Raw genomic sequence first — 144,179 nt, 5'->3', positions numbered from 1 at the left:
GGATTGCCCATCTCCTCAGCTCTTCTAATTATCACAATGAGAGATCTTGCCAGCAATTTGTGAGAGAGATCTTGCAACAACACTCTTAACAAGGAATTTTATAATTCAAACCTGCTATGCTTAAGTTGGGTCTCCTGAAAAACTCATCAAGATCATCCAAAACATTCTAAGCGCAGTTCAAAGTAACAAAGCAAATTAATGCACCCACATTGCATAACACACACTTTAACTATTAACACCTCTATATAAGGTAAAAGCTGATTCCATAAAAATATACAGAGTAACACATCCCTCTTGACACACCTTTGCTAACAGTGAACAGGGTGTTTCACTTTAGAAATAGCAATCTCTTCACTGACACTAATTAAAAGTGAGTGTAGTAGAGTTTAGGAAAACACTACCCCTTTTATTAACACAAACTAGATTTTTTCATTTATAATTTGAAAACCACTGCCTTCTTTACTTACAACTGTATAGAGAGAGAACATGTCATATTTGTACACAACTTGCACTCCCTGCTGACATCTCTCTACATTCTAATGTGTACTACTGACAAACCTACATCTCTATAAACAGCCTTTCACTCAGTAAACATGGTGTGCAAAAAGTTTATAAACAATAGGGTACCTACTGACACTTCTCAGCAAAGTACATAAACTATAATTTGAATTACCTAAATGTGAAGTTGTTTCTTAAATGCAGCTGAAGACACCAGTCTCTTTCAGTTCTAAATTAAATCATCACTGTTGGGCGCAAGTCAAAGAGACTTCCTTTTCCTCCAAACCACCAAGCACAATGTCAGCTATTTCTGGGTGTGCAGCCAATCACATCACAGCGTTTTCTTCAATAATGTAATGAGAATGTTAACTATTGGTTGATCTTTTTATAACAGGCCCTTTTTTCTATTGCATCCTATACAAGACTCTCACAAGATCGTAAAACACCTTGTGGCAGGCTCAGCAATTTTCCATGTGGGTCTCGCGATGCGCTGGCAGGAGCGCACAAGACTCATGCAGCAAGCTTCACTCCCTGAAACTTGCATGCTACTCTAGCGAGGTTCTCACAGGATCACAACAGAAATGGAGGGAAACTGTAGTTTGTGGGAGGGACTAGGCTCTCCACTGAGAAACCTCTCCTAGATAATGGGTGTGCATACTAGGGTGTGAGGAGGGACTTCACTCTCCTTTCAAACCACTCTCGAATGACAAATATGCATTATAGGGCAGGTGGAGGGACTGGTCTCTCCGCTGAGAACCCTTTCTGGATAACAGGTATACAGTAGTGTACATGCAGGAACTGGCTTCTGCAATGAGACCTCTCTGTCAGGTGATGGATGTGCATAGTAGTGTGTGTGATGGGACTGGCCTGTCCGCTAAGACCTCTGTCTGGAGTGACGGGAGTGCATAGTAGGATGAGGGGAGAGGCTAGCCTGTCCCCTGAGACTTCACTCTGAGCTCACAGGTGTTTGTAGTAGGTAGTAAGGATGCAGGGAGAGTGTAGACTCTCTGCTGACAGCTTTCCCAAGGGCTTTGGGTATACATAGCAGGTACAGGGAAGGACTAACCTCTCCACTAACATCCCTCCAAGGTGTCATAATCATCCATAGTAGTGTGTGGGGAGGGACTAGCCTCTCTGCGTACACCCCTTTCTTCAATAAGGAGTGTGCATAGTAAGGTGTGAGGAGGACCTGCCCTTTCCATTCAGACATCTCTGTCGGATGACAGGTATGCAGAGTAAGGTGTGTGGAGGGACTGGCCTCTCACTAAGACCTCTTCCCAAGATTACAGGTATGCATAGTAGGGTGTAGAGAGGAAGTCACTTTTTACATGAACCTCTCTCTTGGATGACAGGTGTGCATAGTAGGGTGTGGGAAGGAACTGGTCTCTCCAATGAAACCTCTCTGTGATAACAGGAGTGCATAATAGGGTGTGTGGAGGGACTGGCTTCTCTGCTGCCAGCTTTCCCCAGGGTGTTGGCTGTACGTAGTAGGGTATGCAGAGGGACTAGCCTCTCCGTTGAGACCTCTCTTTCGGACGATGGATGTGCATAGTAGGATGTATGGAGGGGCTTGCATCTCCGCTGAGCACTCCCTCTGGAATGATAGGTGTGCATCGTAGGGCTTAAAGAGGTACTGACCTCTTCACTATAACCTTTCTCTAGGATGACAGTTGTGTGTAGTGAGCGTGTGGAGGGACTGGTCTTTCCTTTGAAAGCTCTCTCACATGACGGGTGTGCATACTAGGCTAGGGTGTGTGGAGTGACAGCCCACTATGCTGAGACCTTTCTCTTGGATGATGTGTGCACGTAGTATGGTAAGTAGTGAGACTACCCTCTCTGCTGAGACCTCTCTGTGGGCTGACAGGTGTGCGTAGGGGAGTATGGGGAGATACTGGCTTCTGCATGGAGACATAGCTCCAATATTACAGTTGTGCATAGTAGGCTGTGGTTAGGGACTGGTCCTCTCCCCTGACACCTATCTCTTGGATGACGGGTGTGCATAGTAGGGTGTAAATAAAGACTGGCCTCTATGCTGAAACCTCTCTTTTAGCCAGCAGAAGTGCATAATAGGGTTTGGGAATGACAGGTATCTCTGCTGAGACCTCTTTCTGGAATGATGGATCTGTATAGCAGGGTGTGTGGAGAGACTTGCCTCTCCGGTGAGACTACTCTCTTGTATGGTGGGTGTGTGTAGTAGGGGAAGTGGAGAGGCTAGTCTGTCCACTGAGACCTCTCTCTAGGCTGGCAGGTGTGAATAGTAGTGTATGGGGAGGTACTCGCTTCTCTGATGAGACATCTCTCTAGGATGATGGGTGGTGGGCATAGTTGGATGTGTGGACTGACTGGCGTCTCCGCTGAGACCTCTCTCTGGAATGACAGGTGTGCACAGTAGGGTGTAAAGAGGTACTGACCTCTTAGCAAAGGCCTTTATAGAGGATGCCAGCTGTGCTTAGGAGGGTGTGTGGAGGGAATAGCCTCCCTTTGAAGCCTCTCTCTCAGATGATGGGTATGCATAGTAGAGTGTGTGGAGGGACTGCCCTCTCTGCTGAGACCTTTCTTTTAGATGATGATTGTGCGTAGCATGGTAAGTGGAGAGATGACTCTCTCCACCGAGACCTGTCTCTGGGCTGACAGATGTGCATGGTAGGGTTTGTGGAAATACTTGTTTCTCCCCTGAGAAATCTCCCCACTGTTACAGGTGTGCATAATAGGTGTGCATGATAGGCCTTTTACATGAGACCTCTCTCTTGGATGAAGGGTGTGCATAGTGGGGTATGGGAAGGAACTGGCCTCTTCGATGATACCCCTTCCCTTAGATGAACAGTGTGCATAGTATGGTGTGGAGAGAACTGGCCTCTATGCTGAAATCTCTCTCTTGGATGACAGATGTGCATAGTAGTATGTGTGGATGGACTGGCCTCTCCTTTGAGACCTCTCTCTCAAATGCCGAGTGTACATAGTAGGATGTGGGGATGGACTAGCCTCTCCTTCCAGTCCCTTCTCCTGGAAAACAAGTGTGCATAGTAGAGTATATGGATGGACTGGCCTCTCCTTCCAGTCCTTCCTCCTGGATAAGTAGTGTGCGTAGCAGAGTATATGCAAGGACCAGCCTATGCGATGAGACCGTTCTCTGATATAATGGGTGTCCGTAGAATGGTGTGTGGAAGGACTTGCTTCTCCGCTTACATCCCTCTATTTCATGACGGCTCTCCCAAATAACACTCCTTCCTACAGTGGTATACCAGAGTGTATTCAAAGAACACCTACTCCTTTCTATTTTTAGTGATACTGAGAGAGTCTCTTGAGATCTCAATATTTTTTTAAAAAGGAATTAACTTTCTATTCTTCACAGTACTTTTGTTACATACCTCCCTTCAATGATAAGGGGCACAATATCCATTTCTCCTTGTAGAGTGTATTGACAGCTTATCTACTCCTTTTTACTCTTCACGATCCCGCAAGAGTCCTGCAAGAGGAGATGGATAGAGCCATTGAGCTCAGAGTCCATCTGGGATTTAGTTTTTAGACATACCAGAGGCTCCCAGCAATAAAGGTGGTAGCCTGGGCACCTCTAGGTATTTTTAGTTTCATCTGGATCATTTATTGCCCAGTAGTACCTCATCTAAGACCTTCCTCTGCTTCAGGAGGTTGAGCCTGCCCTAATGATATTTCCCAACTAAGATGGGGAGAGGTTGCCTATGATGAAGCATCACACATTATGGCGGTCATTCCAAGTACCGCCGCCAGCCAGGCGGGAACCGTCATTTGCCCGCTACGCGGCCAAAAGACCGCTGCCGGCATTACAACCTTCCCGCTGGGCTGGAGGGCGCTAACCATGTTAGCGCCCGCCGGCCCAGCGGGAAGGAGGCCTGCAACACAGAAGCCGGCTCCGAATGGAGCTAGGCAGACAGTGAAAAGCCGGCCGGGGCCCTGTTCGGGGGCCCCTGCACTGCCCATGCCAGTGGCATGGGCAGTGCAGGGGCCCCCAATGGGCCCCAAGACACCCGTTACCGCCAGCTTCTTCCTGGCGGCGACAACCGCCAGAAACAGGCTGGCGGTAAGGGGGTCAGAATACCCATGGCAGCACTGCTTGCAGCGCTGCCATGGCGGATTCGCCCAGCCGGGGCAAAAACGGCGGGAAACCGCCGGCTCCGGTTTTCTGACCGCGGCTTTACCGCCGCAGTCAGAATGGGCTATGAAGCACCGCCAGTCTGTTGGCGGTGCTTCCGTCATCCGCGACCCTGGCGGTCATAGACCGCCAGGGTCAGAATGACCCCCTATGTCTGTGAGGCTTCCTCTGCCACAAAGATTGTTTTCTGGTGGCTTCTATGCTTAACAGAACTTAGAGGCTTTCTAGCTTCCCTTTACGTGCCAGTGCGTCACTTTTTCCCATTCAAAACGTGATGCACCAGCGGTGCAAGGGGCTTGTAAATAAGCCCCTTAGTCTCTAATGAGAGAAGCCAATCAAAATTATTAATGTTTAATATCCCACAGTAGCCACCTCACCTGTTGTGTTTTGCTACACAATGAATGTTTGCCAGTGGTTTTAGTGTTCATATTTACAGAAGAGAGGTCTACGTGTGAATAATTTCCTTTCATTCATAGTGCTGAATTCATGTGAGGATATTTAGCTTCCCTAACCAAACAAGAAAATTAAATGAATGTTTAACATAGCACGTTGCCTTTCTTTCAGTGCTGGTAAAAAATCATAGACTTTCATCATGACATTGCTGCTTTCAGAACATTAATCAGCACACATGAGAAGCACACCCTTGCAGGCCCTTCCTTAATGCAAGTATCTACCAGTGAATCCTCACCGGTGGGTGAAAATATACATCGTAAATTCAGTAACCTGCAGGCAAAAACAACAATCTCCCACACTGCACTTTATTTTCTTTCTTTACATATGTCTTGTTAAACCAACACTATTGGGTCAATGTTTTACAATGCGTTTTTAATTTTGTTACAATGAGCTATGCACTTGAAATTTGCTTTATAATAATACTCACGGTTACATAAACACATTTTAAATATTCACACAGTATTCGAAAAAAACACATATTTCTCAAAACATTGACAGTCCTTTCTGCAGACTAAGGCAAACATTGACTACTAAATGGATGATGCTCACATCTTTCTAAAGAGTACTAAAATCAATTAATAAGGAGAGGGTGGAATAATAGAGCACCCGCAGCCTTAACATAAAGGAGGGATATCACTGGCTTCTGAACCACCTTACGTGCTGATGGGAGGGTATGCTACATGCCCTTTGAGTGTAAAGAAGAATTACGGTAAGCAAGGTAGGTTACCCGTTAGGTTGATCTGCATGGTATGTAAGAGGGTCTGTTTTGAAGCTCAATCAAAGATCAGGAAGATACAAATACCAGGGAAGGCAGCCTCGGAACTTGTGCATGACTTTAGATCATAATGATCCTGAATCAGTTTTCATGGTATACAGAGCTCTAGAGATGGAGATAGCAGTGGCATAACGAAACTGGAGGGGACCCCTCTGTAATAAACAAGGAGAGGGCCCCCTGGAGCTCGCCCCCGACCACACCGCAGGGGCCTTAATAATGCTCCTGGGAGATTGTTATGTGATGTTTTTTAATTTTGGAGGTATTGACAAGGGTCTCAAATATTATTGTGTTGACGGATGATGCTGTTATGCTAATCTACAAAGCTTGACCCATTATACATTTCAGGTAATAGCTAAAGAAATGTAAGCTAGCGTGATTGATGAACCAAAGGATCATTAAGGGACTAAGCTTGCCTGAATTTTTAGCCCCTATGGTTTTGGACACCAAAGCAAAAGGCGGCCTTCATGTTTGCTTAAACTTGAGGGATTTTTATCAGAGTACACAAATATCTCAGTCATGCTGACCGCTTTGGGAAATGCCAGAATATTTCACATAGCTGCCTATTGTAAGTCTGTCCAGATTGAGCTTCACCATGAATCCAGACCACTAAGATGGTTTTAATTATTATGGAGTGTTACTTTTTCTGTAAGCTGTCCCATTGTGTTTGCTTTTGGGAATGAGTGTCTTTCAGAGGCTCGTGTCGAAACTATTCAGAGAGACGATGGGAGTGTTAGCCACTCTAAATGACATATTGATTCATTTAAGATACACCATTGAGTACAGCATGCTTCTTTGTGAAGAGACAGGCACTCCTGACGAATGTGGTTGACAATAAAAAGAGAAACATTTAGGGGGTCATTCCAACTTTGACGGGCGGCGGAGGCCGCCCGACAAAGTTCCCCCAACAGAATACCGCTACGCGGTCAGAAGACCGCCGCGGTTATTCTGTGTTTCCCGCTGGGCTGGCGGGCGACCGCCAGAAGGCCGCCCGCCAGCCCAGCGGGAAACCCCTTCCCACGAGGAAGCCGGCTCCGAATGGAGCCGGCGGAGTGGGAAGGATGCGACGGGTGCAGTAGCACCCATCGCGAATTTCAGTGTCTGCTAAGCAGACACTGAAATTCAAAGTGGGGCCCTCTTACGGGGGCCCCTGCAGTGCCCATGCCATTGGCATGGGCACTGCAGGGGCCCCCTGGGGCCCCACAACACCCCTCACCGCCATCCTGTTCCTCAGGATGGCGGTGAGGGGGTCGGAATCCCCATGGCGGCGCAGCTGAGGATTCAGCAGGGCAGCGGAAAACCGGCGGGACACCGCCGGTTTTCCTGTTCTGACCGCGGCCATACCGCCGCGGTCAGAATGCCCTGCGGAGCACCGCCAGCCTGTTGCCGGTGCTCCCGCCGACCCAGAATCACCCCCTTAGACTTGATTGTACAGTGCTGTCTAAAGATGACCTGTAACCTATGATTAGATTGGAGGTGGACAAGAAAGCCAAAAATCAGGTAAGATCTTTCCTTAGTGTTATAGGATAATATTCAAAATTTGACCTCTGTGGACTTGTTCTCTGAGAAGACTAAAAAAGGGGGATTTTTGGATGCACGGATGGGTGCTTGGAAGTCATTCCAAATGATGATGGAAGTCAACAGTGCACACTTTTTGGGAAGATTCCGTGTAAGTCAGAACATACTGCTATTCACTGACTCAAGTACTAGTGAGTTGAGAGCCAAATTTCGCACTTAAGATTCAGGAACAAAGGAAAGGTTTTACTGTGATCGATGGGTAAATGTTTAGATACAGTGGGTGAACATGAAGCTCTAGTATGCTGTACAGCTGTCCAGGATTTCAAATTCTACTTTTTCGAGCTTGCTCGTCAAAATAATTGAGACCATAAATGCATGAAGCACTAAGAATAGCTCTAGGCTGCCTGGATGAGAAAAATCCAGATTTAAGTGTTACTTATTTATCAGTTCAAGATGGCGGGGCATTTAAGCAGCAGGAGCTGGTCATGGAATTGCACAACAGAGAAATTATTGTGGACAAGTGGAAGAAAACCTCGAAGAAAAATGTTGTTGTATCACTTACGAAAGACGACCACAAAAAATAAGGCTAGCTCATAAGCAATGAGTTTGCCAAATGTCTCAACATGGCAAGGGTATGTTGTAGTTTCACCATCCATTTTGAAGGACGGTATCATAGGTTTAGCACATGGAGGTCTCCTAGAGAGGAAGTGTCAGACTTATTGGTAGACAGGAATGGATGACAATGTTGAAGAAATGGCCCAGCGTTATGCAATGTGTGCTTGTTGATAGCTAGTAGAGCTAACTAAGCTGTGGGACATGTTGATGCTATATACAATGTGTCCTTTTTGCAGTGGTAGGGGCCAAAGATCAATACATTCTAATAATGGCGGATTCTCAGAGCAAACAGATTTTTAGTAGGTGGTATGGTGGAAGTGACTAGGACTACTGTGACTTGGTTTTTGATGAAGGCTTTCTTTATGTGATAGCAGTGAACAATTTTGATTTATTTTGCCACTTCATAAAGCGAAACTGACCCCTGAAGTGCAAAGATGAACAATATCCCTTTCAGAAACAGATTCATTTAACTGGGTCATTAAAGTTATAAAGGATGGCTTGTCAGTCAGTCATGTCAGCAAAGACCTGGCCTCCCCTCTACTGGAGGAGAATTTCTCACCTTACTTAAAGATTCCTCCCTGAAAGAGATGTCTGTACCTTCGCCGCATCCAGTGTTGCAGCGGATGCGCTATAGGAACAAATACTTTCCGAATAGGTGCCTTTTTAGGGTTGAGAGCAAAGTGCTCTGTCCCTGGTGTAATCTCTCTATGGGCTCGTAACCAAGCCCATGTCACTCCCATCAGCTTAGTTGGTTCGTTGGCTAGCCCTTTAAAATTCACCTGCTCCCATTAATGAAAGGCATGCATACATCATGCTTTTTCCAGTGTTAAGCCCTCTTCGAGCACACCAACCAACTACTGAAAACATACAAGGCTGATGTTTTGCATATGGCTTCTGGACTACTTTTTCTCTTTATTTCGCAGCGCGTTCTTGCTGGGCAGTTCTTTCTGTTTCTCAAAGGAGGCACAAAAATCATGGCTCCAGAAAGGGTCTGGCAGTTAGCTTCAGAGCACTGCAGACACCCAGCCTCACTTCACGGTGTGCAGCGAACATTCGTACATAATGATAAATAAAGTCTGTTCAAATTTAAGGCATTTCACTTTGATGGTATGACCTGCTCTGCATCCTCTGCAGTAACTCTTCAAGTCCGTCAGAGCACCTCCTTTACACCCAGCAGTAGATCTGAGGCCCCTCTGAGACTACAGGGTGTTTGAACTTTTATAAATTATTAAATGAAGTAGAATTACCAGCCCCTGGCTAGGATTTGTCAAAGGACCCTCTCGCTAGACAACTTCTGCCTTCAGTCCCATAGCAAAGTCGAAAAGGCCATTTACATCTAGTAAGAGCAAGGTAGGTGTGAGCATTTCTGTGCCTGCATATATTTACATAGTGAAGATGTGTGTGTAAAAAGATAAAGAATGGGTGCTCCTGTGTGTGTGAGAGATATGTGAGGTAAGTGTATTGCATTGTAATTGCATTTGTATAGCGCTTTATACCCCTGTGCAGGGCACGGAACGCATTACCGGACAGTTAGCACTCCTCACTGCGAGAGAGTGCTTGATCAGAAGGGTGCTGTACTTGCTGTGAACCTGTGTGGGAAGCGTTTTGCTGTCATGCCTGACTGCCCTGAGTGCTGCTCCAACCTGCCTTGAGTCGCAGCACTAGCAGTGTAATGGAGGAGAGAGGTACATGACAGATGCTCTTTGGTATTGAGTGGTGTAGTGTAGGTGGAGTAATAGTGCGTTTTGACAGTACGGCCATTTTCTAAGGCAGGTGCTTTCTGACAAGTAATAGTCAATTCAGTAAGAGTTGAAATACAGCGGACTGTAGAAACGGCCAGTGGTAGCGACTACTGGGATGTTTGGATGGCACTTGTTCTGTTCTGACCTAGCTTGCTGTTCAGTTTTGGTGTCAGGGTACCCAAATGTTATGGCACATTAGTTGTGAAATTGCCACGCTTTTAATTACTTCTCGATTCTAAATAGTCTTCTATATTTCATATCTTGAGTGGCAAGGAATTCCAAAGCTTGGGTATGTCTGTGCATCTGCATGTACGTATGAAAAGTGTGTGACCAGTGTGCGTGGTTTGTTCGCCTGTGTATATGTATGTAGTAACTAGTACAGGTGTCTGTGTACATGCTTGTGTCAGCACGTCTGTTTGAGAGATCAATCAGTGAAGGTTCCAGTGTGTGTGCGTATTAACATGTGTGCAGGTTCCGAGCCCATAAGACATGAATGTGGCTGTGAGTGGGGTCTTTAAGGTAAACGCCACAAGATGGAAAACTGCTTAAAATATAGAAATCAGATAGAAATTTTCCAAATAAATCTATAGGGGCAGAACACTTCCAGGAAGAAGGGAGATTCAATAGGAATGTCAGTCCTAGTTGTATGAAAGGGACAATGGATAAAGGACTTGGGGGGTTATTCCAACTTTGGAGGAGGTGTTAATCCGTCCCAAAAGTGACGGAAAAGTGACGGATTTACCACCAGCCGTATTACGAGTCCATTATATCCTATGGAACTCGTAATACGGCTGGTGGTATATCCGTCACTTTACCATCACTTTTGGGACGGATTAACACTCCTCCAAAGTTGGAATAACCCCCTTGCTGTCTTCTCAAATTCTCTTATACGTTTGGTCGATGGCCGTTCATGCACAGTGTCTTTCCCCCTGTTCTATTGATGCCAGATTCATGTTCTTTTTGAGCGTGATGATCAACCTGATGGCTAGCCTATGCATTTTAGGTCGAGCGTGCAAGCGCTCTGGCCTGTTATAATCTACCCGTGGGCTTTTAACCACACCCACCACACGCCCATCACTATCACTCGTTCATGAGTTTGCCTTTCAAAAATCCTTTGTTATCACTGGTAAATGCTTTACATTTTTCCTTTCTCGGGGCAGTTTTGTTACCACCTTGTCCATCGACCCTGTTACAAGGATAATTGCACATTTGCCAATACGTTTGACTGTGAACAAACTTCTTTTTCCTTTTGTGTCTCACCTTCGCGCTCATCCACACCGCAGCTGTGGTGCTTTGAAATGGCTCGCTTATATCAATTGTTTTACTTTTCATTTTCAATTTATGTGGCAAGAAAGGTCCGGCTAGGAATTTACAACGCTAATAGTTCTAACTCAAGCAAACGCGAGACCCATTTCACTGCAAATGCTTGTTTTGCATTATATTTTGTTTTACTGAAACACATTCCGTTAGTGGTAGCTCGTTTCAGTAACACAAAACATCAATCTGTATGCACAAAGAATCAGGGCCACATGGAATGATCACTGTATATGGGAAAAGACTTTGCCATCCTCAGCTTGATCCAAAATTGAACCAAATGCAAAGTATAACGAATCAATATGACTTTACGAAATACTAGATTGTTGTTACTATGTAAAGAAGTGTAACAAAACTTAGCACAAAGTACTACACTGCATTGACCTTTATGAATATTTCGTAATTTTGATTTGTAATTTTGATACTTTAATGTCTTACCTGCTCACATATGCTCAATAAATATAATTTAAAAAAAAAATCACAAAACATCAAAGGCCGTGACGCGCATGGAGCCTATCCATGGGGACCACTGTTAGATTTTCCTGCCCCGATCAGCCCTATCATTCAGAGCAGACCTTGGCACAGAATATCAATGAAAGTCACCCCACACTAATTAGGACAAGGGAATGGAACTGCAACTGTTACTTGACATTCCAGTGGTGAACAGACCACTGAGTCAAGGGATTCCGATGACAAAGCGAGCTGAGGCTGTGCTATCGGAAAATAAGACGTTTCATTGGCTCACAAATGAGCCGAAGTAACCTTACGTTTGATGGGCAAAGAAGTCAACCAATTTACATTCTAAATAAGGCCCTTAGACGTGACAAATGATATTGCAACCCAAACGCAGACATGAAAATAGAAAAATGCTTTTTTTTAAATTAAATGAACCACACAAAAAAAGAAGGTATTGCAGAATTTAAATCAAGCAAAATACTAATGTAATATGGCCTTATGGCAAAATATTCCAGACGGACAGGCAAAACCTTGTAAGCAGTAACTTGCAAAAACGTGGACTTTTCCAGGAGAATGCTTGAGCAGAAGGAATATCTAATTTGAGTTTTGGTACTTCTAGTAAGAATACTTCCCAATGCTTGGCACACATAGACCATCTGGAAATCTTCAGTGGATTGGCCGGTTATTTGAGTTCACTCAAGCCTAGCATCTTGAAAGCAGGGCTGGACTGGGAACCCAAAGAAACGCTGGCAAAGTTTGTCAGACTAGCCCCAATACAGTGCATAGTAAGTGCAGTGAGCAAACCTGACCACTGCAAGGACGGTTTGGGGGATTCTCCCCCAAAGAAAATGTGGGCAAAAAGGGTGCACTCTGCAACACATTTTTGATTACATGTTCAATTGTATTAGCTTTTAAAGCATAGTAAATGATGGCCTTACAGTGCACCAGGATTCAACAATCATCAGTGAGGCCCTTCATTGATTCCCTCACTATCACCATCCATTCAGGGGCAGTTCCTCCTTAAGAATGGAGGAACGTTGTCCCGCCTGCTGTGAGTGCAGTAGACAAATGCAAATAAATAAAATTACATAATAATGCCATTTTAGTTTGCCACCAGCTTGCGCTGTGTACAGCACAAGCTTGAAGGCATGGGGTGGGGATGAATCCTGCAACTGCAGGATGACTGCTGCCCTTTTCAGTGCGCATGTTGATTTGGCCGACTGTCTAGCTATGGCTAGCCTGACATGTGCACTGTAGATCCAGCAATCCCAAGGCTGTCAAACAGCCAAGGGATTTGTGGCGCAGGCCCCCAGCATCAAAATGAGTGCTGTGTTAGGCTGCTCCCACCAATCCTAGAGCTGCTATCATGCTGAGAACAGCATGAGAGCAGGATTGGTTGGATTTGTGTTACCACTGAGCAGGAAGGAAGTCCTTCCATTCCTGCTCGTGGATGCCAGGGGAGAAGTGCTGCAAATAGGGTGAGTTTGGTGCCATCCCGGCCCACCCTATATTTGTCCTGCAGGCCGCCACTGCATCCATTCCCTCACTATCACCATCCAACAGTGCCCCTCATCTCTCCATAGCCTCTCTCTCACATGTATTTAATTTGCTTTGTAGCACCTCTCATACCACTGTAGAGTGTCAGAGTACTTGACATCACACACAGATACAGAGACAATGGATGATACATGTGTAAATTAGTGTATAGGAAATGTTACATAAGACAAAGGGGACTACAAAATGTAGGATTTATATATCCACACTGGTAGGAGTTTTTTTAAGCCTAGAGAGGTCTGGAGAAGCAGAAACTCAGGATTCAGAATGCAACACAATGGTTAGGTTTGGATTTACTGATACAAATTAATTTCTACCCAAACAAACCCTTTTTAACATTAGAATATTGAAAGACTCAGAAAAACATAACTTTTTAACCTGTACCATGGAGTCTGCATGTTGCTTTTTGATGACACTTCATAATGATCTGTGCTAGAAAATGATTGTATGTTATGAACCGTACAGTAACAAAAGGGACTCTGTGATAAAAGCAGTTAGCCTACTGACCTATGCACATAAAATACTGTTCAGTGATATGCATGATACATGTCCTTTGCAGCAGGCATAGTAAACTTCTATGCTACCTTAGATGAGTCAAAACTGCTACTAGACAAAACTCTGATCTCTCTCCAGCAGGTACATTATCAGAGTTACATTTATTGTTGCCTGAAAACTACTGGATACACAAGGAACGCTGCAGCCTGCCTTCAAAACTGCTGCACTGCTACAAAAACAGTCCTCAGTATCAAAACTAGCCCCCACCCTTCCAGCCTCCCTGGGAACCGCTCGATGCAAAAGTATGGGCCGGCCGGCCTTGCTTGAACGTACAGCAGTAGAGTTTAAACCCAATACAGGCATGCAAGGGTCGCCAGTGTACTCTAAGAGAATGGCATGATTTTACATCCAGGCTACTTAAATGAAAGGGGCTGCTAAGTGAACAATACCTTTAAGATCACAGGTGGAAAAAACAGAAAGGGAAGACAGAAAAACATCTCAACCATTCAGAATAGAGATCACCAAGTACAGGCCTATATTCGAAAGTTAGAGGAAGGGATGAAAGTTGTATTTCTAGTGAGAAAATGTATTTGAAAAAAGAGAATGCTGAAGCCAGTTTACTATTGGGAGAATAGAAATTAAGAATAGAATGCTTAGAAAAGCTCAATGATTTCACTGTAGCAGAGATGCCTTAGAGATGCCAAAGACATCCAGAAACAGTCAAGTGTCAATGTTAGGTGAACAAATTAAAGGCACAAAGAAAGATGACGTCCATCACCTGAGTTGGAGCCATCTTTGAGCCACACTACAGTTAGATGAATGTTTAAGAGGTTCTGCAAAGGCGCTGAAAAGAAAGATAGCATTGACGTTAAAGTGCTACAAACTGGTCAGAGAACTGACTAGCAATTAGCTGAACATCAAATAATCATGATCAACATTGGCTTTTTTTTAATAAAGGTGAAATTTTTGGTGGGTGCTGGAAAAACCCTGGGAAAGAGACATCGCTGCTGCCAGACAAAATAAGGACAATCACTTCTAGTGTAGTCTTTAACAAATCTATTGAAAGCAGTCATCTAGGTAGATGTCATCTAATTTACAGTGGACTGACACAATGAGAATACCACTGCAGAGTTTAAATGCATACTGCTTTAATAGTCATCAGACAAACTAGTTGGTTGGTTGAATTTATGGGGATTTCCATCTATTTGGGACTCTCCAAAGGAGTTACTTAGCATTTTCCAGGTATACTCTTCTATTTCGCGTGGCACTGTGATTACTGGGAGTAGTTTCCCTCTCTTCGAGTAACCTAGAAAGGGATTCATCAGACCCTTCATGCATCCAGTCCTTGATAGGTATCATAGAGATAAGCTGGAAATAAATACAGAAAATAAGTTAATTGATTATGTACGTTCTGTTTAGGTGGGCTTTCAGTTTCTTTCGAAAGGCTAGGACATTTGCATTAAGTCTAATCTCATCAGGAATGGAGATTCATCACCTGGGATCTAGACAAGATTAAGTTGCTTTAGATCTTTTAACTCTGGAGTCAGTGGAAATGTCTTTAGATGTGAGTCTTATGGTCATATTTGTTTGCTACCATACCTATATGTGCAGCCCATCGTGGTATGAATTTTAGCCCTTCCAGCATAGATTTGGGAAGCCCGACATGGTATTTCATCATTAGGATGGGTAACAACAAAGGCCTGTAGGGCTGACTTAAAGTCCAAGTGATGAAAGTATGGTTCCAGCTTTCTCTCAGGTGTGGTTGACAGGAGGAAGATCTTGTCAATATGGCCATTTACTAGATTTAGATGCTGACCAATTTCAAATGATAGAAGAAGCAAAATCCTAGGAAGCGCTGGAGCTTCTTTAGGTTGTCAGGACGAGGCCAGGCTGTAAGACCCCCAAACGTTGCATGATCCCTCTCGATTCTATATCCAGGGATGGGAAACGACCGTCACAGAGGCCCGACTGACTTGACTGAGTTCTTGCTTGCTTAGTCGGTTCAGGACATCAGAAACTCCTGCTAGACACTGAACAGAGGCAGAAGAGGGGACTAATACCATTGGAAATAGAAAGATTTTGTTATGTACGAAAGTGACAGAATAAGGCAAATACCTCACACAAGACGAAATCAGAGGCATAACATCAATTATGCAGTAAGTGCAGCAGCACGAGGGCCGAGTAGCATGAGGGCCTCACTGAACCCCAAATATGACAGCATTATAGTATTCGATCATAAATCAGGGGGCCTTGTTTTCCTTTATTTTATTAGGGCACGTGGCATCATTGCTACGCCGTTGTCATTGATGCTATTAAATTATTGAATAGAGGGTTGAAAAGTTGTTGGTGCTTATATAGATAATCTGATAAAATGAAGTCACGTAAGAAAGTCATGAAATCCAGCGGTGTGCTCTTTAAGGGTCTGTCTTGGAGAATCACTTGGCCGCCCGGCAGTGACCCCGGGAACCTCGGACACATTCCAGGCCTCCTAATGAGCTGTTTCCTGATTCTTGTAAAACCTCAAAAATGCTGCCCATTGTGCTTCTCTCCAGGGGTCAATGACCGCCAGAAGCCGACTCAGGGTTATTTCAGGTCATTGACTTTTCCTTCAGAACGCCCCTTTCTCCATATCATTTTGGGCAAAATAGACTTGGTACCTTTAAAGGCGGGCCCCACTTTGCTGCTTTTGTGTATTAAAGACTTAAACAAGTCATCGCCACTGGTTTGATGTGGCTTTTGAACAAGAGGTGTCAAAAATAGGATAGGTATTGACACTGCATTACCTGAGCAGAAATATGCATTGACGCTGCATTACACAGGCAGAAATAAGCATTGACGCTGCGGTGCACAAGCAGAAGTATGCAATGACACTACATTACATGGGCAGAAATATGCAATGACAGTACATTACATGGGCAGAAATATGCAATGACACTTCATTACAGAGGCAGAAATATGCAATGACACTTCATTACAGAGGCAGAAATAGGCATTGACTCTGCATTGCACGGGCAGACATAGGCATTGACGCTGCGGTACACAGGCAGAAGTATGCAATGACACTACATTACATGGGTAGAAGTATGCAATGACAGTGCATTACATGGGCATAAATATGCATTGACACTTCATAACAGAGGCAGAAATAGGCATTGACGCTGCATTACACGGCCACAAGCGGATCATGTTTCAGGTAGTATTTGACACCCATTCTGCGATAGTTTAACACTTGTGGTAATATTCTGTTTAGAGCATGGCTTTCGCTTCTAGCACCACTCTAAATGTAAAATGTTACGCCATGTTTCACTTGGACCAATACTTTTGATGAAATATATGAATTTTCTGCAGCCAGGCCTCTTGCTGGTGTGGCTTATGAGTTGGTACTGTATTCTTAGAAATGTGATTTATTTTATTCTAGTTTGACATTTAGGCCCTGATAAAGAGGGCAGTAACTTTTACCACTTGAGCTGTAGGGTGAGCAGGGTGGGATGAAAGCTGTATCCCACGATGCATACATACATGAAGTACTGAGGCCCCGCCGTCCACACCATAAACCATGAAGAGAAACTCTTGACAAATTAGTGACATTTAACAACAGAGCATAGTTTAGCGTTACTTCCAAAAGTATCGTGAGTTGCATGCTACAAGTGTTGTTTGCAAATGCAGACACTTAACATCACTTACGTATACTGGCAATGCACGTAATGTTGGCATACCGTTTCACACCTGCACGATACTTACAGCCCGCCACCAAGAAATATTGTATAAGTGATACTCAAGCAAGCATATGACCGCCACCTGAATACAAAGTTGTATTTTTACAGAACCAGTAACCAGGGAATTGCTTTCTTCAGGTCTCTGCTTGAGCCACGCTTGACTGACACTGGTCACATGGGCAACCCCGGGTTAGGACTAGATCTCTGGATCACCAGCAGGTAGGCCCCACTCCTACCAGCCTCTGTGTCCAGCTAAAACCCTCATGAATAGGGTTACAAATCATCGAATGGAGGTGTTCTAGGTCATAAAATTATTCTCATTTGGCACAACTACTGCCAATGGTAGATTCTTTCCAAGCATGAGTAAGGGTGGGTGGGTATTTTTGCAGCCCATGTAGACACACTGCTCCCAGAAGAGAAGAATTCAAAGAGGGTTACCTAAAGTATGGCACAGGTTTTTAAACCCTTTCCCCTGCCCTCTGTGTGCAACCGCCTCAGAAGGAAATGATACCTGGTAGACCCGGTAGAGTCAGAAAGGATTGTTAACCTGAGAAGGGGGACACAGTGCCCTCTCTTTCTCTTTCTCCACTATGAGGCCATAGGACAACCAAGAGTCCCCTCTGCCATATGCAGTGGACACCTGCCATTCGGACAGTTAAATGATCCTCTGGGTGGAATGAGGAGAGGCGAGTGGCCCTTTGGTGCGATCCTTTAGGATTAAACTGGACATGGAGCTGCTGTTACAACAGGAAAACCCCAGGTTTCAGAACAAACTAAGTCCAGCCTTTACTATTAGAGTTAAGATCTAGGAAATCTTGAGCTGGGGTTGATCAATGTCAATACCAAGGAACCTTAGTGTTCTTAAAAGCTGTCTCCAGTACTAGGAAAGCTTACATACTGTGCACAGCTCTTCAGGCCTATGATTAAGGCACTATTAGGAGACCAACAAGAAAGCACATCACTAGGTGTCTTGTCAGGAAAGAGAGATGAAGAAAACAGGTAGGTCTGGTTCTGAGATGAGTGGGTAATAGTGCTTGCCTTAATGCGATTGGTGTGTGCCTTCAAGTGAAGGGTTTCAGAATGTACAATTTGTACGTTTCTAAAGATATAATGATAGTTTCTCTTTCATGAGAGTGAGGAACTTGCAGGCATACTGCACAGGTCCCCTTCTAGAGAATAGACGTGGTCATCAGCGATCCAATAGCTCAGTGGTTTGACATTTAGTCAGGGTCTAGTCATTGTTGGACAGAGTCCCCAGGAGCACACATATCACATCCCATCAACAGGTCAAAGCTGACAGAATAGAATGGGTTATATGAATGTGGCCCCACAGATATCTCTGTATTGCATGGCTCTGTTTTTGAATTTATATAGCTTTTCATACTCCCAACAAGTTGCTGAAGAGCATCGACATCCTCGTGCTGCCTCCATCAACATAGCTTAAACAAAAGTCCTAAGAGTCTTTTTTGATTTCAGCTCTCATATGCTTTCCAAGTTAATGGAATGATCAAGGTAGACCAACCTACAGCATTTCTTACTCTGGGAAACCTTTCGATCTGAACGTAAAGTGTTGCTGACAGAACAGCTACCAAAACGGGGGCCTCATTTACTAGCTTTTGGTGCAGGGTTGCGTCGCAAGCCTTCTTGCTGCACTGCCCTGCGTCATCAAGATACGGTGCATTCCTGTACTTGGCCCCTGTGCTGGCGCACAAATTGCTGCCATGCACCAAGGCAGGCACACTTGCACCATGGTGTAAGAATGCCTTGGTTGTGGGGATGATTGTTTTTGTACAGGAAGGGACACCTTCCTGCACAAAAGCAATCACGAAAGCAGTTTTTCTCCTTTTATGTGTGCTGCAAAATGCAGCAAACTTAGAAAGAAGAACAAAAGGGGAGAAATAATGTTACTTCTCCCCGTTGCATCAACCTTACACCACCTCTAGGGAGGCATAGGCGTTTGACTCATTCCCAGGTTTACAAAATTTGTAAATCTGGGATTGCTTCACAATCCATTGGTGTTGCATGGAAATACCCACTGCAACACCCATGGAACGCCTCCCAGATGCACAGCAAGGCAATGCAGCGACTTGTGCTGGATTGCCATGCTCGGTTTTGTTTCTGATTTACTCTCTTTGCTTGTTTAAGCAGAGCTCCACTTTTGCCATGTGAATAGTAAATAACCTGTGTAATTTACTGTTGTACTTCGAATGCACATTACTCTGGCAAAGATAAATAGGAAGGCTTTTTAAAACAATTTTAACATGACTTAACATCTTATAACTTCCAAACATTTGAACAACGCTTTAAATAAAAATGTTTGTAAAATATGCTAACTAAATCATTTAGGTCAAATAATATTTTAAGTCTAATTGTTAATACAGCCGTGATGGCAACCTAGTAGATTTTGTTTCTAACAGAAGGGCTGCTGTCTATAAGGAAAGCCACCACGCTACCATTCCAAGATGGATACTTATTTCAAAGTGAGACCAGCCAATCAATGGGAGACATTGACAAATTGCAGATAAGAGGATCAGTGTGTCATGCTTGCACTAATAGCACTGGAGCATGATGTGCTGCTCCTCAACTAGAGTGATCACTTCCTCATCTCCTTTAATATCAAACTGTCCATGTTGTCCTACAAGACCACATACAGATAATGGAACCAGATCAACATCACTGGCTATGACTCCCAATTGCAAGAGCCCCAGCAAATGGCAATTCTATCTCTATATTTCTGATTTATTTGACAAGTGATATCCTTCAAGATCTCCTCACTGTAACCAGCATCCAAAGGTCCCACAGCTCAATTAAAAAATTGCAAAGCTGATGAAACCAGTACCTAGAACACCAATGGGTGAATTCAAATAACTGCAATGACAAAGTATGGCTCCAATAGCATACCGATAGCTACACGTTGTTGATCACAAAACAATTGTTTCTACTGTTGCCTGGGGACTTAGAACACAAATACAAATCCAGGAATCCACACAAAAGCCTGTGTGAATTCCTCAACCCAATGCGAACTACCACAAAGATGCTCTGCTCTAAAGCCTTCTGTGAAAGCATTCTAGAACATCTCATGAGCATAGAAACTAACCCTTATCAGTACCTCATAAGCAAGACATCCAAATTCCCTCCTCCAAAGAACATAAATTAAAAGGACAATGTCAAAGGCATCCTTTGAAGAACCCAAGACCTCTGAACTTAAAACAATATTGATCAAGACCGGAAACTTGTCTGGCTTCCCATTAGACCCTTGCACACCTCAAGTAAGTCTTCAAGGATATCCTACCAATCACAAGCACCACCCTCAACAGTAACCATCATCAGAAAGTTTCAAACCTAAAGCAGTCACCTAAACAATTTAAAGAGCTTGTGCATGAAGTTGATCACCGAGAGAAAAAAACTGTATTCAACCAAGCTGGCCACTGACTGATCCACAATGGTCCATTCTTATGGAAACTGATGAAAGGAGGACAATTTGTGCAGCTTTCCAAATTAATGGAAGAAACCAACCAACTCTCTGGTGACCAAACTAAATTCCAACCTGGCAGAGCTATCAAGTTTGCCTTGATTTCAAAATGGGATGTCCTGATGACTATGACTAGCATCCACAAAAATTGAGTTGCTGTCTTATAACTTCTGCTGCTCTCTCTACATCCTACACACAGTTGACCTCCCCTCTCTTCCAATAATGCTAGAGAAACCTGCCATTAGCAAACCATCCTCAGCTGGATCTTCCCCTGTCTCTCTGAAAGATCATACATCATCTCACTTCAGCCTTTTGCATTGTAATTTCCATACTAGTTCTGGGGCTGGGGTACTTCAAGTCTCCATCACATCTCTAGGTGCTTTTCAATGTATACTTCAGCCCGTTACCAAACTTTATTACGTTCTTCAAATTAACTTGCTACAACTACACTGACGAGACACACAGATTATCCTGGAAAATCCTTAAGCCCTAGAGACTTCTTGTTTGGATCATTGCCTCTGAATCTCCCAAAACTCAACTAATCCAAAATTATAATCATTATGAGAAGAGGATGGAAGACCTACCAACCTACAGCCAACTGGCCCCAGGAACATGGCACTCTTTTTGCAAAATCTCCTGAAGCAGAAACCCAGTGATCACGAATTCTAGCCTATCAACCATTCCTCAAATTACCTATATGCCCTTTAACATATTTTCTCCCATCTTCCTTCCCACAGACGCTTCAGTCTACCACTGCTCTAGGTCTGTGATGAGTGGACTAAACAAATCAATTCTAACTAGGTACACCACTCTATCTTCTATAAAGATTCCAAAGACTCCAAAATGCAATAGCAAGACTGTACGGCTCTGTGACCCCATCACCCCATCCTTCCTACCACTTCTTTCACTATTTAGGGCCAGACACTCCACCTTCTGAGCTGTCTGAATTGCTCCGATGGCCATCTCCGAGCCCAGACTTTCAAAGATGTTCATAAATTCTTCCAGATACTCTTCTAATAGTGATCTTTGCTCTATTGGCATCACTACTGATCATCCTTCTTTTCAACAATTCACACATTGGTGGCTCATCTTTTTCCATTCACTCAGCAAGTCTCTAGAATTTCCTCCCTTAAAAAAAAAAAAAAAAATACCTGGAATCCAGGAAGGCAGTAAAAATCTGCCTTTCTCTCCAAATAAACTATTGTTAGTATTCCCCTAAGAAGTAGAACCATTTTCCACACATGTATTTTAATCATGAGCATATGGAAAGCTATCACTTTCTGCTGTTTTCTCCACACCATGTATAACCACAGCTATAGAATCATTGTAATGAAATTACAGCAAAGCTCTGGTCATCATGCATGTTTGTTACTGCCAGATTTTACATGGCAGTGACAAACAGTAAAAAAAAAAAGAACATCAAACCGTCTGCTCTAAATAGGGCAAGAGGACTCATGTTCATACTCTGAAAGTGCCAAAGGACCATCAGAGTAAGTTTCCCGACGGTGGAGCCAAAGGGAACTCTGCTCTTGCACAACTGATGGTATGCCCAACTCAAAATTGAGCTGAGCTGAGATGTGGTGGAAAGGTACTCCCTCTGTAATAGAGTGCACAGTTAGCCACAATCTAATTTAGGCCCTATGGGGGTCATTCCGACCCTGGCGTCCAAGCTGGCGGTGCTTCCTGGGCCATTCTGACCGCGGCGGTAAAGCAGCGGTCAGAAAAGGGCAACCGGCGGTTTCCCGCCGGTTTACCCCTGGCCCAAGGAATCCTCCATGGCGGCGCTGCTTGCAGCACCGCCATGGGGATTCCGACCCCCTTCCCGCCATCCTGGTCCTGGCGGTAAAAACCGGCAGGAACAGGATGGAGGGAACGGGTGTCGTGGGGCCCCTTGGGGCCCCTGCACTGCCCACGCCACTGGCATGGGAAGTGCAGGGGCCCCCTCACAGGGCCCCATAATGATTTTCAGTGTCTGCAAAGCAGACACTGAAAATCGCGACGGGTGGCACTGCACCCGTCGCACCCCAGCAACTCCGCTGGCTCCATTCGGAGCCGGCTTCATCGTTGCTGGGTCTTTCCGCTGGGCCGGCGGGCAGCCTTTTGGTGGTCGCCCGCCGGCCCAGCGGGAAAGCCAGAATGACCGCCTATGTCTCTTACACCTCTTTGCTCAACCCTACTTCCAGGCACGACTACATGCACACGTTCTTCTGCCCAAGCATAACCTTTGGGGTAGTGCGCTACCCATCCACTAAAGGTAGTCCAAAAGTTCTGTTATTGTTCAGAAGTAATATTACCTTCCAAGAGTCAGATGTAGTAATATATTTTTATGTGTCTTTAATGTTGTAGTGGCATCTCAATAATATTAGATCCATCAAGAAGACTCCAACCTGTTTGGTGTGAACGATAAAATCTGTGTTTGTTCTTCAATCTGTGGTCTGAGGTAAAGCTCCGTCAGCAAAAGCATGTAATAAGTAATAAAGTGAAAGTAAACTTGACTCAACTCTTTCAAAATCACTAAAAATATATACATAGGGGGTTATTCTAACTTTGGAGGAGGTGTTAATCCGTCCCAAAAGTGACGGAAAAGTGACGGATTTACCACCAGCCGTATTACGAGTCCATTATATCCTATGGAACTCGTAATACGGCTGGTGGTATATCCGTCACTTTACCATCACTTTTGGGACGGATTAACACTCCTCCAAAGTTAGAATAACCCCCATAGTGAGGTAATGGTAACCCAAAACTTAGTGGGAAGTAACACTAGTCAAAACATAACTTTCAAAGGTATAGCACCCCTGAAACATTAGACAACAAGGGGCTGGGCAAATTATTTCATTTCCTATTAAGGTAGGCAGCATAACTTTGAAAAATACAAGATCCCTTAAATTATTTATCTGCCAGAAGCTTGTAAAATCAATCTGTTCACTATTCGAATAGGCATCATCGCTTTTTAATGTCCTGCAATGCCTCCGATTGGCCGTTCATTACAAGCTATTCACCTATATACACGCCACCAGTAATACCTCCTATTAAAGCAGAAAAAGCGTAATGCTCTTATTTCATTATTAAACTTAAATGACTAAAACTTAGATAGTGCAAGCAGCTACCCACACAGATTTTCCCAGTGCTTGGAGACGGATAGAGTGCGTGAATTCATTTATTCATAGGGATATCACATCTACATTTAATCAATCATATTACTTCTCAGTGCTCTTACAACATCGTCTTATTACATAAATGGGGTTTTCAATGCTAATGAATTTATGGATGGTAATACCACAAAACATGGTGATCATTTCGACATTTTTCAATGGTGTTTTTAGTACAATGATTAACTGAAATGTTTATGGGCATATGGCATTTCTATGCTATTTTGTACTATGGCAGATATTTGTAATACATGTAATTGTCTTTGTGATTGTACACATCTGTAATAATATGTATGCTAATGGTAGTGGTTCCCAAAATGCTTTGACCCGCGACTCCCTTGACCTATTGGCTGTTTCTCGTGGCTTCCCATTATGTTACTTTTTTTGGTGGGTGGAGGGATTCAACCTGGATCTCTGGAGTACTTCCATTTTTCTCCCTGAAAAAAATTGGGATGAAGCCCATGAAGTAATATAATGATCGATGTAATAAAATAAATATATAACAGTTGTTTAATAAAAAAAACCTTTACTTGGCTAAGTTAGAAACAATACTCTTCAGCACTGGGGTCTGCATCTGGAACTATTTTAAACTATTTTTTGTTTTAAAAAAATGCTTCTAGAGGGGCTCACTCCTGGGAACCAAGTGGAGGGGGAGATGGGCGGGGGATAAAAAAAAAATCTCCTTGGCACCTTTCACGAGATCATGTTAATGTGCCAATGCATGCCAGCAAGAGCAGAAGGAACGTAGAGTATCATTGGTGTTGCTAGGTGACTGGAATGTAGGATGGATTCAGATTATGTTCACTTTTTGTCAGGTCAGTATTAGTGCCTTTCAGTGAATGTATTGTATTATATGTTCTTTGCAGCCCTGTAAAAATCCCTTGCAGGGACAAAACATTTTGGCTGGGCAGACATGATACTTTTCTTGTCGAGCAGATTGAAGAATAAACACAGATTTTATTGTTCATAACCAACCGTGTTCGAGTCCTCTTGTTGGATCTAATATTATTGTGATCCAATAACAACACAACAGACCCTTCAAAATATAATACTACTTCTGAATCTGGAAAGGAAATATTACTACTTCACATTTTGGAGTGCTTCCCCTGTGTATCTTTATGTTTTTGGATTGTGGGGGGGCTAACAGTTGAATCCCTGGGTTTGGGCACCTGCGTTGATTTAACATAATTGGTGGACTTGTGCGGTGAGGTGTTTCCATTACTTCCATCCTCTAGTAGTCATCTACCAAACGTGCTTTTGGTCACTTATCCGGAGCACATCTAAGAGGACTGATGCACTTGTTACGGAAGGAAGAAAATGTGAACCATGCCTTCTGGCCACCTGTCCTGTTTCTGTAAACCAGTTCAATAACCATTTTGATGCTAAGGAGCCCCAATGCCAAAGCTAGAAACACCTAAAGATGTTGTTCTTTTGGGGCTACCATACACATGAGTCTCAGTCATAAGTGTAATGAATTCATGATGTGTACATAGTAAGTGAACCAGTAATTGTTGATTTTGGTGATACGCTATGCTGTTTTGGGGGGATATGTGTTGATGGATTATGTCTTTACCATACATTATAGGTAGAATGAACATCTGGTGTGGGGCCATGAGCCCTTGATACGGCTAAAGCAAGGAAAAGATTGTATGTCTGACCTGATGAGGTGACTGCCTTCCTTGTATAGAGTCATGTTGTGTGGGTGGGACCAAAAGCTTTCACAAAGGGTCATGTGCACAGGAGATGGTCATGTGTAGTGCTCCAAGATCCAAAGGCCCTCAAATGTCACTGGAAACTTGTTTGGTCTGTCTTTTGTTTAAGTCGCTGGGTTCAGATTGATGGTACACACTGATAAAGCTCATGATGTCAGAGCAAACACTGCGAGGGATCATTGGACTTCGTAAAGTCCGAATTACTACGGTGTAGGGACACATTTAGGCCCTCATTCTGACCTTGGCGGGCGGCGGAGGCCGCCCGCCAAAGTCCCGCCGTCAGGTTACCGTTCCGCGGTCGAAAGACCGCGGCGGTAATTCTGACTTTCCCGCTGGGCTGGCGGGCGGTCTCCTTCAGACCGCCAGCCAGCCCAGCGGGAAAGAGGCTTCCACGATGAAGCCGGCTCGGAATCGAGCCGGCGGAGTGGAAGCTGTGCGACGGGTGCAGTTGCACCCGTCGCGTATTTCACTGTCTGCGCAGCAGACAGTGAAATACATGTAGGGGCCCTCTTACGGGGGCCCCTGCAATGCCCATGCCAGTGGCCCGCGACCCCCCCTACCGCCATCCGGATCTCGGCGGTCCGACCGCCGGGATCTGGATGGCGGTAGGGGGGGTCAGAATCCCCGCGGCGGTGCAGCAAGCTGCGCCGCCGCGGAGGATTCAATGGGGCCGCGGTACACTGGCGGGACCCCGCCAGTGGTGCCGGTCCGACCGCGGCTTTACCGCCGCGGTCGGAATCCCCATTGGAGCACCGCCGGCTTGTCGGCGGTGCTCCCGCGGTCCTCCGCCCTGGCGGTCAAAGACCGCCAGGGTCAGAATGAGGGCCTTAATCTTTTTTTCTGGCAGCGGAGGAAGTCAAATCACCATTTAGGAAATGGTTTTTTTTTTTTAAATAGCCAAGGAAGTGGGTCATGTCCTGTCTCTTCGTTCTATTGTTGCCCTGAAGGACCCAGGCAGAAGACCCATCAGTGTAACTACGGCTTGGAGGCGTTAGGAACGTGTTCACCAGTAAATTCGTTTATTCACTAGTGAGTTAGTTTTGCCTTGCACTATGGTTCTGCTTATCATCATCGCTCTTCTCTGCCTCCTAACCATTTCATCGGCATGCGATTTTGAACCCTCGTCGTATGAAAACACCAGGATTGCCTGCAGATTGACAAGGACGGCGGCTTTAGTGTGTAAGTTGATCAACTTATTTGGTTTAACTCTGTAGTGCCGGCAGAAATGCTAAAGTAATTTTTAGACGTATTTTGCATCATTCATCTTTGCACTGTCGGTGTTTTAACCAATTATTTATTGCGTTGAACAAGGGGAATAACTCTTAATACCTTGCAAAAAATGAAAGTAAAAATATTCACTAGTGATAGCAGTTTCACTGTTGCCTTTGTTCTTATGTAGAGAGCACTCCGTTTTCCCATAGTCCTAAGAGGTGTAGTAAGGGCGCCTTAAGGTCGAATATGATAGGTCGCAAGGCGCTGGTGCTATTTTTCACCATTTTTAATTCAACATACTTATCCGACCTTCTGATTTAGGCTGCAGGCTATCGTTGTGTAGGCAGTGCCACAAACTGGTTTTCATGAGGCCAGGGCATGCCTTCTCAATTCCTGCACTCCTGCAGTCAAAAATATAAATACAAACTTTTTTTGCCCAGTTGCAGGTTTGCTACAATGTTTTGGCACACCAGTGCAAAATGTATTTTTATGGACGTCAGACCTTGGAAATACTGGTGTAAATCTTCACCGACAACAGTGTAGCCTACAGGATCCGTCCCCTAATGCCTTGTGTTCGTAGGGCGCCTAGCAAGCATGAAATTAGCAGGTCATATCATACTGTCGCCGAACTGACCACAGTAAACCTCAAAGTCGATGCTTTTTCTCGAAGAGTTTTCTGCTGTATATTTAAAAGACAGGATGCTAATTTGAAGCGTGTTACATCGCCTTTTTATAGTCAGTTGATTTTAAACTTATTTTGGAAAAAACATGAATGAGCGGTTCTTCTTTCCAACCCTCAAATACTGAAAAAGCAATCACCTCACTGGTGCCATTGCACCAAACAGAAAGGTATTGTGATCCATGTCTGGATTTACTTCACATTCAATACCTTCGGAATCACCGGGCTAGCAGGTTCAGTAAATGAGCCAGTATTTTTCAAATGAGTCATTTCGGCCTTTATTTAAGGTAAAACCAATAGATCTGGCTTATAAGTGAAAACGTATGGATACTTCCATCCATGCAATATACATCATTCAATGTAATCAGTCACTCATCATCCTTGCACTTATGCATCTCGTCATTCAACCATTGAATCAATGTTGCATTCGTCCACTCACCCACCCACAATGTCACACATAAACTCATCAGTCAATGAAGAGACCCTTTCAGTTATTATCCTGACCTACTGGCTTTACTGCCAGTTTGGTGGGTGGGTGAGAATGCTGAGTATAAGATGTTACTGCTAATCTGTGAGGTGTTTTGGAGTACTTCAGTTTTGTGTGACTGCTAGTCTGTGAGAGGTGTGAGAATTCTTCTGGTAGTGTGTACTGCTACTCTGATGGTTGTGGAAGTGCGGATGGCCCTGCAAGACTGTTAATAATTGGAGGGTTTAGAAAAGCGTCCAGCAGTGTGTAACATGGAACTCTGCCAGGCAAGGAGAGAACATCCCATAGTGTGTGACTGCTAGTCTGTGAGAGGTGTGAGAAGTCTTCTGGTAATGTGTACTGCTACTCTGATGGCTGCGGAAGTGCGTATGGCCCTGCAAGACTGTTAGTAATTGGAGGGTTTAGAAAAGCGTCCAGCAGTGTGTAACATGGAACTCTGCCAGGCAAGGAGAGAACATCCCATAGTGTGTGACTGCTAGTCTGTGTGAGGCGTGAGAGTGCTGTAAGTACTTAGGGGCTCATTTACAAGAAATGAAGCATCGCTGCATTGTGACAGCGATGCGTCAACAATATTTATGGTGTGCTAAAATCTGTTATGACTCCTTGATAGCGCCGTATTTACAAGATGGGGCACCATGGCGCATGGACTCAAGGTGCATCTGTGGGAACTTTGTTGTACCAAATCACCCCTAAAAGTGGTGTATCACTGAAGTTGGCCTCACAACTGATGCAAGTTCAACGATGCATCAAAATTTAGAGTGCAGCGTCTGTTTTAATTGACCCAAGTAGCCTAATGTTTTAGGAACAATGTAAAAGACTGTAAAATGGTGGCATATCACCGTCTACACTTTTACATTGATCATCTTGGATGTAAGAGGTAATGTATGCAGCATGTGTAGGTGTCACATTTCATTGGGCATAGTCTATTTATGTGTATGTGGAGACCTGAGTATGTGTGATGTAGTGAGTGACAGCGTAATGTAAGAGAATACAAGTATATGATGGGATGGGAAGGGGCAATACATTTTTTACCTCCCTTATGTCAGGGGTGACCTTGACCGGCACACGCAGCGCTATGAAAGACATTGATGTTACAAAAGTGCAAAACTGCCTCTGGTCCAAGGCTCTGAAAAGGAAGTCAGAACAATGAAACTGTAGATGGTGCAACACTAGTACAACGGGAAAAACAACATGATAAAAATATAAATGTTGATTGGAGTGAATGTCAGATCCTGGTCTATGAAGTGAGACTTTGGATAAGAAAATTCTAATGGTTGTCACAACAGATATGGCAGTCCATAAATCTCGAAAATTTCTTACTAGTGAAATAACTCATGTTTAGTTTACCTAGAGTTGGCTGTACTATATGTTACTCTCTAAACAGTATAATGTGTGTGGACAACCGAAAATTATATACATGTTTATAGAAATCTATTTTACAGAACTTCTACTTCAAACATCAGCAATGTCACAATGTCTTCAAATAAGGCACATTCACAAAAATTGCTATTATCACTCTGAAGCCACAGACAAATGACACTGTGAAACCAATGATGGGAAAATATGGTTGTACTGAGATATCAAAACAACTACGTAATGCTAGGTGGAATTTCTTTATAATGTTGTTCAGCATTTTGTAGGTCTCATCTTGAGACAGCTTTGGCTATCTGTTGGCAAACAGATATATTGTTTCCAACACAGACTTCGAGTAGCTTTCTTGTCTATCTTAGTTCCTTCTGCTACTGGAATGAGGGGCAATTTCTGATTTTGCTTAAATCTCACCATGGGAGTTATTCTTTCTTTCTTTCTTTCTTTCTTTCTTTCTTTCTTTCTTTCTTTCTTTCTTTCTTTCTTTCTTGAGAGCCTGGGAGCAGCACATTGCTACCTGCAAAACCTGCATTGCTGATGTGCCTCCTGTGCTCTCCAACAGACACAGCTGTGCTTTTTTCCTTTTTAAAAACTGCTACTGGGCCACTCCCCTGCCTCAATTTGCACTGCATCATGTGCATTAATTAATGGTTTTAAAATGGCCATCCACCATCTTGGAGCAGTAAATTACAAAAAATATACAAACATGGCACACTTGGCAGCCGTGTTTTGATGATTCAAATATGGACACCACGCTTGTGTGCGTATGCTGGGTCTCCATCTCGTAATGACTTTTCTTACAGCAAAATACATTTTAGTCAAAGGCCACCGTCAGGCATAAGCATGCATACACAGCAGCAATCCTTGAGTATTTGTTTTCTTTTAAGAAAAAATCTCACAAAATAGACACCGTACCTGGGAGTGCATATGCAGTGGCAATCAAAGAGGAAAAACACGTTGCAAAGGAAATAGGTTTTACTTGTGAGACCTACAGACTTCACCAATGCATGTCCTATTCATGGAGCTTTTCGTTGTGATGCCTGGGTAGTCCCTGAAATGCTTTGCAATTGTGCAGGGGAGATTGCACGAGTGCCATCTTCAGAAGCAGACATCAGAACACATTGCCAATCATGACATTAAGCAGTAGATTTTGTCACCTTGTAACTAGACCTCGTGCTGAGTACTGACAAAAGTAACCGTGTATTGGCAATGTAACAAAGGTGAACCCATTGACCATTGCTACCTTTGCTTCTTTGCCCAGGTTGGGTACCTCTGGAACTAGTACCGTTAGTTGATTGGTAATAGAGAAATCAGGAGTCCCATGTACAACACCCATTTTAGGATATTCTCATCCATCATCTATCATTCCTCATCCATCATACCTAAATCATTATCCATCATCACTTATCATCAATTCACATCCATTATCCATCATTGACCATTAATCACTGATCATTCTTCAACCTTCATCCATCACCCTTTATTCCACAACCCTCATCATCATTCTTCATCATCCTTCCTCACCTGTCATCCCTCATGCATTGTTTCTCATCCATCATCACTCGTCCATCATTCACACTTCACCCCTCACTTCTCATCCCTCGATCTCCATCTCTCACTTCTCATGCCTCGGGTTCCATTCTTCATTCCTTATTCCTCACTCTTTCCTCCTTTAGTGATAAGGAAACGTGCTGGTGTTAGTAGCTGTGCCCAGACCAAACAAGCAGTCAACGCTGGCAATGATGTACCTACAAACCACACACAGCCTGTCTATTGCACAGTTTTATACTGTCCCTTTTTTAAGGTCGAGCTCACAAGTGCTCTTGCCTGTTGTAATCTCTCTGTGGGCTTTTAACTACGCCCACTACTGTTATTCATTCTTTGTTTTGCTTGTCTTAAATGCTTCATTTTTATTGGTGCATTTTGTGAAATGTCCCTCCTGTGCATGCTGAGTTCCATCCCGGGGGGTTTCACTAAGTGAACATTTTTGTTGGCCACCACACTACGTCACGTTGCCTCCTGTTACAGTGTGTGATGGCCCCTCCTCCAGTTTCTGTTTGCCTTTCATCCCAGCTGCAATCCTTTCTAGACATTCACACATGGAGCCAATAACTCTTGCTCTCACACTCATGGCGCCCATGGCTCTTTGAAATGACTTGCTTAACTGTTTTACTTTTCATTTTCAATTTGTTTGGCAAGAAAAGTCCAGTTACGAATTTACAACGATACTTGCTCTAACTCGAGCAACTGCGAGACCCATTGCATTGAAAATGCTTGTCGATTTTTTTCCAAAGTAGTCAATATTCCTTGTTTCTAAGCATAATCAATGAATCAGTAAAATTTAAGCCTGGTAAAATGTTAATTGTTCCTGCAAAAAATTGCGAAATTCACTATTTTCTCAGACTTTCACATTACAAGATTACACATAACTTGTTTTACTGGACTTCATGTAAAAAAAGACTCTCAAGTTACCATTAAGAGACTGGTTTGCCCAGAAAATGGTTTCCTGCGAGACAGACAGTTTCTGCTCAAACCAATCTCCTGCATGTATCTTGAGAGACTTTTTTAGGTGCGCGCTTACTTGAAAAAAGGCACATAAGATACTTACAAACCACATTTCTCTCTGAAAGCATGATTTCACAAAATGTCATGACATTTTCAACACCCTTATAAAACACTCTTGTACTGTTACCCCTCGGAGGATGCAGCAAACCATGAGGACTCCATAGAGAAGAAGTGCAGATGGTAGCAAACCTGTGTAGCAACAATGAAGCGGATGATGAGTGAGGAATCCATAGAGCAAAGAGATGTAATATAACATGCCCCCTCTCATTGAGATAAATGTCATCACAATCCAAGAGGGTTTGGTTAACGGATGTGTCAGAACCTTAAATGAAGCAAGCAGGCTAAGGCGGAAACGGAGAGTGTGGGTAATGTGCAATTGTGCTTATTTGTGGGAGTGTGACTTGATGAAGAATAGACACTCAAAATGGAAAAGCTACACAGCCAACATGTTTAATGTATTATCTAGACTTGAACTAGAGGTAAATGTACTTGTATAGAGGGCCTAGAAATTCTACTGCTATATGGAAGTGAAGTAATACTTTAATTTCTGCCTCCCATTTACACTCTTGCCCTCTTCAATACAGCAGGATTTTGACTTTGACGGAAAATGGTGTTCCTTATTTGTTTGTCTTCTCATAAAAAATTAGAATAGTGTATAAATGTACAGCATTTTGGCTAGAGTTTCTGTTCTTATAACATGTTGCCTTATGCTTGGCCATGGAGTGTTTTGCTCCACGGTGATGCAGCAGGGTCCAGGATGACTGGAGTGGGTTTTTGCACTCTTGGGACAACACATCTCACCAAGTAGGGGACCTGCACCCTGTCAGCCATTAGTGCAGGTTATGGAGCAGAAGTAGGTTTCATTCTTTCACCCAGGACAGGCCCGAGGCAATGGCACAGCTAAGTTGTAGAATTCTGAGGCTGTCCCACCCTTATTACCAAATACACACTATTTGACTTCTGCCATGCTGTGGGCACAGTGAGTTCAGCTAAGACACCAGGGAAGATGGGAAGAAAAGAAGTTGGAGAAAGGATGAGGGGAGATCAGAGCCTCTTTATTTTTTTCTGTCAGAACAACATTTTCTTCTGTTTTTATAATGTAGGCCGTAATGGGACTTGCAAAGGTATCAATTCTTTCTTATTGGGAGGGTGCCACCAACTGTTCTCCTGCCCTAAAGGCGTTGTGTTGTAATCAAATATTTCATCCTGGTATGAAGGAGTCGGGTAGCCAGTTCACATGTTAAAAGAGTGTAGGTTTATTGAAGAAGTTACAAGTTACATATTAAAGTACCCCACCAGGAGCAGCATCCTCTCTGCTCAGCCCACTCTAACTGTCAACCAACCTCCAGTCACACATCAACAATACATGACATCACACATTGTCTGAGCAGAACGGAGAGCAATGGAGGTGTACACAGAATGTATCACATTCATAGCAGATTATAACATCTCCTTCCCTTAGAAATAATAAAATGCAAACTGAGAATGCAAATTAGAAAATAATAAAATACAATCAGAAGACGCAAAAACTCTAGCTTCGAAAATTCCTACAAATTATTGAACAGTCATTGCATCTGACCCCATCCCTACAAAACCAGAAACATACCATATACAGGTCCCACAGAACCCTTAAAACGCCACCTATTACTCAACCAGACACAAACAATCAAATGAACCACAACATGGATATCTTTAAACCCTCATTCAGCTCAGAACATGGTATCTTGTGCATAACACAATGGGTGTTTTTCAAACCTTGCTCATCCCAAAACATCAGGATATCACATGAAAGTTTGCAACGGGTCTCTTTCAACCCTCACTCATCCCAAAACAACAGGATTCCATATAAATTTAGCAACAGGTCTATTTCAACCCACACCCATCCCAAAACAACAGGATATCACATGAATTTAGCATTGGGTCTCTTGCAACCCTCACTTACCCCAAAATAACAGGATACCACATGAATTTAGCAACAGGGACCTTTCAACCCACACTCATCCCAAAACAACAGGGCATCTTGTGAATTTAGCAACATAACTAGCAATACACATTCACCCTCTACTGCATACTATTGCAGGCTTAAGGACATGCACCCTATGCTGCATTCTCTTGCAGGACCAGGGACTCAAAAAACACTCACCCTCCACTACATACCCTTGTGGGACCAGGGCTCATCCCCTACAGCATAGACTTGCTGAACCAAGGACCTAAAATACTCACTCTTTACTGCATAATTTTGCAGGACCAGACACTTAATTAACACAATATATTGCATGGAACACATATATAAAAGCACTTCCCTGACAATTTCACTCAAACTGGAGCAAATGAAAACATTTTCTGGCAGCAAATCCAGCATGGCATTCAAAATAAACCTCTAGTAGCAAATTCAAAGTCCTCCACCATGGTGGGCGACATCTCACCAGAACATACAACATAGAAACTGACTTTAGATCCAATTGAAAGGGCCCATTACCCCCAAATACCATGTATCAGCTGTTGCACACATCAAGTGCCCAAAACACTGGATGTATGTCCTAAATTCAATTTCTTTTTGTTGGGAGACCATATGCTACTTTGCGCCTCCAAAAACGGCTCCAGGATGCGCCACTCTCATGCATGTGCACATTCCTAGTTGAACTGTCCCCCTCTTTTCCTTTGGTTCAACTTCCACTGTGTCCTTCTCCACTGCCTCCTTGCTGGATGAGTCCAACTTTACTGTACACTGCCAAGTGTATTAGTGTGGTAGTCCTATCTCAATTTCAGCATCAGTTAGCAGGATACATCCTAACCCTTCAAAGTGACTTCCTGCCACACCAGCTTCAGTTTTCAGCACCGCTCTCCTCACACTGTACAGAGGTTCCAAGGACACCTTCCCTGTTGAAGTCAGGTCCGCCGCCAGAACCTGGTATAAGCCTTCCTGCAATGCCCAACTCCAGTTCAGTCATTCGCGGCTCTCCGCACACCACATGGTTGTAAAAGTTCACGGGGCAAGCTTTCTGGTTGAGCTTACGCTTTTGACATGCGTCACGAAAGACACCCTTCTCCAATGACGTGCTGCCCTGCTCTGACGACACACACTCAGCACTTGGCTACACATTTAATGCACTAACATGACTCCTTGGCAAAGCGCTCATCTATTGCTCACTGCTTGGAAACACCAACTCCTTTTGACAAGTTTCCCTTGGCAACGCACTCCATGATCTTGGCAATGTTCCACTAGACAATAGCATCTCCAGTCTAACGCGCTGGGTTCAATTTAGGCCACAACGCACGGCTTGTGCCTAATACAATTACAGCATGGGTTAAGGTTAAATGTGCCAATTTAAGTGCTAATTGCTGTAGAAGCAGGTGCAAATAACCTGTAAATTCACTCACTACCTGTTGTATGTTTACAATCTTGCTGAAAGTCAAACTCAAATGCGGTTCCAAAATTATGAAGAAGCTAAGCGCTGTGTTGACACTACAGCTTTTGGTGCAGCTCAAATCACTCACTGCCATTTCACTCACCACCGATATTTCTTCCAGTAATGTCAAGCCACCTCTACTTAATATTGGCACTAGTTACCTGATCCTCTGTGTTCATCCATGTACAGATCAGTAGACCACTCACTCAGTCCACAGTTTGTCTCACGGAAAAGACACTGGTGAAGTTCAGGGTGTCAACTTTTTCTCTTCTTGTTTTTCTTTTCTCTTCTTGCACTGATATATTCCTTCACTTTTTTGTTTCAACAGTTTCCTTACGGGTAGGTTCACTTCCAGGTTGTTGACAGTGTTGTAATCAAAGATTTCTTCTTGGAATGTAGGAGCTAGGTAGCCAGTTCACACCAGTTAAAAGGTTGTAGGTTTATTGAAGAAGTTACAAGTTACATAATAAAGTATCCCACCAGAAGCGGCATACTCTCTGCTCAGCCCACTCTATCTGCCAACCAACCTCCAGACACACACCAACATTCCATGACATCACACACTGGCTGAGCAGAGCTGAGAACAATGGAGGTGTGCACATAATGCATCACAAATATAGCAGATTATAACACGTTCCTTACTCTATAGTGTTGCCACCCTGCCTGTTGTTACCAGCCTGACCTGTGTTTTCAAGTATGGACCAGTGTAAATACTGGGAAAAGCAGAGAAATTTTGTATTTTTCCATGCAGAGACATACTCCTAAAATAGCAAACATACAAAGAAATCAGTTAAAACGTATTTGAAAGTGCTCTAAATCGTTTTAGAATGAATCAATGGCCTAAATAGTTTTAGAATGATTATTAGAGTGAATACATGAATGAGTGTGTTGTTATTCTGACCATTTTACTTTTTTTTTCCCGCAGCAGGTATTGCTGTTCCAGTGTGGCAAAACATAAGCAAACGGGCAGTATGTTTTTTTAAGAAAGGTGGCAACCCGACTCACTTACCGAAAATTGGTCATCTTTTTTTCCTTAAATAGGATCCACGCCCAAAAATGTTTAACTTATCAGTCCATGAAGACTCATTTGTTTGAGGTGGATGAACTTGCCTTTTCCAGTTTCAGTTTAAGGCCTTTCAGGCAGCAGCACTGTGGTGCTGCTGCTACTTTCTCCAAAGTTATCCTGCTGCTCCCTGCAATTTTTCCTATGTTTAACCAGCTCTTTGTGTTAAGTTCTCTTATAGGAAATGTGAAATGTTTTTGCCATGGTCCTTGATTCACCAAAATGATAGGGCTTGTGAAAGTGACATCAGGCTCTCTTTAAATCCCAAAGACAGCATAGGCTTGCCTCTTGTTACACCCATTGCTTCCCATAAACCTGTATTTGCTCATGAGGCACAGGGGAAGAATGAGGATTGATAGCTAGACAAAGTAAATGGGGCTTTCCTGAATCCTAGCCACAGCGTGAGACTGCAGGGACATGTCCCTCACTCCTCCTGTATAGTTTTACTTCCTGAATTTTCAGGATAGGTGCTTTGCTTCTTCTATGATCTTATAGAAAACAGTGTAAAGCATGCCTCTCTGAACACAGTTCCCTTCCTGCACATAAACAATCATCCCTGCAATGCAATAAGTTGGCGCTAGGCAGTACTTTGTGCGCCAGCGCAGAGAAAAATACAGGGATGCATCGTATTTCTGCAAATATGACGCATCCCTGCACTTTCAAAATGACGCCGCACGGCAGAGCAAGCTGGCTGGCAGCGCCATGCTGCATCATTACCTTGGAAATGAGGACCTTTGTTTTTAGGATACTTGTTGTGTTATATGTTGAAAATGGGAGGACCTATCCTAAATAAGTCTTTTCTCACTCTTTCCCAAAAGCATTAGAGCAACTCTTTTCTCGCTTTGAATGTTGTTTGATACTACACCTATCCCAACGTGTTTGACTTCTCATTCACTATATTGCTTTTCTCGCTTAAGCCACGATTAACTGCTTCGTTTAGTTTGGTAACTCGAGAAATCTTCATTATTCTTTCCCCAATGTTTAATGAATGCCTTTGATGTAAAGCACAATGCAAATGAAATCAAAACATCAGAATGAATGAAGACTCTGAATAGCTGACACAGTCTTAATGGGTCACTTTTTGAGTGTTTGATAGTAAACCCGGTGGTTCAGGATAATTCCCACACTAACCAAAAAGGATTGCAGTCAAGGGAGCAGATTTATCCTGCAAAGCAGCGGAAGGTCTTGAAATGGTATATACTTTGCCTCAAGGGGGTGGTTCGAGCACCCACTTTTTAATACAAAGTCCAAGCAACTGAAATTGACAGATTTCGCTTTACACCAAAGTAATAACACTACTTTGAATCAGGTGCAAAGTTTTATGAAATACATTTATTTCATCAATAGCATACATTCAACATGTGCAATGTGGCATAGGACATTTTACTGGAAGATACACTTTCAGTACAGTCCCTATGATAGATATCACATGCACACCTCTGCACCATATTGGTACTTCGGCAGAAGAGAGTAGCGCCACACCATAGTTACTAACTATAGCTCTGCGCTGCTCTCTCCCTCCTTGCAAGGCAGCGCAGCAACTCTGATTTTTGTGCTGCTTTGCACTATATTTTAGTAATTCTGTCTCAAGACGTTATTCAGCTTGGCGCTGTATAGTAACACATGAATGCTTATGAATGAATGCATGCATTGAAAAGCACAAGGACATCTCATAGACGCCCAAAATGAATTTAACGTAATTTAAAATCCATTTAAATTACGTGTTTTCCCTGTGCTTCATTTCTATACAGTGAATGAGCAGACAGCCGAAGTGATCCAGGCCGCCTTCAGGCACGCGACGTACCCTGACATCAACGGAGAACGGTCCATGTCGGTTTTCGGCACAGTCATTTATGGGTTAAACAAGTAAGCGCCAATCTTCTTCGACTTGTTTTGGCTGACAAAGCATCAATGCTGCATTTTTGGGGATGCTTAGAGACAGCAATGCATCAGCATGCTTTGGTTGCAGGCACGCACCACATTTGATCATGTATAACACCAGGTGGTGTCCATAGGTGCCAAAGGTAGGCAGGGAGCGAGAATTCTATTGTACACATTTTCCCACAAATTATACATTAATATGATTTTATGAATTTTGGTGTGCAAGAGAGAAATTAAGTTCCAGTCTGCTGTGTAAGGAAATGTTCAATTTTATTGAAACCACTGTCACTGGCTTCATTCGTGCCCCTTCTCCAATAAGACATTATTATTTGTGTTTTACATAAATAGTAATGTTTGTGTTATGTAGATTCTGTACATTATCTTATGTTATGTTGGTACAGGCCACAGTTCCTCAAAAGTACCACAGCATTTTAGCTATTATAGACTGTGGAATGAAGAAGCACTATGATGATCTAGGGTCACTGTGGGGGTGCATTTCAATATACAGGCTGAAATAACCAGGATTTGAAAGCTTTTCTAAATGAAAGATAGTCTTCGTCACTCTAAAGGGAAAAGGATATAATGTTTGGCCGCCAGCAAAGAAAAGGACCACTGGAGATCAGGGGATCTTCAACCAAATGAAATAACCAGAGCAGAGATTCCTGTTAGGTATGTTGAGTGATGTCAGGGTGTAGGAATTCGAGACCACTATGCCAGCGTGCCATATACAGGGGCTTAAAGATGCCACCAAATGAAGAGAAAAAACAGCTCTCTTGACCCAATCAGCTTCGCTAACATTTGACATCTACAGGGATTCCAGAATCTTCCTTTGTTTGATGATGAGACCTATGGTGACCTCGTTCACCAGATGACCCTTTGCAACAGAGACTGGGACTCAACTGGCAGCAAACCCAGGACAGTTGTAACATGATGAAACCACTTTATTTTCAATGGGCAGCAGGACCATGGATCAAAGAAAGCATGCAGCTGTTAGGGAATAAAATAGACAAGCTGGAATCATGTGGACACTGGAGGTACCTTCCCATCATTATCAATGAAGTGGAGGGAGCACAACCACTTGCCCCACAACGCTGCTAGTTTCCGATCTGTCCAGTAAGGCGGTCTGAACAACAGCATCAAAAGGCACTAATAAAAGTATGAGTACTAGGGCCTAAGTCCCTCATCATCATCACTGACAACAAAACAGATTCAGGGTCTCTGTCCGCGTATGCCTTTCAACAGTGAGTAGCAACTGCCTATTTTAGATCTCGAGGTACTTACCCTGCTTCAAAGAAGGATTGGCAATAACATGTTTTGCACTGTGCATGTACACGTAATTTACACTCGTAAAGTTTGTATGTGATTTCCTCTGGTTCATTTCTATCCGTATGTTCCAGTGGTTCATTTCTATGTGTTTTCTCCAATGGTGAATTCCTATTTGTCATTCATTGCCACAGATGTATTTGTATATTTATTTTACTCTGACATACTTCTACCTTTGAAATCTACTCTAACAGATTTCTGCCCCAAAAACAAACGATGGACTGGAATGTGGCCTTGAATAATTAGCAGCAGCTGAGACTAATTCAACCATTCCACTTATTTGTTACCTTTTTGTTTTTCTCCTTTGGTTTCCAGTTGAGCATTCCTATTTCTAATTCCTTAGGGTTATTTGTGTATGCGGTTTCCACCTGTGCATGCATGTATATATTTAATACTTGTGCATTTCTATATATTATATTATATTATGTATATTTGTAGAGAGCATGTTGACACCAAGTCGCCCGGACTCTGAATCTGTGATCACAATTCGAGGGTAAAAGTACATAAAGAAGTGGAATCATGCACAATCTGAAAGATATTTGAAAGTAAAATGATCCTAGGTCCTTCTCAGTACTAGGGGAAAAGTAAAACATTTCTGCCTGCTAGAAATGAAAGGGTCTGGATCTCTAGAGGGCACAGACGATCACCAATACATAGCAAAAAAATCACCATAGCAGAAATTTCTATTTGGTCTGTATCAATTGAGTTCAAAATGTATCTAGGAACTCGGCATCATGATCTCAATGTGCCCTAAGCGCAACTCACAATCAATTAAACAGAACATGCTACTCCACCAATAACTAAAGAAGCCGATGTACAACATGATCAAATCACTTGATGTGTGATGGTAAACAAAGCCAAGCCAGGCCTTCTGGATTTCCTGGATTCTTGAATGAATGGAGCCTTCGAAGTACACTCTTTGGATTAGTCAAGTTTAGAACACACAAAGGTTTTGATCACCATAACACTGTGGGCGAACACTAAGAAGAAAAGGAGTTTCTAAAAATGCAAAATTGGATTACTCTAGTTACTGTACTAACCTGGTGGTGGTAAAGTCAAGTCTAAATAAACACAAACTCATAGGTCGCAAATATGGTCATTTGTGGTACAACATGGCCTGGGGGCAGGGGGGCAGAAATCTAAGCACCAGAAGCTGGGCTGATTGTACATCAGTACCACTTACCTGGAATTGTTAACTTTTAACGCATTGGGGTTCATCCACTGTCCTTGGGAAAATACTCATTTTGTAAAATAAATGACCACTTATGTTGTTTCCCCTTTCATGTGCGTCACAACAGGGACATCATCAGCGTATGTATCACATGGGAATGCAAAGGCTTACACTGCAGGGTTGGAGGGCATGTGACAGTATTAAAGAATAAAAGTAACTATCTGGCGTCCTTCAGGACACTGCAGATAAGCACCCTCTACGATTCTTCAAATGGAGGAGCCACCAACACCCTACTGTGGTCCTCAATAAACGTTCAAAGACCAACCGCCATAAATCTGGCAGCTTCCAAGCTGTAAGAAAGATTGTATCAGAACAGTCTCTAAAGTCACTAAACACAGAAGTCTCCGGGATCTTGATTCCCCATTGTCAACAACCCTTCACAAATAGGACAATACTGACACCACCACCAATTTCATGCCCTTACCAGAATAATAACTAGCTGGGAATATATCAAGATGTGTGCCTCCTTCAATGTGTCCTTGTAGCTGCATCAAAACGGCACAATCCAAGATGCTAGAAGTGAGAGGGAGCTGAGAGACAGCAGGTCTACCATTGGCAGGATCAGAACGGTCTAGTAAACATTTATTCAAAAAGGAATAAGTACAAACTGTTTTCGACCTCTAGGTAGTAATCCTGACTATGGAGGACTAAGTAAAGATATTATTTGTATTGCACAGGTGGATTTTTGTTTATGATTGCCACTAGTGCTTTTCTGTATGCGTTTCCACTACTGCATTTTTACAAAATATATACAATATAATATTTCTCCAAGTGGCATATAGTGTGATGTATTGCATATTGTTATATGGTTCCTCCAGTTAAAAATGTTACTTTACACGAGAATCTCTACAGTTAGGAGCACAACTTGGCACACAATACATTGCTAAATACCAGCAACAATAATAAAGATTGTATGTAATAAGTTCAGGTGAAAGTTGGGAAACCAACTTGAATGCAAACAAGACACATCAGACAAATAGACAAACCCCCTCGTTTTTCTGAATGGCGACAAAAATCCCTTTACGCACCTTATTTGCTTCAGTTATACTAAGCATAGAGTTCACTGGAAGCGCCTCCAATTGAATGGTTCCTTTCTAGGTCAATTTCATGCCTATCATATCACTTTTCATTGATCATCAGTTTATACATATCCACTATCCAGTCCTCTGCAGTGGGTTTGTCCAGGCTCCAAGAAGTGTCATTTTAGCCCCAATTTGAAAACGTATCCTGTGACCGAGAAAAGATAATGGAAAAGATTGACAATGAAGAACTGCAAAGATGCAACAGGAAAGATCAAAAACATGATCAGAAAAGCAATCTCATAAGAGAATTCCTCAAGTAACTGGATTGGAATTGCATGTTGAATGTTGTGTTCACCACAATATTTTCTGTTTATCATATTATTTGACTTACGTGTAATTAGTCTTAAGTTTCTGTGAAGCAATAGTCAACACTGCCTCACTCTCTATTGGCAATACACACATGGGTTTCTTAAAGCCATTTTGAATAAAGGACTTCTTTGTATATGTAAATATTCCTGAAGTGTAAGTCTGTATAGACTTAGGCCCTCATTATAACTTTGTCGGTCTTTCCCGAAGTCTGCCGTGATGACGACTGCCAAGCGACAGCCACGGAGGCAGCAATCCGCCCGCCGTATTATGACCCACAGAGACAAAACTGCCACAAAGAATCCAGAAGTACAACACCACCTGAGCCAACGAAGGTGGGAGATAGTCAGCACACCACCCACACTGCCACGCCTACAAGAAACCGGCCTCCTAATTACGACCCTCAAATCACCACAGCGGTCCCTCAATGGCGGCAACCCATTGGCGGTGAGGACCACTGCGGTCAATTTGAACACTCCAGAACAACAGAAGCGAACATTGGCCAAATTGAAAAACCCACACCTGATACATATATACACACAGTACACACCCACCAACAGCACTATAAAACACCCCCCAACACAACCGACAATTCTTTTCAAAAGCCAAAAATCTGCAACACGCTGTCAGCCCACATATCGCCAGAACTGCACACACAAACCTCAGCCACCTATACACCCTACACGCATCACACACCACACATCATACCACTACACCAACCACACACAATACCATTGCACTCAATCAGTATGTCACAGCATCCCACATACTCACACACCCTTCACCCCATCAAACAATACATCCTCTGTACAGTACACACACTACACCCACTACATAATCAGCATGTCCCCACTGAGGATTTGCAGGTCATGGTAATGAAATAGTTAGGGTAGAGCCACCTCTGTTTGGTGCACAGGTCCAGCAGATCTCCATTGCCAGGAAGATGTGGCTATGGCTGATAATCGTGGATGAGGTGAACTTAGTTGGAACATATCAACGCACAGGGGATGACATAAGGAAGAGGTGGAATGACCTACGGGGAAGATGCGTGCAATGGCATCCAGGCACCACATTGCCGTAATGAAGACTGGCGGTGGACCACTAGCACCTCCCCCAACATGGGAGGAGAAGGTGTTGGCTCTCCTGCATCCTGAGGGCCTAACTGGAATTACTGGAGTGCTGGACACGGGTAAGTCACTATTATTTCCCTACCACCTCGTACATCTGCATGGCATCTCTCTCCATCACCCTATCTCCATTCAACCCACTCCCTCCTAAACCTAGAACCACCCCCATAACCACCCTCAACAATTGTCCGCTGCATGCCCGACCCACTTAAATCACACCTCTTCAAGGTCATCAGTCACACACCCGAGTAATGTATGGTCAGCATGAAGCACTACCAATTCCACCATACACAAACCAACGGTGTAAAAACCCTCCCCATCCCATAGGGAAACCCATAGATGCTGAATATGTATCTGAGAATGAAATTAACAAATATCATACATGTTCACAGGTACTCCGGCCAATGTCAGCTGCCAGCATGTGCCACTTCAACCCAGTTCTCCACCAGAAGAAGGCCCTAGTGATGACAACAACTCTGGATCTGGAAGATCTCCCTGGCCCATCTACAATCACTGGTCAGTCAGACACCACAAGCAAAACACCCAGTCCACCCCAGAGCACCTCACATCGGACTCCACTACCAGAGCAGCCACCTAATGTCCCCAAACCTCTTTGCCCAAGACACGTCAATCAACAATGTGCCCACCTGTACATGGACCCGAGTCAACACCTCACAGGCAAGACGTAGAAGGGCCTGGTGTCAGTGGGCAAACAGTTCAGGGGACACATGCACAGGGGGCCCGGGCCAGAGGGAGAATATTTGTGTGCCAAGGGGTGGGCCAACCCAGGGAACCGACTGCCCAGGAAGCACTGTCACATGTCCTGGGAGCATACCAGAAATCCCAGGACAGGATGGGCCAGGTACTTACCATCTTGCAGGAGAACCAGAGGCTGCAGGGGCAACACCACCAGGAGGTCATGCAGCAGTTGCAGGCCTACAACGCCACCATGGCCTCCATTGCAGGGGTGCTCAGTGATATGGCTACCATCATGTGTGAATACACAACACACTAGTGGAGCCCTTCTACTAGCCAGTGTACTGGCCAGCCCTCCACATCTGCTGCTGCTAGTAGACAGGAGGAACTGCCACAGGACTCACAAACCACCAGCACCCCTCCCTCTGCAGCTGAAGAACCACCCCGCAAACGTTCCCTGCAAGCCAGACATCCACCAGAGGCTCTAGCCAAGACCATAAACACTACCAGGGTGTGAGCCTCACCAACCTGTTTCCCTTGTGTGCCAATGAGACACCTTGTACACTTTGGACTGCCACTGCTCCTTTGTCCCTTGGCTCCATGGATACTGGACCTGTGCTATAAATTAACTGGGCCACTACACTGCAGATTTCGTCCACCATCACCCCAATCTATTGCACTATCCCTTTGTATTTGTAATCACAATAAACACACTTAAACACAACTGAAGTGTTTGTGCTTTTATATAATCAATATGCAATGTCTTGACCCTTGTAAGCCTGTGCAAATGTAAAGTAAAGTGTGAATCCATCCAATACACAGACAGCTTGGGGTACACATTACCAGTGTAAGTGCTTGCCACAAGTCACCGTCCAGCAAACAGTGTGAAAGCAGCCCGTAGACATTCCGTGATTTCAATGTAGTGACCACACCAATATCTGTAAAAAGGAAAAACATTTGTCACATACAAATGAGCAGTAAAGGAAGGGAAAGCAACATGAGCCTCCGAAACAAAATGGTCAACAAATGCAAAGTACTGTATGGAATGAGGACACAATTTGACATGGGCATGTATCTGAAACTGCTAAACAGCTGCCACAGTGCAACTGCTGAATCAACTTTTTCCTAATCATCATACCACTGGCACGACTTACTACAGATGGTACAGTGTCAGGGAACAGATTACACACATTTGAGCTTGGTACATCATAGCTGCCACACAGCTCTTCATTGACATGGTGGAATGGACAGAACTACAGTCTTACCTGACTGTCATTGGAAGTACTGGTGTATCAGATGTGTCCTGTTGTCTACATCCTCTTCCTTCTCCCCATCTACATCACTGTCTTCGGTTTCCTCTGCTGCCACAGGTTCATTGTCTCCCCTTCCCCCTACAGGAATGGCACATGCTGTCTGAGGGCCAAATTGTGAAGCATGAAGCAGGCCACTACTAACTGGCAGACTTCTCCAGGGGAGAAGGGATCCACCTGAAATATGGAGGCACCTGAACCTGGCTTTCAGTAGCCCAAAAGTTATTTTGATGACTCTTCTGGTCCATCCATGTGCCTCATTGTATTGAATATTTGCCCCTGTCCTCGGATTCCTCACTGGTGTCAACAACCAGGATAAGTTTGGGTAGGCGGAGTCACCTGGAAATAGTGAGAAACTCACATTACATGTGTACAATAGCACAGGGGACAACTCCAGGTAATATACTGTGACATACATTGAGTGAAACATCATGCTCACCAACAAGCCAGACTCTCTCTGTAGTTGTGCCATCATCTTTGGGACACTGCTGTTCTTCATAACGTAGGCATCATGTACAGATCATGGAAACTTGGCAGTAACGTAGGAAATATATTGATCAGCAAGGCACACCATCTGCGCATTTATACAACTGTAACTCTTTCTATTTCGGAACACCTGCTCATTTATCCTGGGACGGACAAAAGCAATATGGGTCTCGTCAATGGCCCCAATTACATGTGGAATGTGTCCTATTGAATAGAAAGCAGCCTTAACAGTGGGCAAATCATCACTTTGGGAGAATGTAATATAGCTGCTCATGCGTTTCATCAAAGCTGTCAAAACTCTACTCATCACATTAGAAAAGGGTGGCTGTGGCATACCTGCAGCCAAGCCCACTGTCACTTGAAATGATCCACTGGCCAGGAAGTGGAGCACTGACAGCACCTGTACTGTAAAAGGAATAGCAGTAGGACTACAAAGAGCAAGAGTTATATCTAGCTCCAATTATTGACACAGTTCAGTGATTATGGCCCTGTCCAGATGATAGGTGAGTAGCATATGGCATTCTTCCATTGTAGCCAAGTCAACTAGGGGTCTGTACACGGGTGCATGCCTCCACCGCCACCATGGTTGATATCTATACACACAAAACATCACAAGTGTGTGAAAGCAGGAAGGATAGTAGGAACATACAACATCACAGTAAATTGAGCGGTCTCATACATTTCTGCCAACCTATGATTGGGATCTGCTCTGGTGAACTCTATATGCAAATAGACGTCTGAAACCATGCATTCTCAATAAACTGTCATACTGCTACACAGATGTTGTCGCTGTTGTGAGACGTGATAACTACCATCACATTTTACATGTTTTGTCAACTACTCTTCTGCAAGCAGTGCACTGGTATGAGCTTTCTTTGAAGAGCCAGATTTTCCCAGCAAATGTACAATGTTGACATGTAGGAATTGCCTTGGTGTCTACCATCAGTACCTATGACGTACATTTTTTTGACTAACATGATTACAATCCTCAGGAAATGGCAGCCGCCTGACCTGCATGGAAAGTACAGGTGGAAGTGACCTCACTCCGTAGACGTTTGACGTCATGGTGGAGGGCGGTCTGAAACGCCGTGCAACCCCTCATTGGTTAACATTGAAGTCTATGGAGCACAGGGGCCAATGATGACCACCACCGGCAATGACGGTGATTACCTGTGCGGGCGTGACTGCCATTTTCAGGAGCCCACGTCACTTGACTCCTGACTTCACCCTATCAAGAACTCCACTGCGTGAGCTGCTGTGTCCTGTGTCTGGAACCCACAATGGTCCGTGCTACAGGGGATAGGGCCTCAGCCTTCACATCCAAAGAACTGGAGAAGCTTGTGGATGGGGTCCTACCGCTGTATGGAAAATTGTATGGGCCTCCAGATCAACAGGTGAGCACCTTTTAGGTAATTTGGATGTGTAATGGCTGAATGTTAATGGATGTGTGTGCATGCAGTGTGTCCTCTAGGGAGTGTTGTTTGCTGCAAGCATTATGAACACAGAGGTACGAGTGATGTGTAAAATGATTGTGGGATCAATGTAGCACGTAGTCCATTGCTGTAACTGTATGTAGTGTGTAGTTAATGGTGTCCTTATGTCTGTGTTTCCTATGCAGGTCAGCACCCATCAGAAGAAAGGGTTATGGCGTGCCATCGCCAAGGACGTGCGGACCATGGGGGTCCATAGCCGGCAGAGCACCTACTGCAGAAAGAGGTGGGATGACCTGAGATGCTGGGCCCGGAAGACCGCAGAGGCCCAGCTGGGGAAGTCCTCCCAACAAAGGAGGGGTGCCAGTCGGTCCCTGACCCCCCTAATGGCCCGCATACTGGCAATGGCCAACCCAGAGATGGATGGGCGCTTGAGGGCAGCACAGCAGCCACAAGGGAGTGAGTACTCACTGTGTACATTTGTTTCCTAATGTCTACCATGGTCTTTGCATGGCAAGGTAATAGTCAGTGTATGCCTCAGTATGCCCTTGTAGGTATTTTACTATAGGTCTGCATTGCTATAGTGAGTGTCATGTACAATTAGTTTCAGTCTGGGATTTCTGCTTCGGTAAGGGCCTACATCCTGACTCACCACTGTTGGAGTGATGCTCTGTTGTCCACTGCCTATGTGTTGTGACCTGGCAATTGCAAGTTATGCAGACACTATAATGGAGTAAATGTAGCTGTGCCTTTGTCAACAGGCAGACATGGATTAGTGAGTCACAGAAGGTGTGCAGATGGTAATTTCTTCTGAATTCTTTACAGCTGTTCATCCCAGGCAATGGTGTGGTATTGTGGCTGTCACTGCATGGTGTTATTTATCAGGGAGCTATTGTGATGTGTATGTCATATGTGCTGTTATTGCTGTCATTGACCCTGTGCTCCCTTTCTTTCTCCACCACCCTCCCTCCTTTTCTTTTCCTGTCCTCATCTGGCGAAGGCACCTCAGCCCCTGCTCAGGTCAGCCCTGCTGCCCTCACTGAGGAGGATATTGACCTCCTGAGACCAATTTCTGTAGTGCAGTCAACCATAGTAAATGCCGTCCAAGGGCTGGCATCCCAGATCAGCAGCGCACTGCCTACCTGGAGGGCATTCACATTGGCTTGGCCGCCCTACAGAGATCGTTTCAGGCTCTGGCATCCTCTTTGATGGCAGCTAGTGTTACTAGTTCTTCCGTCCCCCCTCCAACTACCTGTACCCAGTCCCAAATCCCTCACCCCCATCCCAAGCACACATTCAGACGAGCATGCATGCAAGACAACAGACATGACTTGCAAAGACAAGCACAAGCACCACAGATCACACCACAAGCATACACACAGCCAACACACAGAAGCACACACAACTGCCACTGCCTCCACTGTCTCCCACTCCACCTCCTCCATCACCGTCACATCAGCACTCACACCTGCAAGCACTGCACCCTCATTCCGAAATCCTGCCAACTGTTCAGCTTTGCCCACAGTCATCACAACAGCAGACATGCAGACTAGCACCCCATTCACCACATGTGCATTCACCACCTCTACCATCACAACCACATGCAGCACACCTACCTCACTTGCAGACACCACCCCAACATACATGCACATGACCTGTTTGTCCTCCCCCTCCCTCCCTTCCCACCCTCCTCCCAAAACACATAAACGCTCCCACTCAGACACTCAACACTCATCCACCTCACACATGCACACTTTGCATGCACCTTCAACTCCTGCCACCAAACCTACATGTCCTAAGACCACTCCCAAACCTCCTCCCACAGTCCGCCCCACTGTACCTAAGAAACTTTTCCTTGCCCGCCATGACCTCTTCCTTCCTCCTGACCCACCCCGTGTTGTCCTGAAACTAAATGTCCCGCTCCCTCAGTCCAGTCCCTCCAGCTCCCAGTCCTCCCATGCCCCCCCTAATGTTTCCAATGTCCCACTCCCGCTAAGAAGACTTCCACTCCGAGACACAAAGCAGCCAGACCCACCCCCTGCTCCAGACCGACTCCCCTGGCCCCCAAACATAGGAGAAGCAAGAGCACATCCCCTCCTACACTCAAGTCCAAGCACCCCCTTCCAAGTCAAAACCCCCGACACCCTGCCCCCTTAGGTGCCTGCCTCCAACATTGATGTCCCTGCCCAGTGGATTCACTTTTGTTGTCAGGAGTCAGATTGGGCCTCTCACATTGCCCTGTGTAGTGGCATGGACACTTTTAGACTGGCTAATGGACCTTTGTTTACCTGGTGTGTAATGTTGTGGACAATATGGCCGGCTGTATACAGTGGTTGCCCCACAGCCTGACTTTCTTTTCTTATGGTTTATATGGATGTTGTATTTTTCAGCGCATTGTTCTCCATGTGTGGTAGGTGTGTATGGTGTGTGCTGTGCATATGGGTGTGTCACTCTCCCCTTCCTCCCTTGTGTGCTAGGCGGCTGTACTCACTGTTGTCGTCTTTGTCTATGTTACTACTCCTGGACTCCCATTGCGTGGTAAAGCATCGGCAGGACTTCCAGTTAGGGTTCCATGGCAGCTGCGGACTCCTCTGTGTCCATGGAGGTGAGTGTTTCCTTTTATATTGGTCGGTTCCGCCAGGCTTTTCGTAGCCTTGGTCCCACCCCAGAAACCCTGGCGGTCTGCTATGTCGTAATATGGTGGGCGGTGAATGGTGCTCCTCTGGACTGAAGATGGCAACCGCACTGGCCGGTGGCCGGACTGTGCTGGCAGTTCAAGAGGTCCATTGGCTGTATATGGGAGGGATCACCGCCGTGGTCAAAATATGGCAGTCTTCACCGCCAGCCTGGCGGTGGTACTACTGCCATCACTGGCGTAACGGTCAGCTGACCGCCAAAATCATAATGAGGTCCTTAATGTTGATGCTGTTTACTGAGATATGCAGTCAAATCCTGTTTTATAGATTCATCTGTTCTAATTCTAGCTTGTCCAATACTAATCATTTTACATATTGTATTGGTAATCTTTGTCCTTTATTGCAAACCTGTGTTGCAAATTTGTGAATTCATTTCAAACACAATACCCACATATTTGTTTTATGATAAGTATTTTCTTAGTCATCACTATTTTCCAGAAAAATGTTTTCCAGTTTAGACAAATTAGTGGATAATCCCCTAAGGTTATGCCAGCCAGGACTTTATTTAATTTACCAAGTTTCTTTTAAAATTCTGCCCTGTCCATATTCATCGCAGAGACCTTAAAACCATTATCATTTAACTCATTTGTGGTATTTTATTCTAACTATTCCATTGACACACGCATTCAATGTGTATTTTCCATTACTACATTTATGTTTGATTCTCAGTGGTACTTGTCTCTAGATCTTTTCACTTGAATAGGAGTTCTCACTGATAGATTATTACATGCTTTTCCGTTAGTGCATTTAGATTTGTCCTTTTCGTTGATCCATTTTATATGTTTTTGCCACTGGTGTATTTTCCTGTGTTTTCCAATGGAATATTTTAAATTTGTTTTTCAGGTCACCAATTCTACACTGTGTTTTTCTATAGATGTTTTCCATGATTCAGTTCCTTTTCCTGTATTGCATAATACTATGCTTTGTTATGTTAGTGATATTTGTATGGTATGAGGATTTCTTCTGTTGCATTTGTGTATGTTTCAATTGGTGCAGTTCCATATGTGTTTTACATTGTTGTTTTTATATGTGCGTTTTACGATATCTGCTGGTGCTGTTCTATAATTTGTTTCCCACCGAAGCATATCTATATGTGTTTTCCACTGGTGGAATTCTACATGTGCTTTCAACTTGTTTTGTGGTACCCTTTACTTCGTAAGACTTAATTCCTGTATGCATTTTAGATTAGCACATATATTTTCCCTTTCCACTAGATCATTGCAAGTTTTGTTTTGCATCAGTGCATCACTTAGCTCCAGTGAACCAATAAAAATGAAGGTTAGTGATGTATCCAAATAAACTGCTCTTTGCGTTTAGCTGCAAGCACTTTTCACTGGGGTGCTCCCTGTTTCCATTTGCTCTGGGGTATTAATATGTTTAGTAAAATAAAATGAAAATAAGCACAGTAAGCAGGCTGCTATTCTATGGACTACGGAGTCACATTCAGTAACCCTTTGGTTGTACCTATGTGCCTCTCATCTCTTTATGGAAGGCCTCACACGCAATATATCCCTTAATTATATCTGTTTACTTCTTGCAGATATTTGCATACATTACTTTAAAGCATGTATCCAATTGAAGCACACATTGTACTTACTAGCATACTAGCTGTCCAATTACTCCTCATTGGTTAACTGACTGAAGGACTGAGGAGACAGACGGGGTCATTATGACCCAGGCGGTACTAAGACCGCCAGGACCACAGTGGTGTTCGGTAGTGCCATGGTAGAACCACCAGCACTGCCAGATTATGGCCCTCATTCTGACCTTGGCGGGCGGCGGAGGCCGCCCGCCAAAGTCCCGCCGTCAGGTTACCGTTCCGCGGTCGAAAGACCGCGGCGGTAATTCTGACTTTCCCGCTGGGCTGGCGGGCGGTCTCGTTCAGACCGCCAGCCAGCCCAGCGGGAAAGAGGCTTCCACGATGAAGCCGGCTCGGAATCGAGCCGGCGGAGTGGAAGCTGTGCGACGGGTGCAGTTGCACCCGTCGCGTATTTCACTGTCTGCGCAGCAGACAGTGAAATACATGTAGGGGCCCTCTTACGGGGGCCCCTGCAATGCCCATGCCAGTGGCATGGGCACTGCAGGGGCCCCCAGGGGCCCCGCGACCCCCCCTACCGCCATCCGGATCTCGGCGGTCCGACCGCCGGGATCTGGATGGCGGTAGGGGGGGTCAGAATCCCCGCGGCGGTGCAGCAAGCTGCGCCGCCGCGGAGGATTCAATGGGGCCGCGGTACACTGGCGGGACCCCGCCAGTGGTGCCGGTCCGACCGCGGCTTTACCGCCGCGGTCGGAATCCCCATTGAAGCACCGCCGGCTTGTCGGCGGTGCTCCCGCGGTCCTCCGCCCTGGCGGTCAAAGACCGCCAGGGTCAGAATGAGGGCCTATGAGTTTTCGTCAGACTGGTGATGCTGGCAGTCCTAATCTGCCAGAGCAGCGTTGCAAACAGCGCTGCCCAGGGGATTACGAGTCCCTTCTCCGCCAGCGATTACATTGTGGTAGCACAGGCATGTAAAGGCTGGTAGAGACGGGGTGCAGGGAGCCCCAGGGGGGCCACTGCACTGCCCATGCATTTGGCATGGGCAGTGCAGGGGTGCCGCTGGCCAGCCCTGTTGCGATGTTCAGTGTCTGCTTTGCAGACAGTGAACATCGCGATAGGTACTGGTGCACCCTAAGCACTACAGCATTGCCACTGGTTCTATTATGAGCCGGAGACAATACTGGAGGCCGTTTCCCACTGGGCCAGTGGGCAGAAACACTGTTTCTCCCCACAGACCCAGCGGGAAACTCTTAATGGGGCCTACGGGAAGGCAGATGCACTGGCGGCAACCTACCCATCGGGACTTCGGCAGACAGGCTTTTCCATCCACCAAAGTTATAATGATCCCCAAACTGTTATGTGAAGCAGAGAGCTTCATGGGCAATCGGCACTATTCGGAATGCATGTCTTCAGAACCAAAGTTCCCGCCACCCCTGCTGGTGGACTAGGGGGGTCGTTAAAATTGCCTTTCTAATATGAAGGAAAAGAGGGTCACAGCAAACTACTCATTTGTTTTGACAATCCACCAGTGGTGTGTGACCTTGGGCTATGTCCAAATGATTACTTGCCCTTTACCTGACAGCAGAATTGTATACTCTGGCACACAGCTGTTGACTGGTGAGAGTTACGGGATGTCACCCTTCCTGCCATGGTTGCTCCCGTCCTACTGCCCGCATGCTTGCATTCCCTTCCATCCCACACGTTCTACTTCCTCTCCCCACCTAATGTGCACTGCGCTCCTGGTCAATCCATAATGGCTGGGGTCACTCTCCTGGTCCCGCGGCTCCCTTCACCTACTTGAGATCGGCGCCTGCCAGACTCCCCTTTTCCAAGAGACACCTAAAGAAGAGGGGTGGGCTCCCTGTACAGCATAGTTGGAAAGTTTTCATGTTTACAGTTTTTATGGTTTCGACATATGGCCTCAACGGCCACCCCCCGGTACTTTATTGACATCACTACCAGCAAATACTAGATTTAGCTAAAGGCCTCGCTATCTCTGACACATGTACAACTGGCAGAATCGCGAACAGGCAGTTGCAAAACAGGATACGAGGAATTTGCCATACGGCTCCTAGAACGAATGTTTTGATTTTTAAATTGTGTGGAAATGTGGAGATGGCTTAGTAATGTTCCTTTTTATGGGCGAGCGCAAAGCGCTCCGTCCATAAAGTAATCTCTATTTGGGCTTCAAACCACGCCCAGGTCACGTCAGTCTCTTTCATTGGTTCCTGGGCTTGCTCTTTAAAATCTGCTTGCTTTCATTTGTGAAAGGCATGCATATGTCATACCTTTTCCAGAGTTTAGCCCGCCTACACAGGACTGGTAAACTACTAGAAACTTACGAGGCTCGATGTTTTGATCCTGGTTTCTGGACTACTTTATCTGTTAATTTTCCCCGCAGCGCGATCACTCTGGGGTTTACAATTTCAGCGCGATTGTGCTGTGTTTTTTTTTTGTAATTTGTGTGGCAAGAAAAGTTAGGTTAGGACTTTACAATGCAAATAGCTCCAACACGAGTAAATGCGAGCCCCGTTGCATAGAAAAAAATTGTTATACCTCCGTTCAAAGTGACATGTCCTTGTAATTGTGCTTAAATATAGAAATGGGAATAAATATATGTTTAAAGAAATGATTACTTGCCATTTTTACTAACATCGCCCAAATCAGTGGAAGCCTGCCTTGTGCCAAGTGCTGCGGGCTGCAGAGGTTAGTTTTCGTATAAAGCAATTTTTGTCTTCAGCCAAAATGTTTCACTCACTTCTGTGCACATTCTTGAGCCCAGAGTTCTGGTCGGATCTTTTCCTTCTCTTCTCTCCTACAGCATTCAGATCAATGACTTGACAATTGAAGATAGTAAAGTGGACTTGAAGGAAGATGATGCCATCGAAGTCATGGTACAAAATGTCAGTGCGTCATTCAAGGGTACCCTGGATTACGGCTACGGCACCTATTTGTAAGCATATCAAAGCTATAAATAATACATTCATAACTCAATACTTTTAATGTATATTAAGAACAGAAACATTATGGCAAGTTATAACAGCAGGGCAGCTGGATCATAATTTTAAATCGATAAGGTAAATATATTTAGGGCCTGGGTTAGGCCTTGGTGGACGAAAACCACTGCCACAGTGGCCGAGGAAAGTCTGGGGCATTTAACCATGACAACAATGGAGGGAGTGCTTTCTGTCCCCCCCCCCCCACCAATAGCATAGAGGCTTCAGGGGAAATATCTTGCAACTGCATTTTCTTTAGCCTTTGAGATATGATAGAATTGTGGCCAAACCGAATGTGGGTACTGGAAATGCACTCATAAAGTGGGGGTGCAGAAGAATTGTCCCTGACATACTGGGAGTTTTATGGTGTAATATGGGAGTAAATCTGCTCCTACCGGCCAATGAGTGGGAGTTACAGTGTGGGAAATCCTCAGAGAATTTGTAATTGAGTCATTCACTTCTGCCTAATAAATCCTAAACTGGATCACTCATCCTGAAGTACCTTTCTAATTTCTTAAGGAACTTTACTGAATAATTGGCAATTGGATGCCTCTAAATTATTGTTACTAAAGTGGGAACCTACCATATATCAGTAAGTTTATTTTATGAATGGGGAAATCAGGGTCCATTTCCTCTGGTTTAAGTTCCCACGTTTGTCGAACGAACTGGCATTTTGTACGGGAAGTACTCTAATTGGAACCTTCCTTTGTTTCACCAAGCAAGTTTTAATTTATGAAGTTGGACTGCAACAGCCAAAATAAAGAAAAGACTAATATGACATTGGTAAAAAGTTCTGGTTTTCTTTACATATCAGACATTCACTCAGTATAAAATTAAGGACTGATTTAGTCTGGCAGGCAGGGTACCTTGACTGTTACCCTGTCCACCAAGCCCTAGCCTGCCTAAAAGGGGCTGCTGACCATTAGTTTTCTATTGACCGAGCCCCATTGGCTTGGCCAATGGAAAACTTCATCCTGACGGCCCAACTAAATAGGGGCCTTCGGAGGAAAGACATTACACAGTCCCCCCACTTTTTGTATGGATGGGGTAAAATCAGTTTTTTCCTGTTCATCACCAAAGGAAAAATCTAGGGGTGTGGAACAGGTAAAAAAATAATAAACACCGCACCCTGAGAGAAAACTCCTAGAGTGCTGGGGGTCATTATTTTTTTGATTTTCTGAAACAACCCCTGTTTTGGGCGTTTTTTTCTGTAAAACAAGAAAGTGGTAAATATTTAGTGAACTACTGCCAAAACTGACGGTGTCTGTCCACCAAACGTTTTGTACATTGAAAGGAACCACGGTGACAGCAGTCCTTTTGGGTGGCGGTCACACTGTAATTTGATGGACGGTAGTCCGTCAGGATGACAGAGGTAATGTCCTCCCCCACCCTGACAGAGTACTGTCCTTCAAATCCTAAATCAGACCCTAAATTCCCATAATCTTAACATTGCGAGGTCATGTGTTTGTATATTTGAGTGTTCTGTGATTTAATACTTTGCAATGTTTGCTTACAGTGGGAAAATTGGACATTCCATTGATTTTGAAATTGAGTCAGCAATTGATCTCCAGATAAACACAAAACTGAGTAAGTCTGTGTAATGAAATTCACACTTTTTAGGAAAAGCATAAAATTACCACTTAAACTCGAAACTGTATTGTTACTTAGCTATTTGACAATAAATTGAATAATATGGCTCAATTTTCAAAAAAGACTTGCAATGGGGCATACCTTTGAATTTATTTATTCACAAAAGTTTCCAGATTATTCCTGTAAACCTGCTCCAGCTGCAGAGTTCCGGACATAGCCCTCTAAATATCTGTGGACTCCTCATGTGCCTATGTAGAGGCATTTTCATATGCACAATTATAAATAGTGCATACCTGTGCATGGGAAAGAGCCAAAGCAGTTGTACAATTGCACATTATTTATTTTTCTCAATGTGAAAAATGGCTTTCCATCTGCAGAAAACCCTATAAGCCACACCCCTACCTATTTCGGAGGTGCTCCTACTCCTGTACATCCCTAGAAAAGCATTTACTCCTTTGTTTTTCATAAGCTTTCAACAGCAACGAAGTGGTTGCACAGCCTCCGGTTTAACTACTGGCCAACTGGAAGCTGGCCATGAACCATTTCATCTGGGTTAATGGGGTTGGCCAAAAAGACATCATATATGCAAAGGACTTCATTCTCCCCCTCAGGGGATTCTGGTTGACTCAAAGACTTTACAATGCTTGTAGGTGGCCAGCATAAATGAACTGCTAGTGAACTTTAACAAACATTTCAGGAAAATGCCCCATACATTTTCACTGGGCAACATGTTTTCACGCAGGTACATGTGAGAGGTATTTGGTCCTCCTCTGACCACATGCCTGTCTATCCCATGAAGTGTATGCCTTATCTGCAAACACCACGTGACCCATGTCTGTTTAAGAAACAAAAAGTTGCAGTGTCTGCTGTCTTGTGTCACAAGGGACATGCAGGCCTCTATTGGTATTTGTGTTGCTAGTACAGCTCTGTGCTCATTGAAGGGACATCCTTGCAAAACTATACACCTGTTTGCCTTCTCAGCAGTGCTCTGGGGGCTTAGTCGTACCCACTGTTGGGATGGTGTTGGAAAATTGATTATTGGTAAGAGCAGGTAAGTACCTACACTTAGCAATAGGCCACTAACCTCCACTTAGGTCCAGTCAGGTCTCAGTAAATTAAACCTAGCTCAACCCTTGGTAGCTTGGCAACGAGCGACAAGGCTTCACTTAGGAGACAAAGCGTAAAGCATTCAAATATCACAAAACAGTAATCAAATAAAACACAGGAAACAGTTTAAAAATCCAAAATCAATTTATAAAAATAGATTATATTTTTATCTTTAAAATTACACCAAAACGAAAAACATCGGATAAGGGGAACCAGAGATTTGAATTTTTATAGAATTAATGCTTTCTAGCGCATAGAAGCAGCTAGCGCTCAAAGGATTAAAAAAGGTCACACTGGACAGGAACAAAGTCCAGAGTTCAGGCCACCCACGAGGTAACACTGTCACACTGACTTTCAGAAGTGTTTGATTCAGGAAAGTGGTCCACAGCACCAGCCAAGGGTTCAGAGGCTCTGGTGTGCCTCTTGGGGTCTGGGACTACAACTCCCACAATTCACCTCTTCAACTTATGGAGTTGCTCCAAATGTCTCCAAACTTCTGGATTTTCTTCCAGAGGTCCTTTTTGTGTTCTTGAAGTGTCCACAACTTGATCCAAGGTTCCAGAAGCTCTGATTTGCTCCTTGGGAGTTGGGACTAAAATTCCCAGAATGCACCTGGTCAGAATCATCAAATGGCCCCCGGACGCTGCTCAGCTGGGCTCTGCTTGCAGGACTTGATGCAGGGGACTCTGGGCAGCTAATTGGACCTGTAGCAAACAGGGAGTCCCTTCTTGAAGCAGTAGAAGACAGGTAAAGTCCTTTTAGTGGTGAAGCCCAAGTGTGCAGCTGGTTCAGTCCTCCAGAGTGCAGTGTCCAGGTGCAGGGCAGTCCTTCTTCTCCTGTTGTTCTTCCTTGTTGGAATCTGAAAGGGATCTGAGGTGTGGGTGCAGGTCTACCAGTTTTATCCCTGCTCCTGGGTGAAAAACAGGGGGGTCCTGGTTCTCCAATCAGGGGCAAGGTCCTTCCCCCTGTGATGACCACTTCCTGGGAAGTGTGGCAAAAATTAATCCCAGAGTGCAACATTCCTCAAAAATCCATCATGCCTGAAAGTGATTTTTGGAGGTTACATATGGCTGAGCCCACCCACTGGTGTGGCTAAAAATCTTAAACACGCCCCTCTCCTGCCCTCTCCTGATCTAATCAAGGGTGCGCCTAATTGTCTGGGTTTGCAGGATGTGGGGGTGTTGCTGGGTTGCTTCAAATGTCCTTCTCTGCCTTTGAAGACCAGTTTGGCAGCCCTCTCCCTTCCTGCCTCACCATCTGCTGAGGGGAGATCTCCTCCCACAGGCACATCTCTTTGTGTGAAGCCAGGCCACTTCACACCTCATCAAGGCAGCCTGGCCAGGCTGCCAGAGGCTGGCCAATCGGAGCACAGCAGCAAAAACACTGCAGGGCTGAAGTTGGCAACTTTTCAGGTAAAGTTTAAAACTCTTTACCTGAACAAGTTATATTAAATCCAACAACTGAAAGTTGTGGGATTTATTATAACAATTAATTTGATACCAAACTCTTGGTATCTGTTACTCAAGGGGACTTTTAAAATTAAAATAAAGTCTCACCATTCTAGCCTATGGATGCCATTCACTACAATGAGGGAAAAACGAATTTGGCATTTTTACCTCACCAGGGCTTATAAAACTATTTTAAAAGGTCCCTGCTTATAGTTACATGGCTCCCAGCCCTAGGGGTACATAGGGCACGCCTTAGGGTGACTTATATGTACAAATAAGGTAGTTTAAGACTTTGGAACTACTTTTAATCCCAAAGTCGAATTTGCATATAACTTTAATTTAAAAACAGCCAGCAAGACAGGCCTGCCTTTAAAAATAACACTGGACACCTCAGCAGGGCACCTATGGGTGCACTACCTATGCTGGGATCCCTAAACCTACATGCCCTACCATATACTAGGGACTTATAGGTAGGTGGACTTAGCCAATTATAATCAGCCTAATTTGCATTATGGGTTTACACAGAGCACAGGCCCTGGGACTGGTTAGCAGTACCCAGGGCACCATCAGAGTCAGGAAAACACCAGCAAAAAGTGGAAAATGGGGGCAAAAGGTTAGGGGGCCTCTGCAATCAGCCATGTTCTCTCACAGACAGTTTATACAAAACAAGCCCACAAGACTTAAGCTCTCAGCTGTGCCTCAGATTAAAGATCACCGAAATGCCAGGGGTAGCAGAAGTGATATCATGGACCTGAGAACATCACAGGGTTGACTACCTTTCCCACTTGTAGCCCCTCAACATCCCCCTAAGTGCTGCTGTGGGGGGGTAGGGGAAGCAGAACGTGTAAAAACTACAGAAAATATACAGCGCTATGGTAGCCTTCTGTACTTTGTCTTACTTTACGACCTGCATGGCCAAGGGAGTCTGGGGGAACAAGCTCAGTGCCGGTGGGACCAAAGTGCAAGGCAAGGGCAGTAGTTAACCTGTCTTGCCCTAATTAACGCCCGTAAACTCCACATAATTGTGCACAGGTTCTGTTCTACATGTAAACTGTTGTTCATATGAAGATGAAGGAGTCTTAAAGCAAAACTATACTTTGAATCCACCACCCCAGGTTTTGGGACAGAAGGCTGGGTGGGTGGAAATCTTGTTGCACAGCTGAAGCTCTAAGACTTCTGAAAGACCCTTTCTCGTAGTTGTTGACTCCTTGGGGGTCTAGCCATTTTAGAGATTTGTTGATCAGGTTCCTACCTGTGCAAATACACAAAGCAACTTCATTGTGCTATTGTTTTCTTTATGTTATTTCATGTCATACCCGGTATAATGCTCAATGCATTTTGGGATGAAGCCCCTTCTTCAGGAGCAATACCATTATTATTATTATTATTTCGAACTTGGTATAGTGCACAACTTAGTCTCGTAGGGAGTATCTCGGCGCTTGTGATGCCAGGCACAGACAGGCAAATCAAAACAGCTAGGTTTCCAACCTCTTTTTAAAGACCTGGAAGCCAGAGCATTTGTGAAGAGGGAGTTTATTCCAATGGGAGGGGGCTAGGTAAGAAAAAGATCTGTCACCACATCTGGCAGTACAGATACGCATATGATGGAGAAAAGCCTTATTAGATGATCTAAGCTTCCTATAAGGCTGATAGTGTCTATGCCTGGAATGTAAGAGGGCTGGCTGGGCTGTGCGGAAAGCCTTGTGTGTCGGGCAACAGAGTTCGAAAACAGTACGCTTCCTAATGGGCAGCCAGGGTAATTTTGCCAAGATGGGCGCAAATAGAGCCCGTGGAGGTTGATTACAGATAAGGCGGAGGCAGTGTTCTGTTTCACTTGCAGTTGAGCCAAGAAAGAGTCGTTGGCTGCTACCATTAAGGCATTCCAATAATACCGCCTGCTGACTATGAGTACTTGAATCATGCTTTTCCTGGATGTGGTAGGCAGCCAGGGGAAGACTTTCTTAAGGAGCTTCAAGGTCGAAAAACAGCACAGATGAAGTTTACTTGACCTTTCATAGATAACGTGTGGTCGATTTGTACTCTGAGGTTCTTCACAACTTATTTGGATAAAGGGGCAGGCCCAAGTTCTGGAGGCCACTATTCTGTCACCCAGAACTCTTGGGCCCTCCCGAAGAGTACAATTTCGTACTTCGTGCTGTTAAGTTGCAGGCAGTTCAATGCCATCGAATTGGCAATTTCTTTTAAGCACTGTGCAAACTAAAGGTTTACTTTGGCAGGATCAGTGCAGAAAGTAAAAAGAAGCAGCATGTCATAGGCATATGACACAATCTCCACACCACATGATTATATGATCTGAGCCAGGGGTGCTACATAGATGTTGACATGTGTTTGGCCCAGACATGAGTCCTGAGGGACACCCTTGTTGATGTACATCGTTCTTGATCCAAAAGTACCCAGGCACACATTCTGGGTGCGATTGTCTAGGAAGTCCCTCAGCCAGCATAGCGCTCTTCCGTGGATGCCGGCGGCGTGCAATCTGTGGCTGAGAAGGTCATGGGAGCCTGTATCAAATGTTGCAGATAGATCCAGCAACACCAGCATTACTTGGGAACTGGCATCAAGAGAAGTACGGATGTTGTCAGTTACTGCCAACAGCGCCCTCTCTACTATAATGTGATCAACAGCCCGAATTAGAGGGGTCCAAGATCTTATGGGTCTATAGGAAGGCTATAAGTTGGTTGTTGATAAAGCTTTCACGTGTTTTTTTGCCAGCAAGAGAAGCAACAAACTAGGTCTGTAATTTGTAGGAACCTCCCGATTTAAGGGTTATTTTTTAAGAGAGGGGATACCAACGCTTGTTTCCACTCAAGTGGGGATTTGCAGAGTGGACAGAGATGTTGAACAGCATCGAGATAAAAGGGGCTGACTGATGAGCTAAACTAGGCGTGAATTTGGGGACACAAGTATCGCAGGGGGAGCCTGGGAACCATTAAACAACACAAGATCATGATAGATCTAATCTGTATACAGAAAAAAAAAATCTTCTAATCTTGGTAATATTTGTCAGTCCAAATTATTTACTTGTCCCTCTTGTGCCAAATTATACACTGCCCATAGTCAATATGTCACAGGAGGGACATGTGAACCCTCTTCCCAATCCTTGTGTGTTGTATTCCCAACATTTTGTATGTCAGAGAATTTCCAATGATAAGTGTCTGCAGCCTGCATAGGAGGTCAATATTGCTTTCCACCAAATGATGGAATTCGATTTGCAATATCTGTGTTGTGCTCAGGCTAGCAACTATGAAAGTAACTAATTGGCCCAAGAAATGTTAGTTTAGTGAGTGGCTTCTGTTAATGAGACATATATGAGACCACCAGAGGTGAGAAATGAAAGTGATTAAGGCCAGTGCATGATTCGCTTGACAAAGTTTAACATTACATTCAGGTGGTGAAATATAGCATTTAATTGCATTAGCATGCTGCGCTGTAGGTCTGAGTGCTATGAAAACAGAACTAGGTAGAACTAAGAGCCCTGCAGTAATTATATTTCTGTTCTTTTTGTACCTTAATAGCATGTGAAAATACACGAATAGCTGCTGACACCTCAGACTGCTATCTGACCTTCCATAAACTAGAACTGCATCTCTATGGAGACAGACAGTAAGTGTTTTTTTGTGAAGCGATAATGGCATTTCCAAATACATTACACGTTGTAGTTGCTGATATAGTGTAGATTTATGATTCCTTTCTTTTGTAATTTGCTTACAGGCCTGGATGGATAAAACAGCTGTTTACCAAATTTATCTCATTCACACTAAAACTTGTACTTAGAAGCCAGGTAAGAGATTTAAACTATAATACTATTAATTCCATATGGTCCTCATACATCCATTGTACACCTGTAAGATGTTTCTGAAGGTATATGTTCACTCTACATCTGTTAGAACAACACATTACTGAATTTCCACCGTATATGTTTAAGAAACTAATAGATTAAATTCCCACGCTACACTCTCAAGAATACTATGGTACTATATTTTATTTTTATGTCCACAAGAAAAACGAGTTACCCTTCCATCACTGTACATTTATTAGAAAACCTTGACCCATACTCTGCACAGCTCCTTGACTGTTCACTTTAGTAAACCTATTGGAGTAGTGATTTCTGACATCACCAGTGCATCTACACATAAATCATGAAGTTCTAGTGCTGCTAGGACTAATTTAATAGAACAGCGTTGTGATGTATTGCCACGGTACATACCCTAGAGCACACAAGAACACTATGGCACAATAATTCCCTTTTAGATGTAACTGACAATATGTTACTAGAAAATAATTTGTTGTGCTGGTAATTCTACTATAAAAAGGATACCTTGGTTTAACAGTGCATCTACAAAACATTATGATGTGTTAGTTCTAATGAATATCTAGCAAAAACATTGTGATGTTGATATCCTTCGATGGTGCATGTGCTAGAAAACTGTAATACTTTATTTCCTCAGCTCAAGTACGAGAACATTGTAGCACACTACTTCATTTGTAAATATAGAAGAAACCTAATGTTATACAGTACAGCTACAGAAGCATGATACCTTAAAATATTTGTGTATCTCTCAGAAATATGGGACATCCTTCTTTTTCTATAAATATACCAGAATTAAATTATATTGTAATTAGACTGAATGTCCACTTTACTTTTTATAAGTTAGACTGAGATATAAGATTTACAATTCATAGCACCTATCTGGTTACTGGCCTAAGAGGAAACACTTTAATTAAAAAAAAAAAATCATACCATCTCCTCCCTATATTTTTCGGAAATTAGGAAACTCGAGATAAATAGATTACCTGAATCATTAATGTAGTCTCGGCAAACAACAAGAGGCCACATGTTCCAGTACTTTTGCATAATAAATAATAGAGAGCTTCACATACACAAAGCACAGACAGAATCCGTTTATCAATCCTGCACTGTATGTTTTTTACAGCTCATTAAAGAGTTACTCTTGGTTTCTAACAAGACCTGCCACAAGGTAATCCCTTACAGATGATTTATTACATATGAGGTTGTTGACTGAGTCTGTTGACATACCTAGAAAATAAGATATGAAAGGAAAACATTGCAGCACACAAAAACCAAAAACACTGAACATTTACACTAAACATTAGAAGGTAAAATTCAATTAAAAAAAACATGAAACATAAAAACTCTAAAAAATTTGAAAATATCTCACAACAAAGAATAACACATTTAAAACGGTTTGAATGAAATTCTCCAACAAAAATTGATAAAGATATCAAATGTAAACTTCAGTTATTTGTTCCTTTTGAAAAACTTTCTTTACTAGTCTAGGCGTGGGAAATCATACCTATCTCCACTTCCATGACCTTAAACAAACAAAAGTATAGCCAAAATATAAAATAAATACAAAACAAAAAGCATGCAAAGTGCTAAAATTGGCGTCTGTTAACTAAACCTCACGTACACTTATCGCTTTACAGTTTTACTTAACCCTTGACCTTAAACGTTGTAGCAAATGAATCCTATTTTATAACAGGACATACCACGCACCATACATCTTCATAACCTTGCTCCTACTTTGGAGAATATGCAGATTTGCACCACTTCCCTTCACACCCAATTGTATATTAAAATCGCAAGACTTTGCTTTTTCACCTAAAATGTCTCAGTATCAACCACCGCCCTCCATTCTAGCCATAACCAAAACACACGCGTCTTAAATCTTAAAGTTTCTTCCTCTATGCTGAACCAACAGGAAAAACAAGGAAGTGGTCCAAAAAATCCCTAGTGCCAGGCTCTAGATGGATGCTATCCGTAACAAAGCTTTTTCAGACAGATTCTTTCCAATTGTATGTTTGTGAAAAAAGGGAATGCTTTAAAATGTTTTTCGACTTTGTCTTCTGGTGTTTTTGTTCAGATCTTGTGTCAGATGTCTCCTTTCATATCCTATCAGAAGTTGTATAGACCTCTGCCCTTGTTTTGACAAAATATTTAGGTACTCATGCAGGCAATTCTGAAACATTGTCACGTTTCTTTCCATTTCCTTATACAGGAGGTATTGCCTTAAGGGGATCGATCCTCTTAGTGGCACTCCAGATTTCACAAAACTTTGTATAAACATTGCAATGACCAATTCCATGCACTGGAACTGAAGAGTCATCATTTATCCTAACAGAGCAGATGTATCACTGATACGACGTCTGCGTTGAAGCCTGCTGCTGAAACGCAGATGCCACATAGATGCTTTACTTTGATGGGGGTTTAGGAGGGTTCCCAATTACTGCCCAAGAAACACCTGATGCACAATATGGCATTTAGAAATTCTCCTGCCATGGATGCGGTAATTTCAAGGGGAAGTATTACACAATGACAGTATATTATTATTCATCTACATCAAGGAGAATTCATCTGGAAATGAGTCTTTCCATTCTATATCGCAAGGCCATTTATATAAACCTATTGCACCAGGTTTTATCTGGGGAAAAAGTGTCATCGAAAGCCTCGTGGGTGCAGTACTGTTGCAGTCGGAATTACTGTAGGTCTCACAATATCAGTTTGGTTGAAAGCTCCCACTTCTTTCCAATTCAAGGGGTAATGTGTGCGGTGTCATCTGTCAGGCAATCTAAGTCAAAACAAGTCCGAGGCGGTTCCCCATGGTGATGGAACTAGGGGTGCAGGAGGTCCTGCAGCACCCCATAGAACCTTGGAAGCCTTCACATGCAACCCCCCTTGATATGATTACTTGGCTCATCTTTGTGAGAAACTAATGCTAATTGTTTTAATGAGATTATTTTTATTATTTTCCTTTCTCTGGCTACAAAGTGTAGGAGTTTTCTATATTATTGTCCAGAGACAGTCTCACTATTGGCAAGAGTGTGTGAAAGGAAAAAGCTAGCAGCGAAAGGGTATCTAGTACGCATCTAAATAAAAACAATTGCTTGTGGTACAAACTAAACTGTACAAGTATTTCAGAACATCCCAGGAGCATACTAAGTACATTTAAATAGTCATGTGATCCGAACAAATGTTTAAATAAAACAAGGCACGTCATATTATGTTGATTTTATATGACCCAAGCAAGATTCCAACTGCTCTAATTTATTCCTTCTTCATTAAAATTATGTCCTATTGTTATTTCAAAATGACTATTCAAATCGTTGTATCTTTAATGAAACAGATACGTAACATGCAAGGTCATTTGACTTCTATCATACACATTAGTTCTTACATAAAATGCCACACATTATGTAGGGAACCCTGACTTCCACACACATTGCTTTTTTCATGCACCGAGTTTAGTGGTAAAATTGCTTTTATGATGAGTTTTACGAGACCAGTGGTAAGGTTATACTGCGCAACAAACAACACAAACCGTCTCTATTTCAACCTGTACAAGCTGGTGGTAAAATGTGGAGGTAAACACGTAGAAACCCATTACAACACTGTGCCTGGGAGATGGCACAGAGACTAGTGGACTATTTGGAAAAAGGGACGAATTTGTAGAAAGTTTTACTTTGAAAAGCTATGAAAGATATTCAGCCAGGACCATTGAACATGAGCAAAGCAGTCACGTTTTACAGCATCCCTCAGAATCCTTACTTGAAATACCTAAAGCAGGAAAATGTACTTAATCTAAGATCGAGAGTCGAAACTTTAATGGTAGTTATTTCTATAAAAACAATAATAATGGGAAAGCAACCTTTTAAGTGCTGAGCCTCGTGGCCAAAACACAAAATTAATTGTATTGAGACCCCCTACCACATCGGCGACAGAGCGCTGTACCACAAAAACAAATTAGCATGCATAACTGAATTAATACATACACATAAGTATGATTTTTTTTTTTTTTAAATACAGCGTCGATAAATAATAATAATAATGCGAGCTAGGAAAACTGAATAAATAAATAACTTTACTGCACACATATTAGCAGGATATAAAATGGGCATATGTCATATTGAAATGAATGCCTACCTCAGAACATATTGTGAGGAAAAAAGATATTCCAATGCGCCATAACTTGAGCACCGGCACTCAGATCATTTCTTTTTTAGTTTCTTTTATTGTTTTTATATCTTGCGTACAGCAAAAAGGTGCTACAGAAGAGAAGGACCTTTTGCATGACCAGCAGCTAATGACTTAACAGCAGATCAATCAAAATGTGGCCAGTGAGTTACATGTTGAGGCAACCAGAATGTGTTGGTATACAATGAATCTTAACCAGAGGCCACAACAGATGCAATTAACATAGTAGATTCAGGAGACACCATCAAGGATATGGGCAATCCTTTGTAGCAGGAGAAGAGGCAACATCTTCAGTAAAGCTTGAAAGTGGAAGACACCTTTTTTATGCTGCTGTTGACAGAGGAATGAAGCAGAGGTCTGCATCAAGCATGGCTTCTGAAATGCAAACTTTAGGGGAGGAATTAGGGGGCTGCCAGTTGTGAGATTTCCATGTTGAGATGTACACAGTGCATCGTTGGGTATTTTTAGCATGCATGTGGTAGCCCACTTTTTATCTGTGAGGATATTCTAGGGTAATATCCAGTAGACAAACAAATGAGATACTGACAGTGTCCCGCTGTGTAGAACTATGCAGATTATATTAGTGGGAAAGATGTCAGTTTGATCTGGAGAGCTGTGTTTCATAAAAACGAATTGAACATTTAGAGAGCTGTTCTTAAGATATTGCGTTATATGGCGATTTGGCTACTGTAGGCTTTTGGGACAACTAAGTGAATCATCTGGGATGTGTCTGGCCGTCATTAATGGAGACCACTAGCCTTCCAATTGTCCAGCATTCATTTATTCCTTTTGCCTCCGGAACACCCTCCAGCATTGCAGAGAACTGATCATGATAATGTGAAAAGTTACCTGCATGAGGAGGCATGGAGTGGGAAGGCTGCTTGTAGGGGTGCTGAAGGACCAAATGCACTGGGACAATACATCAGTGGATGTTCCCCATGATAATAGCAATGGGAACATCTGACTCATCGTCCCCGTCTCTGGGAGGAGGGGGTACCTGCTGTGGTGATTTTGAGGACTTCTTATTCATAACGATTTTCTTTCATTAGGCCGGCAAACATTAGTGGCTGTGGAGATACAAAGTCAAGGAAGCCCCGTAGGCAGACGTGGGAGATTTCAGTGGTCTGCCAGTGTTACAGAGAGGAGTGAATGTTTGCTGCTGTGATTGTGGTGTCTCGTTGGACCCAGAAAATATTGTTGACCTGACCATCATTTGGCTCTTAGTTACAGGGGCTGTGCAAGACTGGTAAAGCCTGGGTGAGGGATCAGTGGCTAGTTGGAGTTTGGAGACGTTTTGAGGTGTTGCCCTGTCCAGAACTTTGAAGTGTGAGGCTCAAAGCTGGGTCAGCCAAATATAAACGGGCACATGCTATGGTGCTTAGAGGTATTACTTGATAATTGCTTTGGGGGCATTGTATCATGATGCAGCTTCTTATAATGGCTCCCCATCTTAGCTTCCCATTGTAGTCAGGACCCCTGATTGGAGCCACAGATTAGTGGTGCTTTTCTCTGGCCAGGTAATGCTCTGCATGTAGTAGTATAGGTAGTTTGAGACATTTCTTATATTATAATTGGGTTGGCATTGCCCACTATCTGTTGGATTGCCCTTGCCTGCTACTCTCTGACAGGTGGGAGATTGACTGAATATGCACCATTGCTCATGCTTGGCCATAGTGTCAAAAATAACTCCAGGATTAGTGTTAACAATTACAGCATCACTCTCAAACCTCAATATCTATTTTTTCACACTATTTTTAAAGATCCTGTGATGTTGACCCTGCCTTCTTCACTTGCAACACTAGGCCTGGATGATCTTGATCGTCTTAATGACATTCTTAAAGCAGTCAATGACATGCTGTACACTGGAGACTAAAACTGACTCAGTTGCAATTGGAATTAACATACCTATGTATGAGTGCCTCAAGTGCTGATCAAGGCTTGGAGATTATGAATGGTGTATCCTTTTCCAAAATGCGGATGGATAACATCTTGGACGACATGAAGTGGATGCTTGAGATTCAATAATATCAGGGTGAAGAGCCTACCAGAGCGAGGGGAGGAGTAGAGTGCGGACTCTTCCTGGAGGAATAGCTTGGCATGCTGTTCATCCGAAAAGCACTCTCCAAATTCTTGTTTGTGGAGCAAGCACTTAGACCCAGAGTCAGCTTGCCTTCCTGGAGCCCATCCCATGCCCTTTATTAGGTCAATACCTGCCACCTGAACTATACCTGAATAATTATTAGGGGACTATGGCCCCTATTATACCTATTATACCTGAATAATAGGGGCCATAGTCATATTCTTCTAATGGCAAGACAACACAGCCTCCTGTACTATGACAATACCACCATCAAAATCTATCCCGCATTTACCCTGGCAGTGCAACAACAAAGATGGTCATTGGACCATGAGAAGAACATTTCCAATTTGGGATTTCAGTGATTGATGTTACCTGCAAGGATGAAAATGATTGCAGGTAAGCAGACAAATTTCTTGACAGACCCTAAAGCTACATCGGATTGGACCTCTGAATGGAGAGCTGCAAGCAGTGACCATGATATGGTCAGGCCAGAGACAAGGCCTTCTCACTCTTGGACATAGAAGAACAAGGGAAGACCACAGGAGCTGACAGGGCCATACATAGTGAGCAGATGCAGTTAAAAGTTAATGCTGTGGGATCAAGAGACCTTCCTTGGTCCATAGCTCAGAGGCTTTGACACTTGGAGCCCTATCTTCTGTGGTTCTCAAACAGATGTGAAAGCTTAACATTTATAGCTGTAGGGGTGGGCATGCTTGTGTTGAACTCCACTTTCTCCTTGACTGGGGACTTTTTTGATGATTAATCGCTCACCATTTCTTTTTCACTTCCTGTCTGTACCTTTAGTTAGGGTTACCTGTGGGACTGATTGGTTGGAGCTCCTTGCAAAAGGGATGGCTTGCCTAATCTCACACTTGTTGTTCTTGGGGCAGGAGGACAATTCCCATTCACTTGTGGGGATAGTTCTGTTATGGTTTTATATTTGAATGTTTTGGTTGTGTTTTTACTTACTTACCTCTCTGTCCTGTGTCTTCCATATCCTTGAAGCAATCACAGTGCTCCTCTGGGCTGGCCTCTCCCTTGATTGGGTGGATGTCTTCGAAGGTTCCTTCTCCACTGGGGCTGTCACGTTGGCTCTCATTGTACCAATGAGGCTGCTGGATTTGGGTGGCAGCATCACCTGAATTGTGGGGAACTGAGTCCAATCCCACACCATGTGACAACTGTCGGCCTAATCCATTTCCGGCCAGCTAGCAGCGCCTCATGTCTGCCCAAGAGTAGAGATGATTTGTGGCAATGGGGTGCATGACATTGTGACTTCTCAGGGAAATCGTGGTGGATCAGATCTCATTCTTTCCTCTCAGTTACATTAGTCTCATACATGCAGAGACAAACAGAGTCAGGAAGTGGTTCAATAAGATTTATTGAATCAGCTGCGTCTTAGATAGAGTAACATGTAATGCAATAATTAGAATGATGAAACATACTAGAAGCAAAATGGTGACAATAAAAGTGAAACACAGGAAAAGTCCCACCATACTGTCACTATGCATGATATGTGTAATTCCTACCAAAACTATGTTAGAGCACAGCAGGATAAGCCCTAATCCACCCTTCAAGATTCCCCCCTGGGAAACCATCATCCCCCATACCTGAGTATGACAGTAGTGAAGAAGACTGTTATCTATAGAGACACCATCCTCATGTGGGCCAGGGAACCAGTGGTCTCAGCGAGCAGCTGCAACGAAGTCAGAGAGCATGCGGTCATGGTCATCTGGCTGGAACCTCCCTCTAACGTGCACGGTACAGGGAAATGTTTTCATAACAAAACAATTGATGTTCTGAGAAAGTATCCCCATATAAAGATATGTGTGTTTCTGTGAATGTTAGAGACGCAGTGTACCATTTGCACCGACAATCCTTTCTCGCTGCAGCCTTGAATAAAGCACAGAGTGAAAGAATGTCATGCTAAGAAATGTAATGCTTTCCTAGGTGAAAGGACAACAAGATAAAGAAAATAAAACACCACCACGAATGTGGACGATTCTAAAAGAATAAAATGAAATAACATAAAACATTACTAGGCTAAAGGGCACCTGAAGCAAGCCTAGTTGCTAAAATAACGTGCCCACAGGCATCACTAAAATGGGTCTACAACAGGGCAAATATATTTTCTGGACTGCTGTCATCTGGCGTGATGCTGAGTGTCATGAGTGCCCAAGAGGAATGGTATTGAACGATGTGGGAACTATCCCCTAGACATAATATCTCCCAGTGCCATGTTGATGGGCCCTCATTCGGAGTTTGCTGTATTTTGGAGTGGGGATACCAAGGAAAGTAGGGTGTGGTATTTCAGAATCTAAAGTTCTGGCCATTATCCATGCACCACAATCCGGCAAAAATATACTTTGGTCCTGGAATAGGTAGTAGGCACAAACAGAAGTGAGAATACCAGGTCCTTTTTATGTGTGGTGGTCTTTAGTTCTGTCTTTCTCCGGCATCTGAAACTGGCAACAAAAGCACATCTGACTGTCAATGCTGGTTTGAGAGCTAGTAGCAATGTGATCAATGGTGTGACACACAGCTAAATGATAAAGAATACACCTTATGCTTGCCTACACATAAGTACCAAATGAGGGTGATCATGTTATTGTTGGGAACATACTCCTGCCACTTGGGTCTACTGAATACCTGGGGAAGACCATGCATGATCATATTCCAATCCTACTGATATTGCAGAGGTGGACCTCTGGCCTGCATCCTTAAAATCTTCTTTGGGCAACAGGGCTTCATGATTCTGGCAGGGATTTTGGTGTGGGCCCAGATCTTGATAGAAGATGTAATCTGTGACCTGGAGTTTAGAATTATGACGGACCCTGCTTTGGATGCCAAGGTCCTGGCAAATAAGGGTCAAATAAGTGGACCAACTGAAAAGGATGCAATGCCTGGATTCCTACTGATAGACAGCCACACAACACCAGACAATGGTAATGCTGGGGCTTATTTTCATAGCTTCTGCATGCTGTGACTGCCAGCAATTAGTTGGTTGCTCAAAGAGCCAAAGACAGCTTGAAAAGGTAATTATCTGTTAATGCAATATTATGAACATACTTCTCTTTGACTCACCTGGAGCATACTCATGACTTACTGGGTAATGGTCATATCCTGAACTAAGAAATGCACAGAGAGATGGAAGCTTAAAACTCTAAGAGAACAGAAACAAAATTGCTGCACAGGGTCACACTCACATGGGCTTCAGGCTGAGTTCTTTGATGACTATGGGAGCCTGCTTTCCCCTAGGTTTGTGCAGTTGTATTCACATGCTCACTCAGACAGGAAGCTATCACCATTCCTGAAGGAGACTATTGTGGTAAAGGCCCTAAGCCAGACAATGAACATCTAGCTTATTTCTCCAACCTCTCGCTGTTGATGGCAAATGTTGATTACAAGATACACAGAAAATTATTGAGAATCAGTATATTAAGGGGGTCATTCTGAGCTTGACGGGCGGCGGGAGCCGCCCGCCAAGCGGGAACCGCCAGAATACCGCTGCGCGGTCAAAAGACCGCCACGGTTATTCTGAGTTTCCCGCTGGGCTGGCGGGCGACCGCCAGAAGGCCGCCCGCCAGCCCAGCGGGAAACCCCCTTCCATGAGGATGCCGGCTCCGAATGGAGCCGGCGGAGTGGAAGGGGTGCGACGGGTGCAGTTACACCCGTCGCGATTTTCAGTGTCTGCTTGGCAGACACTGAAAATCTTGGTGGGGCCCTGTTAGGGGGCCCCTGCAGTGCTCATGCCAGTGGCATGGGCACTGCAGGGGCCCCCAGGGGCCCCGCGACACCCGTTACCGCCAGCCAGGTTCTGGCGGTCAAGACCGCCAGAGCCAGGCTGGCGGTAAGGGGGTCGGTATCCCCATGGCGGCGCTGCCTGCAGCGCCGCCATGGAGGATTCCCCAGGGCAGCGGGAAACCGGCGGGACACCGCCGGTTTTCCGTTTCTGTCCGCAGCTGTACCGCCGCGGTCAGAATGCCCATGGGAGCACCGCCAGCCTGTTGGCGGTGCTCCCGCGGTCGGGTCAGAATGACCCCCTAATACTCTTATACCCCCCAAAAACACCCATTCAGGGTGGTTTCATTCTGTGTTGTGCTATAGCCTCTAATTTGTGACTCCCTCTCTGTGGTCACCCCTCTTGACAGAGAGAAGGCTTTTGATACACTGGATTGAGAATAAATGTACATTGTCCTGGAAATAGTTATGTTTAGCATAGAGAGGTTGGGTAGGATTTTTTTTTTCTCCTGTATGCGACCTGGAGGAGTGTGTTTGCACTTCAAGGGTGATCTCAGACCATTACCACAGTCACCCTAAAAGCATGCCCATTACCACTCTTCTTTGCCGTGGCATTGGAGCAATTGACCTCCTTGATGAGACAACCAGTCATGACCAAGGGCTGATTCTTGTGGGGAAATAACAAACAATCTGTCTAAATGCTGGTGATGTGCGGCTCTACATCAAAGACTTTGGCTGTCTTTCATCAGTAATGGGCTCCGTCAAATGCTTTGTTGTGCTGTCTGGCCCAGGGTATATTGGAGGGCATTTTGCTTTTTACTGCTGTGCTTAGCATGCGAGTAGGAGCTGAACAATGTGATTTGCTTCACTTTGGTGTTGGAACGACACAGGGTATGTCACAATTTTGTGTACAGAAATGTTGTTGGGCAAAAATACATTTTCCTTAATATTATTTATAAATATATTGTCTCATTCACCGTAGACTTTTTGTTAGTAACTCCAATATAATGATATTTTTGTAGATGCTATGTTATGCTGATTTGTAGAGCGCACCATCACCTGGGAGGGTTTCCTGGCACTGAGCAGGTGTGAGTTTAGGCACACCTAGGGCCTATTTGGTCTACTCAAAAAGCCAGGTCTCAGCTTCTTGCGAAATTCAAGAAGTTAGATGCGGCTCCCCGTGATATTCAAGGCAACATATTTATGGCCAGTAATATTCTTAGTATGATTTTGCTATAATACATAACACCACACACATTTAAAAAACTGGTAGTGAGGGTCTACCACATTGATGAAGACCTTATCCAAGGCAATCTCATCAGGGTCTTGAATACAAACCATAATTCAGTGGAGCTCTGTAGGAGGCTCCTGATGAGTACCCTAGTCTGGTCCTTCCCTGCCTGCATATTACTTCTGGAATCTGCCTGTGTTACTTAAACCATTTTTATTCAGGGTTCTCCTCACTGACCTGGTTTGTAAGGGGAGAAGGACAAAAATTGTCACTTACCAAACTCTGGATTATGCTTGGTTGATGTTTGCTTGGACGGCACCAGATCTAGAGCTGCACTGCTTGGCTAGGCAGCTCCACTCTTCACCTCTGTGGCTTTGTGATTGCCTGCCTAGCAAGAAAAGGAAAACAATATCAATCATCCTGCAGCACTGCCAACCATGTTTTTTAAGACATTGGTTGTGACTACACCCATCCTATGCTGGTAGAAGTAACCCGGTACCTCTAAAGAAGAAGCTTTTTTGAAGGTGGAAACCACACTGACCTATGCCCCTTTTGTAACACTGTTGGACTTGTCCCACTTTACAAAATCCTTAGTGCAAAGAGTAGACCCAAGTGTGTTTTACATGAGTGGGTGACATCTACAGCCCTGGTTCATTACTTATATTTGTGGATATCCGATTGGCATACAGAGTCTTCGCAGGTCAATTCCTGATGTAGAGCCATTTGATACAGGTGGTCCCACCTACGTGGGACTTACAAACTTCTCACATACTCAGTAGTGCAGATCCTGCTGGACCTGGGGAGTGGCAGTAATACTATAAGAATTCTGTGTCATGAGGTGTCATAAGTGAAGGACCGTAAGCTACAGAGCCTTAGGATCAGGTGACCTGAGGACGTAGGCTGTAGAATTATCAGACCACTTGTAATGAGGGCTAGTGACAGCTCTGACAGAGTCAGCAAACATGTCATGCTGAAGGACATTAGTCAGTTCCATTTGTTTATAGATTTGGTAGCACTTTCTGCTAGAGAAATGATAGCTAGTGGGTAGAAGTTTCCTTTAAGTGTGGTTGGCTTGGCTGGAGATGGTAATTCATGGGCCTCTCTCATTTACACTTCACTGTGAGCCACATACCGGACTCTGGGCTCCATACTCCCAGAGCATTCTGGAGATTCTGATGGTGGACCTCTATAGACCGCTAGTGGACCATGCCATCCTTGGACAGTAGAACACCTTCTTGTAGGGAGATTGTCAGACTTTGCTGATTATTACACACTGACTCCATGCTGCAATGACATCCTTCAGATTTATTTGCTGCAACTCTTTAGGATGGGTAGGAGGACATGGGAAATTCGAACAATGTCATTGGAGATGCTCTAAGTTCATAAGAATGGATTTCTTCTGACTTCTACAAGTTTTTACCAATGTGCAGATGATGCCTAAAGACTGGACGTTTTGTTAAATGTAACCTGTTTGTGTGAAAATGATAACAACTGTTTTTAAATAACTGTGTAAGATGTCACTGAGAGATTCAGGAGGATAAGTGTGCAGGTCTAGAGCGGTCCAATGAGGCATGAAAGTTTTCTCTGACATTCATGGTGTGGTCTGCTATGTGGCGAGATGAAACCTTGCCTGGAATCAGTTAGAAAATTGTTATTCTAAGATGTGGGGTGGGGCCTGTGCTTCTACTACTATTTTGAGTATCTGCACTAAGCCTGCAAGGTCAGAGATAGATCTATGTCTGACCATGGACTTCAGGTCAGCAGTTGGCTTTTCAGCTCTGTTACTAATAATGCTGCGCACACGACTTTACATTATTTCTCCAGGATTGAGAGAAGATAGTTAATGAGTTCTGAATTGTTAGAAAATGCAGGTGAGATACTATTTATCTTTTGACTATCAATCACATCACAGTGTTGACCTCTTCTCCTGCTCTTATCCTAAGTACCATCTCTTATTCGTTGCTGAGAGGCTAAAGGAAGATTGGGTGTCAGGCTACTTACTGTTTCTACGTCTGCCTTCATGACACCTGGGACCAGTGGTAGTGGGGGCAGTGCAAGGGGTACCAAAGGTCAAACCAGGGGTAGCACCTGCTATTCATAGCTAGCCCTAAGTGATGTCCATGGACGAGTCACTCAATCATGTCCACACTTGATATTTGGGTGAAAAACATCATGTAACAATAGACCAAATTCCTCAGTTTGCTGTCATACTTAAGTGGTTTCATGGTCAAAGTACTGTCATTTTGGAATTTAATCTCAAGACATCTGACTACAATCGTTGCCCATCTATGGGACAGGGTGATAATGGATTGAGGACAGTGCACCATTTTAGTGAACTCAAGTGTGTATACCACACAACTCTGGTACACTACTGACACAAACAACGTTTTCTCCTATTTCAGGTTTGCAAGGAAATTAACACTGTTTCAAATTTACTAGCCAACTTCATTCAAACTAGAGCAGGTAAAGTATGCTATCTGGACAAAAAATATGTAATATTTTAATATTTATCACTGAAATTGTACCTTATGTTTTTGTACATGTTTTAGCAACAGTGAATGGGTCCTCATTGGATATACTTTTCCACTCCGCCAATGAAGCGTCCGAAACCTATGGTGCACGCAGTCATTTCAATGCACATGATCACATAATATATGCTGATCAACAAAGAAGCAAGGCCACTCTAGGAAAGTTCAGTTTTACATGTTAACATTTACAATATGATGCACAAATGTAAACAAGCATTGGCAAGGCCTGCAGGTCTCAGTTTTAAATGGTTGGGCAGTTGGCTTCCCTAATGCTAGTTTGCACTGTGACGCTAACTCATGCATTAGGACGCATACACACATGTCTGGCAATCTTAGAATTGTTTTTTTTTTTTTATATCTATATTTATCATTTTTCCAGTTAAATGCAAATCATAGCAACACAATTACTGTTCCATCAAGTTCCCCACAAGAGTTCCTCTATTAAGCCATCCTGTATTTCTGTACAGATTGGACAGAACATCAGGTAATGGCTCTACAACAACAGCCTCGGAAGTGTACTTTTACATCATTCTACACTGTACATTATACAAGTCTCATTGTTTTGCGGATTTACCCCTTTTATACCGTTCTCTATTTGAAATAGGTTTCTTCTGGAAGGGAACAGATTTCAAGATGGCCACAATGCGCCAAGATGCATGCAGATGCCTGCATCACAATTCATGTATGGGCATTCGTTGAAAGGCATGTATTATGTTATATGTGCATACATGAGTCAGAACATACGGTGGTTGCTCAGCTAGCAGAGGTAAATTTAAAAAATACTATAAGGAGTAAACAAAAGTGCATTTTAAGAAAGGGATGTCTTGCAGGAAAATGCTAATTGACAGGCCCTCCAAAAAATGACTAAATATGATATTTTCCTTTTTCAAAAAGCGGGGTGTGACACACAGGGATGGGGAAGCAACAGAAGTAGAGCGGGGGATGGGTGAAAGTAAACTTGCTGTGCTGTTGTTAAGCGGCAACAGCACAGCAAGTAAGGGAACAATGGAGGATCTGGGTGACAGGAGGTGGCATTATTGCAAAAAGGATGCAAAAAAAGGTGAGAGGGTGGTGAAGTGACAGGCAAAGCAACACCCAAGTTTGGAAGAGAAATGGTATGAAAGAGGGAATGCAGCGCATGAGGAAAGAGTAAGAAAACACATGCACTTCCATGTAGCGCTGAGAGTAAAATAAAAAAAAAGAGTTTGCTTAACTTAGCAAGACAAGGATACAACTCTTCCAATTAGAACAATTTGAGACCAAAATGCACTTGGGTGGGAAAACACAACAATAGGCAAGAAAGCAATCAACCCAGGAGCAAAGAAGTGAGGCCGACAACAATGTTATTCAAGGGTAGGTCGCTCCCCCTGCCGCTGCAGCTCCTCCAAGTTCCCGAGTTCCTGTGTTCCTGAGACCCACCTAACTGTAAGTACCCCCCTCCTCCCAGCCCCTCGCCCTGCCCCGCGCCACTCACCTTCTCTCCTGCTCCTGCTTCTTTTCCTCCTCTCTGTCTCTTCCTCCTCGCTCCCCCTCTGCAATCTTCTTCTGTGTTCTTCTGTTCTTCTCTTCTGTTCTTCTGTTCTTCCCTTCTGTTCTTCTGTGTTCTTCCGGTCTTCTGTGTTCTTCTTCTCTGTTCTTCTCGGTGCTTCTGTGTTCTTCTTCTCGGTTCTTCTGTGTTCTTCTCTGTTCTTCTCTGTTCTTCTCTGTTCTTCTGCTCTTCCGATCTTCTGTGCTTCTGTCTTCTGTTCTTCTGTTCTTCTGTTCTTCTGTCTTCTGCTCTTCCTGTCTTCTGTTCTTCTGTCTTCTGTTCTTCTGTCTTCTGTTCTCCTGTCTTCGGCTCTTCTACCTCCTCCGTCTTCTTCCCCCGAGCCTGCCCTCCTGCTCCTTCCTCATCCCCCTCCCTCACTCGCCTCCCCCTCTCTCACCCCTAGCTAACCCGTTCGCTATCTACCTCCCTCACTCCTCCTATCTTCCTATCTCTCTAGCTCCCTATCTCACTATCTAACTCCCCCACTCTCCACCTCCTCCTACCTACCTATCTGTCTATCTATCTATTTCCCTATCTATCGACTTCTCTATCTATTTTCTCTATCTATTTCTCTATCTCTCCCCCCCTCCCGCCACCCCCTCTACTACCTATCTCCCTATCCTCTCACTCTACCTCTCTCCCTCACCCACCTCTACAACCCCCCCTCCCCTATCTTCACAACCCTACTCCTATCTCTCTCCCTAATCTCCAAACCTCCTAACACTCACCCTCCTCCACCCTAAACCCCCTCCCCCAGCTCCTCTCACTCTACCTGTCCCCCCCCTCCCTCGCGCTTTCCCGCCGCGACCTCCTGCACGCCCCCGCCCCCCAGCTCCCATTCGCCCCCAGCTGACCCCTCCCCCCCCCCCCTCCTACCTCTTATGGCGGCCGCTGCGCGACTGCGGGCACGCCGCTGGCGCGCCGGAGGCGCGCCAGAGGCAAGCCCGTCTGCGCCCGTCCGCGCCTGGCCCGCGCCCAGCGCCACGACCCCTGGTCCCCAGCTCCCCCAAGCCCCGCTGATCCGCTACGACCCCACCACCCTCCACGCCCTCAACCCAGGGCGCTCCAAAACCTGCTTCCTAGCTCACCCCAAACGCACCCATGGACCCTTCGCCTGCAACTCCTGCAAACGCATCTTCCACCACGCAACTACCACGACCACAAGCCCACGCGCCATCAACCACCTCAAGTGCATCCTGGTCAACGCTCGTTCCGTCCACAAGCACGCAGTTGAACTTTGGGACCTCCTGGACTCCACAGCCCCGGACGTCGCCTTCATCACGGAGACATGGATGAACGCCTCCTCTGCTCCAGACATCGCTACCCGCCATCCCCGAAGGCTACAAGATCTCCAGAAAAGACCGCACCAACCAAGTAGGAGGAGGTGTCGCCATCATCTTCAAAGACTCCATCAGCGTCACCACCTCCACCGAAGACCCCCCCCTCGCCGCTGAACACCTGCATTTTCAGATTCGCACCGACCCAAGGACCACCCTCAGAGGATCCCTCGTCTACCGTCCTCCCGGACCTCGCGCCTCTTTCAGCGACGCCATCGCCGACTTCATCTCCCCGCACGCCCTCGCCTCACCGGACTACATCCTCCTAGGCGACCTCAACTTCCATCTGGAACAAAACAACGACCCCAACACCACCACCCTGCTCGACAACCTCGCCAACCTCGGCCTCAAACAACTGGTGAACACCGCCACCCACATCGCCGGACACACGCTCGACCCTATCTTCTCCGCCAGCAAACACGTCTTCTTCAGCCACACCTCTGCCCTACACTGGACCGACCACAGCTGCGTCCACTTCACATTCCGACGCGAGACCTCCCACCTCCGCACTCAACCCATCCCTCGTCGACAGTGGAACAAGATCCCTGAAGAGCAACTCTTCTCCGCTCTCGCCGCCAACCAACCCACCCTCACCACCGACCCCAACGACGCAGCTCTCAACCTCACAAACTGGATCTCCAAGTGCGCTGACAACCTTGCTCCCCTCAAACGCACGCATCGACAGACCAACACCAAAAAACCTCTCTGGTTCTCTGACACCCTCAAAGAATCAAAGAAAACTTGTCGTGCCCTTGAGAAGGCCTGGCGCAAGGACCACACCGCTGACAACATGACCGCCCTCAAGAACGCTACACGCGAACACCACCACCTGATCCGCACTGCCAAAAGGAACTTTTTCACCAACAGACTAGACAAAAACAGCCACAACAGCAGAGAACTCTTCAGCATCGTCAAAGAGTTCTCCAACCCCAGCGCCAGCGCCAACGCCGTCACGCCCTCACAGGATTTGTGCGAATCCCTCGCCACTTTCTTCCATCGCAAGATCAGCGACCTCCACGACAGCTTCGGACACCAGACCCAACCATACACCACTGAACCCGCTTCCCCGGACATCACCCTCAACAACTGGACCCACATCAACACGGAAGAAACCAAATCCATCATGAACTCTATCCACTCCGGCGCCCCTTCGGACCCCTGCCCGCACTTCATCTTTAACAAAGCCGACGACATCATCGCCCCGCACCTCCAGACCGTCATCAACTCTTCCTTTTCTTCTGCTACCTTCCCCGAATGCTGGAAGCACGCTGAAGTCAACGCCCTACTAAAGAAACCTACGGCTGACCCAAGCGACCTGAAAAACTTCCGCCCCATCTCTCTTCTACCTTTCCCAGCCAAGGTAATAGAAAAGACCGTCAACAAACAGCTGACCACCTTCCTGGAAGACAACAACCTGCTCGACCCTTCACAAACCGGATTCCGAACCAACCACAGCACGGAAACCGCCCTCATCTCAGTCACAGACGACATCAGAACCCTGATGGACAACGGTGAAACAGTCGCCCTCATTCTCCTCGACCTCTCGGCTGCCTTTGACACCGTCTGTCACCGCACCCTAATCACCCGCCTACGCTCCACCGGGATCCAAGGCCAGGCCCTGGACTGGATCGCCTCCTTCCTCGCTAACCGCTCCCAAAGAGTTTACCTCCCTCCGTTTCGCTCAGAACCCACCAAGATCATCTGCGGCGTACCTCAAGGCTCATCGCTCAGCCCGACACTCTTCAATGTCTACATGAGCCCCCTCGCCGACATCGTACGCAAGCACGACATCATCATCACCTCCTACGCCGACGACACCCAACTTGTACTCTCCCTCACCAAGGACCCCGCCAGCGCCAAGACCAACCTACAAGAGGGTATGAAGGACGTCGCAGATTGGATGAGGCTCAGCCGCCTAAAGCTGAACTCTGAAAAAACGGAAGTCCTCATCCTCGGCAACACCCCGTCCGCCTGGGACGACTCCTGGTGGCCCACGGCCCTCGGCACCGCACCGACCCCCGCAGACCACGCCCGCAACCTCGGCTTCATCTTGGACCCTCTTCTCACCATGACCAAGCAAGTCAACGCCGTGTCCTCCGCCTGCTTCCTCACTCTCCGCATGCTCCGCAAGATTTTCCGCTGGATCCCCGCCGACACCAGAAAAACCATGACCCACGCCCTTGTCACGAGTCGCCTGGACTACGGCAACACCCTCTACGCCGGGACCACCGCCAAACTCCAAAACCGCCTGCAACGCATCCAAAACGCCTCGGCCCGCCTCATCCTCGACGTACCCCGCAACAGCCACATCTCCGCACACCTGAGACACCTGCATTGGCTCCCAGTCAGCAAAAGGATCACCTTCCGTCTTCTCACCCACGCACACAAAGCCCTCCACAACAAGGGACCGGAATACCTCAACAGACGCCTCAGCTTCTACGTCCCCACCCGCCCCCTCCGCTCCGCTGGCCTCGCACTTGCTGCCGTCCCTCGCACCCGCTGCTCCACGGCGGGTGGGAGATCTTTCTCCTTCCTGGCGGCCAAGACCTGGAACTCCCTCCCCACCAGCCTCAGGACCACCCAGGACCACTCCGCTTTCCGGAGACTCCTAAAGACTTGGCTGTTCGAGCAGCGATAACCCCCCCTTTCCCCCCTAGCGCCTTGAGACCCGCACGGGTGAGTAGCGCGCTTTATAAATGTTAATGATAATGATAATGATTCAATCATAAACAAGAAGCTAACCCGAAGCCCACTCTATGTGTAGTGGAAACACAGGTCTAACCAACAGACAGTTAAAGCTTTATGTAGCCTAGACCTAAAAAAGCTCTCCAGTAAGAAAGGTTGGCACTTGGAATTATACTACATGGCTGATAATTTTACACAAAGCATGTACAACTTGAAATTCAAGTTTAAAACATTCCAAGGGCATTTCAGAGCTCTGTAAATTACTACTAAAATGTACCACTGGCAAAACAAGTAAAATGTCCATGATTATCATCAATAGAAGAGAAATGTATCAATGTATGCCCATTTACCATCCTATGTTTCTTCAAGAATAGAAACAAATAGCCATTATATTGGTCTGCAAATTGTGAAATTCATAAGAGGCCAAGTGCCTGATTTGCACTGCATTTACTCAGTTAGGGTGATGGAGTAGGCACACGCCAAATTTAGAGATGTCTGTTGTTTTAGCAGACATCTCTTATATTAACAGTAACTGCCGTCACAGCGGTTCCTGTCAATGCATTGAAAATGTGCCGTACAGCTCCGTCACCATTACAGAGCCATATGGCACACTTTCCGTGAAAATCCCAAAGCAGAATTTTATTTTTGAAAATTAAAACATCCCTCCTTCCCCCCTTGCCATGGTAGTTTTTTTCCTATGGCGTGGGGCTCATTGAAATGTGTTTCCTTTCACTTATTGCCACGTTATGGATGGCAGTAAGCGAAAGTAAAAATGTGTCAATTCTAAATAGGGCGTGTGGACAAATGGCAAAACTCTTGAGAGCTCTTACTCTAGCTGGCCCTTAGAGGTTATGTCACCAGCTGTGATTAGAAATGGGTGCAATGATTAAGAAAAAAAAAGTAGCAAAAGGAGAGTGTTAGTGGTAGCAAATTGAAAAACAAACTGTAGAAATGAAGACGAAATGCCAGCATATCCATATATATTTATACTGGCACCAGTTCCGAGTCATCAGAGACCACAAACCACCGACACCTGCCCTCCAGGGGACAACATTGCACACATCACCAAAATAGAAAAATGCACTCTCCATATACATCCGCACTGTTATGATCTGTTCACGATCGACCACCCAGGAATCAACAACACTGACAACTACCTGTTTCAACATCCCTGGCCCTAGCAGTAGAGGATCATGAGATGTCTCTCATTAAAAAACATGGTTGCCTGGCAAGAATACAAGTCGCATGCCCACAGGCAATTAGCCTGGAAGAAATCCAAGAAGCCACCCTTCATGATAAATACCCCTAGATGGCTCTCACTGACCCCTGGTCTAGTTCATGAAACCTTTTTTCTGGAAGGGAGTCAACACCATGATATTAAAACACCCAACCTTCCGGGCCCTGTGGAGAGTCCAACATGAAATGTGTGCCATGGATGATGGGGTGTTACTGGAAAAAAAGATTAGCCAATATTCCTAATGATCATTTAATTACACGTTTGCCATCACTTACCACCACGGGTTAGGAAGCCAACTCTGGCTGGCCTGCAGGCCTGTACCTCCCATCCTGCCTACTGAACTCCCTTAGGCTGTTTAGTAACTTCTGATATTCATACTTAGCACAGAGATACTTCTGTTGTAGAGTGCTAGGTATACCTAGATAAACAGGGGCACTTATTAATGCCTACTAAAATCCTATTTCTGGTCTTCTTAGCCTTATTTCTTGTACTTCTACAAACTTGCTAGTAGCCTGGTTCTAAGCAAAACTACCATCCTAGTAGCAGAACTGTAATCCCTGGACCATACAAAAGTGCCTCCTCTTAAATCCTGGTTGTTTGTTTGCTGTGAATATTCTTTGAAAAACACATGCAAAGTTATACAAACAATAGGTTGGTTTTATTCTTATTTTTGTAAAAGATAAAGACATATTCTATGCCTTTTCATTGTAAGATGATGATCATGAAAGTTCCAGGTGTTTGTCAGCATCAACCTCCAAAAATTGCCAAACGTTTCTTGATATGAGAACATAAAAACGGCAGAAGGTGGATTGTTATGAGGTTATGTCAAAGAACTGACAGCCTGATGAGTCAATATCTCTAGCTGCTACAGATACCTCAAAGAGTTTCATTACACGTAGAAACCAAAACAAAAAACTGAAACTTTTAATTAAAATATGAAACTATGAAAAGTTCTTGTGAAAGGATGGTTCTTTTATGGTTTCATTTAGTCACTTTGGGGGTCATTCTGACTTTGGCGGGCGGCGGAGGCCGCCCGCCAAAGTAACCCCGTCGGAAGACCGCTCCGCGGTCAACACACCGCGACGGTCATTCTGACTTTCCCGCTGGGCCGGCGGGCGACCGGCAGAAGGCCGCCCGCCGGCCCAGCGGGAAAGCCCCTTCAACAATGAAGCCAGCTCCGAATGGAGCCGGCGGAGTTGAAGGGGTGCGACGGGTGCAGTGGCACCCGTCGCGATTTTCAGTGTCTGCAAGGCAGACACTGAAAATCTTAATGGGGCCCTGTTAGGGGGCCCCTGCACTGCCCATGCCAGTGGCATGGGCAGTGCAGGGGCCCCCAGGGGCCCCACGACACCCGTTCCCGCCATCCTGTTCCTGGCGTTACCGCCAGGAACAGGATGGCGGGAAGGGGGTCGGAATCCCCATGGTGGCGCTGCAAGCAGCGCCGCCATGGAGGATTCCCTTGGGCAAGGGTAAACCGGTGGGAAACCGCCGGTTGCCCTTTTCTGACCGCGGCTTTACCGCCGCAGTCAGAATTGCCCATGTAGCACCGCCAGCCTGTTGGCGGTGCTACCTCCGGCCTCCACCCTGGCGGAATGAGGCCCTTTATTTTATTTTGAGCCTGTTTTGCAGTGACACTTAACTTCCTCATGTTATCAATGAATATCTGCAAGAAGGCATGTCAGTGAGCGCCTTAATAATATACTTAGACCCTTCCTTGCTATTTCTTTTGCTAACGCGTCCCTTTATGATAATTTATTTCACATCAGGACTCGTTTTAGGCCAATGAATTTTTTGACCCAGTTGAGAGACACCCTAGGATGAGATAGCTAATCAATATATCAATCAATACAGCAATAATGTCATCAATATTTATCACGACAATGCATTTCACTTTAGTCAAAGTCATTAATCAATTCAAAACGCTACCATGACCTTTCAGCCATGAATAACCACACCAATTTAGTAGAATTTTATTCCCTATTAATTACAATCTAGAAGCAAATACGTTAATCTCAACACCAAGAAACATAATAGCATAGTCACGATATGGCAACATTGATAAGATTTCATAAATGCGAGAATCACAAACATCAGAACATAACACGGCGTGAACATAGATCAAATTTGGCAGAGTGTCAATATTGCGTCAATTCAACAAAGCATAGTCTCGGTCGTTTGTGTATTTGCGTCAGTTTAGGTGAACACCTGTCCTAACCACTGATTAGCTTTAGCATGTTGGGCTTCATGCAAAACAATTTAGAACACCAATTTGGAAAACATTTAGCTAAGGTCTCTGTCAAAAGTAAGCAGTTGGTACCTAGAAAGGAAAAGCAAACAGACAAATTACAAATGCATTGTCATAATTACCCTCCAAAGATCAGGTCAGCGCACAGGTTCAGTCTTCGTCTTCAGGACATCAGTCAAATCACCATCAGTCAGAACTCAGCTAAGGGACAAAAGGGGCACTTCCCTCATAAGGAGGAAAGTGTAAATGGGCAGTCTAAGGGTGAGGATGGTTTTAATAAAATCTCAAGTCACCAAACAGAGTGACAGAGTTTCTGGATAAAATCAATAGCATTCCCTAACCCGCCTAAATGACCTCTCTGTGACATGGGTTTTTATCCCTTTTCCGTAGTACATTACCCCAAAATTCTATTGGACATTTACTATACCCCACTATCGTTAACCTATCAGAAAGTACATTAAGTAATCCTAATCTTCACCCCATATTGGTTTACAAGTCTTTGATTGGTCTTCATAATTGACGTCTTCAGAGGTGGCACATCCGGTGACTTCATTCCCTTGTAATTCTTTGCACATCTTTTGGTCAGCAGTTCCATTGTCTTCCCCGGTTTGAATGACCTTGTACATTACATTAATCTACACTGTTTCAATTCATTTATAACATTTAGTTTTCAAGACGAATGGGAAACAGGGAGAAACAGATCTACATGGCTACATTCATCTTCCAAGTTCGAACGAAAAGAACGAGCGGGGTCATGGCCCCTTGTGAGTCAGCACACTGAAAAATAAAAATGCATTTAATATGAGAGCCAGGCAGCTAAACTCCGGCTCATGCTAACTTAAGGACTATGTGGTTTTCAATACAGATTTAATAACGCAAATAATAATATAAGCTCATTTAATCGTAACATAAACATTTTGGTCATCATTATTAGTTTGCGTATACATTGGTGGCCACTCTTCATGGTCACAATTCAAGTGCACGTTTAAGCAAATTGCTATTACTACAGTTTCTATGCGGCATCGTCACACCTTAATTGATAAACATTTCATGTTAATATAGATTAGATAAACTACGCTCTCTCAGTCCCTCCTCTGATGACGTTCGCCATCACACAAACCTTTCCCTTTGACCTTTCACTTTAATTTTTCACCTTACGCATAATGCGCATTTCAACATCTTGTCCCTTATGTGAACTTTCCCAAATTTCATTAAACATCTTCTCCCTTTCATTTTCTTCATTCTTCCTGGTTCTCCTTGTCCAATTTCTTTTAATTTTATCATTAATTTTGCATGCTCCCCATAATCCTAATAGACAGGCCAAAACTATTAATAGACCCCCTAAAATTTTTGCAAGTACCCCATTCCAAATATTGCTAAACCAGCTCCCTACTCTGGCAATTCCTTTTCCAAATTTCTCCCACACTCCAGGTTCCTTCAAGTCTTTCAAATCTGCGCTATCTCTAGTTAGGTTAGTAAGCATACCTCTAATCTTTTTGCTATTGTCCGGTATCAATGAGCAACAATGACGCTCGTTGAGCATCTTGCAGACTCCGCCACTCTTTGCTAAAAGAATGTCTAAAGCATGCCGATTTTGAAGAGTCATAGCTCTTTCTGCAGCAAGTTCAGTATCCATCAGGAGTATGGCCCCTGTAAAATTTGTCAGCATGTTATCCACAATAGTAGACAACATTTGAATCTTTATGGAGTTCAAGATAACCCCTACTGAAGGAATTATGGCTCCAAATATATCTCCAATTACAGCAGCCGCTGTCTCTCGTTTTTGTCTAGCATGTTGTAATTCAGAAGTTTTAGGTATTTGCTTTAAGACATCAATCTGGTAAATCTTTGGGAAAACTATCCCCAAATAACATGTTCCATACCATCCCTTGGGGAGACGGTAATAGGCATTAAGTCCACAGATGTAATAGATCCCAGGAATCGCTTGATCCTGTCCATTTAACATGAATGTCCATTTACTCTGAAACAAAAACACATGTCTACATTCACTCGTTCCCACAAATAGTGGTTTGCTCAGATTTTGGCCTATATATACAAAGCCTCCCTACATGCATTGCATCTATAGCTAGTTTGCCTTGCGTCTTTATTGCAGTGTAAGCATAATCATTTGCATATGTGCGTTTTTCTAACCCCTTTTCTAATCTTTCCTTCAACGCTTTACGTCTATCATCAGTGTGATCTAAGAAGCTTTTCTCTACAGGTGTCAATATGCAGGTCAGATTGTTGAGGTGTGCATAAGCTGTCCCAAATGTAAGCATTGGTTCAAAGAAACCTCTAACTATTTTTATACTATGCTCTTTAGCTAGTCTGTTCAGAAACTCAATCACAGGCACAAAAGAAAACACAACATCCAAATTTGAATAAAAGTATTGCACATGCTCTTGATTATAGAATCTTGTTAATAGCAAGCTACAGCTTATCCCGTAAGTTAGTGGAAGGCTATGATAGGTAACCCCTTCTTGCACTGACGAAGGAATCTTTGTACACACATAACAGTTTCTCGCATCCATTGTCTCAACATACTCATTCAGCAAGCGATAGAAGACATTAGTGGAAAGTTCCCCCTTTGAATTAGTTCCCTCATGCAAAAGTTTTGTATCCTGCTCAAACCTTTCCCATGGTGTTAATGTTGTAGTCTCAGGTTTTGAAGCATTGTTAGTCACTTTCTTATCCAACCACGGCATTCCCACAATCACCCCCACAATTATTATTGCACGCACAATACCTATCATAAGACTCAACCAACCACACACTTTACCCTTCCTGTTACTACCTCTATTATAAGCCATGTCTGTAAAGAATCAGATAGCAGAATAACAATCAACTTGAGGACGATATAAAGCTTTTTTTATTTTTTCTTCTTTGATGCAAAAAGTCTCTTTCTCTCTGCGTATATTTACAGCGTTTCACTCACTCCAGGACCCCTTTTTGTCAAATCAGGTTAGCAGCTTGTCATAATTAGGTTTCTCAAGTCAAATCAGGTTATCAGTGTCTCATCCGGTAATTTATAAGTCTCTTTTCTTTAGTTTTTTCCGTTTTCGATTTTAACAAAGTCTTTTTCTTTGAGTTACTTCAGGTACCGTAGTATTGGCCTGGTGCTTCTTGATCAAAACAGAACGCTAAGAATTCTTGTTGCCATTCAGATGTTGTTGCATATGCCCACTCAGGACCTGTGTACCTTCTATTTGCGGTTCTCTTTCTTTTCAGTCTGCATTCACCTTGTAATTCTCCTTCACTTAGATCTTCTATTCGAGATGTATCAGTCTCTTTTGTTATTGTTTCACCTGGTACGCTTCTTGCTTTTGCAGCCTGTTTCTCTGGCCAGTTATCTCCCTTATGCGTCTTCTTCCGATTTGTCTTTTCAGGACGCTGAACAGCACCATCCTCTTGTACTATGGTGTTTTCTCTTGATGGACCTGCAACTAGCTCAGGGGACGCCGGAGTACTTTGGTCTCTTTCTATTATTTCCCCTTCTTCTTCTTCTGTTTTCTAGCCCAGAGACTTCCCTCTCTGGAACTGTTGTGCCGGAAACTTCAAGTTCCTCATCAGTTGGACACGTTACCTTCTTTGTGTGACTGGCATGTATCCAATTTAGAACGCCTGCACATTTCACAGCAGTAGTTGTTGTCAAAATTACTTGACATGGCCCCTTCCAGCGCGGCTCCAAACATGACTTTCTCACGTGCTTCTTGACAACCACCCAGTCACCAGCTTGTAGGGTGTGACCTGGATCACCGATCGGTGGCAATATGTTAGCTTCTACCTGGTGAGAGAAAGAGCGAATCACATCAGCCAAGCCTTTGCAGTAATCCAACACCATAACATCCGTGATATTCACTAGAGCATTTGCAGGTACTGCGGGTAACCTCAAAGCTCTGCCCATGAGGATCTCATGGGGTGATAGTCCTGTCTTCTTATCAGGGGTGTTCCTCATTGACATCAGCACTAAGGGCAATGCATCTGGCCATTTCATATTGGTAGCTGCGCACATTTTTGCCATTCTTGATTTCAAAGTACCATTCATTTGCTCTACTAATCCTGATGCTTCAGGGCGGTAGCTACAGTGCAGCTTCTGTTCAATGTCCAATGCGGCACACAAGAGTTTAATCACCTCATTGTCAAAGTGTCTGCCCCTATCTGATTCTATAGAGACCGGAAACCCGAACATGGGTATTAGTTCCCTAAGCAACAGCTTTGCAACTGTGAGACTGTCATTTCTACGTGTGGGGTAAGCTTCAATTCAGTGACTAAAAACACACACAATCACCAACACGTACTTCAATCCTCCGCAAACAAGCATTTCAATGAAATCCATTTGCATCTTGCTAAATGGACCACTAGCTCTCCCAATGTGGCTCAAAGTTACTACAGTCCCTTTTCCAGCATTCATCTGTTGACAGATGATGCAACTGTGACAGGTAACCTCTGCGGCATGTCTGAACTTTGGGTTAAACCAATCGATTTTGAATGACCTGATCATTGCGTCTCTCCCGAGGTGAGCCTGTCCATGGTAGAGCCTAGCGAATTGTGACAGAGGACTGTTTGGCAAAACTAATTTCCCCTCCTCTGAGACCCACAAGTCGTCAGCCCTCTGTACACATTGCATTCTTTGCCAGGAGCGTTTTTCCTCTTTGCTAGCACGACCCTGCAGTGTCTTTAACTCATCTAGGGTATCAACCACCCTTAATGCAAGGTTTAAACATGTGTCATTTTCAGTTTGTGACATCAATTCCCACTGATCCTTAAACGATATACAGTTCAATGCGCAAAACCTTGCGACTTGATCTGCATAACCGTTTCCCATGGACACAAAGGGGGTCATTCCGACCCTGGCGGTCCATGACCGCCAGGGCCGGGGACCGTGGAAGCACCGCCAACAGGCTGGCGGTGCTTCCAGGGCCATTCTGACCGCAGCGGAAAAAGCTGCGGTCAGAAAAGGGCAACCGGCGGTTTCCCGCCGGTTTACCCCTGGCCCAAGGAATCCGCCATGGCGGCGCTGCTTGCAGCACCGCCATGGGGATTCCGACCCCCTTCCTGCCATCCTGGTAAATACCGCCAGGAACAGGATGGCGGGAACGGGTGTCGTGGGGTCCCTGGGGGCCCCTGCACAGCCCATGCCACTGGCATGGGCAGTGCAGGGGCCCCCTCACAGGGCCCCATGATGATTTTCAGTGTCTGCAAAGCAGACATTGAAAATCGCGATGGGTGCCACTGCACCCGTCGCACACCAGCAACTCCGCCGGCTCCATTCGGAGTCGGCTTCATCGTTGCTGGGGCTTTCCCGCTGGGCCGGTGGGCGGCCTTTTGGCGGTCGCCCGCCGGCCCAGCGGGAAAGCCAGAATGGCCGCCGCGGTCTTTTGACCGCGGTGCGGTCATTCGGTGGTAACCGCGGTTGGAATGACCGCCAAAGTCTTGTGACTTAACATGAGCACTGCATTTCACCAAGGCAATTTCAAGAGGTAACTGAATCGCATGAAACAAATCCTTAATTTGCTCACCATTTTTTACAGGAGAAGCAGAAGAGGTCAAGAAACCACTCTACGGTCACAATTGGCCAAAATCATGTACAATTCCAAATCTGTATCTGCTGTCAGTATATATAGTGACTCTTAGATTTTCAGCTGCGTGGCATGCCTTAGTAAGGGCAATTAGCTCTGCCAATTGTGCGGAATACACCTTCTCGAGCCAGGAAGCTTCAATGATACCAGCTATGGTACATACAGCGTAACCGGCTCTCAGCATTCCAACTGAGTCTCTCAAACAGGATCCATCAACAAACATAATACAGTCATTTTCTTTTAACTGTGTATCTTGAATATCAGGTTGTGGCTTGGTACATAGTTCTGTTACCTCAAGACAATCGTGCTCAACTTCCTCTTCATTATTAACTTCAGTATTCTCCGCAGGAAGTAGAGTTGCCGGGTTCAACACAGTACATCGTTTCAGCGAAACATTAGGTGACCCCAGTATAATTGTCTCATATTTGGTAAGACGAGTATTTGTCATGTGCTGAGTTTTGGTTCGAGTCAACAAAATTTCAACTGAATGCGGAACCATTACTGTTAGGGGATATCCCATCACTATGCCTTCACACTGCGTGAGGCTCTGACCAACTGCTGCAACTGCGTGCAAACAACCTGGTAAGGCTGCTGCAACGGGGTCCAAGGTAGCTGAAAAATATGCTACAGGGCGATTTGCACCTCCATGGACCTGTGTCAAGACAGACAAAGAACAAGCATCACGTTCATGACAAAACAGTAGAAAAGTCTTTGTGTAATCAGGCATACCCAAAGCTGGTGCCCTGCACATGCACTCTCTGAATTCCATGAATGACTCAAGCTCTTCCTTGGACAAAGCTATGGTATACGGCTCATCCTTGATCTCTTTGCCTGTCAATTTTATCAATGGTTTTGAAATAATCGAGAAGTTGGGTATCCACTGGCAACAGTAGCCCACCATTCCCAAAAACATCCTGACATCTCTCTTCGTTGTTTGGGCGTGTCATTTGCAAAATGGCTGTTTTTCTTTCTTTCGAAATTCTCCTAGACCCTCCTTCAATTAAGTGTCCTAGGTACTTCACTTATTTCTGGCAGTACTGCAGCTTCTTGGGTGACACTTTATGTCCATTCTTTACCAAATGATTCAGTAAAGCAATTGTGTCATACTTACAGTCATCCCTTGTCTTGGATGCAATCAGCAAATCGTCAATGTACTGCACTAGAGTCGAATTAAAAGGCCGTACTAAGGATTCTAAGTCCTTTTTCAATATCTGATTAAAGATGGACGGTGACTCAGAAAACCCTTGAGAAATTTTGCACCAACTGTACACCTTATCCAGGAATTTGAAACTGAATAAAAACTGGCTGTCCTCATGAAGAGGTATTGAAAAGAAGGCCTGTGACAGGTCTCCAACGGTGAACCACTCAGCATCACATGGAACCTGAAACATGATCACTGCTGGATTGGGCACTATGGGGCAACACTTTACCACGATCTCGTTTATTTTTCTTAAGTCCTGCACAATTTGAACCTTCCCACAAGGCTTCTTCAGTCCCATTATCGGTGAATTACATGGGCTGCTCAACACTTCCTTCAGGACTCCCTGTTTCACAAAATCTGCAATTATTTGCGACACTTGAATAAGAACATCCTGTGCCATGTGATATTGTGGCACCTGCGGAAACACTGCATTTGGCTTCACTTGTACTTTAACTGGTTCTACTCCTTTTATCTGTCCCATTTCTTTTCCTGTCAAATCCCACACTTTCTCTGTCACTGTTCCTTGCAACTCGGCAGGTAGATCAATCACTGTAAGCATCGGGAACAATGTAATCAAAGGATAATCTTCATTTGCAGTTCCTGTATCTAACTCTGAGAACTGACCATCATCCCCTTCATCATCACTGTTTGTCTGCACTTCGATTCCATCATTGGAACAGGTAATCGAACATTTTGTCTTGCACAATAAGGGGGTTATTACAACTTTGGAGGAGGTGTTAATCCGTCCCAAATGTGACGGATATACCACCAGCCGTATTACGAGTTCCATAGGATATAGGGGGTCATTCAGACCTTGGCGGACGGCGGAGGCCGTCCGCCAAGGTACCGCCGACAAATGACCGCACTGCGGTCAAAAGACCGCGGCGGCCATTCAAACATTTCCGCTGGGCCGGCGGGCGCTCTCCAAAAGAGCGCCTGCCGGCCCAGCGGAAATGCCCCTGCAACGTGGACGCCGGCTCAGAATTGAGCCGGCGTAGTTGCAGGGGTGCGACGGGTGCAGTTGCACCCGTCGCGTATTTCAGTGTCTGCAAAGCAGACACTGAAATACTTTGTGGGGCCCTCTTACGGGGGCCCCTGCAGTGCCCATGCCATTGGCATGGGCACTGCAGGGGCCCCCAGGGGCCCCGCGGCACCCCCTACCGCCATCCTGTTCATGGCGGGTTTCCCGCCATGAACAGGATGGCGGTAGGGGGTGTCTGAATCCCCATGGCGGCGGAGCGCGCTCCGCCGCCATGGAGGATTCAATGGGGCAGCGGTAAACCGGCGGGACCTTTCTGACCGCGGCTGAACCGCCGCGGTCAGAATGCCCTTGGGAGCACCACCAGCCTGTTGGCGGTGCTCCCGTGGTCGGTGACCCTGGCGGTCACCGGCCACCAGGGTCAGAATGACCCCCACAATGGACTCGCAATACGGCTGGTGGTATATCCGTCACTTTACCGTCACTTTTGGGACGGATTAACACCTCCTCCAAAGTTGTAATAACCCCCTAAGTCTCTTCCAAGTAGGGATACCGGACTCGAATCGCAGACTACAAATGTATGCAGTCCCTGGAAGTTGCCGGTACTGGTTTGCTACTCCAACCACCCTTATGGTACGCCCCGAAAGTGGTAATTTCGGAACCTCTGCACTTGTGACTGTAGAGCGTATAGCTCCAGTATCAAGCAAGAATGAAACCTTGTGACCCATTACCTTTCCTTCTACATAGGGTCCGCTCTGATCTACTTCTAGGGACGCTGCAAGCCTGCACTCTTCGCTATCTGAGCTGTCATCCGACCACTCCTCATTCATTCCATCTTCACCACGCAATGGGAATTGCTGTACTGTACTATTTTGACTCATCACCTGACCCGTGACCTGCTGAGGAAGCATCACCTGCTGCTGTCCCATTGGAGCCATTGGTAATTGCATTTGCTGTCTAGGTACCATGGGAACCCTCTGTTGTACTTGCTGCATTTGCGCTGGATGAACGCGCAGCATTTGCATTTGCTGCATGGGCTGTAACCCTTGCATCTGAATCATGTTATTTTGGAAGTTCGAATTTTGATTTCTCAATTTTGGACATCTCACATTTTGCAATGTACCGACATTAGTGCTTTGTTGAACGACACCATCCTGCACCACATTCGGGCATTCCCGCTTCCAATGTCCCACGCCCCCGCACGCGTGACATGGTGACATCCTTTTCATCCCTTGTGCATCATTTTGAACCACAACAGTATTCAAGTCTGAACTACAATTTACAAAACCTCGACCTCGACCTCTAGGTTGTGCCTGAAACACACCATTCACTTGCGGTTGTTGCTGTGTCATCTGTTGAACTCCATTTCCCTGTATTCCTGCTTGTGCAGCCCTCATCTGCATCACCATCACTTTCTCCTTTAACTTTTTCTGCTTCAGCTCAATTTTGTCACTACAGTATTTTGCACACTGCAACACCTCATCAATCGGCTTTGCTTGCCAACAAATCAAATGGTTCTTAATCATCTGGCTAACCTCTGGTCTCAGCCTTTCAATGAATCTGAACACAAGATAGTTCATGTCTTTCGGCTCAATGGTCTCAGTCCCACTATAATCTTTGAATGCCTTCAACAACCTCTCATAATAAGCATGTATTGGTTCCTTAGCCTCCTGCGAGGTCCGGTCGATTTTCTGCCAATCAGTCACCTTCGGCGACACTTTCTGCTTCAAAAATTCAATCACCTTATGATAGTACTTCATTACCTCCTTATAGGGAGCTCCGGTCACCTTATCTGTTGCCGGCTCCTTCGTCGGCCAGTCTACCCCTCTCTTGCACTCGAGCCACAAATCAGGCGGAACAATGATCTCAAACAGGGTATTCAAGTCTTCCCAAAGACACTTTGCAAGTTTCACAAACCTATCTGTTTGTTGATACCACTCGATCGGTTTCTCCCTCAACCTGGGATAATCATTTGTAAAAAATAGGATGTCTCCTCTGGACCATGGCACATTAATTAAAACTCCACCAGCTGTTTCTCTCATGGGTAGTATTTTTACCGATCCTGTATCGGGTGAAGCTTTAGCCTGACACGACCCCGGACTGTCACCTTTCTCCTTATCTCTTTTCTTTGCCCATCTGCCTTCCCATTTTTCTAACGCTCCCCAGATTTGCGCACTTTGCAGTATTTCCTTCAGATGCACTTTCATTCTGGCAGACCTCATATGCTCAAAGACTTTTGAATCAAAGTCTAACCTGTAACTTCTTTTCAAATGTCTAGTGTTCTCAATATCAATGTTGTACTTGTCTGCCAGGTTTGCTAATCTCTGGTGTACCTTGCCTACCTCTTTAGTAATCTTAGGACACAGATACCTCAATTCTGCTTCTGTGTATGATTCTAATCTGTTTACTCCCATTGTTCCGTCCACTAGTTCAGCAGCTTCAACCCCCAGTCTCACAAAATACAGGTACTCATCTCTCCCTATCCTTTCCGGTTCTATTGCAGTCACTGTAGTCTTCTGCGAAGCATAGGTCTTCTCTAACCACCCATTCAACTGTTGTACTGTAAAACCTTGCAGTGAAATGTTCCCTGCATGCATCATTGGCGATTGTGAAGCGTTCGTACTTATTGTCTGTGGGGTTAACACCCCTAGCCCTGCCTGTCTTATTGCCACCAAGGGTGCTTCAACTGGGCTAAGGTCGATCAAAGACCCTGGTTTTTCAATCGCTTGTTCTCCTGGGGCCATTAACTGAGGGGTTCCTATGGACCCTCCTCTTAGCACATCTTGGGCCGTTACTCCCTGGTCACATACACCAGCCTTACCTTGTGCATACAATGGTACCGGTGGACCAACACTAATTGGCAATGATATTGCGGCAGGTGTCTGACCCGGTCCCAAACTTCGTGGAGCAGCTACTCCAAAAGTCTGATCTAGCGAAGCCGGGGCAGGTATTAACGGAGGACCTGCTGCTGGGTTATATCCCGGTATCAGTTGTGGCCGTGGCTGGGGCAGCAATTGCGGAGTTGACTCAATCTGCATTAACCTCGATTTTGTATATATCGGGTCTGGCGGGACTATCAGATTTGTAGTAGTCTCTAGTACTGAGGCGTCTGGATAGATTCTCTGTATCTGCGGTGGAGGTTGCAACTGTGTCTGTATGTCTGGCGCAGTGGGTACATTGACACCATTCTGTATCAAACCCGTATCACTAGTCTGTGCTGTATCAGTAACTCCCTTCTTCTGCGTCTGGCTCCCAGGATCCGTACTAGTGCTCGGGACATTATCACTCGCCACATAAGGTGGCGGGCGATCATGTAATATACAATCCATAAATTCTTCATCGTCTGAATCATCTTCTTCCTCCCAAGGTCTCTTAGTTTTCTTAGGCTTACTAGAGTCTTTGTCTGATTACAGGTAGCTTTTTTCCCCTGCATCTTGTCTCCCTGTGTCATTGCTGGGAACAATTTCAGTCCATCAACTATTCCCCGTCCCCACATTTTGTTCTCATTATCCCACCTAGCTTCTGCATAAGTCTTTTCTGCTCTTTTTATTTTTCTTTGGAATTTCTATTGTCTATGTTTAAGGGTCATTAAATCCCAAATTGCTAAAGCCTCATACTGAGCTGGCCTTGGAGGTGGTTTTTGTGTACTTAACATCCACCTTAGATTCTCTAGCACCTTTGTATTGAACGTCCCATGTTCTGGGAAAGCTAAACATCCCTCTTTCTCTGTTAATTTGCGCCACTGTTTCATCCATAAACAAGGCGCGACACCTTTTTCTTCCATAAGTATGTAAGCTGGAGTACCCTCAGGCGGTGTAGGCTCCCCTTCACTCGCCATAATGTATGTGTCTCCTTTCAGAGCACTCTTAAAAGCCTTGACAAAATTCATTTTTAAGTTTTCTCTTATTTGTATTTAATCCGAAAATGACTTAGTTCCCAGGACACTCTTCACTCACCTTTCTCAACCTATTGCCTCTCACGGATGGCAGCCAATCCGTGCGTGACCCCTCTCGACAACTGACCTATCTCAGCACGGCACCACTGACATCACACTCACACACTGCAGCTGACAAAGTCTTGCGGCTCGTCCACCCCTCACTGGATTCACACAAAAGTAATGCAAAATTACTGCAAGCACCTTTAAACAACAACACAAATCTGCTGGTTTACTACAGGAAGGGTAACACATTTGCTTCAGAACTTTACAGAGATTTCACTTGAAGCCTCGGCCGCTACTCTCTCCTTCTCAGTTCCCGCATACGCAAGCAGAATTTGTCCCGCAAATCCTACTCTCGACTTGTCAATGGTTCGTCCTAGTGCACTTTAGAACTTGCCAAATCTCCATCGAAGGTTTCATACATACATTTCGACTCAAACTCGACTCGTCAACCACGCCCGATTGACCTATTAAACCGCACAGATTACAACATAAACCAAAGTGTCTCCTACACTTGTCAATATACTCCGGAGTCTTAGACCACGACGGGTCCGTACATAAACAACCAACAACGTGGATAATTTTTTTGCACAAAAGCGCCACACTCATATGAAGTACGCCGACTTCCCTACTCTCATACTATGGAGTACGCCCACTCCTACTAAAACAACATTTACCTGGCCTCAATACACACAGATTTCACAATCACCTGCAAAAAGGCATAAACTGAGCAAGCGCAAAACCCTATACCACACATGCTATGACGCCGAGAACATTCACAACTCACTTAGGCAGGCTCCGAGATCCCGGGAAAGTCAAGGTGAATTTAGAAACACATCATACCTCCAATTTGCATTATCACAGAAAAACAATTTAAACAATGATTCTCCGTTCTAGGGCCCAAAAGGGCCAAACCGTCGCTCTGCTACCAGAAACTGCTAATGCGTCCCTTTATGATAATTTATTTCACATCAGGACTCGTTTTAGGCCAATGAATCTTTTGATCCAGTTGAGAGACACCATAGGACGAGATAGCTAATCAATATATCAATCAATACATCAATAACGTCATCAATATTTATCACGACAATGCATTTCACTTTAGTCAAAGTCATTAATCAATTCAAAACGCTACCATGACCTTTCAGCCATGAATAACCACACCAGTTTAGTAGAATTTTATGAATTTTATTCCCTATTAATTACAATCTAGAAGCAAATGTGTTAATCTCAACACCAAGAAACATAATAGCATAGTCACGATATGGCAACTTTGATAAGATTTCATAAATGCGAGAATCACAAACATCAGAACATAACACGGCGTGAACATAGATCAAATTTGGCAGAGTGTCAATATTGCATCAATTCAACAAAGCATAGTCTCGGCCGTTTGTCTATTTGCGTCAGTTTAGGTGAACACATGTCCTAACCACTGATTAGCATTAGCATGTTGGGCTTCATGCAAAACAATTTAGAACACCAATTTGGAAAACATTTAGCTAAGGTCTCTGTCAAAAGTAAGCAGTTGGTACCTAGAAAGGAAAAGCAAACAGACAAATTACGAATGCATTGTCATAATTACCCTCCAAAGATCAGGTCAGCGCACAGGTTCAGTCTTCGTCTTCAGGACATCAGTCAAATCACCATCAGTCAGAACTCAGCTAAGGGACAAAAGGGGCACTTCCCTCATAAGGAGGAAAGTGTAAATGGGCAGTCTAAGGGTGAGGATGGTTTTAATAAAATCTCAAGTCACCAAACAGAGTGACAGAGTTTCTGGATAAAATCAATAGCATTCCCTAACCCGCCTAAATGACCTCTCTGTGACATGGGTTTTTATCCCTTTTCCGTAGTACATTCCCCCAAAATTCTATTGGACATTTACTATACCCCACTATCTTTAACCTATCAGAAAGTACATTAAGTAATCCTAATCTTCACCCCATATTGGTTTACAAGTCTTTGATAGGTCTTCAGAATTGACGTCTTCAGAGGTGGCACATCCGGTGACTTCATTCCCTTGTAATTCTTTGCACATCTTTTGGTCAGCAGTTCCAATGTCTTCCCCGGTTTGAATGACCTTGTACATTACATTAATCTACACTGTTTCAATTCATTTATAACATTTAGTTTTCAAGACGAATGGGAAACAGGGAGAAACAGATCTACATGGCTACATTCATCTTCCAAGTTCGAAGGAAAAGAACGAGCGGGGTCAGGGCCACTTGTGAGTCAGCACACTGAAAAATAAAAATGCATTTAATATGAGAGCCAGGCAGCTAAACTCCGGCTCATGCTAACTTAAGGCCTATGAGGTTTTCAATACAGATTTAATAACGCAAATATTAATATAAACTCATTTAATCGTAACATAAACATTTTGGTCACCATTATTAGTTTGCGTATAAATTGGTGGCCACTCTTCGTGGTCACAATTCAAGTGCACGTTTAAGCAAATTGCTATTACTACAGTTTCTATGCGGCATCATCACACCTTAATTCATAAACATTTCATGTTAATATAGATTATATAAGCTACGCTCTCTCACTTTCTATCCATGAACACACTTTATTCCAAGGAGCCCTTTCATGAACCTCTTTATTATGCTTCTGAGGCCTTCAATGATGTCTTTGAGGCATATCCTTGCCATTGGTTCATTTTCTGCTGAATGTTTGAGCTCTGTGAGCTCATCAGTCATGTCATTGAACCATTTTGTGATGTAATCAAACGGATCTGTTATCAATTACAATCTTTCATGATTGCCTTGAAAGTTATAGCTCACACTGAAGCGTTTCCAATGTCACTGAGCTCCATGAGCACACAATCATGCCATTTGACCAAAGTGTTGTAATTATTCTTCTTTGTCATGCAGCGGATCTTTTACATGTAGGCCTTGAGCACTGTTGTTGCGAGTCGGTTTGTCATTTACTGACCCATGTGCACAAAAAACATAGGGGGTGATTCTAATTCTGGCGGGCGGCGGAGGCCGCCCGCCAGAATTCCGCCCCCATAATACCGCTCCGCGGTCAGAAGACCGCGGAGGGTATTATGAGTTTTTCCCTGGGCTGGGGGGCGGTCTCCAAAAGACCGCCCGCCAGCCCAGGGAAAAACTCCCTTCCCACGAGGATGCCGGCTCGTAATCGAGCCGACAGAGTGGGAAGGTACGACGGGTGCAGTAGCACCCGTCGCGTATTTCAGTGTCTGCAAGGCAGACACTGAAATACCTTGCGGGGCCCTCTTACGGGGGCCCCTGCCGTGCCCATGCCATTGGCATGGGCACGGCAGGGGCCCCCAGGGGCCCCGCGACCCCCCCTACCGCCATCCTGTTCATGGCGGCTTTCCCGCCATGAACAGGATGGCGGTAGGGGGGTCAGAATCCCCCATGGCGGCGCAGCAAGCTGCGCCGCCATGGGGGATTCTGAGGGCAGCGGTAAACCGGCGGGAGACCGCCGGTTTACCCTTTCTGACCGCGGCCAAAGCGCCGCGGTCAGAATGCCCTGCGGGGCACCGCCGGCCTGTCGGCGGTGCTCCCGCCGACCCTCGCCCCGGCGGTCGAAGACCGCCGGGGTTAGAATCAGCCCCATAATGTTGTTAAACCCTTCTGTGAGGTAATTGATCTTGGTCATGTATTGTGCTCTTTCATCACAACCTGCACCCTGTAGTTGTCACAGAGGGCCTGAGCCACAAAAAGACGTACTTGTAGTTACGTTACAAATGCAGAGTCTCTGCACGCGTGGCGGAGTCTCCACACTCGTGGTGGAATCTCCAAACAGCGCACTGAGGGAAGCGCACTATGCGGAGATTCCACCACAAGCGCAGAGACTCCACACTCGTGGCTTTACTACACCTAGGTCCCTTCGTGAATCCGGCCCAGAGTCCTTTTGTGATGTCGTTAAACCTTTCATTATATTATTGACTACAGAGAGCATCTACATCATTTTACTTGGATGTTTTGTGACATGATAGAATGCTCTGTTATGTCTTGTGAATTTTAACGAACCTCGTTTCCAAAATACCGTAATTATACAGCTCTTACATTTTTGGTGTGCAAAGATCTTCCTAATATTTATAGATTTCACAACGGCCTTCTGTAGTTCTGCCTCGTAGAGAAAACGGGCTGCATCAGTCACTTCAGAGTCTGTCACGTGAACCTCGCCCTAGAGCTATTTATGTGCACGAAGATAACGCAACCATCACTTTAGACTCCTCGGGATAAGAAAACGAGAATGCATGAGGCTCACTCACCTACAGGTTTGACATGCTTGTTCCCATTTTCCTTCTTTCAGAAAATTTCCTCAGTGATGGGGATATAGGAGTGGACATTTCAGTGGCCGCATCTCCGCAAATAAAGTCAAATTATGTGGAATCACATCATAAGGTGAGTTGCCCTTGAAATTATTGGCTTATAGAAGTCAGTAGTTGTGTGCTAGGTGACATATTTGGTTTAGAGTAAATATTTTTGATTTACAGTCTTGGATCTGTCTCTAGGCCCACACAGTTTCCAGATGTCCCAGTTAGTGAAATGTGATTTGTAGCGGCAAGAAAGACAAATCTTATCATACATGGAATTATTTAGACAGCGCTCCACATGGCCCACGCCATTTTGCATATAGACTGCAGCATGTTAGAACATTCTATTTATTATGCAAGAAAGCGCAGTGTGTTGCACTGTTGGGTAATCTAGAAGTCATTGAAGAATGCGGAGGGAACAGGGGCCTGGAACTGAAGGGATGGAAAGCAGAGGCGCTGGTACCCGTACCTAAAAGCTTCTCCTCTTCCCTGTCTCATGTTCCCCTTCATTTGTTGGGTCGCAGGTGTTTCTAGACAAAAAAACTTATCGTTTGAGGATAATCTGGGATAGGAACCTCGGGATGAACAATACACACACAATAATAGGAAAAGGAGGAAATATGATACTCATCTGACTTTTAGAGTACCATGCATCAGAATAACGCAAGTTTAATAAAAATTGCCCTTATCCACTCACAGTGGCATGGTTCATCATCGGGCTTGCTGCAACATCCCACACTAACCAACGTCAGAGATGGACCAAAAGAAATTCGGGGAAAGATAATACAAAACTCATATGTAGGGATCTAGTCAGCAGAACAAACAAAAATAATGCCTAAAACTATCTCATGGGAGTCCTACACAACTTTTACTCATGGGCTCCATGGATAGGATTAAAAAGATTTACCACAGTGATGAACTGGGGCTATTATTGTCCCTTCATCCATACTATCTGCTCTCTTGTCTTTTGTTTTTTCTTTTTCCAAATTCCTTTTGCTCCATCCCTGGTGTTGGGTAGCGCGGGATGTTGTAGCAAGCCCGGTGATGAAGCATGCCACTATGAGTGGGTCGAAAAGTCAGATGAGTATCATATTTCCTCCTTTTCCTATTTTTGTGTGTGTATGGTTAACTTAAGTAAGGGAGGATGGAAAAGGAGAAGTACCTCTCTCCCCTTCTGTTGTGTGTAGAGAACCTTGGGGTGAAATCAAAGGAAAAGTCTGCTGTTCAGAGTGGGATCTTTGGGAATAAACAACTTATTATGGTTTTGTCCTTTATCCATCCCATGAAAGTGCTCTGTGGCAGTCTCATTGCATATACAAACTTAATTTGACTATCAGATGCTTTCTAGGAGTCACCTAATTAGCATTAAGGGCATCTGCAGTGTTCCAGTCTCATCTCTTTATTATTTAAGTTATAGAATTGTAACCTAGTGACCATAATTTAGAGCTTTTCGTGGTGTCATTTTAATGTGATTTAGTTAAGTACCACACAACCTTTGAAGTGCTGTTATATTACCTTTTTGGACAAACTAATAACAGAAGAAGCTAAGAGGCACTCTGCATCAGCTTATGGTCTTACATGGTCTATGGTCTAAAGAGTGTATTTCATTCTGATTATGACTTCAGGTTAAGGACACTTTGGAATGCACATATGAGGACAACCAATGACTGGGAATTTGCAGCCCTCAATGAACCAGCAGTCACAGTAGACAGATATGTGATAGGAGTCAGGTTATACAAGACTAAATCAAAAGGGACACTACTAGCCCACACCGAAACTGTGGCGACTGTCTGGAGAGAGGTGACAGTATTCTTAGGGTGGAATGGCACTTCAGTGGGCCTACCACCACTCTAGGATAGCAACACAATACATGCAGTGGGAAACCATGAGTGGTTCACAAAATGGGACTTGATAGGTGGCCTATGACAAGATACAAATTGGCAAACAATGAAAAATACAGTTTTCTGCAAATTAGACATGCCCTGTTCTCACATATTAAAAAAGGGACCATACTGGTAGAGTCAACCTCCCTCCCGCCCCCCCCCGCCAGAGTACAAGTTGCTGGCAGACCCCTGACCAATGGCACAGTATCATCGGTTTACAAAAAGATTCTCAATAACTCCAGCGGCAACCTCCAGTAATTGAAAACTGACTGGGAAAAAGACATGGGTGAATTTAAAGAGGAAGCACTAGGGGGCCAGAGGGAAATCGCTATAAGGGCAGCATTGCCACTCATACCAGTCCGCATCCTACATAAATCATATAACTTGAGAACGATCCTACATATGATAGGTAAGAGTACATCACAGATGTGTGTCCGGGAATGTGGCCAGGTAGGTTCCTTCAGTCACATTCTGTGGGAACGTACAAAGATACAGAGCGATTGGATGAAGCTCTAGGAATATATGACATGTAACAGGTCTACCAATCACAAGAACAGTGAAGTGGTTTGTACTAAATATAAGGGGAGACAGGAAAGCACTGAAATACTCAAAATTAGGGGTGGCACTCGGCCTAATGGTGGTGAAATTAAATATGGCCAGGCGGTGGGGACCTTGGGCGGCACCAGATGTCGTTGGCTGTAAAAAGGACATCGACTGGTGCATGCAAGAGAGGAGGGTGGTCTTCAAGGGAAGGGACTACCTCAAGAAATGGGAGAAACTATGGAACGCACAGAGGTCCTATTGAAGGCTCTAAAAATGGGGGTGGGGTGGCTCAGGGAGATTGAGTCTATATCAGCACTTAAAAAATGAAAGGTCGGTGACAAATTGTTGTTGTAATCATTTGTTAAAATCTAATAAAAATATATATTTAAAAAAAAAGGATATTTTGTTTTTGTTACAATCTAAAACCGACTAGTGGGAAATGTCATGTTGGTTATGTGTAGAGGTGTACTTTACCAATGCATTGTATTGTTCTATTTTATGAATGTCCAACGAGGGAAGAGCCACAGTGATGACTGTGGATGTATTTCCTGTTTATGATGGGACATTTTCATATTGATTGTGGAGTATATAAAATTCTACCCATGTAAATAATTCACATATCAGTGTGGCTAATTTGTTGTGCGTTGGGCCAAAATGATGTGTATGGTGAGAGCAGTGCTCAATTTGTAAAAGAATAACTATCCGGACCAAATATTTGCTCAGAAGCTCATAGTTGAGGGTGTGGAATACCGAGGTGACCTAGTCTTGATTCCACCTCATAGCTCTTTCACTCATCAGCAGCCTCTTTTTCTCACTCTTACAGCCCCTTTTCTATCACTGCTTTCTCCCTTTGTTATTGTTCTTCCATGTTTCTGTTCCTCATTTTAACCCCTTTTGTATTTTTCTCTCTTGCTTTGGTAAAATTCTGAAGAGCAAAAATTTAAGTGCTGGTCCCCAACAATGAGTGCCGTTGGGCCCCGCCTGCAAACACCAGCTCAAATTAAGCACTGAGTGAAAACCTTAGAGGAGTCATTTAACAGACATTTCTTGGTTTCAATTACACATTTACTACTTTCATATATCATTATGGGGGTGATTCTAACCCTGGCGGTCGGTGTTAAAGCGGCGGCCAACCCGCCAACAGGCTGGCGGTAAAAAATATGGGATTCTGACCCTGGCGGGAACCGCCAACACAGACAGCCACCTTAACACTCCGACCGCCACGGCGGTACAAACAAACAGCGCGGGGGTCACCGCCAACAGACAGGCGGCAGACAATGTACCGCCCACACTATTCCAACTCACCAATCCGCCACCTTTTCCGGGGCGGGAGCACCGCCGATAAAAACACGGCGGAAACAGACTACGGACGGGAAAACGCTCACCACTACGCACTCCAGGAGGAAGGAGGACAGCATGGAACCCGAATTAAACATCCTACCTGCTCTCGTCTACCTTCTCATCTACCACGAGTACGAAGTCCGGCGCAGATGACAACGGTGAGTACTGCACCTACGACACACGGGAGGGGGAGGACGAAAGGTTACGGGCACACACATATGCGACCCCCCCCTCCCCAACTATGTACTCACCAATGCAGCGCACCAAGTCACAGTGACACCACCCAAACACCCCTGAAAAATGCTAGGACATAATCATATTTTGAATAAATATTTATGTACCAAAAAGCTCCAGAAAATTACCGTACAACCATGAAAGATATCCACAACAAAACTAATGACACACACATCAGTGTATAACTGAAGTACCAAGTCCTGCACAACCTACGATTTCAGCATGTCCGTGGGCCAAAGTCTTGAGAAACAAGGGCAAAGCCCACACAGGAGACCTGAGTCCTTTGGAGAGAACACTGCAGGGGCATCAGATGTAAAAACTACAGGCACCTCAGGGGGAAGGGAAGGGGGGGGCACCACAGCCACATGAGTCCACGACGCCAGATCCACGAGGAGCCACCATGCCCACGGGACCATCCTGGGGAGTGCAAAGCCACAGTCTCTCAATGTCTCTACAGTGGGTGGGCTGCCCACTGGGCCATCCTGGGGAGTGCAAAGCCACAGTCTCTCAATGTCTCTACAGTGGGTGGGCTGCCCACTGGACCATCCTGGGGAGTGCAAAGCCACAGTCTCTCAAGTCTCTGCAGTGGGTGGATTGCCCACTGGACCATCCTGGGGAGTGCAAAGCCACAGTCTCTCAATGTCTCTACAGTGGGTGGGCTGCCCACTGGACCATCCTGGGGAGTGCAAAGCCACAGTCTCTCAATGTCTCTACAGTGGGTGGGCTGCCCACTGGACCATCCTGGGGAGTGCAAAGCCACAGTCCATCAGGTGGATGACAGTCTCCACTGGTCAAGGAGGAGGCATGGTGGGCACAGTGAACCATAAACGGTGCTTGCGACGGCGGTGCCCAGCGGAGCGGTACTTGAGAGGAAGGGCCCAGCGGAGCGGTGCTTGAGAAGAAGGGCCCAGCGGAGCGGTGCTTGAGAAGAAGGGCCCAGCGGAGCGGTGCTTGAGACGGCGGGGCCCAGCGGAGCGGTGCTTGAGAGGAAGGGCCCAGCGGAGCGGTGCTTGAGAAGAAGGGCCCAGCGGAGCGGTGCTTGAGAAGAAGGGCCCAGCGGAGCGGTGCTTGAGACGGCGGTGCCCAGCGGAGCGGTGCTTGAGGCGGCGGGGCCCAGCGGAGCGGTGCTTGAGAAGAAGGGCCCAGCGGAGCGGTGCTTGAGACGGCGGTGCCCAGCGGAGCGGTGCTTGAGGCGGCGGGGCCCAGCGGAGCGGTGCTTGAGAAGAAGGGCCCAGCGGAGCGGTGCTTGAGAAGAAGGGCCCAGCGGAGCGGTGCTTGAGACGGCGGGGCCCAGCGGAGCGGTGCTTGAGAGGAAGGGCCCAGCGGAGCGGTGCTTGAGAGGAAGGGCCCAGCGGAGCGGTGCTTGAGAAGAAGGGCCCAGCGGAGCGGTGCTTGAGAAGAAGGGCCCAGCAGAGCGGTGCTTGAGAAGAAGGGCCCAGCGGAGCGGTGCTTGAGACGGCGGTGCCCAGCGGAGCGGTGCTTGAGGCGGCGGGGCCCAGCGGAGTGGTGCTTGAGAAGAAGGGCCCAGTGGAGCGGTGCTTGAGAAGAAGGGCCCAGCGGAGCGGTGCTTGAGAAGAAGGGCCCAGCGGAGCGGTGCTTGAGACGGCGGGGCCCAGCGGAGCGGTGCTTGAGAAGAAGGGCCCAGCGGAGCGGTGCTTGAGAAGAAGGGCCCAGCGGAGCGGTGCTTGAGACGGCGGGGCCCAGCGGAGCGGTGCTTGAGAAGAAGGGCCCAGCGGAGCGGTGCTTGAGACGGCGGGGCCCAGCGGAGCGGTGCTTGAGAGGAAGGGCCCAGCGGAGCGGTGCTTGAGAAGAAGGGCCCAGCGGAGCGGTGCTTGAGACGGCGGGGCCCAGCGGAGCGGTGCTTGAGAGGAAGGGCCCAGCGGAGCGGTGCTTGAGAAGAAGGGCCCAGAGGAGTGGTGCTTGAGACGGCGGGGCCCTGTTCAGCGGTGCTCTTCTCCACGGCGGGCCCTGTTCAGCAGTGCTCTTCTCCACGGCGGGGCCCTGTTCAGCGGTGCTCTTCTCCACGGCGGGCCCTGTTCAGCGGTGCTCTTCTCCACGGCGGGGCCCTGTTCAGCGGTGCTCTTCTGCACCGCGGGCCCTGTTCAGCGGTGCTCTTCTCCATGGCGGGCCCTGTTCAGCGGTGCTCTTCTCCACGGCGGGGCCCTGTTCAGCGGTGCTCTTCTCCACGGCGGGCCCTGTTCAGCGGTGCTCTTCTCCACGGCGGGGCCCTGTTCAGCGGTGCTCTTCTGCACCGCGGGCCCTGTTCAGCGGTGCTCTTCTCCACGGCGGGCCCTGTTCAGCGGTGCTCTTCTCCATGGCGGGGCCCTGTTCAGCGGTGCTCTTCTCCACGGCGGGTCCTGTTCAGCGGTGCTCTTCTCCACGGCGGGGCCCTGTTCAGCGGTGTTCTTCTGCACCGCGGGCCCTGTTCAGCGGTGCTCTTCTCCACGGCGGGGCCCTGTTCAGCGGTGCTCTTCTCCACGGCGGGCCCTGTTCAGCGGTGCTCTTCTCCACGGCGGGGCCCTGTTCAGCGGTGCTCTTCTGCACCGCGGGCCCTGTTCAGCGGTGCTCTTCTCCACGGCGGGCCCTGTTCAGCGGTGCTCTTCTGCACCGCGGGCCCTGTTCAGCGGTGCTCATCCAGCAGGTCAAGGGAGCCAGACCTGGCCTCGACTCCCTGCTCAGTCGCCCTCGGACCGTGACGTATCTGGACCCTTCGGGGACGGACTCCTGGCCTCCTTAGTGTCCTCCTTCCCAGCTGGGATGTGGCATGTGGGGTCCACCTTCTCCGCGCTCCTGCTGCCCTTCCGCTCCTTTGATGGGGCTCTCGGGCCCTTGCCTCCCCCAGATGGTGTGGGTGGTGAAGTGGCCGCACATTGCTCCTTGGGGGCAGCCCTGTCGGTCCTCGCACGGCGGTCCTTGTTTTTGCGGGTCCTCTTGCCGGGGGGGGGGCTGGACGTGTCCTTGCTGCTGATCGATGTGTCACTGCTGGCAAAGGGTGGGCTCCAGAACCCAGGCACAACAGTGACACCCGAAGCTGGGCTGGTGGTGGCTGCGGTGCTCTTGGGACTCTTTGAAGATGGATGGGGGAGGTCATCGGGGGGAAAGAGGTTAAGGTTAGCCAGGAAAAGTTTTTTTGGGCCAAGGTAAAGGGTAGGAGAAGTGGAGATGGAAGTGGAGGTAGAGGATGTGGTTGTAGGAGAGTCAGGTGTGCTGTCATTGGGTGAAGGTGCTGGTGCTGTAGGCTGTCGTGAGGTGGATGGCTGTTGGGTGGGTGGCTGCCTGCGTTTGTGTGTCTTGGAAGAGGGGGTGACAGACTCAGTGGGAGAGGATACAGGGGATGTGTACATGGCAGTGGGGGTGGTGACTGCACGAGTGTGGACTGTACTGGAGGGTGAGGTGGTGATGGAAGCACTGGCTGATGTTGGGGTGCATGCAGGTGTGAGTGTAGACGTCACAGGGAGGGAGGAGGGAGACGAGGAGGAGGGGGACACAGGGGTGGCAGTGGCTGTTGGCATGTCTGCATCTGGGTGTTGCTCGGGTGAGTGTTTGCGGGATCTGTGGTGCTTGTGTTTGGATGAGCTGCTCTTGGGTGTTGAGGTGTGTGCAGGCTGGTCTGATGGTGTGGATGGGATAGGCTGAGGAACAGGAGACAGAGACAGGCTGGAGGCAGTCAGAAGAGGGAGGCTGGAAACAGGGACAATGGCTGCCGTCAGTGCTGAGGCCAGAGCAGTGAACGCTCGTTGATGGGCAGCCTGACCCGAATGAATGCCCTCCAGGTACGCATTGCTCTGTTGCACCTCCCTTTGCACACCCTGGATGGCATTCAAAAGGGTCGTCTGCCCAACAATGAGCGTCCTTACCAGGTCAATGAGCTCCGCACTGAGGGCAGCAGGGGCAACAGGGGCAGGGGCTGAGGTGCCTGGGGCGAAGGAGACGCGCGCCTTCCTGGGCGAACCGGCACGGAGCGAAGACTGAGGGGCTGCTGGGAGGGCGGGGCTGGTGCGCTGGGTGGCGGCTGTACCTGTAGAGGCGGGGGGCACGGATGTTGCCGCCACCCCTAGGGAGCTCCCATCCGAGGACGTGTCGCTTTCGCTGCTCTCACCAGCGGTCCCCGTCGTGGTGCTCCCCTCGCCCTCCGGATCACTGGTGCCCTCGGTGTCTGTTCCTGGGCCCACCGGGGCCTTGTGTCCTGCAGCTCCCTCGTGCTCCGATGCCATATCTCCTCCGCCTGATGATGCTAATGCACACATGCACAAGAAGATGAAGAGAAAGGGTGGGGGGAGAAAAAAGAAGACCAGGTTGAGTGCATGCAATGTCAACACCGTTGGCGGAGAGGACAGACACAGGTGCCTAATGCACTAAGCCGCGCATTCGGGGTACACTACTCAGTACTACTGACTAAGACAACAGGCCAAGAGACGTCAAACGCGCACATGGGAGATGCTGGACCTTCAATGGCTGTACTTGTCACCCTACCGAGGTGGGGGCCGGGGGCACAGGGCCATGCCTAAGGGAGAGGACTGCACTACAGAAAGCGCCCTGGCCTAATGTCACCCACAGCCCTCCTCCCCCACCCAGACGCCTCCACTGCGCAGAAAGATAGGAGAATGTGCTGATACTCACCCCCTTGTGTCTGCTGTGATGTCTTAAAGCGCCCATCCAATTCAGGGTAGGCCACCGCCAGGATCCGGGACATCAGGGGGGTCATGGTGCGACTGGCACCCCTCCTAGGTTGGGAGGCCATCCCCAGCAGTGTTTCTGCGGTCTTCCTTGTTCCGCGGCGGATGTCCTCCCACCTCTTGCGGCAGTGGGTGCCCCGTCTGTTGTGGACCCCCAAGGTCCGGACTTCCTTGGCGATGGCACGCCAAATGTCGATCTTCTGATGGGCGCTGACCTATTAGACATGTACAGGGTGGAAAGGAGGAAATCATCAATGACCTGCATGTTAGATGTAATTGGCCCCCCCCCACCCACTTTGCCATATGGCACATGCTCTCATCTGTCGGGCGTTGCACTCCTCATTCGCCCCCCACCCCACCAACTTACATCCACCCCAATCCACACAGGCATAGCCCATTCCATTAGCACCCGGTGTACTCACTTGTTGGTCTGGAGGACGGTAGAGTAGCGCATACTGGGGGAGGACCCCATCCACGAGCTTGTCCAACTCTTCAGACGTGAAGGCAGGGGCCCTTTCCCCAGTCGCAGCAGCCATTGTATCTTCCAGACCGAGGTCACAGCAGCACTTGCAGTATAGGTCCTCTCCTGTGGATGATCAGGTCTCGAGTGATTAAGCAGATAGAAAATGGTGGTCACGTCCGCGGCGGTGCGTACCGCGGCGGTGCGTACCGCGACCGCCGGCGCACTTCGTTATTGGCTCCTGAAACCCATAGGCTTCAATGTTAACCAATGCGGCTTTGCGCCGCGGTCTGCGACCGCCTACCGCCACGGTGTGCCCCGCCAGCGCATTGACCTCACATCCCATTGTCCCACTTCACAGGTCAGGCAGCCGCCATTTCAAGGGCCCACATGGCTTAATTTTGACTGCGACACACAGGCCTAGGCCTTGCATTGCCACACATACACGCCTTTCAACCCATTGCCATTCTTTAACTGTGCAAGCTGTCTGTACGTACCTGTGGTTTGGCTGACTCTGTGCTCCATGTTGTCCTTCCTAGGCACCGTCCGCTGGGACTTGCGATGAGAAGGAGGAATCCTCGCGTGTACCGACCGCTGGTGGACCTGTCGACAATGGAAGAACGCCATATAATACTTCGATACAGACTTGACCGTGCCACTATCCATGAACTGTGTGCCCAGCTGGAGCCAGCCCTGATGTCCCCCATCCGCCAACCCACAGGGATTCCCCCTCTGGTGCAGGTTTTGTCAGTCCTCCATTTTTTGGCCAGTGGGTCATTCCAGACCACAGTGGCCATGTCATCTGGAATGTCTCAGCCTATGTTTTCTAAGATTTTGAGCAGAGTGTTGTCTGCCCTGATGAAACTCATGCGGAGCTACATCATTTTCCCCGAGGAGGGTGACTTGCCTACAGTGAAGGGTGATTTCTATGCCCTTGGACATATCCCCAACATCATTGGTGCCATTGATGGGACCCATGTGGCTTTGGTACCCCCAAAAGACGATGAGCAGGTGTACCGAAACAGAAAAAATTATCATTCGATGAATGTCCAGGTGGTCTGTTTGGCTGACCAGTACATCTCCCATGTAAATGCCAAGTTCCCAGGGTCAGTGCATGACGCGTATGTGATGCGAAATAGCAGCATCCCCAATGAGGCCCATGGGCGTACTAGGAGGGTGATTGAGCGAACCTTTGGACTCCTGAAGGCCAGGTTTAGGTGCCTGCATATGACTGGTGGATCCCTAATGTACTCACCAAAGAAGGTGTGCCATATCATCGTGGCCTGCTGTATGCTTCACAACCTGGCTTTGCGACGCCAGGTGCCTTTCCTGCAGGAGGATGGTCCAGATGGTGGTGTTGTAGAAGCCGTGGAGCCTGTGGAGAGTGAAGAGGAGGAAGACTCAGAGGACGACACAGACAATAGGGATAGAGTGATACAACAGTATTTCCAGTGACACCCAGGTAAGAATCACCCACGCCATTTCCCAATTGCTTCTAGCCTCCTGCATCTGTACTTTCTGTAGTTCCCCACAGATGTTTTTCAGTAATTTTTGCCTTTCCCTTCCCTTCTCAGTGCTGTCTGACTCAGTACCTGACTTCTAATTGGTTCGCCCATGAAATACAGCGTATTGACATTGGTATGTTGTCATGACTAATTGACAGAACAGAAATTGAACAGTAATATGTAATACATTTGTTAATAAGACAGCATGACTCAAAACAGATTAGTGTTCAAAATGTGATTTATTTACAGTGCTAGATATCGGTACATGTGATTCTAAGGGTGATGGGTGGGGGTGGAGGAATATCCATGGCAGAGTCCAGTTCTCAGTCTCACAGGTGCATTGTTCTTTTGCCTGTGGAAGGATGGAGCATAGGCAGTTCATGGTTGGACAGGGTGGCAATGTGGGACAGTGGGAAGAGTTCAGGGGTTATGTCCTGCTGGCGGGGGTCTTGACATCCTACTCTGTCTTTTTCTTTGGTCTCAGGCTCCTCTTACGGGGTGGTTGTTCTTCAACAGGAGGTGGGGTTCTGGGGGGCTGTCGAGGTGTTGGGACCTCCTGTCCACTAGTGCCGGCGGAGGTGGTAGGCTGTTCCTGGTCCGGCCTAGTGACAGGGGCCCTGTGTGGTGCCCCATGGTCCCGCAACGCGTCCTCTATCCTGTGGAGGGCCAGGACGATGGTCCCCATTGCGGTCCCGATGATTCTCAGCTCCTCCCTGAACCCCATGTAGCGTTCTTCCTGCTGTGCCTGGATCTCAGTGAACCTGGCCAGTACCGTCGCCATCGTTTCTTGGGAGTGGTGGTATGCCCCCATGATGGTGGTGAGGGCCTCTTGGAGAGTGGGTTCCCTGGGCCTCTCCTCCCCCCCCTGTCGCACAGCAGCCCTCCGAGCTGCCCGGTTTCCCCCGGCCTCTGTCCCCTGGCCGGTGTGCCCGCTCCCACTGCCTCCAGGTCCCTGTTGTTGTTGGGGTGTTGGGTTAGCCTGGGTGCCCTGTAGTGGCGGACACACCGCTGATTGAGCTGTCCTAGAGACAGAGGCATGGGCCCGCTGGGTGGGAGCTGTGCTGGTGTCGGCAGAGGGGGTCGGGTCTGGTGTGGCCTGTGGCTGCCTGAGGGGAACCGACTGCCCAGAGGTCCCCGATGGTCCGGGCTGGTCATCAGGTTCACTGTCGACAGAGCTGCTATCCTCAGTGTGGGCCTGTTCCGGTGGTGGGATGGACACTTCTGGACCCTCCTGGCTGGTGTGTTGTCATTCGGGTCCTGCATGGGGTAAGAGAGTTTGGTTATTGTTTCTGTGTGTGCAATAGCGTGCGTGTTATGGGTGCCCTTGTTCCCCAGTGCAGGCATTCCCTTGAGGGAGGTGTTGTGAGGGTATTTAGTGGGGGGGAGGGGTTAGTGCAGTGGTCATGCATAGGTGATGGGTGCCCATGATTTGTGTTGGCATGCAGGAGTTGGTGTTGGGATGGGTGGGTTGTGCTGGGGAGACATTGTCAGGGAGGATATGTGCTGGGGGGTTGGGGGTGAGGGTGGGGTTGTGGGTTGGCATGCTGGTGGGGTGGGGGGGATATAGTAGTTGAGATGGGACTTACCAGAGTCCATTCCTCCGGCTACTCCAGCGAGGCCCTGAGGATGCAGGATGGTCAAGACCTCTTGCTCCCACGATGTAAATTCGGGAGGGGTGGGTGGGGGTCCGCCGCCAGTCTTCTGGACCGCGATGTTGTGCCTGGAGACCATCGATCGGACCTTCCCCCGTAGGTCGTTCCATCTTTTGCGGATGTCCTCCCTATTCCTGGGATGCTGTCCCACCGCGTTGACCCTGTCCACGATCCGCTGCCATAGCTCCGCCTTCCTGGCTATACTGGTGTGCTGCACCTGCGAGCCGAAGAGCTGGGGTTCCACTCTTAGGATTTCCTCCACCATGACCCGGAGTTCTTGGTCCGAAAAGCGTGGGTGCCTTTGGGGTGCCATGGGGTGGTGTGGGTGAGGTGTGGGGTGGTGTATGTGATGAGGAGTGTGTTGGTGAGTGGTGCTTTGTGCTACTATGTGGTGTGAGTGATGGTGTAGTGTGCCTCAGTGTGTCTTGCTATGGATTGTCTGCTGTGTCTCTCTCTCCTTCTCTCAGTAATTATGGTCGCAGGGGTTTGTGGGTGATGTGGGTGTGTGTTTTATAGTTGGTTGATTGTGTGTGAGTGGTGTGTGTATGTGTATCAGGTGTGTGTATTTCAAATTGTCCAATGTGGCTGTGTTTTGGTGATGTGTGTGTATTCTGACCGCGGCGGTGTGTACCGCCAATGGAATACCGCGTTTGAATGACCGCCGTGTGGATTCGTGGGTCGTAATGGCATGGGCGTATTTCTGTTGGCGTGACGGTGGAGGTTTGGTCATCTCCAGTTTATCGCTGCCCGCCGATGTGGCGGGCTGCAGTGGAGGACGGATTTTTGGAGGTTTGGCCGTTGTGGGTCAGAATGACCGTGGCGGTTGACCGCGGCCGCGGCGGTGTTATGGCGGTCTTATGACCGGCGGTAAGGGCATTTTACCGCCGAGGTCAGAATCACCCCCTATATCATTAAGAATGTATATGCATACACCTTCATTATGAACCTTGCTGAATGCAGCAAATGCTGACTGTGTTGGTAAGGTCATAAAAACTCAGACAGCATTTCATGCTGCTTAGTGTGAGGATTTGTTATCTTTTCATTAGGGACTAATTTAATCTGCTTCTTAGCTTATGTATTCTGTGATCACCTCTTTTAGGATTGTTCCTTCAAATGCAATTGCCTTTCATTAGTGAACATGGGGAGCCCAGTGCTTAATTTGTAAAAGATTAATGGGGTTATTACAACTTTGGAGTAGGTGTTAATCCGTCCCAAATGTGACGGATATACCACCAGCCGTATTACGAGTTCCATAGGATATAATGGACTCGTAATACAGCTGGTGGTATATCCGTCACTTTACCGTCACTTTTGGGACGGATTAACACCTCCTCCAAAGTTGTAATAACCCCCTAAGTGCCAGTGCCCAAGGTATTGCTCAGTGGTCCACTGCAACTGTTGGTCTACTGCAACTGTTACAGCCCACGCCCCATTTTAACTGCAGATTTAAGTTCAAGTTTTATGATTTTTAAGAGCTATATTAAATAGTTTAATCTTCCGCTAATAAACGTTGCTACAAATACACACACTGCATCACCATGTGGTAGTTTCTCATAACTATATGTCAGTGTTTGAAAATAAGTGCTGGTGCGAGCACTGGAAAACACCGGCACAAGTTAAGCACTGGGGTGACAGTCTGTCCCAAGGACCTCTAAACACCTCAAATGCCTCTCCCTAAGCACTCAGTATCGCTACTTCCAGTGTACCATGACTCAACATTGATACTTCTAGCTCCTGAATTAGGCGGGTTGTGCTGTGGTGTTGCCAATTATTTTTAGGCTGTAGTAACTTGCCCTTGGTCAATTCTGACAAATATCACAAAGCTATCAGGTGGGTGCAGCTAGCGTGTCACTAAGCTTGATTCAGACCAATGGGCCATTCTCCTACAGCTTTAAAAGTATACATTTGAAAATGCGTTACTTGAACCCCCTGCTTATATGAGGGGAGGCTTGAATGAGTGGACTAGAACCGGTAGGTCTGGTCCTCCCCTTTTCTGTCATACTCATTTGTTTCAGATTTTTTTGGGGAGGTTCACTTAGTTTTGTTCACGTTGTAAATTCAGAATGATGATTTTGAAAAAAAGCTTTTTTCTCCACAGGGTGTTCTTCTGTATCCCAATCACACCACAGTGTTCAGTGAGTCCGTGTACACTCCATCTTTGCTGTCAGATTCCAAAATGCTCTCGTTTTGGTTTTCTGAGCAAGTCATAAACTCTTTATCTCTGGCCGCATTCTTGGACAAACGACTGGTGTTCAACATCACAGGTGAAGATATACAGGTATAGTTTCAAAAATTTACTATCAAATGTGGGTTTCCTAGTTAGAGAAAATAACACACACCAAAAGCAGCAATTTTACAGCATAGTAGTTCTCAAATAAAACACACATTCTTTTACCTGTTATATCGTGTAATATGTTCATTTATTATTGTGTATTCATATAGTAATATTTGTGCAGATTTATTAATTACAAAAATAGGAGTGTAACCTGTTTTATTGCCTAGGCTTATGTGATGCAAAGTATCAAGGGAACAAGTCTTAAGGGATAGTGCACATCATGCATTGCCAGGTTCTGAGTAGAAAATTAGCTGTAGTATTGCATACATCCTACAGCTGGGACTGTCTTTAGTACTCAGAAGAACCTGCTACGATTTATATTCAAATTTATAGAACAAACAGATAATGGGCTGATTGTTTGGTTTCAGTAGAGATCTTCAATTTTCATGGGGTGAATTTTCCACTATGCTTTTGTAGGCATTGAGACTCTGTTCTCCAGGGAAAATGGATTCTTGTGACGTGGTTATTTTTATCTTGAGCCATTAATTTCCACATAGAGGTCATGTTTATATAATCTAAACCTCTTTACTTGTTTAATGCAGCCCGTTTCACCTTTTGTGGCAAGCACAGGACTTTCTCAGGGTTGGTGGTTCATAGCAATTGATGAAAGAATTGATCAATAGGTGAATAATAATCTAGATTTTCCTAGTCTCATGACGGAAAGTCTTAATTTTATTAAAGACACGGAGGCGAGTATTATGCGTTTCTTTTCTTACTTTAATAAATAGCAGCAGTCAAGAAACATACTACAATTCCCAGAAGGCAAAGGAACAACAGCCAATGGGAATAGAAATGTAGTTCAAACAATGTACACCAATCACAGTATGCAGAGGTATTGTGACATCACTTGACTGCGAACAGCCCTCTTTTCTTGCGAGAGAATCAATGAAAGTTAAACAATGGAACAATAGAGAACAGAATAAGGATTGCCATAATAAAAGACAACACATCGGAACAAAAGTTCAAAATCGAAGGTAGTCGAGACGGGTTCTGGAAAGTAGCTGCCGTGGAAAGAGCAGGTTGAAGAGTAGACAACCAAGCTGAGGTGCGAAATTTAGGTGGAAGCTTGAGTGATGGCCAGCGGTGCTAAAAGAAGGGAGGGAAAAATAAACAACGAAGTTACTGGAAGAGGAGGGATAATACTCGCCTCCGTGTCTTTAATAAAATTAAGACTTTCCGTCATGAGACTAGGAAAATCTAGATTTTATGACAAGACCGGAGGCTCCTATTATGCGAGTTTAAAGCAAATTAATTACATCCAGAGACACATTATTAATAGGTTTACAGTAAAACACTGGAAAAACATTGTCATTAGACCAATCTGCAGATTTAAGAATATCTTCTAACCGGGAGCCCGCCCAGAATGCCTTAGAAGCCATGGCTCCTCTGGAAGAATGTGCTCCGAACACAGAAGTATCTATGCCCGCCAATGACATTAACCATTTAACCCACCTGGCTAGAGTAGCTGCCGAAACAGGAGAGTGGGGTTTTCTGAATGAAATCAATAATTGGGACTGAGAAGAGGATCTTAAATCTGCAGTCTTTAGTTCATAGGCTTTTAAACATTGTGCAACACATAATTTAGGATGAAGAGGAAATATGGATAAAAAACAGAAGTTAAATTGGTCTTGGTTCTACGAAACACCTTAAACAACACCCCCGTAGGTGTAAACTGTCTATTAGAAACATCTAGAGCTTTAACATCTGAGATACGTTTTATAGACACTAAACACAGTAACATAGTCAATTTAGCTGATAACATTTTCAATGAAAGTATGGAATTCTCAGGCCATGAGAGAATGAACTTTAAAACAATGTTAACATCCCAAACATGACTGTATCTAGGTAAAGGAGGATTGGTAAATTTTACTCCCTTTAATAAACGGCACAGTAATGGGTGCTCCCCCACTGGTTTACCATTGATCGGTACATGGTTTGCAGAAATCGCTGAACGATATAGGTTGATTGTGCGAAAAGCTTTACCTTTACTGGCTTCGGCTGCTAGAAAGTTGATGATATAAATTAAATCCGCTGCAAAGGGATCGATGTGTTTTCCCAGACACCAGCTGTGCCAAATAGACCAGGCTGATGTATAAGCCTTTTTTGTGCCCGGGGCCCAGGACCGGGAAATGTATTGGGAAGCCTCTGTCGAAATGCTCGGGAAAGATTGAGATTGCCCGAAATTTTCCATGCTGACAGGGTAAGTAGATTGTTCAATATGAGAGGATGTGGTTGGCCTAGAGGATCCAGGAGTAGATCCGGGAAGGAAGGATTTAAAATCGGGAAATCTGTTGAAAGCTCCAGAAGGGCTGGGAACCAGGTTTGAGATTGCCAATAGGGGGCGATTAGAATTAAAGAGGCTTGTTGACGTCTGACATGAGCTAGGACCCTGTTGATCATAATGAAAGGGGGAAAGGCGTAATTGAGGGAGATGGACCAGTCCTGTAAAAAAGCATCTGATGCCAAGGCTAATGGATCTGGACGCCAACTGTAAAACTGAGGAAGGTGGGCATTGAGGCGAGAGGCAAAAAGATCGATTTGTAACGGGCCCCATTTGTTGAGAATGATGTGGAAAATTGAAGAGTGCAGTCTCCAGTCGCTTGAGTCCCGAAGGTGACGGGAATGCCAATCTGCTACTAAGTTCTGAGACCCTGGAAGGTATTCTGCATGAACCGAAATGTGGTTTGAAAGGCAAAATTCCCAAAATCCCTTGGCTAATTCCGCCAGGGGTCTGGATCTTGTGCCCCCCAGATGATTTATATAACGTACTGCAGAGATGTTGTCCATTCTGAGGAGAATGGCGCAACAAACTCGGTTTTTTGCAAGGCTTCTGATTGCAAAGGAGCTGGCAAGCATCTCTAAACAGTTTATATGCATTTTGGACTCCTCTGACGACCATGTGCCTCCAGTCGAGATTGGTCCACACCGGGCCCCCCAGCCGGAACGGCTTGCATCTGATTCTAATACTAGATCTGGGGCTGATGCAAAGATAGTCCTTCCGTTCCAGGCCTCTAAATGGTCTGTCCACCATTGAAGTTCCATGCGCGATTCGTCGTCTAATGGAATGATATCTGCGTACGAGAGTCCTTTTCTTAAGTGACGAATTTTTAGCCTTTGAAGAGCTCTGTAATGAAGAGGACCCGGAAAAATAGCTTGGATGGAGGAGGAGAGGAGACCTACAATTCGAGCTAGTGTTCTGAGAGATATCTGAGAGCTGCGTAGAACTTGAAGTATTTCTGATTTTATTGTCTTGATCTTTGCAGATGGGAGCAAAAGAGAGGCGGAGATTGAGTTTATTTGGAAACCTAAGAATTCTATAATTTGAGAAGGGATCAGAATGGATTTTTCCCTGTTTATGATGAAACCCAAGTCTGAAAGGAGAGAGCACGTAAGAGAGAGGTGAGACAAAAGGGATTGGGGCGACTGGCTCATTATTAGGATATCGTCTAGGTAAATAATGAGACGGACACCCTGTGCTCTGAGAAAAGCTACCACCGGTTTCATGATTTTGGTGAAACACCATGGGGCAGAAGAGAGACCGAAGGGCAGAGAGGTAAAATGAAAATACTGGTCTGACCATTGGAATTGAAGACATTTCCTGAAATGTGGGTTGAGTGGAACCACCAGATACGCGTCCTGTAGGTCCAATCGCACCATCCAATCCAGTTGAAGAAGAGTATCCCTGAGATGGAGTATGGTTTCCATCTTGAAATGGTGATAAACTACAAAGTGATTGAAACCCTTTAGGTTTATTACAGGTCGCATTTTCTTGTTTTTCTTGAGAACTAGGAAAATTGAACTTGTGAAGCCCGTAGGATCGGGAAGGGTAATAGCGATAGCTTGTTTTTGCAATAGGGATTGAACTTCTGAAGTAATGAGGGAAGCCATCTCTGCGGAAAAACGAGGAAGAGGGGGGGATTGGGTCTGAATAGGAGTCGCATAAAGTTCTATGGCGTAACCTTGAACAGTGTGTAGAATCCAAGGATCTGCTGTAATTTCTAACCACTTTGGTAGGAAAAAACGGAGACGTCCTCCTACAGGTATAGAAGAAGGAATAAGACTTACTTGGCTGAGGGGAGGCTCTCGAGTTCCTGAAGCGTCTGGAACGGAAACCTCTTGATCGTTGGGGGTAAAATTGCGGCCTGTATTCTTGGTAGGGCGTGTTGTGGTAGCCTCTGGAACCTTGATAGTAGAACGAACGGCCGGCAAAGCGGTTCCTGCCTCTGCCAGCCCGTGCAAAAACCCGCTGGGCAAACACCTTTTTTAGAGATTGCTGGGCTTTATCCAGTGACGTGAATGTTGAGACATACTTGCTTAAGTCTTTGATAAAAGACTCACCAAATAAAGCACCGTCTGTGCAAGCATGAGGTTGAATGGTTGCCAGATTGACCAGTTTAGGGTCAAGTTTTAGTAGAAGACCTTTGCGTCTTTCGTGTGAAAGAGCAGAATTTGCGTTTCCTAATAGACAAAAGGACCGCTGAACCCACAAGGTAAGCTCTTCGTGATCGATGAAAGAGCCATCGATTCTAGCCGCTTCAGCAATATCAAAAATTTGAGTTAGAGGACCCATGATGTCAAGTAACTTGTCCTGGCAAGAGGCCCACGCTTTGTCAACTCCTTTGCGTGGATCCTTGCCCAATTTTGTGAAAAAGGTCAAAAGGTGTTGATCAATGGAGGGAGTAAGTGAGATATTACCAGAGAGGGAGGGACGAGGACACTCAGATTTTAGTTTTGCCCTAGTTTGTTTATCCAGAGGGCAGTTAATTTTAGCTGAGACATATTGGGCAACATGATCAGCGGGAACCCATTCCGTAGAGTTGGGGTGAAGGATATTGGAAGGGTCAAACATCGGGAAACCTTCAGGGTCTAGGATATTGGAAGATTTAAGGACAGATGGTTTAGATTTCTTGGAAGGTGGAGGGGAAAATGAACCATCATCACCAGAAGAGGACACAACGGAGTCGGAATCCGGTTCTGGAATTTCGTCATCTGAATCAGGGATAGACGAAATTATTAGAGGAGCAATAACGTTCTTTTGCTTGGATTTATGTTTTAAATTAACTTTTGATGTTGATTTCCCAATGTCCATATGTTTATACTCCTTGGACGGAGCCTTATGAGGAACCGCGTCCTCTGCCACATGTGAGGAAGACTCACTTTTCTTTTGCGCCACTTTTTTAGATTTTTTGGGATTTTTTATGGGAGAAAGGCGCTGACTGCATTCCCCCGCAGCCTGGGCCGACATGGACCTAGATAACATATCAGAAAAAGACAGTTCTAAATTTTTGGAAATTTTTTGCATGGAGGTAGAAACTGCCTGTTGGACCGAAGATTTTATGAAGGCAGACAATTCATGCCTCACATCGTCAACCTCCATAGAAGGAGAGTTATCCGACTCCATTATAAAGCTTACAGGAAACAGGGGAAGAAAGGGTTAATAACCAGAGAAATTACCAAGCTCCGCCTGTAGGCGTTGCTATTCCTGTCACAAGGGAACACAGGAAGAGGGAGAGAACTGGGGCTGCTGTAAAAGCAGGAGGTAGGTTTTAGTCGATAAAAGTAAAACAAAGTTAAAACTAATTGAGGGAGAAAATGTCAATGAAGGCAGAAGGCTCCGGTGAGAAGACGCGCTGTTGCCGGGCCGCCGGAATTTCTCGGCGAGTAGACGCGCTGCATCAGTGGCGCCGGGTTTCCTCAGCGTGTGAAATAAATAACGCTGAGGAAACCCGATGGAATGTGGAGAACGCGCGCTGACGTGCGCATTAGAAATGCGGTGGCGGTTGGGGGAAGCGCGAGGGGCGCTTAATAAGAATGCGGCAACATGCCGACTAGGAATGTCAATACAAGAAATAACGCGTAAGCGAAGCGCGAGTGCAAAATATCGATTGAAATATATCTTAAACCGTAAACAACAATGAAATAAATTTTGTACACATGGAGACAAGATAAAATGGTACTTAGCTTGACTGCGAGCAGCAAGAAAAAAGAGGGCTGTTCGCAGTCAAGTGATGTCACAATACCTCTGCATACTGTGATTGGTGTACATTGTTTGAACTACATTTCTATTCCCATTGGCTGTTGTTCCTTTGCCTTCTGGGAATTGTAGTATGTTTCTTGACTGCTGCTATTTATTAAAGTAAGAAAAGAAACGCATAATAGGAGCCTCCGGTCTTGTCATAAAATTCATAATATATTGTGCAGTCTGACCAATAAGTCCTGTGCTGTCTGTGACTGAAGTCTGAGGAAAGCACAGATAAATACAGTTACCTCTGTACAATCTATTATCTACCCCATAATAATGCCTTAGTTGTTCAGAGGACAGTTTTGCCCACAAAATTAAATGCACTTTAAATCTACAATATATTATAAATCTGTTTGGTCCACCTTAGATGCAGAGGAATGTCTATTGTAAGAGTGCACATGCATACTATTGGTTTGCTAAAGTAAGTGAGTATTCTGTGCTGTGCCAGATATGAGACTTCAGTGTGTTGTTTGAATAGTGGGCTCCATGAGAGCTCTGTCCTCCTCTGCAACACAGTTCACGAACAGAGGGCATCATGGGACTAACGCCGAGATCTCCCTAGGAAAAGAAGTTGTGAAATGAGTGGTGCATTATTAGAGGATCTTGGTACCCCCTGAAAGGAAAGTAGTGTTTGACTACTACAATAATGGGATGCGTCTGTGACTGTTTGGAGCTCCAAAATTAATTGTTGGAGGTATTGAAGAATTGATTTAGGCAATAGGACGAGTAATCACCGGACAACAGATTAAACATGATATTAATCCTCCTGAAACTTGAAATTGCCTTTTAGGTGGAAGTGTTGGGGTATCGTTTCTGGAATCATCTTTGTTACTTTCAGACTAATATGCTTTCCTATATTTCAGGACATGGTTGAAACGGAAGACATAGAAACTCACAGAGCGATTCTAAAACAGGTAATTTTATCAGAAGATATTATCAAACTACGGCTGCTGAGAGGGAGAAAGTTGAAGACGTGAATCATTTGATTTTATCTGCATAATCGGCACAGAAATACAATGTAGAAATGAATTACACCCTCTGTCAACAGAGAAAAGAGATAGGAGTAAAAAAATGTTTGTATAAAATAATTTATATCACAGAATTGTTTGTAATAATGAGAATTATTAAAATAATTTGGACAATTTGAGGCCTGTCCTCTGGTTCCTTTGTGTTATGGGCTACGGGGTAATTGTTGCAACAGTTTTGTCCGTCATAGCTAGACCCCTGGAGCTGGGTACAGCTGAGTGGCTGAATGAAATTCCAAGAACCTCATATTCTGCTTTCACCCTTGATGTTAGTGATATTGAGCAATTAGGGCTGCCTGTTGGAAGGGGATGTAGATTCAGACGTTTAGATAAAGTCACTCAATTTTGTCTGCATATACCTTGGAAGTACCTGCGCGCTCTATACATGCCATTGTATTGTATTGTACTGTATCTTAAATGTGGGACAGAGCACAGAGTTCACTCTGTACGCAGGCCGCCATTACGAGTGGTCCACAAAATGGCAGTTGGTACCTTCAGAGGGTGGGCAAAGTCTAAGCCATTACAAGTGTGACATTGAGGGTATTTTTTAGAAGTGAGGAATTGCCATGGGAATCAGTAATTTGGGGTCTGATTTCCGTGGTAATTCCTCATTTACCCTTGGATTTCACATGGAGATTTTAGCTATTTTCAACATTTGGCATGAATGTTCATAATTCTGATAGGGCCAGTAAATACTGTTATCGGCCACATTGGAATTAAGAGGCACCCGTAATGAGGGCCTTAGTGGTTCCATTGACCCTGTTTTGCTGGTTACTGTTCTGGAACCAAAAGCTGTTCTAACAGTTCAGTTCAGCTTTACTCGCTTTGTTGTCAGGAACAAGCAAGCCAAGGCCGCAGATGCAGGTTTGATAAGGCTCAGAGCAGTGTTGCTGAAATGGCTAGTTGCTCACCATCCTAGCATCGGACAAAGGTTGGTTTGATGAGGAGTAGTGGTGGTGGTCAATAGAGGTGCAGGTGTTGGAAGAGAGATCCCAGTCTGCAGGGTACAGACACTCATTGGGGGATACTTCCAATACAAAGAAAACACAATCATCCAAGCAATCCAGCCCACTGCAGCTTGGGTTTAATTACCCCACATGTTTTCACCAAGGGTTTCTTGTCACTGCCTCAGCAAGGATGAAGTATGGAGGAGCAGATTTATTGACTTCATGATCTTCATAGATGACAGCAGCCAGTATGGGATGTCCAGGTTTATTGAGAAAACACCACCAATACGGCAGACAGGACTGCACTGCTTGGCCGGATTATCCAGTTGATATTCAGGAGGTTCCACTCTGCAATCTGTTGTAGAAGATGGTTACATGTATCCATTCTACCCCACCTCAAAGTCCAAGCCACAACAGCTTCCTAATAGGGAGATGTGGAGTGAAGCACAGAAAGCAGTCAACAAAATCTTAATTACTAATTGAGAGTAGATAAACAAACAGACAAAGGGATGCGTGAACAACAAAACTGACAATAGCACGTGTCAACAGTGTGGATTGTGATCTCATTCCCTCACAAAATCCTTCAACCAACATGGACTTCTGGACCGGATTGTACTTTTGCGCTTACACACAGGTCCTTGTTCAATAGGATCCTATGGAGGTGGATCACACCAAACGAGACACATCATACCTCACCTGTTCCATAGCCACCACATTCTTCTTCACCTCTTTGATCTTGAAGGGCCCCTTGTAACTAGAAGTGGCTTGCTTCACAAACCTGAGTTTCTTTACCAATACTTCATCTTCCACTTCCTACTTGCCAGACCTTACTTTTCACCTTATGCGAGTGTTCACACTGAATGCAGTACTTCTCCTGATGTTTTGCTACTCTTAACACTTTTCCACACATTCTCCTCAATTACCATCTTCTTACCTAGGTTTAACCTCCCCCCTCATGCCTTCAGAAGCTGGCATTCCTGTGACACTGTGGGAAATGGCCCAGTGTGCCCACAATATTTGTCCTTGACATTTGGACCCAGGGCATCCTCTGTTGCAAAGGTCTCTGTACACATCTATTCAGCATAAAGTTCATGAATTTCACCAGCCTTTTTGTTTGTGGTAAATACAATACTAATACACTGATGAGAAATTGACAGAACATCTAAATCCTCACACATTTCCTCTGAGCAAAACACGCTACTATCTGTTACGGTGGGCCTGGTGCACCTTCTCTAGCAAAGGCCTCTTTTGGAAACTCTGTAATAATATGAGTGGTTACAGAATTCAAACTCCTGGATGTGACTAACAGTGGTGTGGTCGATTAAAACTACAACAAACTTCTCCAATGGCCAAAAGAGGTTAACTGGGCCAACTTGCACAGCTTTATTTTATCTGTTGTACTCCACTACCATCCTGTCCAAGCCAGGCGATCAGGGATGTTTGTCAGGTTCACCTTGGTTAAAAAACCAACTTAAAATAACAGTCTACAATAGGAAACCAAAATAATAATTCTGCAGGATATCCAGACAGTACTTTAAATTTTTCAGTAATATCCAGTCAGTGTGCACAAGCTAAACAAATCTAAAACCTCCTTACTCCATATGCTGTGTCGAGATGTCAGTCGTGCTTGTTCATAAATTAATACTTCAGCTTGAAAATCTCCTTCTTTGGTCTGTATGTAATATGATTTACCTCACGCAGTTCGTATTTCTTTATCTCAAATACGTGACCAGTAAATTAATTTGAATAGCCTACATCGATGCCAAGACATACTTGTCATTTGTATGTCCTATAGGATGCTGAAACAGATATGGCTACAAATGCTCCGTGTCACCAGGGTATTATTCTAAGGCTTCCTCTTGCCAAGCTCTCACTTCCCTGTTTCTGAGATACTCTCGCGAGGAATGAAGTGCTGCATCACGCTCACCTTGTAGTGAACCCACGCACCACACACTAAATTCCACGGAACACCAATAGTGGCAATAGCGGCAGTGCGCATGCTGCAATGGCTTTTCTTCCTTGCGCAACCTAGATCAGGTTAAATTTCTGTGTCCCACTGCAGCAAAAGTAAAGTTCACAAAGTGAGCATGGTGATATAAAATGACTTTCTCACCGATGCAAGAATTGCATTACTAATCACTAAATTTTTGTTGTTTTAGTGTAAGTTTGTTTATTACATTTTTCTCTGTTATTCGAAATTGGAGTGGGATTTTTATTGCATTGTGTTTTTGACTTTTTAACTGTTTTGGTACTTCCAAATGCCTTAAGTTAAGCCTCTCTCCTCTGTGCCACAGCTACCGGCAGTTGAGCTCAGGATTAAACTACTGAAACCCCTGACTGGACTTAACAAGTTAATGACTTTTATTATTTGTGGTAGACTTCCATCCACCCCAATTAATAATTCACTTTTTTACAATAACATTTGTAAAAAATATGTGTTTTTTTTTTTTTCCCTCCATGCAAATGATAATCAAGCGTACTTCAGGGATGCATCCCCATGGCAAATGTAAACCCTTCAGAGGCCTTTTTTTCTATTAAACAATCTCACTTTCTCCTGCAGATTTTCCAGGGTGTTCCTTTAAAAGATTGTATTGCAAAAGCCTGGAGTCTCACTATCCCGCGCATTTCATTCACCCCGGAAGGGACTGTGGTGAAATCAAAAGTAGCAGCAGAATTCTTTGTTTCCTCGGGGGAAGAAGATTACTCTGTGGCATTCTATTTTGAAACTGTAAGTAGGTGTGTCACGTTGTCATAATGCAATTACTGTATAGGGTAATGACATGCTATGCTATAGGTACCCCGTATGCCAATGCCAGAAGTGTTTAAACTCTTTTTTCATACTCAAGGTGCGTCCAACCTGTTTGTGGACTATGGGCCATATTTATACTTTTTGACGCAAAACTGCGCTAACGCAGTTTTGCGTCAAAAAAATTAGCGCCGGCTAACGCCATTCTGAAGCGCCATGCGGGCGCCATATTTATTCAATGACGTTAGCCGGCGTTAGCCGCCGGCGCTGCCTGGTGTGCGTGAAAAAAAACGACGTACACCAGGCAGCGCTGGCGTAGGGGGATATGGAGCTTGGGCGTCAAAAAATGGGGCAAATCAGGCTGAGGCAAATTTTTCGCCTCAACCCGATTTGCGCCATTTTTTTCGACTCCCAACCCCCATAGAAATGACTACTGTCTTAGCAAAGGCAGGAGTCATGCCCCCTTGCCCAATGGCCGTGCCCAGGGGACTTATGTCCCCTGGGCATGGTCATTGGGCATAGTGGCATGTAGGGGGGCACAAATCAGGCCCCCCTATGCCACAAAAAAAAAAAAACATTAGAACTTACCTTAATGTCCCTGGGATGGGTCCCTCCAGCCTTTGGTGTCCTCCTGGGGTGGGCAAGGGTGACAGGGGGGTGTCCCTGGGGGGACTTGTCCTTCCGAGCCCACAGGTCCCTTAACGCCTGCCTTTTCCAGGCGCTAAAAAACGGCGCAAAAGCGGCTGTACGTCATTTTTTTTTACCCGCCCACTCCCGGGCGTGAATTTTGCCCGGGAGTGTAAATACGGCGCACATGCCTCGGAGTCAATTTTTTAGATGGGAACGCCTACCTTGCATATAATTAACGCAAAGTAGGTGTCCACGCTAAAAAATGACGCAAACTCCATGGACTTTGGCGCTAGACGCGTCTAACGCCAAAGTATAAATATGGAGTTAGTTTTGCGTCGGAATTGCGTAAAAAAAAACGACGCAATTCTGGCGCAAACGGAGTATAAATATGCCCCTATGTTTGAACTGCAAAGCGGATTTGCTCGGTTGATGCAAACGTGGCCTGCTGACCATCAAATCAAACCAGAAAAGCATTTCATTAAGTTTTTGCACCATCGTAATGTACATTTAGCGTAATTAGCAAAGCTGCTTTAATTAGTTCCTTATCAGTATGCTTTTTAAGGCCTTTGCTGAGTTATCTATTGTGTTGTTAACATTTTCGAAGGTTTTGACTAGTGAGATGAACTAAATTACATGCCTGAGGGCTTGAGTACCAGTGTACTGGAGGGTGGTGTGCTATTTAACACATGAAATAAAAAATGATACTGTGAGGTTTGGAATTTAATGGGTGAAATAAGAGCAAATTGCGCCTATAACAAGATGTACATTTGAGAGGGTGCAAATTTGAAAGGGTGCATATTATGCATCTTATGTAATATTGTATCTTGATATTCCCATAAGAAAATCTACATGTTCCAATATTGGACAGGCATTGTTTGACTGTATGTATTTGTCTTCTGATATACACCTGGAAGAAATTGTGAGGGTGTGGACTTTATCACGCCCAATAATTACCTGGCGCACTAAACTCTGTACCATTAATAATTTTAAAAGATCATGCCCGGGACCCCTGTATATTAAATATTGACTGAAACAAGCAGACTCTTCTCCTTACAATGCACTTCACTGCCCGTTGTTCACATAGGAATGAACATGCAACAAGTTTGATTTATAGTGATGGTGTAGAACTTTGGGGTGTGGATCTCTATTCTCAAAAATCTGTCAAATCTACATGGTAGTTTGCAGGTCTGTGTTACAATGATGTGTTCACTAAGGGAACAGTGCCTAAGAAACAGAAGGGGCTTGCGTAGTACAATCGAGCCAGATGTGGCACGGAAAAGCCAAATAGCCAGCCTCCTGATGACTTTACAAGAGCTTAGCTCTCCTACAACCTCTGCATGTGTGGATTGAGGAACACTGGTTATGCTAAGGGCTTCTGGAGAGCAACCTGTTTCCAACTGGGTGGTACTTGAAGTTGTGTTGGTTGCAAGATAGTATCATGTTGATGCTTCTTGATGGTTCTATTGTAATGATTGTGGTTTTATCAGATCAAACACACAATGCTTGCCAATAGTCTAACCACCGGCAATTCCGCGTTTTCTGTCACAATGCCACCTCAGATTAGACCCAGCCATATGCAAATCAGTCTTGGTCATGTTCCAGTGGGAACAGTCCAGCCCTTTCTGAACCGGAACACAAGCTAACCAAGACCTGTTTCGGCCTCTTTGGGCCTTTTCAGTCGGGTGCAAGTTGATTCCAGTGGCTTGGTCTAATCTGAGGTGGCATGGCAGGCAAAACAGCCGTGGGTTGGAATACTACTCCAAGTGACTGCCGGTGGTTACACTATTTGCAAGGATTCTTCCCATCACCTTTTGAGTGTTTGGTTTCATTGGAACAGAAGATCTTTTGGGTCAGGTATCTTCTAGTATGATGCATTCTGGTTACATTTTGGCACACCATTTATGCGGAGTTCTGTTGCAGAGTAAATAATTGATATTGCACTAGCTGTTGCTGCTTTGTTGGTTCTGTGTAGGTATAGTCCTGGTGCTTCTAGTGTGTGTTTCTGTGGCTATGACATTGAGTATTATGGTATAGAGTTAGGGGCATATTAAGAGCCCCTAGCGCCACATTAGCGCCGCCTTAGCATAATTTTTTTGATGGTAAGGCGGCATTTTCCCCTCAACATATTTACAAAAGGGCGCAATGCATACATTGTGCCACTTTGTTACCCGTTGCGCCACATTATGCCTGCACCAGGCATTATTTATGCAAGGGAGGGGTTCCCCCATTAGGTGGGGGCCAGAAAAATGGCTCAAAGAAATCTAATAGATTTCTTTGTGCCATTTTTTTTCCACATTTTTAACACCTGCTCAGAGCAGGCGTTAAAAGGCAGCACACCATTGGTTACAATGGGCCCCTATGTACTGTACAGGGTTAGCGTCAACATTTTTGTGTTAACCCTGAACAGTACATCAATAGCGTCAAAAATTGCTATTCCCCCCTAACCTGTACCATGGCGTGCCATATTTTAAATACGCGCACACAGGGTGGCGGTAGGGGGGTGAAAAGGGGTGCAGGGAAAATGGCGCTGCACTGGGTACAGGGCCACTTTTTCTTAAATTTGCCCCTTAGTTTGCAGAGGCGCCTCAGCATTTGGTCGGTGCTGGCATTGACCGCATTGCGGTCCATTGTCTCCCGGGAGGAAATGATGTGTTTGATTGAACAGGTGTGTGTGTGTTTGTGTCATTGTACATACAGGTGTCGGCCTTTCACCTGTCTGTGGAGGAAGGCGCTGCAGCGTGTAGCCTGCAGGGAACAGATTGATTAATTGGCAGTAGTAACACAAAGGAATTTTCCCACAGCAAAAAAACACACAAGGAATCCGTACAGGAAGAATCTCAGAGAGCAGAGCAGAGAAACAATGGAAGTGGGACAATAAGTGCCCAATGACCATCACTTGGAGAGCGTCGTTCGTGCACCAAAAGTCACAATAAATGTGAGCTAAATTAAATTGTTGGCTATTTAACACTTTTCTGCAATCTGAACTGATGTGGTATTCCCACTTCACAGGTGCTATAATACCGCAGTTGTGGCACCAGATTGTGAAAGTTGTGCCCATTAGCACTAGCAAAACTCTGGTGTTGCCTTTGCACTTATGATGCAGAAACACTGGGGGTCATTCAGACCCCGGCGGCCGGCGGGAGCCGCCCGCCTGGCGGGAACCGCCGAATGACCGCACCGGCCATTCTGTGTTTCCCGCTGGGCTGGCGGGCGACCGCCAGAAGGCCGCCCGCCAGCCCAGCGGGAAACCCCTTCCCACGAGGATGCCAGCTCCGAATGGAGCCGGCGTAGTGGGAAGGGCGCGACGGGTGCAGTTGCACCCGTCGCGAATTTCAGTGTCTGCAATGCAGACACTGAAATTCTATGTGGGGCCCGCTTACGGGGGCCCCTGCAGTGCCCATGCCATTGGCATGGGCACTGCAGGGTCCCCCAGGGGCCCCACGACACCCCTCACCGCCATCCTGTTCCTGGCGGTCGGAACCGCCAGGAACAGGATGGCGGTGAGGGGGTCGGAATCCCCCATGGCGGCGCAGCAAGCTGCGCCGCCATGGGGGATTCCTCAGGGCATCGGAAAACCGGCGGGACACCGCCGGTTTTCCTGTTCTGACCGCGGCCAAACCGCTGCGGTCAGAATGCCCTGCGGGGTGCCGCCAGCCTGTTGGCGGTGCTCCCGCCAACCCCGGGGTCGGAATCACCCCCACTGTTTCCAATAGTTGTTCCACATATAAACTTACCTTTTTGGTACTAAGAGTACCAGTAGTTGTAATGGCATGTGGTTTTACCACAAATGTACCCAGATCGCTAGATGAGGGCCCATCAATGAAATCTAAAGGAAGCTATGTAAGGAAACAAGATTTCAGCGGACGTTTGACGAAAACCGAGAAAAGACAATTCAGTAACTCAAAAGAAGAATGGCGGAAGTGGACACAAGAGACAAACAAACACAAAAGTGAAGGACAAAACCATTGGTCGCCTTACGGTACTTATATGTGCAGTCTGACTGCTGTGCCGCATTATGACGTCACAGGCATAGACAGTGCAGACAGCATGTCTACGGTATACCACTTCTTTACAAACTTTGTGACCTTAGGTTCTAATAAGTAAGCTTGCAAAAATGATGCCCTTTTAAGCACAACTCAGATGATGGCTGGTTGCTGCCTTTACATATAAGAATATGTTTTTCTCAGCAGAAGTTTCCTATTAATAATATTGCACAGTTTGCTCTGCTCCAGACCAAGGCATGGAAATTAACTGGCGGAAGGAAAAAACGAAAAATAGAGAAGGAATATTTAATTTAATGAGTAAATCTATACACCATATTAGAGGTTTTATTTTTCACCTTGTTTTATTTCTCCCACTAGGAGGTGACTGCTACTATCCAAGCATCCTATGCAGAGAAGAAACTGATTTTGCACCTTTCCAATGCTGCGTAAGTGTCCAGTCTATAAGGTACATAAATGAGTAATGTCAAAGGTACAGAACAGTGGTCTTTGAAGCACTCGCAGTTTTTGGAGACTGTAACACGCTCAAAACATGTTCTGCCATCCCATCTCCAACTTACAACCTATGTGGGTCACATTGGCATTGTACGAATGTATTAATTGACTCACTGACTCAGTCACTCACGTCTCATTTTTTTAGAAGACTTTGGGAAATGATGTCCACTGTCTAGAAAAACGTGCCTCGAGTGTTTCCCTTTTTTCAACACTGCCCAGTCTTGGTTTCATGGAAAATGTGCCAAAGTGACCATCCTCACCTCTCTATAGAAATCCCTGAATTTACACCTCTTATCTACTGGGATTAGTAATGTTGCCCCCTTTTATCAATAGATAGCTTAGCTTTGTGCTTACAAAAGTGGAAAAAAAAGAGCAAATGAGTTAGAACCTACCTAGAAAGGAGCCGTCCAGATGAACGTCTAGCAATGCTATTCTGCTGTTTGAAAATGAACAGCCCCAGTATTGAAGAATTATTAGTTCAAGCTTTCCCATTACCCATGGTCTTCATGGCTACTGACCTCTATGTACCTGTTCATCCTTTCTTGTCATGCTAGATTTGCCATCAGACTTTAAAATGATGGTATTATACTTGGACAATGGCCGAGTAAGCTTGAAAAGGTGAGGGCTACTGTCTATGAGTGTATAGTTTCCTGCCTATGGGATTTGTCTGACTGGTGTCCTCTGCTCATGTCCTGTTTCTTGAGATTTTCCTTACTTCAGGATTCTGCCACATCACCTGTACTATTTAACATAAGATAAGACATGTAGGGATACTATGAGGGTGCATGGCCTGCACTACCTTCAGATGGCTGATAATTCTCATACGCCGGTCTCTTTCTCAAATGACAATTTGAGTGGTAATTACTTGATGCGAAATCTGGGGGTTCCCAGAGCCGCAGGGGTTTGATTTCTAACCCCGTCATGCAAAGTCTAAATTCAATGCACTAACATTGAATCAGAATGTAGGGTTGGGCTGCAGGCTTGACACAAGCCCAGCGCCTCTAGATAAGTTCAGGGACACAGTGGCAATTCAGACAATCTTTTCGTTATGAATAAGACACAAAGATAGCCCTGAGAAACAGGAACACGTAGTTTGAAATGTTTATATTTACACCGCCTGTCCTCTAGTGCATAAAATATGTACAGTAATCCTACAGATTGGAAAAATAAAAGTAGTTAAGCATGTAAAATTCAGCAAAAACAAGATAAATGTTTCTAACATTGTCAGAGTTTCTGACATCCTAACACCCTAAAGCTATTTCTAAGTGCAATGATAAACCTTAACTAAAGTATATAGAAAATCTGCCTTTAGAAGTGTAGAGTTTCTTCTATAGTGGTTGACACAACACAGTTTTGAATGGCTGTCTGCAGCTACTCCTTATCAGAGGTCTGCCGCAGGAGCAGGATGTGTGCTGTCAGTGATGGACACCTTTTGCACAGTTCCTGAAATCTACTCAGCGACTGAGAATGAGGAGTTTAGCAATCTGGTGTATAATCTGGTGATACTTCCGGTGCAAAGACCTCTCATAATAGGAGGCCAAATCCTGGGGTTTATACACAAATGATCACTGATTTAATCTCATATTTACAAAGCACAACAAGGTTTGGAGGCAGTATAAGACTAAAGTAACATGGCGCAAAATACATCAGCTCCATGCACATGTTGAAATTAAGCCTCCGTCTTTGTAAACAATAAGATTACCCTGTAACGGGCCATCTTGTAATGGCTGCACCCAACAATATAAACAAAAACATATCAGCCTGCAGGGCTGTTGGTAAAGATGATATCAGCATTTTTTCGTGTGCTCTAGGAACTTCACACTCTCTAATGGAGATAAATGAAAGACTATCGCTGCCAAATTATGAAAACTGCCTAAATGAGAACCTTCACAACACCCAAGTCTGTTGGAGTGGCAGTGAGTGATTGTCTGGATGAATGAAGTAAAACTGACAGAAACTTTATTCTCATACTTTATTGTCATACTGGTGACAATTTCAGAATCAGGGCTGTTTTTGGTACTCTGGGCACTTTATCACAGCTGACCAGTGGTAGAGTACAAGTGCTCATGTGTAAATTACATGTATAATTGGCTTTTCCATGATTGGCATATTTGATTTTCTAGTCTAAGTCTTTAGTAAAGTGCAGTAGAGGTGCCGAGGGCCTGTAAATCAAATGCTACTGGTGGGCCTGCAGCACTGGTTGTGCCACCCACATTAGTAGCCCTATAAACATGGCTTGTACCTGCCACTGCAGTGCCTGTGGATGCAGTTGTAAACTGCCAATTCGACTTGGCAAGTGTACCCACTTGCCAGGCCTAAACCTTTCCTTTTTATACATGTAAGGCACCCCTAAGGTAGGCCCATGGGCAGGGTGCAGTGTCTCTTAAAGGTGGGACATGTACTAATGTGTTTTACATATCCTAACATTGAAATACTGCCAATTCAGTTTTCACTGTTTCAAGGCCTATCTCTCATAAGTTAACATGGGGGCTGCCTTTAGATATCCTTAAAGTGAAGCTTCCCTTTGAGAGCAGATAGAAATGTGGAGTTTGGGGTCTCTGAATTCACAATTTAAAAATACATCTGTTAGTGAAGTTGGTTTTTAGATTGTTATTTTAAAAATGCCACTTTTAGAAAGGAGGTATTTTCTTGCTTTAACTATTCTGTGACTCTGCCTGGTTGTGAATTCCTTGTCTCGGTCAGACTGACAGTTGGGGTATTTGTGAATCTCCTCTAGACAGTGACCCAAAGGGGCCTGGGGTGAAGCCTGCATATCCTGATGAGCCATCTGAGCTGGTGTGGAGGGATGAATGGCCACTTACATCTGAATGGGCTGTGCCTGCCCTCACGCAATGCAGTCTCCAGTCCCCTGGTGTGTGTCTGGGGCCTGGCCTGGGCAAGGCAGGATCTTGTGAACAACAGAGACTTTCCTTTGAAGTTTGCTTACTTCAAATGCAGAAAGAGGTATAAGTAGTGGACCCAAAACCCACAACTTTAGATTTCTTCAAGATCACTTTTGGATTCAAGAGGAACCTCTGCCAAGGAGAAGTGCTGCCCCTGCCTGTGACTGTGCTTTGTTGGGCTATCCTGCAGTTGCTGCTTCTGCCTGTGAAAGGGGACAAAGACTGGACTTTGTGGTATATTCCTGCTTTAGAAGAATCTCCAAGGGGTTGGACTGAACATGCCCCCTGTTTTGAAGTCTCACGGCCATCAAAGACATCCTCTGCCAGCACCTGGACTCTCTGCTGAGACTCCTGCCCTGCCAAGTGTTGCCTAATCCACTTCCTGGGCCTTTGAAAGGAGAGGCTGGTGGAAAACCAAGAAAATCAAAGGAAACCGACTTCGGACGACTCTGGACTGACGCCCCTGCTGAATTCCGAGACACTCTCTGAGACCGAAGCTGTGGTCCTCGCTAGAGGGCGACAACCTCGCAGGCCTGATGTCGCTGCAGCCTCGCTGAAGTCTACGACTCTGTGACCGCCAGACATTGACTCCACCGGAAGTGCGTGAATCCAACGTTTCACACCGACGCTGCCTCACCTCCACCGCTCCACAGACCTGACGCCTCTTCATGATGCCTCCGCTCCTTCGCTCCGCAGCACTGGAACCGGCGCTGCCTCAGATCCAGTGACGCTGCGATCCCTGACTCCATGCACAGGCTTGTTTCCTCATTTTCACAAGGTACTGTACCTGAGGGTCTGTGTGACTTTGTCACCGGCGCCATTGGCGTTGGATTGTTGGGAACGATTCTGTCACAACGGCTTGCTATCATCTAATCGAAGCATTTGTGTTTCTAAAAAATATTTTTGTGTTTAATCTTTAAAAATTCATAAGTTGACGTATGTATGTTGGATTTTTGTTGTTTTGGTCTTGTGTTGTTAAGATAAATATTGGCTATTTTTGTAACCTGGTGTTGAGTCATATTGTAGTGTTTTCACTGTATTATTGTGTGTATTGGTACAAATACTTTACACATTGTCTCTGGGTTAAGCCTTTCTGCTAGTGCCAAGCTACCAAGGGGGTGAGTGGGGGTTAACCAGGTGTGTTTCTCCTTTGCTCTGACTAGAGTGAGGGTCCCTGCTTGGACAGAGTGCAAACTGACTGCCAAGCAGAGACCCATTCCTAACACATGTGAAATAAATTAACCTTCTGCAAATTTAAATCCAGCCTGTTTCCATAGTTGGTGCTTATCAGTATAATAGACACGGGCACCCCAGTATCGCTAATAACCTTGGAGTAATTAGTACAAAGTAAAAAACAATGATTCTTTTGGGAACATTTAACTCAACAGATTTATATTACTTTTTTCATTGCATATTGTTGAATCTGTGATTCCCCGCTCCATTCAGAAGTGGGGGAACGCCTAGATTTCTGCAGGTGGAGCGTCTGCCACCTCCACTGGAAGAAACCGTTGAAACTGTGGCCAGCCTTGTACAGGATCTCAAAGTCCCTATGGTGGATGCTTCGCACAATTGAGGGTGGGGTTTTCGCCACTGATTTCTCCTCTGTAGTACCGACAAGCCTGGAATTTTTCCTGCCTGGTACCTCTTGCCTTCTAGCTTTTCTTAAAAAAGGAAAAGAGAGAAATGCTCCTAATGCAGAAAGGAAAGCTCCCTGTCCTCCAGCGACATTTTTCTTTTGCTTTCCAGAAGCAAACCCTGCTTATGCTGGTCCACTCTGCATGTAGCTGTGATAAAAAATGATCTGCCACTGTGTTGCATGTAGTTTTATTAAAGCGATCCCTGCCAAGGTGGGAGGGCCCTTTCAAAATGGCCTGTAGTCCTCCACTGAGGGTGTTGAGGAGGGTCTTCGTTGACCTGGTTGCTTGACTTTAAGGTTCCGATTAAGAGCTTGCCTTGTACATACTGAAGTAATAACACTGGTGGATATCATTGCACACCAACTTTGGCAGTGATAAGTTGCTGCCTGGTATTTGAAATGCATCTTCCAGTAATACTACCAATGTCTCAAACTGATGCAGACAGGAACAAATGTAAAGTATCCCAGAAATCTGGCATTTTTACAAACTTGTACAACTCCTGCCCGGTTAGTATTGGCTGCCCAAGTCTGATATGCTTTGATGCAAAGTTATATCCTCTGTGATATTATGCCTTCAACTGTTTTGATGCACTAACCACAAAATATGTTTGTCTTACTTACCTTCCACAGAATTAAAATTAAAGATTACAGAAGTACCTCAAAAATGTCTGCGGTAGGTAACTCACAAGGTAACTATTTATTCTGATATGCTTCAAACAATTTTTAAAAAATTGTTTCTGTTTTCAGAAGGACGGATCAGTCCGGCACTTTTTAAAGAGGACTGTCTCTGCAGTCGGCATCCCAGCAGCCATTTCCCGTAAGTTTCACAAATATTACTGTCTATAAAAATCCTGAATTCTACTTGCAGGGAGTTAAACGCAGGCTTTACATTTGGCTGGCCTTAAAAAATTGAAAATAAAAGCAATAACAGCGAGGTCTAATTTAGCGTTTAGTGGTAAATGAAAATCTTCCGCTTTCTGGAGGAAACTCTAAACTTGTTATCGAATCCAGCAGTTGCATTCCCTCCTCAATATTATAGAGGCAATTTGGCCCGTGGATTCTAAAGACACTTGCCAACAGCCCCGGCTGGAGAAACATAAAAATAACGTTTGGTCCTAATCAGTGGAGATTTTAATTTTACTTATGCTGTCAACATGAAGACATTCGATAATTGCCCTTGCCCCTGGACCTGCCACCACTGTGTCATTTCTCAAACAAATACAGGTACACTCGACTGGGCTAAGATCTAAGTATTCTGCGAATAACTAACTACTCATGTGATGCGTTATAACATAGGAACTGTCTAAGAATGCTTTGTCTGTGCATTCACTCTGGATTTAGCAGCCTTGTCTGCTTTCGGTATTTGTTACTCATATGGATTATATATCTTAATCCTGCTGCAAGAGAGTCCCCTGAACGTCCTACTCTTTCTTTGAAGAATTTAGCGACGTTCTACCCGCAGAATATAAGTCCATCTTCCGTAGAGGAATTTCGTAATAGATCTAAAACACCATTCATATGTGATGCTATATGTGATGTCATCAGTAAGGGCAATTCATTTTAGCAAGAAGTTTAACCCTACCACTTATCAAAGTATTTTCAAAGTGATATATGTCATTTGACTATGTACACGACAGTGTGTCACATGTAATATAAACATGTGTTGATTATGATTGATAGGACTCGAGTCTGGCCTGACCTCTCTGATGAACAGTAAAGGATTACATTTATTCGAAATCAAAAGTCCAGAAATCATAACAAAGGAGGTAAGTAGACATATATGGTGTATATTATGTATGACCTCTAACTGTGGTTTTCTTGCTGAGGGCAATCCACACTGACTACAGTCAGTTCATTCTGGTGTGCAGCGCCACTGTCACTCCAGGTGATTACACTGAGCATCCGCCTTGACTTCCTGTATCCGGTGCATGCAAAGGACTGCTTCTCCGTCAATCCTGGGTGGATCCTTTAGAGACCCGCTCAATCAGGTGCAACAGTAAATTAGTGTAACGTGCAGCATTCCCTCTCACTCCTCTTCCTCTCATTACATGCCTTTGTGCACAACCCAAGACAGGATAAGAGAGCCAGTGTGATCACTCACACATAACCAAAGTGCTTCATAAATAATCCGTACCGCAACTCAACTCTTTCCCAATCTCGCAATCCCCCTTGGTGTTGCATGCTACCCACCAGCTAATCTGCTTTGGGGTTTCATCAGAGGAATGAAGTGCTATCTAAATGAAATTACAATTAATTGTACACAGACCATGTGTAAGATAGTTTTAACACACTTTTTTCCTTTTCTAGGGCTACCTCATCGTCCAACTAGACTTCGAGTTCCCGCACCATTTGCTTGTTGATTTTCTTAAACAAACTTTATAAGAAGAAATACTCTACTGATTGCCATAGCAAAGTTAAATTCTTCCGCTGATAATGCTTTATGGGAACTATCTTCCTGCCAATATATTTGTCTTTATAGTTTTAGTGAGAAAGTGAGAACTTTCTAAGGTACAAGTGCAAATACCTGTGCACATACTCTACGTTCATTTGTTTAAATTTGTGAGCAGCAATCTTAGCTTTTCCGGGAAGAATAAATAAAGACCATTTTATTTGACTTGTATTGACATATACTATGTTTTATGTAAAATGATTTAAATGCTGTATATTAAAAACAACAATAAATGCTATAGGGCACATTTGTGTAATATGAAAGCTTAATTTTCATAAAATGGTTGTCATACTTACGAGTGATAAATACTGTACTCATCTATAAAATAACAAGAAAGTAATGGGAGATTGAAGTTGCTCACCTTAAAGGCTGATGAATTTTGTATTATTTACCACTTTATGAATGATAGGATTGCAGTCACTAAGGCAAGTTGTGGGTTAATTTGTCAGGTTTACACTTAGCAGCCATGACTTCAGCATTTGTCTCCGAAATATCTGATTAGGGAAATTCAGCCGTGCTCCTGCCCTGCTAAACTCAGTTCCCTTGCTCCGCTTAGAGGTTCTGTCAGCAAAGCCTCATCAGGTTCCACCAAAACCCCACCCCAACAAAACAGAATCCTTGTCATATAGAACAAGCAACCACAGTACAAACCTTGCTCCACAAAATGAACCTGAATGCATTCAGACCCCTAAGTTCAACCAACGCTCTGATTCATCCTGGACATTGATCTCTCCCTTAAGGAACACATTGCTAACAAAACCAAGATGGTGTGATGCTAGTTCTCCTAGAAAGCGACATCAGAAGTGCTGGTTAAGCCCTCATACTTTTGCATCTGGGTGATGGCAATGCCCTGTTACACGGTCTCCAGGACTCCACACTGGAGTCTCTTAAGGGTATCCAACATGCTGTTAATGTCTCATTAATGTCCTGAAGAAATATGACCAAATAACAACCCTCAACCATCAGCATCAACTCCACTGGCTCCCCAATATTCCAAACAAGCTGTATCCACTACAAAGCAAGCACAACCGGCATACCTGCCTACATGGCTGACAAGTGCACATTCTCCAGTGGCTCTGGCACACCCACAACCAGGACACAATCACATTGGTGGCGAAGTGCAAAAAAAGAAAAAACAAGGCAACAGGCCTTCTCCATCTATGCACTTTAGATCTTAGGCCCATCCCAAATGTGCTCAACTTTGGGAAAGAGCTGAAGACTCACCTCTTTAAAGAACACTTTATGCAAGTGGAGCCATGATGGCGGTGAGGTAGGAACGCCATGGTGGAGCCCCGCCTTCACGATCAGGCCGTGAGCATCTGGAGCCGCCTAGAGTGTCACCACACTACTGGAGTGTAGTCTGGGGCCCCAGGTGTGAGGGAGAGCCCCTCCGAGGACCAGAGGGGCCCACAGAGTGGCAGGGCGGCATGATGTGAATCGTGGCCCCAATCAAGATGGCAGCCACTTGAGACCTGAAGGGATGGAGATAGACGTTCCGGTTCCAGTGGGGGTGAGGGAGCCCCGCAGAGACCTCACCCTGCTCTGCGGACGACTAGGGAGGTGAAGTGCCCCCCCTCTGAGGTTGCTGGGGGAAGAAAGGACGGCTGATGGCGACCCAGCGTGGCGGCCGGCCTTGACTTGCTGGTGGGCCTGGCCGCCCGCAGGTGGTGGGGATGCTGAAAGCGCGCCTTGTGGGCCAATTCTGGGACCCAGGAAGCCCACGGGTAGGGGCAAAGGGGTGCCCAGAGGACAAACTGTTGCCATGTGACGCCTGGTGACTGGGGCCCCCTGGGGATTAGGTGCACATGAGGATCCTAGAGTAGGGCGGAACCCGCGATGCGGCCCAGGAGTGTTGCGCCCCCCCAGACCCAAGCACCAGAGGCACTGAGTGCCGCAGCAACGCACAGAGAAGGACTGAAGACAGAGGGCAACATGTGAGACAATGGCTGGTCTGCAGCACAGCCCACATAAAGCTGCTCAGAGGTACATTGAGCGAGGGCCTGCCCGGGGGGAGCCAACCTGAATGCTTGTGTGAGGGATCAGACCTTGAGAAGCAGGAAGTGAGTGGACCCTCTTGAAAGAGCACATACCCATCAGAAGAATCACACACTCAAGAGCACCCACTCCTGAGGCACTGAAGAGACACTCCTGGCGCTGGGTGGACTGGAGTTGCAGGCCACCCCCTCATTTTCCCCCCAGGCCGCCTGAGGCCCAAGCCCCGGAGGAGAGTTCACTGGGTGGAGAGAGTGAACATCCTACGCATAATCGTGGTGACAGGAAAAGTCTGGAGTAACATTCAGGGTGGAAGTTGCGCAAACTCCCTGTAAGTGACCTCACCAGTCGTTACTGGAGCATTTGTTTGGCGGACTTTGTGGCGATATTGCTATTCTTAGACAGGAGATTGCCACCACATCTAAAGAACTCAGAAGGGAAGTAGCTGAACTGGAACAAAGAATGGACATGGTGGACTGCTCCCATGACGCACAGGTGGAAAAACTGGACCACCACAGACAGGAACTCCTCTCACTTCAAGAGAGCAACCGTGAACTGCAATACCGGCTGGAAGATCTGGAGAATAGGTCGCGGTGCTCCAACATATGTATAAGGGGGATCCCCATGAATGCGGCACGGGGCCCACTGGACTACTTCGCGACACGCTTGTTTCAGCATTTTGCCCCAGCACTCAAAGACCAAGAGATAATACTGGACCGCACGCACAGAGTGGGCCAACCGTCCCAGGCCCCAGGTCAGGCACAGGACATATTCACGTGTCTTCATTACTACAAAAAGAACAAATCCTTGCAGCGGTTCGTGATTTGAGTACAATCAACTTTGAGGGCCACAAAATATACTTATATCAAGATCTCTCACCATTAATTCTGCAACGCCTGCAAACGCTGCCACCCATCACTAGCCTGCTACAGTAGAAGGGAATTTGATACAAATGGGGTCACCCCTTCAGACTGCAATTCATCTGGCAAAATGAACTGCGCCTTATTAGGACACTGGAAGAAGCAGAATCTCTACCAGACATGACTGAGGCGCTGAGTTGACCCCCTATGAAGATCCAGATCGACCACCACAAGAGGAAGTGGTGGGACCGGGATGCAAGACTCAACAACGTAACAATAGAGTCCATAAACCAACTGATAACGAAAGCAAGAGGGAGAGAGCGAACTTATTGTGCAGCCTACGGCATTAGGACTGTATCTCGGATACTGAAGTAGAACCGTGAGGCCAAATGGAGGGGATATACATGGAGGGGGTGTGGGGGTGACACAGATGAGAAGCTGCCCCGTCTTGCCTCTTGGCTGTCTCTTTCCTTCCGCTGGGGCCCAATACGAGGGGAAATCAGGCTCCGTGGATGGTTGCATGCCGTTACTCAGGATCAATGCAGGTGGACAGACGAGATGACAGCGGAGTCTCCACAAGGTGGAGAAAGACGAGACGAGAAATGACCTGGTGCATGCAGATGTACCCCCCCCCCCCAACGGACATGGTGTAGCTCTCAGGCCGGGAGCCCAGTTAATGTTTGTTTCTTGGTTTGTATTGTTTCCTGTTTTGTTACTTAATCAAACTGCATCGTTTTGTTGGACTCTGGGAAGAACACCGCTAACCACCACTTTCTTTAAGCGCAGGCTAGACACCCAAGGCAACCCCATCCTAAATACTCCTACACACATGAATGTCTGTTCAAATAATTAGCCTCAATGTTCGGGGCCTCAATGCTCCAGGGAAGCGGCGAGCCCTCTCCTCATACCTCAGGGAATCTAAATGTGACATATGCTTACGACAAGAGATTCATTTGCTGCGAGCAGACTGAAAGAGGCTGAAATCCAGCAGGTCCGACCGTCAGCTCCACTCCTCTGGTCCGGGGAAGCAGGGAGGGGTGGGGATATTATTGACCACATACTTTCCCAGGAAGGTGGTGGGCACCCAGGCGGAGAGCAAAGGCAGGCTTATCTCCTTGCACATAGACATCCATGGGTACAACATAACTGTGTCATGTATAAACAGGCCTAAGGAGAGATAGGAGGGGTTCCTACTGGAGGCCATCAGCCAAGTGTTCACGACAAAGGACACTGACACCCTTATAGAGGGGGACTTTAATGTGGTTCCCACACTCTCATGGACAGATCAGCACAATGCTATGGGCAGACAAGAGCATATTCAGTGGGCTTTCGAAACTGGTTGCAGGAAGCGGGCCTAACAGACGTATAGCGCATTCATAACCTAACGCGACGGGAATACACATTTCTCTCGGCTGCGCATCAGGCATTTGCGAGACTTGACCTCTTCCTGGCCACTGCCAGCCTTCTACACGCAATCACACAGACCACAATTGGAGTGGCGGTCCTCTCCGATCACGCCCAATTACATTGCAATTCACAGTACCAGCCCCGAAACGGAGCATTAGGATGTGGAGACTCAACCTAAGCTCCTTAGTCATGCGAAGGTGTGCACGGAGACAAGAAACATGATTAAGGGCCTCATTACAACATTGGCGGGCGGTGCTTTAACAGCCATGCGGCCGCCAATGCGGTCACACTCCTGCGGTGCCCATTTCGACATCCCCGCTGGGACGGCGGGCGGAAACCAAGTTTCCGCCTGCCGGCCCAGCGGGGATGTGGGCCGCAACATGGGAGCCGGCTCCAAATGGAGCCGGCAGTGTTGCGGCCGTGCGACGGGTGCAGTTGCACCCATCGCGCTTTTCACTGTCTGCATAGCAGACAGTGAAAAGCTGCATGGGGCCCTGTCAGGGGGCCCCTGCACTGCCCATTCCAGCGGCATGGGCAGTGCAGGGGCCCTCAGGGACCCCATGACTCCCCATTCTGCCAGCCTTTTCCTGGCGGTCCAAACCACCAGAAAAAGGCTGGCGGTCGGGGACTCGTAAGCCCCTGGGCAGCGCTGCAAGCAGCGCTGCCCAGGTGGATTATCACCGCTGGGGCAAAAGTGGCAGAATACCGCCGGCTCTGGCGGTGCGACTGCGGCGCTTCCGCCACGGTCGTAATACACAAGGAAGCACCGCCAGCCTGTTGGCGGTGCTTCCGTCATTTTAGCCCTGGCGGTCTCGTACCGCCAGGGTCAAAATGACCCCCTAAGTCTTACTTAGCCCTTAATGACATACCAGAGACTTCAGTGGTCGGGGTATGGGAAGCACTGAAGGCTGTGGTGAGGGGCCACTTTATAGCCCTCGCAGCACATGCTAACACCCTTCGAAAGGAGAAGCGCCATCAGTTGGAAGCACAGATAAAGGAATTGGAAGAAAGGCACACAGGGGTGGGCGCCGGGGAGACACAACGCCAGCTAGGGGTGGCACGTAAAGAATTAAGGGCCTTAGATATTGATGCAGCAGAGCATGCCATGTTATGCACCAAGCAGATGTACTATGTGGGGGAGAACAAAGTGGGACGACTACTGGCCCATAGACTACGGGCTCAGGCAGTGCAATGTC

The 144,179-nt window shown here is 45.5% G+C and overlaps 1 protein-coding gene across 1 annotated transcript; it reads left to right on the top strand.

Moving 5' to 3' along the window:
• Positions 1-26,468: 26,468 nt before the first annotated feature.
• CETP (cholesteryl ester transfer protein) lies at positions 26,469-138,969 on the top strand. The gene is made up of 16 exons (XM_069215803.1): positions 26,469-26,777; positions 38,134-38,248; positions 54,309-54,440; positions 56,000-56,070; positions 62,165-62,252; positions 62,361-62,430; positions 76,097-76,157; positions 101,238-101,329; positions 115,634-115,813; positions 122,756-122,806; positions 126,425-126,592; positions 131,602-131,669; positions 136,906-136,948; positions 137,023-137,092; positions 137,956-138,041; positions 138,583-138,969. Exons 1-16 carry the CDS (start codon positions 26,651-26,653, stop codon positions 138,655-138,657), a joined length of 1,497 nt encoding a protein of 498 aa, XP_069071904.1. The 5' UTR covers positions 26,469-26,650; the 3' UTR covers positions 138,658-138,969.
• The last annotated feature ends 5,210 nt before the right edge of the window (positions 138,970-144,179 follow it).

This window comes from Pleurodeles waltl, chromosome 12, assembly GCF_031143425.1.
Source record: "Pleurodeles waltl isolate 20211129_DDA chromosome 12, aPleWal1.hap1.20221129, whole genome shotgun sequence".
NCBI classification, from domain to species: Eukaryota; Metazoa; Chordata; class Amphibia; order Caudata; family Salamandridae; genus Pleurodeles; species Pleurodeles waltl.
The sequence above is the reverse complement of the archived record's forward strand: the minus strand, read 5'-3'. Positions and strand labels throughout refer to the sequence as shown.

What these genes read in the sequence shown, in the direction of transcription:
- CETP (XM_069215803.1), top strand. Translation starts at nt 26,651, where the DNA reads ATGGTTCTGCTTATCATCATCGCTCTTCTCTGCCTCCTAACCATTTCA. An exon ending in GTCATTTATGGGTTAAACAA is followed by an intron (nt 38,249 to 54,308) that starts GTAAGCGCCAAT and finishes TCTCTCCTACAG; the next exon opens with CATTCAGATCAATGACTTGA. An exon ending in TACGGCTACGGCACCTATTT is followed by an intron (nt 54,441 to 55,999) that starts GTAAGCATATCA and finishes GTTTGCTTACAG; the next exon opens with TGGGAAAATTGGACATTCCA.